Source organism: Brachyhypopomus gauderio, chromosome 16 (genome assembly GCF_052324685.1).
Source record: "Brachyhypopomus gauderio isolate BG-103 chromosome 16, BGAUD_0.2, whole genome shotgun sequence".
Lineage (NCBI taxonomy): Eukaryota > Metazoa > Chordata > Actinopteri > Gymnotiformes > Hypopomidae > Brachyhypopomus > Brachyhypopomus gauderio.
Genome location: NC_135226.1, coordinates 16,720,366 through 16,864,544, shown reverse-complemented (window position 1 = coordinate 16,864,544; position 144,179 = coordinate 16,720,366). Strand labels below are relative to the sequence as shown.

Here is a 144,179-nt window from a genome sequence, read left to right as displayed (position 1 = left end):
ATAAGCTCTTCACTTTGGTCACTTTCAGATCAGGAAATATTACGTTAGGTATGGGTACTGTTGTAAACAACGCTGCAGGTATGAAACACATGTAATCTTCCTGAAATATAATACCAATAAAAAGCAAAAACATGCTTCCACTTGAACCTTTAAAAGGTTTCCTTAATCCAAAGGTCCAGAAATTTTGATTTGTATAAACATATTTCCAATTATGTGCCTAAACATTAAAAATCTCTATGGTGTCATAACTCTAATCAGTATTTTTCAGGTATATGAACATATTTTATTTTATGATAAAATAGTTTTAGAAATCAAATATAACGTAATTCAGAGAGAAGGGTATAGATATAAACAATTGCCATCTGCATAAAATGTATTTCTCTTAATTGGGGATGCAATACCATTAGTATTTTACATATTGATATAACAATCGTGTCTTGAAGTGTATGTGTAACACAGCAAAATATGATGATTAGATCCAGACAGACCACTGTTCAGCAAGCACTAAACACTATGCACTTAAGCCCTGCAATCTGGAAACATTCTAAATCTGGACCTAGTCCTGGAGATAGTTAGTAAACCTACTTATTAGATTGCATGTTTTTCTTGACTCTCAAAACTAGTATAACATTTAAGGAAATTTAACACACTGATCAAGCCCGACTGAAAAGGGGCCTGGTTCTGTTGTGAGAGCAGCTACCCAACTCACAGAACACGATGATTGTTTTCTGAATTGAAACGCTTAAGAAGATTTAATCAAAATACAGAGGTCCCATGTTAAAGAGAGAGCAGATTAGTAAAGAAAGAATGCAGGAGGGAAATAAACAAATATTTAGAGGCTGATGGGTAACAAACTATAAACAGAGATTTGTAAGTATAAGCAGGGCAAACCTCTGGGAGGTTTGGATAAGCAGAGCAAAACCCGCCAATCAGATAATGAGTCAGTACTATGTGAAAAACATTATGTAATTTATTTATGATCAAAAACATTGTCGGCAGGACAGATGAGGACAACAGGACTGCTTAAGGTTCTACAACAAACCACTGTATTGATGCACCAATGTTTAAGCTAAGACTGTTGATGTACGTTGGTTTTGTTTATCCCCAAGAATCAATAAATAAAATCATACCTCAGACCTTTTTAGAGGTCTCAATATGATTTTATCTGCATGATCAAGTCATCAGTCTTTATTTCTTCTCAATTCCTTTTGGAACACAGAATATGATCTTTGTGGAGCATTACAAAACTGCCACATGAGACGAGACACTCTTCTTGTGCCTGACACCTAGGATGTTCATTTTTCCCATCAGCCCCAGTCATGTAATGAGAAAAGGCACACACTCAGGGGATGGGGTCACAGAGGCTGAGAGAGAGAGAGCGAGAGCTTGCGAGCGTGTCAGGGCTACAGTGAGAACACCACCAAATGATCAAGTGAAAATCACTGTTAAAATGACAAGAACACAAATTTGGCTTCATGTGCACATGCCCGTCTATTACAGTTAGGCAGTAAAAGCTCTCATGTCCTTCAGCACTGGATTCAATCCCCAGTGCACTGATGAGATGGCAACAAAGCCAATGTGAGAGTGGTCTAATCTCCGCATTAGCGGCGAGCGTGTGATCAGTCCTGAGCTAACAGCTGCCTAAACACATGTTCACCAGAAAGCAGCCCAGTCTCATATAAAACCAGTCAAATACTTTTGCCACTCATGAGTTAAGGCTTACTAATGCTTATCACAATGAACCATTTAATTCATTGTCATGAAACATAGAATCTTTAACAACCTCATGTTTATAATCTCATGGACATGTGATTTCATTGACGATCTGGAAATGAATCTTATATAAGTTGGATAGATCCTCTGAGTTCTCCCTCCATCACGTCAAACATCACGTCCTTGCTAAATTAATGCTCACGCCCAAATGAAGCAGCATAGCTAGTTCTCGCTATTTGCCCACAGCATTTGTAATGTTCAGTGCCATCTGGATCTTTCAAGGTAGTCGAATCAAGTTTGGACTCTTAATGGTGAGGTTCGAAAGTTGATTGTGAACAGCGGGGAGAATAGGGGAAAAAAAATGGATCATTAAAACTATATTATAGCAAATGGGGTGCTATGAGTTGAAGCAAAATGGTTTCTGCAGTCATCTTTGAAGACAAAAGCGCAGACTGTGGTATGACAATTGATTGGTTGATAGCTGTTTGAAATTGATGGATATTGCACTTTTTTTTAACGAAATTAACAATTTTGTTAATAATTAAAAATCATAAGTAGAGCCATTTCCTTCAAGGAAATTTAATTTGATGCATTTTGGTGAGCGACTAATTCAGAAAGCAAGAACATGATTCAAATGTGAATCGTTTAAGTTAAGGGTTTTTGTGAAGTTAAATTCCTCCACACGATCACACCTGTCTCCCTCTCCTCCATGACACATCCTGCTTTTCATGGCACGTTTCCATGGTGACACTAAAAAGGGGTGAAAGGATGTAGCTCCCAGAGATGCTATTAAAAGGCATAACCATCCAAAGATACCATCACTGCTCTCTCTCCTGTCAGACAACATGCCAATCTGTAACTGTAGGACCCAGACTGAAACGCACTTGTTTCTTTTAAAGGAGCTGTCTACTGCTACAACAGGGTGAAGGATGTGTGAGGGACAGGGTTACAGTTTAGCACTTTACCCCAAAATAATGCCCTATTACCCTGGGGAAGAGACATTTTAATAATAGTTGTCCTCTGGATTTCGCCCTGAAAACATTTAAGAATGTACACATAAATTGTGCTCATTTTTAAGTTATATGCAAAAGCTATATGCAAAATCCATTTTATGTGATCTTGTATTAGGGAATGGTGTGCTATTGTATAATGAATACAGAGTTTTTGTTAATTTCACAATCAGAATCAGAAGCTTTTATTTGCCAATTATGTACAAGGAGTTTCTCTTGCAGGTGCAGGTGACAACACTGAAGAGTTCAAGTACTGGGGTTCTGATTTACATATGTACAAAGACAATAGATCTTCAAGAGGATAGATATTCTCCCTCTTCTCACGTTTAGTTGAGTAGTTGTGGCCGAATGAATCTTCAAAGTGATACATCACAATCTAATAAAACACTGAGAATCTGGGGAATGTCAGCCCTTTGATCTGTTTTAGGTCTAACATAATTTAACAGAAATGTGGCAAAAAGTGTATAATTCAATATTGTTTTCATTTATGAATACACAGTTTCATTTAGCTTTAACGTGTAATTATGTTCTATTTAACAAATAAAAAATGTTGCTTCAATTTGACAAGTAAAATACATTATATTGCAATCATATGCTGTTACCAACTAAACTAAATGAGATATATCACCATCTACTGATTTGTAGCTAGAATAGATCATATTAGGCCAAAGAACAGCTTCAGATTTAAGAATGGATGATGAATAGATTTGAAAGATGATAGATTAGAAACATGATAGTGGCATCATACCACTTCAAATGCTCCAGTACCCAGAAAGCTCTCCTCTTTCATATTTTTATCTCCTTTCTTTCTCATACTGATATCCATCTTGTGTAGGAAGGTATGTGGGAAGGTATATATATATATATGTGTGTGTGTGTGTGTGTGTGTGTGTGTGTGTGTGTGTGTGTGTGTGTGTGTGTGTGTGTGCGTGAGTGGGTGTGTGTGTGCTGCTTCATTGCAATTCTGACTACCTCTGTCTCTCTCTCTATAAACCTGAAGGAGATTCCAGGTAAGTAACTGCAGTGTACTTGGGTAAGATACATAGAGATAGTAGAAATTGTAGTAAGGTACCGTTTTCAGAGTACAAAGTACAAAGTATGAAGTTTTCAGAGAAACGGGATGTTTTGGACAGAGGTCATGAGGCACATTGCTTGCACATCTGATGAAGGACATCTGAGTGAAACGTCCTGTTTCTCCGGAAACTCTGTGTACTTTATGACAATTATATATATAGATAGATATATAGATGGAAGGCATCTCTGTGTGTGTGTGTGTGTGTGTGTGTGTGTGTGTGTGTGTGTGTGCGTGCGTGCGTGCGTGCGCGTGCGTGCGTGCGTGCGTGCGTGCGTGCGTGTGTGTGTGTGTGTGTGTGTGTGTGTGTGTGTGTGTGTGTGTGTGTGTGTGTGTGTGTGAGTGTGTGTGTGTGTGTAAATGTTTCATGCCTCCCATCTTTAATCTGTGAATATGAAAGCATTGACGACAGATGCCTCTCTGCCTCTCTTTGTCTCTGCCTTGTCTCCCTGCCCTGAGGCCATTTTGGTGAGCCTTCAGAAAGAGAGTGGGAGGCCAGGCTTGTGAGTAGGCCATGGATACTGTACTTTAATCCCTCCTGGAGCAATGTGTCATCAAACAACAGAACAACAGAACTGTTCCCCTTCACAGGGCACAGAAAGAAACGCTATTGGTGTTATAAGAAAATTAGAAAAGTATTAGCCAACAGTTAATTTAAGTGAGCAACAGCACAAACTCATTTGTGTAATGTCAGCTAAGCACAAGCTTTCCCTAATTTTGATCAATGTTAGTGTTTCTGGGTGATATATTCTATTAAAGCCAACAACCTTACAAATGTTTTAGAATCATCAGTCTCTCTCAGAGATCAGAAGGTTTGCAGTCTAGTGCCTGCCAATGACTGCCTTGTTTATAAACTGCTCGTTTAAATACAGTGATGGTCTTTGGCCAGATATGACAGCAGTCATTATCACAGTAGATTCAGAATAAATCCCAGTGCCATGCACAATGCAGTGGGCAACACTCACAGATCATAAAAATGTGATCTTACTGTACAAGTGCTATTTTAAGTAAACATGTACAATCCTTCTCTGTCTGTCTCTCTGGATTCCTCTCTCTCTCTCTCTCTCTCTCTCACACACACACACACACACACACACACACACACACACACACACACACACACACACACACACACACACACACACACACACACGTAGAGCATTTTACAAGACTTTGAAAATTGCTTCATTAAAATTTAATTAAAAGATCAATTTAGAGATTTCTTCAAACTTTTAGTAAGAGTAGCCACTTCCAATTGAAAGGCCACTTTCAGTTATACTGTGCTGGACCTTCCTAGACATACTTTATTTCACACCCTCACTCTGAAATCTCTGTATCAGAGAATGTGCCTTTCTCCTAATATTATTTCGTGCACGGCCTGGTGTCAAACGCTCAATATAGCAGTTCACTTTGCTGATGAGAATAGAGGAACACACTGTATTGATCTCCCCCAATGCTGTTTCACTGTTTCACAGACTTGCAAAACCATGCTACCAGGGAATAAGAAAACTGTCTTGATTAATGCAATCTGTTCCAAGGGCATTGCAAAGCACTAGAGGAGAGCTTGCCTTTTTTAATCAATTCAGCCTGACTCTGCCTCATAAAGCAAATGACACCCCCCCCTCCAGTGGTACTTCCTGTCAGAACACGGGATGTCACTATTCAACATGAAGTCACATGAGTTGTAGTCGTGTTATTAAATCTCAAGCATCCTTTGTTGGTGTAACAATGACTGAGTGACAGTTGGACACAGATGCATTGATTAGCAACATTAGTTCTAGAATCATCGTTATAGTAACAGGCCGAGGTCGATAAGCTGGGATATAAACACATTGATAGCGATGATATAGTAACGCAGAGAAGCTAAATAAAATGCAGGAAACGCGGAAAACACACTCCAGGAGAAGGCAAAGACAGACAAAGCAAAACAGGGAGATGAGGGCTATAAATACACAGGTAGATTAAGGGGAAAACTAGACAGGTGAAAGCAATAACAGGCAGGGAATACAAAATGAGACAAGGAGGGGACAAAACGACAAAGAAATGACATAGGAGGAAACGCCAATGGTGGTGGTGGGGGTGGAGAGAGAGAACCATGAAACCATGACAGTTAAAGAATGTCCTTTGGAGGTTAAAGCCCAGGAACTATGTAAATGTGTCCTCCAGAGATGTGCTGATATGTAGATGTGTCCATGAGAAAATGCTAGGAGGCTTCTTTGTGAACCTCTTAAGCAACTGTTTAAGTTTATAAAAATAACAACACCAGCCAGCAAGATTGTTTTTTGATTCACAAACTAAAACAGATGGCCCTTATAGTAGTTAATATACTGTATATGTGTCACGTGCGAGGTATGCATGATGCAGAGATGAGTAATTCATATAAATGTAGCTTTAATAGCAACGACAAGAATAAAGAATGATATGCAGACTCACGAAGGGACGATAGACAAAAGACGATCATGGAACAAGACTAACACAATATACACATATGCCACGCCCAACTCCGCCCTCCTCCCTTGTCCCACCTTGTTTCCCCGTTGCCATAGTCCCCTCTGTCTGTCACACCCATGTCCTTAGGATTACCACCTGTGTCTCGTTTCTCCACCCTGTTTTCTGTGTATTTAATTTCCCCTGTCCCATTCCTCCTTGCCGGTCATTGTTTGTACATTCTCCTGGTCTCCTTCCTCACCTTGCTCTCCCTCCGCTGCTACTTACATGTTCCGTGTGTTTTGCTGTCTCCGGTTTCTTTGTTCCTTAGTGGTATGTCTTCTGTGTCTTTTAGCTCCTTTATTTCTTTTGGTTAGAACTCAGTGTTCCTCTGTTTCTTGTGTAGTTAATGCCCTAGTTCCTGTCTTGGTTGTGTTTGGTATTTCCTCATAGTTTCTCTGCTGTTTTTGAAGTTGTTTAGTATATTTTACATTGTAGCCTGCTCGTGCCTTTAGTTCAGTAGCTCCCTTGTTTCGTGTGTGTGCTCTGTGTTAGTTTCCCATAACTATTGTATTGTATCTATTGTATTATTGGTTCTTGTGTTTCCCCTTATGAGTGTTATAGTGTTTCGCCCTATGAGTATTGTCTGGTTGGCGTTTCTTTCTGTCTTGCGTCTCTCGATTCTGGTTCTCTCTCTGGGTTCTGTATATTGTACGTATAGTGTTCGTCACTTGAATAAATTAGTTAAATCCTGCACTTGCATCATGCCTGCCCCTCGAAAACGTTACAACATAATACATAGCAAGCACCGTGTGTAACACATTAGACTAATGAGAACACATCCAGAAAACAACCACACCCACAGGAAATACATATATAGACACAGACCGGTCCAGGGCTGTAACATGAAAATATGAATATGTTTTGAGAATATTTCTATCATATAATACATTTATGCATTAAATATATATCCGTAATGTATAAGTATACTTTATTTACATACAAACACCTAAAATTTACAGTGTCTGGTTTTTGCCTTGGCCTCAGAAACATCTTTTGGTGCCCAGCAGTTGTCTGCCAATGTAGATCTGATCCACTTTCCTTGGTACTGCTTTTTAATACTATACATAATGACATGTCAGTATACTTGACAAAAAACTACGGGTGATAGAGAAGTTCTGAAAACATATTGGGATTCAGCTTGCAAAAGAGTCTAATAAGCAGGTCTTTTATTGCAGGAAGCCAAATCACTGTTGACTGTTGTTAATGTTCATTTATAGAGTGTCTTTCTCATAATCATGGTTGTGCAACATTGTAGTAGTAAATTTCCACCCTAAACATCTCCATCCCAACTGACCAACTTGACAGCATTGAAAATGGCAGCCTCAAATTTTGAAAGGATATCAAGTGAACATAAAACAATCTGTTCAAAGCTAACAAGAAATAAGAGGTGTGATTCAGTTTGGAACTGAAGCGTTTTGAATTGCACAGTAACCTGCCTAAGAAAAATATCATTTATTTATAGACTTAAGGGAAATATAAGACCAGGGTTAGTGCCCCCAGCAGCCTAATGGTTAAGTCATGCCCGCTCAATATTTGATGAGACCGTGCAATGTAGCCTCATTGCCAGCCACCTGCTAAGGATTGTGGGATTGGCTTTTTAATTACGCTGCCAAAGTGCCTGCCTGTCATACTGATGGCAGCTTGAGAGACGTCGCGCTGGCATCTGGGTTCTGGCCTCCGCCTTGCTACTGCTATCACTCACAGTCCCCATAGACCCTGTTCTTCCCCTGTCACAGCCTCGTGTCCCAGCCATCTAACAGGTAAATCCAGGTGCTCTGGAAAAGCGCCGTGGAGACCTCTCAATATCCTAGTGCCCTGCGTAGCATTGTCACTCTGCACCATATTAATAACCATGAGCCACCGAATGCGAAGACTGAGCGTTGAGACGCTGACCCTTACAGTAAATTAGCACTCAAATCAATTTCTCTAGTCAATTCACATTTTCAAAAGCAGTAGTCAGTCCCAGCCTCACTGTGCTCCGCAGTGACATGTGGATCCAATTAAGCTCGACTTGTAGATTGCAGGCGATATGGTCACTTTTGCACTGATGAGTGGAAATTCTGAGTGGAATTGATGAGTGGAACTTTAATTAAGAATTAGAAATGAACGGGTGCTTTTCCTAAACAGGCCTTCTCTATATTTTTCTGTACATTTTAAACTGAGTAAAACAATGTGGAAAATCCATTTTCTGCATTAACTAGGACCCTTAATTAGGCCATTCTGTCACCATATCCAGACCTAATTCCTTTTAAGTGGAGCACGACCAGCAGATCTCTGAGGGAGGAGAGAAGAACACAGTGTGCACAGTGGAAGAAGAAGTCTGAAAGCTGTACGGGAACATGACAATGGAAACCAGTGGTGCTCTGCAGCCTATGCAGGATGTTCTGTCAAAAGAGAGGCAAAACTAATTTTCTGGGGCAACACTTTTCTCTTGACAGAACCTACTTGGCGACTGCTGTCAGAAACTCAGGTGAACAGATAAAAGAGAAGACAGAAACATGTCTTCATCCCAAAAGCTGTTCATGAGACCTTCTCCATAACATTATGTGCTTTCCAGGGACAGGGGTTTCAACTGAGTGAGTTAGTGAATTGGCAAAGGCTTTCAATCGCTGGAGACACAAATCAAATCAGTTGGCTGGAGTAGAATAAAGGCACAGAAATTATAAGCGTACATAAAAGCCTGCCTGACACAACAGGGTTTGAAAAGATATGAGAAAACAATTGAGATATGAATTTTTGGTAAGTGTGGGGGAAAGCTGATCAGAGGTAAGTTAGCCGCTGGCTAGCTGGCTGGTGTGTTGTGATTGGCAGAGTTAGATCCTTTCTATGGGCTCTGAAGAGTGTCAGCTTTCAAGGATGGTTTGTTTTGAAAGTGAAAGGCATCTCCTCTGTTTATCTAAAGGTTATCCAGAGGATTCTGGCACAGTCGGTTGAGTTGGACTATCGGGCTTTCTGCACAGCGTGTGCTGATAGCATGTCATTTTTCTTAACAAACAGAGATGATCTTTCAGGGCTTCTTACCGCTTTGGGAGAGGGTCATTCAGTATTACAGAATTTCCTCATATAGACCTGTCATCAGTACCATCTCTTTATCAGAGAACAGGTGAAACACGGAAAAATGCCTATCTGAAAGAGCTTGTATGTTTAAATCTGTAGAAGGAGTGTATATAATCTATAGGAGTACAACAGTCATGGATATTGGCAGATTTAAATGTAAGCAGGATTATTTTGAACACAACTTGATATTGCTAATATAAAGACAGTTCAGGTGCTGTAATTTAAATATTCATTTTGTGTATGATACCAGTTCTCGTGCATAATAGCAAGTCTCAAAAATGTGTAAAACACATCACACATTGTGCTTGAGATCTGATTAGACACACACACACACACACACTATATAATTGGTTCCTGGAGTATTTCTGCAGCTTAGTATGCTAACTAAATAGTTGGGTTTTCTGCTTCAGGAGAGATTTGTTGTCCCTGTTCGAAGCCTATAATGAATGATCTTCCCAAACGGAATCCAGCTGCACTAACAATGCGTCTTCTAGACTATGCAAGCATTTCTTGGTTTGAGCCATTGAATCAGTAAATTAAAAGCACAGTCACTTGTGTCTTTTGTAAACAGAATATTGTATAGTTTAACGCAAAGCCTAGAGGTACTAAAATGACAAATGAGTCTGTTATTTCATTTTCCAAGAAAGCAGGGTGGAAAAATATAATTGCAAGATGACATGAAAATGGCTAAAAATAACAGCCATATATCACTCAGAAGCTGAAGGTTAAGTGAACAAACTGCTAAATAAACAGACCAATATTTCTAGTATTACCATGGATTAAACTATTACTACCACAAAACTAAAATGACTTGATGATTAAAATATAGATAAAAACTGAACAGTTTTAAAAAGCTGCATTTCTGAATTTATCACTATGTATGAAACATGCAGAATAAGCAGAAAAGTGTATTAATCTTGGCAAATGTAGATCTTTGCGTGGGCATTACTCTACAACACCCACCTGGACTCTGGCAGACTGTTAGTGCCCCTCAGTGCTAAACTCAGAAAGCCACAGTCACACTGACATGTACGTTTGCCGAAAATGTCAAAATCGCCTTGATGATGATGCTTGCCAAATGCCAACATCTTCAGAGGGCAGCGAGAATATCTCAACATGTCAACATCTTACTCACTGAGCACCTCTCCCACGGCAGTAGTGTTAATCCTGAGAGTGAACAGAAATGTAATGCTATCATAGAAATTATTTTTAATTGTTGATCCAGTTCAGTGTAATACTGGATTGTTTTTTTTTTTTACATTCTGTTCACTTTTCATTTTAGCTAACAATGTGAAATCGCAATATATACTGAGTTCAAAACACTAAAGACCTAAGGCATCAAAGGTTTCCTAGAAGTGACAGTTATTCAGACGTTGAAAGGTATGTTAGAATATATTTCATTCAGACAGCACTTTTTGTAATAGCACACATTCCATTTAAGCAACAAGCATCGTTTATCTTCATAACTTCATAGATCCCCTAAGGACATTTGCTGAAATTAAGATGCCTATAATACTGCATTCTTGTGTTATTTCAGAAGTTACTGCAATTAATATGGAATGGAATAAGCCTTCCAAGAGAGCTAGACATTAATCTAGCTAGTTAAATGAAGTGAGAATCTCCTTGCATTATTGATGTTATTGAGTTAATGAGCCAATGTATAGTTACATACACAAATATTCAAATATTTCTATCTAAAAATATGCTTTTTTAGTTACAGTCCACAAAGCCATAAAACCCAGTCGTATGTAAATATCTGTTGGGAGATTGTGTCATTCTGTCTTACCCTTTTACTTTAATGAATACTTTTATGCAGATTAAAATGATTCAGCATCTTGTGGTAAGGCTCGGTCCTCCCTCCCTCCCTCTCCCACCACAGTGCAGAGTTCAGCTGTAAGCAAACCCCCATTTCCAAAAGCACAGTCCATTATGGTGGTAGAAAATGTAATAAAGGCCAGTGCCCACAGACCTTGCTGGCATAATCTAGTCTGACGTCTCCACGACAACACTCTGGACGTTCAGTCGGGACATTTTGTCCTTGGCTGTGTTTAAGGAAGTGTCCAGACGTGATTGTGCAGCTCTCATGGGCTTACATCCTGCTCGAAGCAAGTCAATCAGCGATAAAAATAAAAAAAATCTTTTTATTATAGATCATAAAGCACTATGATAGAAGACAGGATCTTTAGGAATCATGGTATCCCCTTAAATGGAGATTTATCGTTCAGAAGCTTCATTATGGACTAAAGTAACTGCTGTGGTGGAAATGGTGAAACATTGACCTACGACTCTAGGTCAGAGTAGACAGGTTTCACCCCGCCCTGGGCCTCAGAGCTGTGACCTCTGTCTGACATACTGTCCACATTTATTTACAGGCCTGATGGCATTGAAATTAATTAAGCAGCCAGCTCCAGAGGGTTATTGTTTCTTTGCGGACAGAAGCGTTGCGTCACCTGAGAGCCCATGTAAAGTGCCCGTAACCTTGATTCAGCTCCGCTGCTGTGTTCGGGTGAGAGACAGATTGCAAACACAGCAGGAGGTGTGACTTCTCCCTGGGGGGTATGAATTCAGTACGAGAGAGACAAATATATTTGGTTGTCAGTGTAATGTCTTTCACAATAATTTGACCTAAAGATGATATACGTCTGGTAAAAAGAATGCATATTTAAACACATCAGTTGGCAATGCACATTAAGGCATGATGTGTGCTTTGTATTGAGAGGGCTGCTATGATGTCTGTGTCAAGTGCATGGTGTTGTTGTTTTACATTGTGAGGCAGTACTGTGTAATAGCATATTTTACAAAAATAAACTTTTTATTATTATTTTTTTAAGATAACTTTGGGTGCCATCTGTGCTCCCCCAAGATTAGCTGACGTTTCATCTGCCTCTTCTAACTGCTGTAAAGCAGCAATTCTGAGATTCCTGACAGAATTGAGAATTTTTTTTCTTTTCTCTACCCTGGAAGAGACGGGTGACACTCAGTCGGTAGTCTGGAGTTCCCATCAAGCAACACCAGCACAAGCTTTTTGTGCTAATTGGCAAAGCTATTGAGCCTTCTGGCGGACTAACTTTTATTTTGCATTTTAATTGCTCAAACTAGCTCTGCATTCCCCTAGTAAAAGTGAAAACATCAACAGATAATGAGAACTGAGTTGATACCAAGGGTGTCAGACACTTAGAACCATGAATGTATGCGCTCAGTGGTCTCCCAGAAATGAAAACCCAGCCTCTTTACAGTATCTCTTCACATTCATAGACGCTATTTTATAAAGGTATGCTGCTATAGCAACAGGGCTGTATTAAGAGCTCTGGCTACTGTTAAGGTTTTGTCCTTAGTTTCCCTACCCTTTGTTTCAAATATCGCCATAAATACACAGTGACTAGCCTTGCTCAATATTAACCATACTACCAGCTTTTCCTAAACCAAAAATAGAAATGTATAGAACTGCATAGACTCGATACCTTTTGTCTGAAAGAGGAGAATAGTAAAGACGCATAACATTAGCATTGTAAACATATTATTGATTGACATATTATTAGCATGTTTAAGTGCAAACAGCAACTGAGTGTAATTAGCATCTAGTATGCATAAACCTTTACTGAGTTAAAACAGTCACTACTAATAGTGTATAAAAAAGTATAATATGTAATAGCTGTCACACCAGACATCAGAAATGTTTGTGCTGACCAGTGGATTTAAAATCCAGTTTTAAAATTTCAGCGCATCTGACACATGAACATTATTTGATGTTTATTTGCAAATATCCTTTGTTAATATATGTTAGAGCATAGTTAGTGCATTAGTTCATGTATGTGAATATACATATATGTTAATACATATTGATATTGATAAAGAATTATAATGCATGTTGAGTCTTGTTTTGATTTCTTATTTTTATTAATATTAGTAGTGCTTTATTACATAATACTTTATACACTTTATAAATAATTTTTCTTTCACACTGGTTTTAGATGATTAAATATTTTTTGCTATTGGTATTGAATTCAAAACATTATAGCTCTGCTCTTACCCAGGCATATTGCTTTTCGTTCTTTTGCAGCCCAGATGTACTTCAGGGTCTATGAGGTAGACAATGAGATTCTGTCCTATGAAAGTACTCCCTCTCCTCTCAGCCCCCCCGGTCAGGACTGCTGGCTGATGCAGCAACTAGAGTGCGACCCGCACCAGCGCCATCCTTTCAGGAACGCACAGAGCGGGGCACGAACCCTGAGCACGGAGTGAGGATGAGCAAGCTGCTTCTGTGCTCACGGCCTCCGTGATTCAAGGCCACTGAGGACACAGAGGTTTAGAGTTCGTGGCTTGCGAAATCATCGCTTCAGCTCAGGTTTTAATAAGATAAGGCATATTTAAATAAAATGGAACTGGTCAAGGAAGAATGAGTAAGAGCTTATGTATAAATGTAAAATGAATTTAAGGACTACAATTATATGATGAACCATAAAAGGTTCAGAATGGGTTTAGAACCTCTACAGACATCCTGTACAGATTTTACAGAAAAATGTACAGATACAATTGGGGTTAAACATGTGTTGACATCCCTAATAGATGTTAATTTAGATGGTAGAGGTTGAAATGGAAACTCAACATCTCCAATTAAAAGTAAAATGTGTAAGAATACATTGATAATGTTACTTTATGATATTAAGTTTTGGAGTTTTTGTCATTGGAACAGGAAGACTTTTTTCATTTTGCCATCCAGCAGTAGGGATGTTCTCTGGTGCTGTGCTGTCAGCAAAGCTTGTACTGTCTGTGAATATCAATGTACACAGAGAGAACAATTGAAGAGCAATATGGATTTTATATTTCTTCTCACTGGTCCCTGAGGACTCCTGAGGTCAACCAAGGCCTACATAAGACAATGTACTCTCAATTAAATCAGTCTGAATCTCATTAGGGTGCAGAAAGAAAAACGATTCAAACCAACAACTTTGCTCATAGCAGTAGTTTTACACTTCAGAAACATCCCTAGACACATCACAAATTTAGCCAATACATGACAATTAATGATAATGCAATGTTGTCATTGGTCTGTGAACCAAAAAATACCCAGTCAGCAACTGTCCAATGATGAGAAACTGACCAATGACAAACAGGATAGAGGGTGACTGTTAAATTGTGCACGTCAGCACAATTCCTAGGCTTGTTATGCAAAATGCATCTACAAAATACACTACATGGCCATTATATTAGGTACTCCTGTCCAACTGCTTATTAACGCAAATGTCGAATCAGCCAATCACATGGCAGCAAATCGTGGTTTGGTTATTGGTTCCAGACGGGCTGGTCCGAGTATTTCAGAAACTGCTGATCTACTGGGATTTTCATGCACAACCATCTGGTTTACAGAGAATGGTCTGAAAAAGAGAAAATATCCAGTAGCGCCAGTTCTGTGGGTGCAAATGTCTTGTTGATGTCAGAGGAGAATGGCCAGACTGATTCGAGTTGATAGAACAGCAACAGTAACTCAAATAACTAGTTGTTACAACCAAGGCATGCAGAAGACATCTCTGAACGCACAACACGTCGAACCTTGAGGCGGATGGGCTACAGCAAAGTCAAAGTCAAATTTATTTATAGAGTACTTTTCACAACACATGTTGTCACAAAGCAGCTTTACAATCATATGGGTCCAGATGCCTAATGAGCAAGCCAAAGACGACAGTGGCAAGGAAAAACTCCCTATGATGGCAGGGATTAGGAAGAAACCTCGAGAGGACCAAGACTCAAAAGGGAACCCATCCTCCATTGGGCAGCCCGTTAGCACAAGTCTGTGGTGCGCAGGATGGTTCTACAGATAAAGTTAAGGTCCTTGTTCCCTGGCCAAGCAGTCACAGTACCTTCGGTGTAGGTGGTGAGCCTCAGGTAGGAGCTAGCATCAGCACGTCCTCTTGCGGAAATGGCACATCCAACCCCGGCATCAGTACATCCATGTCACGTAGGGCAACGCCCCCTCTCGTAGCTGTCACTCTGGGTTCCCTCATGTCCGTGTTCCCTGCCTGTTTGTCCCGCCCTGCTCGTTTGTTGCGTTTATTCCTTGTTTGTTGCCACGCCCCAGTGTGATTGCCATCACCTGTCCCTAGTTAGTTTTTATGTATAAAGTCCTAGTATTTCCCCAGTCCAGTATCCATGATTTTGTCTACTCTGTGCTTTGTTCATTTTGTCATTCTGTCGGTTCGTGCGTTGTTCGGTCAGCCTGTTTGATCCCTAGTCCGTGAGTCTTCCCTGTTCTCGTCTCAAGATGTCAGTTCATGTTTTGTGTCTGGATTGCTTTAATGTTATGACCCCTGCCTGTTTTGTTGACTCCGAGTTTGGTATTCCCTTCATTAAATCTCGCTCATCTCAGCGCTTGTGTCCGTCTCCTCGCTCCGTGGCGCGAGCCACGTTACAATCCACCGGCAAGTCAGACCATCTCCCAGGTGCTTGTAGGTGCTTGCATGCAATCGTCTTGGGTGGAAGCATGCAAAACGATAGACAATAAAGACTGCGCGTGTGAACATCAATTTAAGACCACACCAGATGCCTCTCCTGTCAGCTAAGAACTGGAAACTGAGGCTATAATTTGCACAGGCTCACCAGAATTGGACAATAGAAGATTGGAAAAACGTTGCTTGGTGTGATGATTTTCGATTTCTGGTGTGGCATTCAGATAGTAGGGTCAAAATTTGGCATCAACAACATGAAAGCATGGATCCATCCTGCCTTGTATCAATGGTGGCTACTTCCAGCAGGATAACGTGCCATGTCATAAAGCATGAATCATCTCAGAGTGGTTTCTTGCACATGACAGTGAGTTCTCTGTACTCAAATGACCTCCACAGTCACCAGATCTCAATCCAAAAGAGCACCTTTGGCATGTGGAGGACCGAAAGATTCACATCATGGATGTGCAGCCAACAAATCTGCAGCAACTGTGTGTTGCTATCATTTCAATATGGACCAGACTCTCTGAGGAATGTTTCCTGTACCTTGTTGAATCTAATCTATATCTATGGATTAAGGCAGATCTGAAGGCAAAAGGGGGTCCAAACCGGTACTAGCAAGGTGTACCTAATAAAGTGGCCGGTGAGTGTATGTATCTAATAAGTGTCCAGTGAGCTTAGATACAAGGTATTTGGCAGATAAATATATATGAACTTGATTGTGAAGCTAATTAAACAATTAGTGAATAACCTGTTATGCCCTCTGAATAAAAAACTGATCAAATAATACTGCTCAATGCTGATTTTGGCCTGCAAGTGGCTCAGACCTCTGTGAGGTTTTGTTACTATATATTTGTCATCAGACTTGAGAGTGTAACGAGTTGTCAATGACTTGCAATACTGTGACACTAGTCCTGTTTTATGCTTGAGACGACAGCAGTCCAAACAACGGCAATGATGCCCCGGACAGCTCAGTTATGCTGCCAGGCCCAAGATGGGAACTAATCATGGCAATTTTCTCCATGTACAAGCTTGCTAATGACTCCCAATCGACTTAAGAAAAGTCATTAAGTGATGAGAGGGCTGATTTTTACGTCTCTGAGCCAACAAAGCCCATATGTTTACGAGGGCATGTCTCGAATGTTTATGGAGGCATGATGCATGTCTAAATGCTTCTCAAATGAAGGATGTCGCTAAAAACATTTTTAGGAAATTCAGGCACCTCACCAGCTCTCATTAGAGGTCACTCGTTAAATATAAAAGTATTCATACTTCACCAAGGCCAAATCAATAAGAGGAAGAAGATGGTGATCTGATGATGATGGTGATCAACCAACTGGGGGACTGTATATATAATGAATGTACTATAAATGCCTTATGCACACCAGGTTAATGGATAACTAAATGATTGGGGATAATCATTGTGGACAATACAGAAGAAAAAAGTTGAGTACAGTAGTATGCAAAAAATGACAGAAATTGTAATGCCATAATCCACAGAATTGTTCCTCAATAAGCATGCTGTGAAGCACCCATTCAAGATATTTTCAAAATCACCACTTGGACAACATGATTACAATGTTGTTGCCCACTGAAAAATAATTAAATGCAGAATGAAAAAGACATTACAATTTTTTTTTTTTACATTTTTGACAAATCCAGTTTCCCTTTAAATTTTGGTAGCCTATATATGAATCCAAGACACAATCAATCACAATTTGTGACGGGCAGGTTGAGCGACTAAAAAGGAAGCGATCACGCCAAGTCTCAGGGAAAAAGGATGGTTTAATTGAAAGTGCGCAAACCAAAAACCCGTGAGTAGATCCGAATTAAGGATATAATGACCAGCGGTCAACTGGTACAAAGACAAGACATATATAGGCAAACAAACGACCCTTAGGTGAGACGGATCACGGGTTCCGCCCACCTGAGGGACGCACACGACGTAACAAAACAACAGCAACAACAACAGCCGCTGTGGACGGAGGTGACTGGTAGGGGGCCACCTCACCGTGACACAATTTGTGATTCAAACAGCCCACATTACATAAAAAATAAACATATAAGAACTATGATATAACAAAAGAGGGATGGTAACAAATACTTATTAGCCATGCAGATTTTTTATAATTTATTGTGCATTGTCACATGCACTGTGTAGATTTTTGCATTCATGGTCAGTAAAAATGATCACTTGTCATTTCCATATAAAAATGTTTGATTTATCATTCATGACACTTTTCCTGCTACTTATCGTTGTGCCTATTATCAACTATACTCAGCTACTTTCTGGAAGGGTCATATAAAACATACATTTGCAATAAATGTATTAGCAACTATGTTTGTTCTGAAGATTTTCTGTAGACAACTGTAGTTGAGGCCATAGGTTTACTATTCTAACACACAGCCAGCCAACTTGATATAAACGTTTGACACACTTTAAATCTGATGTAGTAAATGTAAGCTGTTTGTCAAAAATTGATTATTTTAGAATTGCCTCTGAAGCAAGAAACCTAGATATCCTCACTGACTTGCCACAAGAAATGTATAGTAACATAAAACATGCAGAACTTGGAGAAACTGAGCTGGAATATAGCCTAGGCATGTGTGAATTTTTGGCTATACCTATATGCAACTATGCATCATCCCAATATGGAAGCAACTTCAAAATACACAAATAGAACACACATTACAAGTCAGCTCCAGGCAGGTTCATGTAAACACTGAGAAAAAAACATTGGCATTGCCTGATTGAAATGCGCTGCAGACACTGACAGCCTATTTCAGTAATGGGCCTAGTCTGCATGAGACACATTTAAGTTATTATTGCACATCTTCTCTATGTTTTGCATATGGTACTTTATATGCTTGGATTCTTGAAGACAATCATTTTGTATGCTTCAAGGCCACCACAGAAATCTACAACGTTTCAACCGATCAAACACTATGTCGACAATATTAATGAATCATAATAAGCCAATTATTTAAAATGAAACAGACGACATCCTTCACTACAAATCAATCTTCATCGGCGGAACAGCTCAAAACAACCCAGGCTGAGGGTTGGTTACATTCACCATGGGAAGAAGAAAAATCTCTCCTTACTTGTACTGGCTTCGAAAAGTAAAATTCAGCCCAGTGACATCATTCCACATTAACAGACTGAGACAGCAGGTCACGATTCCCCCGTGGTATAAAAGCAATGAATGGAGAAATGACATTCGCTCTTACCTCAGCCCGCTACATCACTAAAGCCATTTCACTCATTTGTCTAATGCTTTCCGCTTGCACATCTGCGGTGTTATGGGCCTCAGTCAAGACAGTGCTGCCTTGAAATCTAAGGAGATGTGGTATGTTATTAGTGGACATTATGTACTAATCATTTCTTGGCATTGCATTTCCTTTTAGGCCTGCTACTGTTTTGTTTATGCTTTTATCAAAGACAGGGGTGAACTAAAGGACACAGGTGCATGGATGGGCAGGGGGTTAAGCTCACATCAAACACAAACAGATTATATACACCCTATGTTATTATAGTGAAACAGGAAAAGAGCATTACGTCTCCCAACCTTGAAACATCGAAGTGACATTTGTAGAATTCAGGCTAGTAAGGAATCTAGGAAAGAATAGTGTAAAGTATAGCGGCCCATAGTAGTTTCAAAGGGAAGATTATAGCAAGGACTATACTTTTGCTTTTATATATACCACAATACAGATATTGTATTTGGTGGTCAGCCTGTAAAATGCAATTAGCTCATTACTGAAATACTCTCAATTAATCTTCTTTTTAATTGACCCAATGAGTTTAACTGAGCCGATGAAATATATGCCTTGCTTTACTGTTACTGTGCCATGTAGGGGCAGTCATGGCCTGGCAGTTAGGGAACTGGTCTTGTGACCGGAGGGTCGTGGGTTCGATTCACAGACAGGCCATGACTGAGGTGCCCTTGAGCAAGGCACCTAACCCCAACTGCTCCCCGGGCGCCGGGCTAGGGCTACCCACCGCTCTGGGCACATGTGATCCACAGCCCCCTAGTAATCACTAGTGTATGTGTGTGTGTGTTCTGACTGCACAGATGGATTAAAAGCGGAGGACAAATTTCGATTGGGGTGTAAAAATCACAACTGACAAAATATGGCACATTTATTTTATTTTACATGTAGTTTTGTTTTTGTTTACATTTTGTTTATGCTTCTGTCTTTGTCGTGTGTTTTTTATTCCTCTGCCTTTCGTTGGTTTCATCTGCATCGTTCCCCGTGGTTTGGTTGTATAGGCTATTTATACCCTGTCTGGTTTCATGGTTGTCGTAGTAGCTGTTACTGTAAGCTTCCGTTTGGCATCGAGTTGGAGTACGTTTCATGTTAGAATCTCTGCTCTGCTTTTGATCCTTGTTCATGTCAGAGGTGTAGAACATGAAAGCAAATCCAAATATCCAACTGGAGAGTTTAATGACACTAACAAAAGAAGGCTATAAAGGGTGGAACACAATACCACAACAACCCCCGGTGGTGTGGTGAATGCACACCGTCTGAGGAAGGTATGGCAAAAAAAAGATCATGCAAAACAGAACACAAAAACATAAACACACATAAACATGTCTCCTTTTACTGACTCCTGACCTTAAGGGCAATGGTTTGGGATTTGCCTTCCATAAAAAGTTATTCATTTCCATAAATGGTGTCCTGCCTTGACAACTCAGAGGTAGTTGATAAAATACTGGGTGATTAACATGGAAAATCAATAAAATATTTAAAAATCTTGCTGAGTTAAGCCTTTATTTTTTGTCCTAATCATTTGTCCTAAGTATAATGTATAAAACATATAAAATCAGCCTTCTTAAGCATCAAATTTCAACTCATTTGAATAAAATAATGCAACAATCCTAAAAGATTTCTTTATGCAACACTATGCAAAGTAATACTTAGTTCCAGGCAACAAAATTAAATTTTTCGTTTATTTTATTTTTTTATTATTTCCCCCAAACTAACACAAATGAAACTTAGAGTATGTTTTAGGCTGAAATCAAATCTGTGTTTTATCTTTCTATAACACATGTTTTTTAAGTGTCTATATTTTACATTCATTATCACTGTTGGTCAGTGTTAGAATTGTGGTTGCTGTGGTGTGTTTCAGGTGTATTACCCTAAGAGATAAGCCTGAATAGCAATAGGAGAGAATTTGTGCTGCATGGGGTCACATGACAGGAATTGACTCAAACTTTGCGTGATCTCTCCTTGACATTGACACTCACACTGAAACTCACAGTGATAGATCTTTGCAGCCAACTTGCCTGCAAGCCTTGGGACTTGCTGAGGAGAAACTTTCTCTTAGCAACTCTCACTTGTCTCGAGCATCTGATTTAAGACAGTGTGTAATTGATCACCCCCAATTCAAGTCTGCCTACACTCACAAACATTAAAAAAGATTACGACACACTTCTGTGGAGCAGGATACACTTCCCTGGTACTGTTCTACCCTCACAAGAGTCATTTTAGATCTTGACAGACTTATATATGAGACACAGAAGGCATAACTTTTTTTAATAGCTATAGAGCACCTCCAACCAATATACTCTATGGTGAGGTTGCTCTGCCATTCACTGTCTCAAACCAAAGTCTACCACTGCAGAAGTCTTAGCTACTGTAATAACAAAGGCTAAATAGGTTTGTATTGACTGGTCATATCTGTTCTTAACACTGAATTGCAAACATAGGGGTCACATGACAGGTTGTTAGGGTTATTTCTCCCAAGCACACTGTCTTAGCAGCTCATCAGAGCTCACATCTTTCCCTTTGACCCTCTGATTCAAACTCTCGTTTTCACAACGATGGTGAGCCGCCTGCCAGTCTCGGTCTGGGCTCCCAGTGCCACGCCATACGCCCGTCGCCAGCGCGGTCGAAAACCGACCCTGCAGGCCTGCTGCTTTCACTGACAGACTGCTCAACCCTGACCATCAGCTGCCCCCTCTCAATTACTGGCCCTGAGCTGGCCAGAATCGCAATCCCACGCCTGGATGCTCGGGTAGTGACACCTCGCAAAACGCCACTGCATGCAGGATGGAAACAACTGATGCAATAGTGGAAACACCTGGAGTCATGGAGTAATTCAAAATCAAGATCAAACACACTTTCCTCAACTTGGTTTGTTACAGTGTGTTGTAGGTGTTGTTTAAAAAAAACGACCTGCCTGAATAAGATTTTTATGACCTAAAGGAAAAACAGCACCAATGTGAAAAATATACTGATAATACGTTTATAACAGCCTATGATGTTTTTTGTGAAGTGTTCTGACATCACTGGCACTGACATCATTTGTAGACAATGAGACAATGAAATGAAATGGGATTATCTGTGTAGGTCTTGGGCAGATTTGAAAGACGAGCTAAGTTTAGGAAGGGTTATCTTCATTTTCTGGAAATGAAACAAGTCTGGCCATTTCTAGAACTGTCTCACAAACGAAAGCAGCACAGCAACTTTACTGTTCTTTACAACTTTACAAGTGGTTTACTGTTCACCAAGATGACTCACACACTTTACCAAAGTGACCAACGAGTTCATTGGAAATAAAGTAAACATTGTGGACAGGAAAAGTTGTATGAATGTAAATTTTCATTGGTAAGTCATAATCTCTTCAACATGAACAAGATCTGAAAATGCTCTATGTAGAGGGGAAATAAATATCCTTGTACAGTGTAACATGGTGGTGTTAAAACTGAATTGTGAATACGGACTGATCATTTTTGCATTACACATTTGTATTAATTCATACATTTATAAATTAATTTATACATACATCATTTATACAATTTCTCAGCAGGTCAACAGTAAATCCTCACATTGTCAGACATATCAGAGTAAGGCAATATATAAGATCCATTTCTGACTGCCTTTATCCTGAAACCCTTCTGCCTGTTGGGCTCTTCTGTCAGAGTAGAGAAGGCACACCCCACTGCATCTGTAGAAGTGCCAGAAAACAGTCACTGTCCTTCAAATCCAGACCCTAGCCTTTTTCTTCCTGTGCTTGCTGATAAACGGCTGTTTTATGGGAAAAGATGTTAAGAGGTTTAGTCTGTTCACATTAATGTCTTTCTCTGGGTGTTTTGTCTGACTTCTGTGTGTGCTTCTGCCATGCACATGAAACTTTGCATGCTTCTGATTGGCTGGGGGCTGTTCACATTTTGCGTGTCAGATTATTCTCATTGGGGCGGACTGGGACAAAAAATCGGCCCTGGCATTTTTGGACCAGACCGGCCCACTCACACTCGATAACGCTTTTCACACTTTTCAGTTTTTTGAATGTGTATACCAACAGTTTACACTCTTTAAAACCATGTACCCTAAGCCATGCCATGAGTTTACAGGAATTAGTGAGAGTGAAATTAAATAATTTTTAAATCATTAAATACTTTCAAAAAGTTTTGTTTATTAACAGTATGAAAATGCCTATTGAACCACTCCATCACAGTAATGAATGCAGCATTCATCCAACTGGGTGTGCCTATGTGTTTCAGGGAGGAAGACAAGAGAAAGAAAGAATAGAGATGAAAAATAAAGGATCAGATGCTAACTCTTCCAAGAGTAGTACTCAATAAATTGTGAACTTACCCAGTCAAAAGAATGAATGTATGTTTTTTTTTTATCTCAACATAAGGAATTAATTATTGTTGTTTTATCAGAAAAACAGACACACAGCTGCATTGACATAATACTGGCAAAAAAAATTGTCATTGTAAAAAATAAGATTTTCTTTAATTAGAGCCTACATTTTCTTTAGCCAGCTAGGCTAAATGGCCCCAAACACATCCAGGAGAAAAAGTAGCTAAACCTAGGCTTACAAGTTAAACAATCAATGGCCTAATAACAAAATCAGAAAACTGCCCAGTAACTCAGTTTAATTGAATGGTGGCTTTAAAAATACACCTAGAAATACTGGATTTATGAAGATTTGTGAAGAGGCACACAGCAGCATTGGCATATGGCACAGGCAATAAACAAAATTACCATTTTAAAAAGTGTAATTTCCTTTAATTTCTGTACATTGTCCCTAAACACCTCCATAAAAGCTACCAAACATTTCCCCTTCCTACCAAGCATAGCCTTAGCCTAGCCTACTACTCACCCCATAAATATTAATAGTATAATAATGAAAATAGAATGCTGCCTGCTGAGTGACTTAGTACTGTTTTTGTTGGTGAATGGAGGTTTTAAAAGTTCTCACATTTAAGACTATTTAGTTCAGAATGGAAGACATAAAAGTACTAAAATAGGCTTATTTTCTCATTCAGTCAGTGTACACAAAGTCTTATAATAGAGGTAAGGACGTTATTCACTTATTTTACCTTTTGCATTTACAATACAAACTAACTCGGCCATAGAACATTAGCCAAAATGATTTTATTGATGTTTTATCAATTTATCAGATTTGGCAAAGGGTTTGGTTGCTTAACCCTACTCATTTTATAGCTGCTCTGAAAGGAGTCAGGCTTACCGCACGTTCAGTACATGTTTCTGTCCACTGGCCACCGTCACCACTGTCATCAGCCACGGGAGCTGATGAAGGCCCTGCTGTGGCAAACATTTGAGTAATTTTTATACATTTGGCAGCGTTTACTTGAAGTTCAAGCTTCTTTTTTGTCGTAGTTTCTCTGCACCTCCTTTGCGCTTTTTCTCCATCTCAGATACTCACGTACGTTATGTTAATCAACGTTAGATTGCACTACGCACCGGCGCATGGAGGAGGGGGTGTTTGATGATATGATTGGTACAGCTCTGTGTCAGTAAAGAAAATAACCAATGGGCTGCATACCAGCGTGTTTAAGGACCGGTAAACTCTCGCGCTGACTTTTTTTTGCCAAATGCATTATGCAGGCAGCAGGAGCATCGCGAAAGGTGTGTTAATGTGATTCGCCAGACAAGTGTCAATCAGCCAGCCTCCATCTGAATCGGCCCACTGATCTACTTGTTTTATGGGCCGGTCAGACCAATATATAAATAGATAAAAAAGTGTCAGGACTGTCGGCCCAAATAGCACGTCGGCCCACCGGGAAAATGCCCGGTATGCCCGATGGCCAGTCCGTCCCTGGATTCATGTTAAATCCCTTTCTCTTTCACTTCCTTCTCAGCCTTGACCCCCTAAAGCTATGGTGCCTGACTGTTGTCTAGGACATCTTCCCATAAACTCCAACTTCCATCCACACCACTGTTACCATTAGCTGAGGTCAGCATTAGCAAATGTTTTGTGTTAGTCTATTGTTAGTCTACTGTTAATCACAGATGTCTTCATAACTAATGACGTTTTCATACATCTTGTTGGCAGATTGTTAATTATTTCTTGTTTGAATTATTTAGAAATCACCTTGGCTCACTGACTTAATCCAGATGTCTAGTTCTTACTGCACAGGAAGACCATGGTCCCGGGACAATGGGTGCAAAGCATGCTGTTTCGTGTCACCTCTCATTTACCCAGCTGTACCACTGCTGCCCCTGCGTGTTCACATGACCTGCCTCATTAAATGCCTCCTATTAAACGGACTGTCATTGTGGGCCTCGGGACAGGGGTCCCTGTGACCACAGGACATCACAACGCTCGTTTGATATTGAATTAGAGCTAGTCAGCATGATCTACTGCCATTGGAAGATTCACAAGGACTGCCAAGTTACATTATAGTCCCTTAAAGTATTTGTAGGGGCACTCCTTTCCGTTTCTTATAAGTATCCAGGGACACTTTCTTCTCCCTAGCCAAAAAAGGGTAGATAAGATAATGAAAGCACTGGCCAATGCACAGATATATCAATAATAAGTAACTGGGATGTCACTTCTCTTCAGAGCATCTTCAGTCCCTTATGGAGTGCTTTTATAGTTGCTCTGAACTATTTCTGGTGTACAACTTGTCCATTCTTTGTAAAAAGCACACATTATCACGTTATATAATTGCGATCATGAACAAAGGAAAGTCCCCTTAAGACTTTGGCGTTGCTTACAAGTTGCGGTTCTGTCATATCTGCTTTGTGAAGGGAGTACACAGTCCTGGAGACTCAGTCTGGGGGTGAGTTCCAGAACTAATGTTAAGCTGTTCCCACTGCCTTTCCTAGTTTTGATTGTTTATTAGTATTGATGGCTTTATGATATTTACTTAAAATCTATCAAAAGGTGAGAGAGGGGTATTTTTACCCAGAGACTTGAGTTTATGAGTTTATGAGTTGTAAAGGCTGCAGACAAAAAGCAACCTATGACTTTGCACTGGAGCTTTATTTATCCAGTTGTTCATCTTCTAGGTTCATCTTTATGTATGATTTATATGTGCATACGAATTTCTAAAGTTATTACCTTTAAGAAGTATATGTTCCACCTTAATGAAGATGTTATTGAAGACGTTTTGTAAGTCACATTTTAAAGAAAATATAATTTAGAATCTGCAAATATTTCAGAAACTTATGTTCCTTCTTTAGCTTCGTCAGTTGCTCTGTGTGAACAGGCAGATCTCAAAATACATGAAGTATTTGACTAATTTGATACATTAGATGTAAATTAGTGACTGACATCCAACAAATGTATTTAGCATATTTTGTGTAGCTTGGCTATTCTGCCTACTCAATGTAATTTTGTCTTGTATTCTGGCAGCGTTCAAATAATAAAGCAAGTATCAGGTTCTATAAACTGTTCAAATGTGACAGGCTTGGCTCCCCTCTAGTTCTGAAATGCAGTATTATTATAACATTAATTATAGTCACATTTACATTAGGTCAGTTGAAGCTGAATTAAACCATTTTAAAATAGATCATTGCATACGCTGGATAGATAGCAGCTGAACAGTTGGTAATTTTCGAGGTAAATGTGTAAAATAAGTATAATTTTACACACTATAAATGTGTAAAAACCTAACCAACACATCCATAATGATTTACAAATGGCATTAGCTTAGACATTAGACAAGAATTCACTCAAAATTGTAGCCAGCTAGCTAACCACATTTGATTAATTAGCTGGCTGGATAACAGCTGAAACAGGGATGACCACTGTAGCTAACATTGTTAGCCAGCTGCCATAAATAGAAGACCAAGATCAGGTAAATTAGTAAGATCTCTAGTTATCTAGAGTTATCTATCGTAGCTAGCTATAGACGTGAGATTATGGAGGTCATTGTGCTCATCAGGAAAACATGACAAACATCACGGATATTAAAGACTCTTTTCCTATTGTCTTTCCAAGTTCGTATGTTAGCAGGTGGATCGTTTCCTTTCTTAAATGTCTGTGATTACCTGAATGCATGATGAAGATCAACACTAATTAGTTCTATCAATTAAAATTTCGAGAGTTTATATAGCTATAATTTTTCCACATAACCTGGAGCTACATATTCAGCACTGAACAATCCTGTGCTCAATTTGTCAATTTGTTCAACAAGAGATAACGAAGTCCACATTTCTTTTTTGTTTATTGTATCCACTCTACACTCCAGGAGCTGTGGATAGTAGATCCATATTGGGGGGAAAAGGTAACCAGGGTAACCCTTAATTAAGGATTAGCTGATATGAGCAAAATTACAGAATTAAGGAATGCATATTGGTTTTAGAAGATTGCCATCCAGTGGTCAAATATTGTAAGCACTCATAATTCCACCACTGGAAACAAGGCGTCCAATTCTAACTGAAAGATTGTGGCAGCATCGTTAAACCTGAGTGGTTTGTAGTAAATACTACCGCTGCTTTCATTAATGTAATAGCAGAGATGGCAGGACACCACATGATCCCACTTTCTAAGTCTTTGTATTCTATGTCACATGCAAAATACCATACGCTGCCACTTAGAAGTTTTAATAAAATATTTCTGTGCAGAATAAACAAGCACTTTATATCATTTCAGCAAAGGTTACAGGACACAGCCTATTTTAGGATTTTTTTTACCCCCATACACATCCCTTAAAAATAATAGAATGTGTAATGGAATCCAGCCCAGAGCGTTGTGCTGATTGTTTATTCTACACCACAGCAGCTACCATGATAAAATCAGAGCAATAAATCACGGCTGGTCCTTCTACAGAGCTGCCATTTCAACACGCCTGACAGAGAATTAATCATGCTTATATAAGCAGCCCCTTCACTGAGAGCTGCTCCAAGCGTGACTGCAGTTTCTCATATATGGCACCTCAAACGTAAGCTGAGAAAGAATCGTGATGGTGGAGTGCTATCTTACAAAACCTGATGTTATTAATATACACACGCATCTAATTAATGTTCAGTATACCTGATATTTTCACACATTGGAAGAAAAATGAAAGCTGAAAGCTCCATAGCAGAGTGAGCCAGGAGAACTCGAGATTTACCACTGCATGTAAACAAGAGGAAAATAACACTTTATTTTAAACAATTGCAAAATAAATTACTATTATTCTCAAAGACACACTTGCCTTAAACTTATTAAACATATTCATGTGCATTATTGTTTTCACATGGTTGTTCATTATACAAAAATACAGATTTCAATGTGTACAGTGTTTCATTATGCAAAAAATCTAGACATACAGTAAGCATTACCATTACAAGGGGATGAGTTGAGTGACAGATGAGGGAAAAAAAACATGAAGAGTAATAAATACGAATGGTAATGCACACCAAGGTCATAAAATTTCAAAATGTAAAGGGCCATAACAGCCAAAGGATACATTTACTGCCATTCACAATGCAAACATTTTGGCTTTAGATGGATTAATACAAAGAAAAGAATTACACAACAGCTACCATGACAAATACTATAGTAGATGTGCCTATACTCATATACAAAGTATATAGAGTAAGTGTAGTATCAACATAATTACTCAGTGTGCTGTAACTGCATTGATACTAGTGTGGAAAAAAAGAGACTGCAAAGTCCATTGGGGCTTTAGTAAAACATTCCACTGCACGAATCCAATATTTTTTTAAAAGCATCGAGAATTGACTCCACAATCAAGTAGACTTTATGTACATTTATTAATTCAGACTCTGTTCTGTCTGATCAAATGAGCTTTCAGCATTTGTCAGAGAGCAGTTGAAATGGTCACAGAAAGTCTCCAGAAACACAGGAGTAGCCTCTTCAATTGTGACATCACGGCCGAGTTCTTGGCTAAGAGAGGTCACTCCTTTCCCCACGATTCCACAGGGTACAATGTTGTCAAACCACTTCAGATCGGTGTTGCAGTTCAGGGCCAATCCATGCGAGGTCACATATCTACCACAATGGATGCCTGAAAAATATGGTAATAGGTAGCCATTACAACTCTGCCAGTAATCATGCACATGATGGTCAATGTGAAACAGGGGAATTAAAATTACCAATTGCACAAATCTTGTTGCTTCCAACCCATACACCTGTGTCTGGAGATGTGGATGCTTTGATCCCGAACTTGCTACACATCTTAATCACAGTCGTTTCCAGCTGACACACATACCACCTTAGGCTCTTCTTAAAGTAGCCCAGGTTGAGGATAGGATAACACACCAACTGCCCTGGTCCATGAAAAGTTATTAGGCCTCCTCGATTTGTACGGATAAAGTCTGCACCCAGACGTTTCAGCCTCTGTTCTTCCTCGAGTGGGTATTGTGCACGCCTGATGCCAATGGTGTAAACAGGATAGTGATTACAGAGCAGTAAAGTGTTTGGCGTTTGGCATGAAGAATCAAAATGTTTCCTGACATAGTGTTCTTGTATCTGTAGACCACTGCGGTAAGCAGTCCTTCCCAAATTCACAACGCTGACTGAGGTCTTGCCTGGTGACATGTCAACGTTTAGGTGCTTGTATTTTGGGTCCGCAAGGCCTGATGTGTGATGACAAACAACAATAGCAAAACAAGATGATTATTATTAGCAATGACGTCAGGTTTGTTGGTTTTTAGGGGGTGGTAGGCATATAAAATTGTATGCATTTGTTTGACACTTGTAAAGCTGTGTACTCTAGCATATTCAGACAAATTAGTTGTTAACTTGTTACTAAACATTTTTTTTAAGAAACACTTTGAACTGAACGCTTCTAACAAAAAATGGTAACAGTGGTTGTTCTCGATTACCTGCTCGACATGAATTGTTATTTGCTTCGTATTGACATCGTAGACATAAAGTTTTGAACTGTCAAAACCAAACAGATTATGTGCAGGTCTGCACGTAGGCTGCCATGTTGACCAGAGACCGTAGCAAACACAGCGAGAGACGCAAAAAACGTGCAACTACGACGCGTGAATACGTTAGGAAAAAAAGGAGTGGTGTCTAGCCTAGCTTACACATTTGGCATTTCTTCACTATTTCTTCACTATTTGTGTTACAGCCTTTGATCGTTACAGCCCGGTGAATAATTTTCACATTTATATTAAAAAAATGACGTTACAGAATACATTATGTGCACACATTCATGTAATTTTTTAAAAGCTGGACATATCCTATTACGAGACTTAGCGAAACTGAACGTAAACAGGACCCGCCAGTTACTAATAGGTTTTCATTCGCTAATATCTTTGTTTTTTTCCTTTTCTTTTTCTGTTGAGGTTTGTTAGGACTTATACGGTAGCGGAGTGCCACCTACTGGCATGGAGAGTTGGTTTCACTAAAAGCGCCACAAATACCCCCAATAACTAAGGCTAATCATAATGAAATTCAGCACTTTTGGATATCTAGGAAATTTCTGGAATTTATCTTGACGACTATTGATACTTAAACTATATACTGAAGCTTAGTATAGTTTTAATCAGTCTACTCTTATTGTAATCAACTTACTTTTATTGCATATATAAGCATGAATTTAGCTGATTTGATTCATATTCACTGGCCAAAGATTATTGTATATATTTTTTAAACAAGAAAGAAATAGTACATCAGATATAGTAGGTAATGCACTTTAATATTTTATGCTTTTAAGTAGATCAGTAATCAATATTCTAATGTTCTAATATCTAGACAACAAAAGAAAAACTATTTTATTTGCTATTAGTGCACCCAGTATCCAAAAGTTTATTATTAAATATTTGGGGTTTGTTTCATAACACAACTTCTGACTGTGTGCTTGAATAATGTATAATTTTGCATAAAATATGCATTATTTGAATACATCTCCAATTTTAAAAGACACCATGGGGTCAGACCAGAGTCAGTTTTACAGAACATTGCCTCTGGGAGTTGTTGAAAAGTGCAACTCTGCATAAAATCTGCATTATTTGAATACGCTCTTTAATTCTCATAAAGTCAGAGGTCAGAGCTCAGCATCATTTCCTGTTATCCTCATAATTTCCCAATTGACTTTCCTTCTGCAAATGCATAAAGGTAGTGTGTATAGGCAACAAGCCTGTTGACTCGTTTGAGACTATTCCACACATGCCACCAGACCTGGTTGCTGGATTTGTGCTTACGGGCCGCAGCTCATTGTCTGGACAGGAGTGACACACCCTGTCTGGCCTTGAATGGTCCCACCACCAATAAGACCATTAGACCTTCATTAGACTTCTGCACCCCCAGTATGGCCCTTTTTAAAACAAGCCACTTCTGTGATTTATTACTAAAATAATTATCTACCATATTGTGACTACTGTGAAGGTTTGATCCATCCATCATTCTTTTGTTGTAAATAAATAAGAGACTTGTAGGACATTTTAGAGTCATTTTAGACCATACATCCTATTTTTCCTGGATATGCCCTGTTTTTAATATATATATGTATACTTATGTATAGGTACAGCTCCCATGCCACCTTACCTTATTTTGGTATTATAGGAAGTCATTGCAAAATGGGTAGTGCTGTAAAAATCTATAGTGTGATAATGATTATTTGTAGTATAAAGAAGTGACAAAAGTCTGCAAAATTCTCAAAGTGCACTTCCCAAAGCCCTTGCTAACACGGGGATTGGAAAACGGCCTTCATGTTGAGATTCACGTAGTCCCTGGCCTTACCCCCTCGATGCAAAAAACTGGGCGGGGATTGTTTTCAAACCCAGTAGCGAGATACCAATGAAAATGGCGGCTATGGGTTGCGCCAAATCCGCCAGTGGATTAGGACAGAGGAATAAAATGAAGCCTGGCGCTGTGGCACCTCGGATCCACACACCTGTGCGTGCTCTTACCTTAGAGGAAGCGAGATGTCCCGTCTGCCTGGAGATATTATTAGAGCCTGTAACTATGCCATGCAGACATTCCGTTTGCCTTCATTGTTTTAAGCGGACGGTGGAGTTTACCAGTTTGTGCTGCCCCTTATGCCGGCTGCGGGTGTCCAGCTGGGCCCGTAAACAGTCCCGGGAGAAGAAGCTGGTGAACGCAGAACTCTGGGACATGGTGCGACAAAGTTACCCAGAAAGATGCAAGCGGAGAATAGAGCAAAGAGACGGAGGGGCTGTTGTGGAAGGTAATGTAGACTGAGTCCGTGGATGTGGTTATATGAACTTGATGCGAAAATACAAACGCACTTCACACACGGGCCCAAGTGTTTCCCCACAATTTAACTGAAAATCTTATGATCCGTTTTTTTTTGTAATGTGCAAGACCACTGTCGTGTTCCTCTGGCCCAATGTCAAACAACTCTTTAACGCATATAAACGTTTCCTAATGTCACGCCACGTCATTATTTCTACGATTACATATAGCTGAAAGTGCAGTGATCAAGTAGGAGGGAGCCCAACGTGCTTGTGTAATTGTCCTGTATTGTTTACTTAGCCACAAAGTCACTTCAGCAGCAGAGAGAAGGTGCTGTGGAGCCTTAATGTTCTCTGTCTAGTTTTGTTGGCTTGTTTATGGAGCTTTCAGTCTCTCTTTAATGTAAGTTGTGTTCCTAAAGAGTTTTTTTAGTTAGCTCGGTCAGTTTTTTCCCGACAGCATAACTTAAATTCTTCTTAAGTTATTATTAACATGTCACTCGATTCAAGTTCCCTAAGTTGAAGACAGTGGAATTAAATAAGCGTGGTGAAATTTTAAGGCGCAGGATTTTAAGATTTAAAACGCCTCAGTTGATTGGCTGTTCTACATGTCAGTTATGTCACACATGTGGTCGTTAATGTTGTTACTGTATTTAATATGTAGCTGTCACGAATCTGCAGCAAAAGTGAGCTTAATGAGATGGGCACGAGAATGTGTTTCAGAGGAAAATGTGAAATAATTACCACTTAACACGAAGGAGCACAGAGTTTGAAGCACAGATGGGGATGACGTTTAGTTGTTTCCAGCAAGTAACAACTATGTTGGGGTGTTGTTTGGACTAGTCTTAACACACGCACAAACAACCTTACTAAAAACCTCCACTAATGCAGTATATAATTTGAAAAGATTGTGTTGCCCCTTAAAATAATGACATCTGTATTAATGACAAAAACAAATCTGCATTGTCACTCACGGTTAAACACATTAGTGTTGGTCTGCATTTAACAGCGCATTAACACAAATGTTCTTAAATTGAGATCATGGATGTCTTGAAGATGTTCCTGTGCAGACCCTCAAACATTAACCTTTTTTATGTTCAGCACAATAAAATAATTTATATGTTTACAAAAAAGTAACCATAAATCATTACTGAACAGTGGTTAGCTCTACTATCTGTAGGCCTACTGTATACTGATGACTTTTTGATGCCTTAGCTACTGGATGCAAATCCTCAAGAGTAACATTTTAATTTAAATTAAACATGTTTGACAAATGTAGCAGGTTGAATCAAATCTTGAATTTATACCATATGAAAGTCTATAAGGGGTCATATTTGCATGGTGTAATAAGCATTTGACAAACCATTTAAATGGCTTTGAGGTTTATCACTGAGATATTCCTTTAATTACATTTGTGAATATAGTATGGAGTACTGTAACTAAGAACATAATGTAGGTTACCTTACATATTCAAGTTTTCTTTATTTACCTTCTATGTGAAGGGCCCGTACCAACTGTATATGGTATCTGTGTTATACACACCCAGATTTGTTATTTGCTGTTGGAAGTTTGATTTGCTGGTTTGGTTCAGCCTGCAACATCTTTGGTATTTGCTTGAATTCTTCAGTTAGCAGTGATGATTTTGGACAATATCTTCCACAGGCATTTTCAGTTCACCACCACAGTTATTTAAAACTGGAGAACTGAGGCAGGAAAATGAAAAGCAAAAGAATAAGGTGAGTAACCCCATAAACGCAAACACAAAGGCAGTGCGCCCCAGTGGTCTTGTCACCTTAGCTGATCATAATTAATATATATCTATATATATATTCTTCTATAGAATGAAAAGAACACCATTAAAGAAGCATTAATGAGACACCCACAGAAATACTGGTTCAAAGTAGGGCAATCAGAAATTTTAAGGCACTATAAAAATATTTGTTAGCTGATACAATAATGTGATCCTCTCGTTTCCAGATGACCGATGAAGGAGCTGAGGAGAGAAAGAAAAAAACGACTCACCATAAAAAGGAAGAATGTGAACCGCTGCACTTTCAAGACGCTGTATGTTTTTGCCTTTTCTGCTTCTCTTTTACATTTAGGGCATTTAGCAGACACTCTTATCTAGAGCAACTTATAAAGTGCTTTGTATCTGGTCACAAATAGTAGCGTAGATGTGTCAGATTCAATATACCCTTGAGCCAGACTACTACTAAACTACAGGAGTCAATGCCATGACCTAGTATTGCAATAAACATAGGTTCAAACTTAAACAACAAGAATTTAAAACTGATACATGGAAGCACAAAAAACCATAGACAGATAAACATATAATGTAAAGAAGGATAAGTGCTGTCTGTGGTCTTAGAGCTCATTTAAGTACTCAACAAACAGGTGAGTCTGTTCAGTCTACGTTTGAAGACAGTAAGACTTACTAAGCAGAGTCAGGGTTTTTGATCTGGAGAGATATCACTGTGCTCCGCATAATTTCTAAGCATAAAGTACACGTTTATATGTATGCTGATTTATTAGTTCCCACTCCACAATCAAGTGCTGTCTATAAGCTTGACCTCAACTGTACATGCATTTAAACTTTTGATCATTCAGACCAAGTATGAACATGCCATTTTATTTTTACAGTATTTCTTCATGGAAGCATTTGTGATTGTTCAGTCAAAGGTTATATCTGTGTCAATACAGCACAGACCCCCAATGTCAAATTCTTATCTTTCAGACTTATGGCGTGCTGTCAGACTCTGAGAATGAAGAGCCAATGAGAATGAGGACCAGACATGTATCAGCATTTGTCCGTAAAACCAGGTTCTCTCCAGCATTCAACAGAGGGTACCACAACCTTTTTACTTCATAAAGTTATTGATCAATATTCTATGTAGAGGTGCCTTAGATTTGGTTTTGCGTAACACTTTGCTTGTTCTCCACCTTTTTTGTACTTCTTGGACAGTTTTCAAAACAGCATTGTGCAGAGAAGCCAAAGTTGTACAGACTCTGAGGAGGGCAGAGGAAAAATAAGAGCTCAGTCACACCTTTCAGCACCAGAGAAGGTATGACTTCAGTGGAGATTTGTGCAGTCCTAAACATATTGCACATTTGGAAGAGTAATCTTGACACAAGTGACCACCCCACTTTCTCTTCTTCTAGAGTATTTCTCCAAACTCTTCTAAAGTCTCCTTACTAAATTCTTATTCCTGTGTTTCTCTTCACTGAAGGCCAGTATTGCTCATAGTTACAATGCCGGAATCCTCTTGTCCTCTGAGAATAGTCGCTCCTTCTCAGCACCTGTTCTTCCTCTTGACAAGAGACACCACTGGCGTTCCATCCTTGCTTCTCCTGCTACTTCCTTAGTGCCTCATGTTAAACCAGAGCGGTCTATCAGCCCAGAAAGCAATGACAGCATCTCAGAAGAGCTCAATCACTTCAAACCCATTGTCTGCTCACCGTGCACCCCACCAAAGAGGCTACCAGATGGCCGGCTAATGGAACCCACTATTGTCAAGTCCACTCCCAGGAACTTAACCCAGAGCCTGCAGAAGACCACCAGCTACGAAGCCAGCCCCACAATCCTACAGAAGTGGAAGCAGATTGAAATAGATCGTCAGTGTATCAAGGTGACGTCGAAAGGCACCATCACAAGCCCAGTGATTGACTCTTTGCCTGTCAAGCAAAGCTCTGGAGAAGACAAAGATGGTAAATCCTGTAACTCAGTTCCAGTGGGAAAAGGATCACAAGGTCAGCATTGCACATGCAGTGTAAACATAGATATTTATGGAAAACAGAGAGAAAAGTCTTTGCTGAGGAATAAACGACGGTTGAGTTTCGATCATTGTAGCAGGGAGCCTGACGGCCAATCGACGTTAGCTAGTTCGGATTCTCACAAGTTGTGTGGTGCTTGTGAACCACGTTGTGCACCTTCAAAACTGCTTCAAAATGAAAACTTCAAATCGCCTATGACTGATGCATCTGCTGGAGAAAGTTGTCATAATCACAATACTGACGAGCTTCAGGACTCGAGAGATGAGCATGCAGTCAGGAGTTATGTGTTCAACAGACCTACCTCAAGAAGGGGCAAGAAAAGGAGCCAGAAAACCAAACATTTGGAACAGACTGGGAAGATAAAAATATCCAGAACAGAATGCTGTGATGCCTTTGAAACACAGTGTGTGGAGAGTGGTTTGTATGCTGAAAAGATGTGTCAAGAGAGAAAGGACAGAGAACTCGCACTAAAGCTGCAAAGACAATTTGACAAAGAATGCCAGGTCAAAAGGCATAAGACTAGCTCTGATAAATATTTTCTACGTTCCTGGGTATCTGTAGATGGTAAAGCCGTCCTCAGTCCGCGCAGATCAGGAAGAACTCCTAGAAGGATCAAACATTTTAATTAGAAATCCTAAATGAAGATAGATCTTTTTTGGAGGGAGATGGGCAAAGGAAAATTGAGCATGCAAGTCTAGGTAATTTGGGGCTAGAGAATATCGCTGGGACTGTGGAAACTATGCTTGATTATTTTTATTCTCCATAAAATGCATGACAAAATGAGTTTCTCAGATAATTGTGCTAAAACAGCAGCTGTTTCATATGATACAATTAAAGGCATTGATCTTTGCCATTAATGCTTTTCATTTTGCTTCATGTTCCATTTGTAGAAAGTCTTGTCACTGGCTAAATACCCATCATAAAATCTGCCCTGGGACTGTTTGATTTACTGGGGTCTAGAATAAAGTAAAATAGCCTACCTTTATACAGTGTATTATTGCTATAAATTTAATGTTTTATTTTGTTAAAATTCAAAAAGGCACTAATATGTAAATGCTGAGTAGCAGTTGTAATTTTTAACTGCAAATGCCTTTTTGTGTTTAGGTATTAACAAAACATTTTAAGTGCTCAATATAATGATGTCAATGATACTGACTTGAATTTCTGGCCAAGAGACACATGCAGTGCTTATATCCAGATGTTTACATTTGGATCGCACCATGAAAGCTTTACCTACATTATCCAACTCACCTCATTCATTGTCTCAGTAAAAACAAAAGCGTGCTATGTTGCTTTGAGAGATTTTGTTTTTAAAAATGTCTTTTATAGGAGCTTCCTTCATGTTGTGCATTATGTTTGCACATGTGAGATACTTTGTCTTTCATTTATTTTTATTCCTCTAGTTGAATATTTTTCACTACATATGACTATTTTGGGAAGTGTGCATACTATGAAAAGTGGATTTTTTTTTTACTCAACAAGGCTACACCTTTATTGTTTAAAGAGAAGTGAGACACTTGCACTGTATGTATTAACAGTCCTATATTCATTGCTTACACTTCATTATCACTGTAAACATTTTTGAAAATTATATTGTCTCTAATGAAGTTTCATAAATGTGCCAAAATTGCAGATATTTCCCATTTAAACAGATCACCATATTTTCTATAGACTTTGTCTATGAATGTATGACCTGACATTCTAGATTTGCTTCAGTACTGTACAATGGATTTTAAATGAAACTGAGTTTTAAGCGGATATTGCAAATGTGTGCATTGAAGCAGATCAGCTCAACTTGCACTTGTCTTCACCTCTTCAAAGTATTTGACATTTGACAAATATGTTGGATGGTGTTTAGAGGATGTTGTGTCTGCTCTGAAAATCATGTGAATAATGGGACCAAATACACAAATTGTTTATTTTTCTAAACAATATTTTAATGGTTTGGCCTTTTGAGCCACAGTGTTCTCTTGGTTTATCTGAACGCGATTATCTTGTGATCTGTAAGCAAAACGAAGTGTAGCATATCAATTCATAGTTTATTATTTTCCATTTTATTTTTTTATGTGTTCAGGAAGACATGTAAGCACTATTTCAGTAAATTAAGCATATAAAATGGATTATTGTCTGGTGTTTATAAAGTTAGATAATCAAATTAATATGGCTGATTTATGACTAACGGTAGTTCAAGGCTATTAAGTAGCAATCCAGTTCAGTTGAAGTTTAAATTTCTTTCTACCATATATATATATAACTGATATATATATATATAAATTTCACATTGATATTTTCATTTATTCTTTATTCTGTTTTGTTGATGTTACGATCAAAGAAACAGACTCTGGAAGAAAATCAAGTGAGACTTTGACCATTTATTCATTTATTCAGAGTGAATAAAAGATAAAGAAAAAATTTTCCTTGCTGGTCAGAGTGCTCATTTTTATTATTACACATGCATTAAGGAAGGGGTGAGATTATTTTAATAATCACATAAGGCCATTAAGTTTATAATATTGGTCTTGTACCTACACAAGAAAGATGTATTCAGCGAATAGGGGCCCACTGACATTGAGAGTGTACAGGGCCCAGAATTTGCTGTTACACCCCTCGTGTTAGTACTTTTAAAATGAGAAGACATACAACTGATATTCAGTTCTTGATCTTATACATTTATCATACGTAATTTTCAGTGACTTGACTAATTAATTGACCATAGACTAGTAGATGTTAACCAACATCCAAGCAAATCTAAAGCAGAATCTGGCATCTTATTGTGATTTATGCCAAAGGCCTCCTGCGCCTTTACGGCTACTTATTTTTGCTTGATTGCTGTCTATCAATATCCTCGCATTCAATGTAGTAAGATTAGCAGATGCTCGGAACCTACAGCCTATTTCAAACTTGAAAACATTTCAGTCTCACGAAATCATACGTAGGGAGCTAGTAGCCTTAAGATGTTCCAGCCGCAAGCACATACATAGAGCGCAAACATTAAAAAATGCTGAAGGTGAATTTTGATATAGTATTAACATTGTTGGATTCATTATTCAATAATTATCGAATATTTCTGAGAACCTTAAAAATAAGGGACGGAGTTTAGGCACCTAAAGTCAAAGCAGGGTCATTTGATTGGACGCTTATTATACAGAATAGCCAATCAGAGTGAGCCAGGTCACAGCAAGGGACCAGGAAGACAAGATGGCTGCCAAGAACGGCAAGAACAGTCTACTGGAAAAAGTAAGATTTAATTATTGCATTTTCCATTTGGCACAACGGACGTTTGTGTCGACGTTGTACTTGCAGAACAGCCGAGTATTGTCCCTTCAGATAAAATTATCCATCATCTCGTTTGGTCACTGTGACAGAGCAAGCTTGCTAACTGCTAGTTAGCTGGGTTGTTAAAACGGAAACGTGAAATCGGTGCGCTTTTAGAAATCAGTCAACTGTGTGTATGACTATAACTGTAGCCATTTGGTCAACTGCATAATTAAGTTATATACTTGCATATATGTGGACATGCAGTATCGAAGCTTAACGTTAATTTACAGTTGAAATGTCGAAGCGCACACACAACATACCGTTATTTGCGCCAAATGGACTACCAAGTTGCCGCATGAATGGACGTGCAGGTCAAATGTTCGTTGCTGTCCTCGGTTTCAAGATATTTAGCTCACCAACAAGCTGTTTTGGATACGGATAATCAATGTTCATATCTCAAGTTATTCGGCAAGAGTCCGAGTTGTTGGCAAATGTATTCTAAAAGCGAAAACCGGTTTGAAGTAGGCCTAGTTTCAGGTGGTTGGCTATCTAGCAACCTCCAGACAAACCATATGGCACGACGAATAATTTTGCATAAAGAATAATTTCATAACATTGCATATATGAAAAGGGTTCTGCTTGCGGTCCAAGGGTGTGATATAACTAATGAGTTTACTAAACTAACTAGCAGTATCTAAAAAATCTATTTCCAGCAAAATTAAAGAAGCACAATAAATGTTGGTGAATTTGAAGCAATATAATTATATAATTTGGTCTTTAGTCGAGAAAAAAATTCTCTCAAATTAATGGGTTGTCTGAAACGTACACCAATAATTACATTTTTACAGTTAACTGCAAGCCAAAATCCCCTTTTTATCCAATATCTAAAAAGCAATGTTTGTGTTCTTCATATATTCAGCATTATTCCTTGCTGCATAGCACTGCTATAATGAAAACCAAGAATCTTGTCAACTGTGCAAAATGGCTGTTGTGCGTGCCTGTGTCGTTTCTTGTTAAAGCTAGGTGCTGAATTTCAAAGGGGAATGGCGGGGAGATGAATGTTGATAAATGTGTGGTCACATTTTGTATCTTTAGTGGAGGATTGATGAAAAACCTGTGAAGATTGACAAATGGGATGGTGCGGCTGTGAAGAATTCTCTTGATGATGCAGCCAAGAAGGTGGGTCAAAGAGAAAGGGTAACGTTATGACATTTTGGGATTACACTACATTATTCCTTTATTTACCAACATATCCCCCTTATGACAGGTTCTCATTGAGAAGTATGGTTATGTTGAAAACTTCAACCTCGTGGATGGACGTCTCTTCATTTGCACAATCTCCTGCCTTTTTGCTATAGTAGCTTTAATATGGGACTACCTACACCCCTTTCCAGAGTCCAAACCAGTTCTGGCATGTTGTGTTATTTCATATCCTTTAAAGCTTAAGAGTAAGCGGTCTTGCCAAAAAATGAATATTTTTGTTGAAGGTGAATGCTTTAAAGCTCAAACTCTGTTCTAAAATGGTCTGTATATTCCTAAATGATAAGTTAAATTAAAAAAGTTAAATATACAAAGGGTAAAAAAAAAGGGTTTGTGATGGTCATCTTGATGGAAAATGTCTAAAATTCCAAACCAAAGCTGAAGCTAACATGAAAGTTTGAACATTAATCATTTAGACTTTTGTAGGTTGCTATACATTTACACATTATGTATTTAATTTACTCTGAAATTTGGCTGGGGTGATGGGTGGAGTTTTACAACTGATGGAGAGTTTTAAAACTCAAGATCAAACAACTGAAACTAATATATAATATATAACTAATATGTATATATCTCAGATCTGAGGTTTCATTGTTCTTTCCTTAATAAAATCATACATATTTTATAATGATGGGCATCCTAACCTTGTATACCTCCTACAAAGAGAAAAACATATTTCTTGTGGCTGTTCAAAAAGACCCAGCTGGCATGGACCCAGACCACATGTGGCAGCTTTCTTCCAGTCTTAAAAGGTGCAGCTTCTTTTCCATTTTACTTTTGTCAGTTAAATGTTTGCTAATACATTTTCTGTTCATTTTCAGATATCTACTAAATTACTGAAATGTTTTCTGTAGGTTTGATGACCAATACACCCTGAAAGTCTCCTTTACAGATGGGAAAACCAAGCGTTTCAGGGAGACAGAGTTCACGAAGTCTGTGGGGGCATTTTTTGATGAAAATGGTACATTAGTGATGGACCAGTATGAAAAATGTGTATCAAAACTTCATGATACACTGGCAACGGCGAAGAAAACTAAGTAGTCTGGAATGTGGACCTACCTGCACGGTTGGGATGTCAACACACTGAGGCTGAAGGAATAAAGCAGGTTATTCAAGCATGTATATTTCAGAAGTTTGTCATCTGTTGTGATGAGATCTTCATGTTATTTGTGCTTTATGTTTATACATAGGTCCAATTTCATGTTTTGCATCCATTTTTTATATATAAAGATTCAGTTTCAATAAATCTCAATTTGACATTCTTTTGATGATAAAATGAGGCGGTTTTGCGTTATTCCTCACAGAGGTTTAATAGCCTAAAATGGTGAACATTGAATACTGTTTAAACATATGCATACTTTTTTCTTTTATATTCAGTTAGTATACCCTACAGCTACAGTAAATAGTATTTTTTTTTACTTTCTGCATACAAGGTCTCCTTATTTTTGCTTTAAATTCTTGCCCAGCCTCAGACAATTTTGGTGTGGGCCTTATTAGTGTGTTGTAAATTGTGCTATTTCTATGGCTTTAAAGGACAAAGGAAAATAAACAATGCATACAAATAACATGTTTTGCTGGACTTTTAGTCCTGGATTCTCTTGTTTAAAACAAACAAGTTTTAAAACCAACTCTGAAAACCTACAGTAAATAAGGTATGGAGACATTTGACCAGGCCAATTATAAGCATTTTTTAATAATATGTGGCTGTTCTTCAGAAAAGGGTTTAAATAAAGTTTTTGCATCCGTTTGTAGTGATTCTTTCAACGCTTTCAGTTCTCTTTGTGTGTATGGTGTGTTGTTATATGTAATATAGGAGTATGGTAAATGAGAGCACAAAATATTTTATACTGAATGAATCTTTGATCCTCTGTCCCAGCCTCAGAACCCAACAGGTTTTTTCTTGTTGATGTGTTGGAATTCAGATAATGTGAAGACCCACACAAGTAATTACCCACAAGGCACTCGGCAGTAAGTCTTGATTTCATCCCTGTATCATCAGTGTCCCACCTGAATAATAATTATAATAATCTTTATTTGTAGAACACCTTTCATACATGCAACTCGGAGTGCTTTAGATAATTTATAGACATAACATAAAGAGAAGAAAACAAATATAAAAGGCCAGAATTATTAAAATAAATAGCAGAAAACAATATGTAATGAAAAAATACAATGATAAGCCATAGGGAGCAGCATAGAGCAGATCCTGGTACTGCTGGCATAAGGATACTGGAACAAAAAATTGTATTGGTGGAGAAATTCAATTCTGAAAATATATTTGGATTCAGCTTGCAAAAATACATAATATACATGTTTTTGCACAAAGCAAATATGTTGATCGGTGATGCATTTCAATATCACTTTATTACATTATGAGCAATTTCAACCTCATTTTTTAGGCTACCCTAGCTGGGGTGCCCATTTATACAATATTACAACTCAGATGGAAAGGTGTGGTGTGTAGGAGGAGACCACAGCAATACTGATACACTTCTGCACAAAAAAACCTGCTTTATGTATTTATATATCAATAAATATCAGCAATATATTCTAGGCAGGAAACTAGCTCAGTGATCTGAAATACCACAGAAAAAGTGGGAAAAGAAGTTAGCTGTTAAGGTCATAATGTTTCACTGTATAAAGAAAAGGCTGGTGTGTAGTGAGGCCAGGAATGTGGAAAGAGGTCTGTATAACAATGGCTGCAGTGTTTTAGCAGCTCAATCAGTTCTTGCATTTTTTTTCTTTTGCTCTAGAGATGATGGCCTGTAAAGCTGATTACATGCATTCATTTTTTTTATTTTAATATTTTGAGCTTATAATTATCCCTTCTGGCGCTCCATTCATCCCTGCACACTTTATCAATAACTGCATCACCTCATGTTGCAGCCCCCTCCCTTCGGGCTTGTGCATGCTTTGTCTGTTTGTCTCCTTATATGTAGTTCCTGTGTATGTGGTCGTGTGTGTATTTATGCGTTCACTCGTCTCGTCATCTTAATGTGTCACACGCGGGGCTTGTTATGTGTCTAGCATATATCTCGTCTTTGTGAGCTCATTCAATGTTGAGTCCGCTTATGTATGTTTGCTGAGCGCTACATGCGCGCTATACGTTCAGCTAATAAAACCTGCATGTTAATGGATACTCGTCTACTGCATCATTACTCGCCCGTGACAATGCGTCTCAGTACTCATGTCTGCAAGTTACTGCAATTCAAACTCCTGGATAATTTAACATGTAGGGGGCTTTGTTAGCAAAACATAAATATAGCAAGATATGAACACACAAGCCCGTGCGACCAGCCGCTTCCCATAAGCGCCCTCTGAAGGCCTCAGAGCTGGTGAGGAAGCGTTTTAACCTCATCCTCACCTAAATTGAGAGAAGGAGAGAGAGTGTGAGAGAAATCATTTGGGGGAAGAGGGGAGTAGGTAAGTTATTACTCGATTATATCCAGGGACAAAAATCCACAAGGGGGAGCAAGTATTCTGGTGTATGTTTGGTTATCCGTTATTAAACCCCACTGTTGGACAAATGAGTGGTTGACAAACGAGAGATATATTACTCTCCTTAATACCTTTAGAAGATGCAAATTGCAAATCGCTAGCATGGTACAGGTTAAATATCTAACAACATTAAATACTTAATACCTATGCATCTGTGCAGATTTGCTCGTACACGTATTCCAATAATTTCACATTGTCAAAATAATTAAGTTTAAAAATTCGCGTTGAAATCTCGCACCATCTAGCAGTTTAAATCAGTGCACAGGTGTGTTACGTTTCAAATGTCAAACTGTGTTCAGCAACATAGTCTAAAGCCTTATCCCCAGGTGTCTTTTTGCCGGTAAGCTCTAATGGTCATGTTCATCAAAACGCCGGCGGCTGGCGGTAATGTCAGTGACGTCAAGATATAAACACAAACTGTTCGCGTGTAAACGGCGCGGACCCGTCGCGAGCAGGTTATGGAGTAATTGCAACTAGAAGACGCCACTATAGGGATCAAGCAGATGCACGCGCTGTCTTGGAAGTGGCGAGCTACATAGGATTATTTTACTCAATCACACACACAAGGAATGGCATGTCTTATGACTGCCTTCTCAGTCAACAATACTACCGTTGCCAACTCTATCATAATGGTAAGGAAAAACACTGCTATTTCTATTTTTGTTTTATTCTAGGGATGGCACTCTGGGCTCTACAAGTTCATGCCTGACAGCACGGCTTTATGATGCTCAAGTGAACCAGAGTTTCCTCTCTTGACACTGAACGAAGCTCAAATGGTTTTAAATCTCCTTATACAATGCATTTCTGTCCCCATGTTTTTTTGTAAAAATTAGTCTGTAAAATTATGTCTTAGTATATTATATATATTGTCTTTTGAAACATATCCACTGCAGGCACATATACAGTGTGCTTATAAAAAGTTCAGATCATTGCTTCATTATTTGACATGGCAACATTTTCACGTATAGACTTTTGATATTAATTTGTAAAACATAAGCTGATTTAATTTTATAACTACCTGTATTTCGTCGCTCCGCATGTGCTATCTGTATGCTCAAAATAAACCTTGTCCGATGGTAACCCCTCTGCCCAACTGTACAGCTCTTTGCAGCTAAGAGATTCCCTTGATACTTATTCCCCAGTGCAACAAATTTTAAAGAAGAGCATTATGCAGATGGAATGGATTATTAGCCCAAATGAATACTAGGCTCAAACAGCCCCAAGTCTGCAAAGAGCAGGAGGGATTGTGGGTTGTGAGATCAATGAGATAGTCAGGGGGAAAGTTCTGAAGAGTTTTACATGTTATTAATATTTTAAAATAATTAATCCACTATGACACAGGAAGCTACTGCAATTGAATTAGCAAAGGCATAACAAGGTCAGTAGATTTAAAGCATGTGTAGTGCTGAAACATATTGCTGAGAATGAGAAGATAAATGATGAGTAATAGTGGCTCTAAGATTGAACCCTGTGGAACAAGAAATGGGAAACTTTCTGACTGATAATTCTGGATGTGTACAAATTGTTCTGTTTGCAAGATAGGAAGCAAACTGCTGATATAGAGTGCCATAGAGTCTAATACTAATGAATCGATCAGTCTGAGATGGGTAGTTCAGTAGAGGTAATACTGTATAGTGTAATACTGTACTGAATACTGAATTTTATCAAAGGCTGTTGTTTCATTACTGTGTTTGGAACAAAAGCCAGACTGAAATTGTTCAAAAGATTATTGTTATCAATGTACGTTTGTAATTGGGCTGCAATTGCCTTCTCAGGTATTCTGGAAATCACTGTTAAATTTGAAATAATTTTGTTTAGGTCACTAGAATCTAAACCAGTTTTCAGTATTGGTCTAATTATATCAACTTCTTAGTGCTTATTATATCAATTTCGTAGTGCTTATTATGAAGTAGTCTGTGCAACGTTTCCGATGCCAACTGCTCATGAATTGTGATCATTTTAGAGTTGAAAAACTGTTTAAAAAAGCAGAACATTGTTCATTAGAGATTTATATTAATATTTTTTATAGTTTGAGTAAACTTTTCACTATAGAGAAAAGAGTATTAGTATTCATTTCACCTGTACTATTAATGTTTGTATAATAAGATATTTATTGTAATAGAGTATTTGATCAAAATACATTTGTTTATGAAACCTAGTATGGTCATAGCCTCTAATGTTAGAAGACTTTGCACCAAGGTTGGTTAAAACTGTTAAGAGATCCACAGTAGAATTACTAGATGACTTGGGTGGTCTATACAACGTGCAGGTCCACAGAGTAATAAAACAGCCTTCCTGCTAATTGTCGCAGTGAATTTACATGTGCTCACCTCTCATCCTGTCTCAGAACACCAACGGACCCCCCGATCTCATGCTGGACCCCAGGGCGGTATGTGTGTCCATTGACGATGTAGTGGCCAGTCACGCTGGGAGCCAGCAAATGCCTCTGTTACATACGCCCTTGAAAAAAGTGGGGAGCCCCCTAGCCGAAGCTCAGCATCTCTCGTACCTGCCTCGCAGACCCGTGGTCAACATTGAATTCAGAGAGCTGTCATACTGTGTCCGTGAGGGACCATGGTGGAGAAAGAAAGGTAACCTGGAATGGACTAGTTTTGAAATGGTTTTAGAAGGTTTTTGTCTTAAAAAGATGTCTTAAAACCATATTGCACGATACTCTAACATGCTTTATGATGATAACATACTTATGGTGATTTTACAAAAGCATTGGTATATTATTTGCAATGCTACCTTTTTGTTTCAAGAGCTCCAAAGATTATTGTTTAAGTGTCTTCTAAATATGCAATATGTGCAGATACATGTCACCCTCTTATTATTTTAGATTACTAAAATGACCACAGATCATAGCATTTATAGGTGTGGAAAAGGTTTTAAGAGCAAAAGTATTGTCATGAGTCATATAGCCAAACAGGTAGCACAAAAAGTTCCATTAGAAGCCAAAACCATTGATATCCTGCCACAGTACATTTACAGAGGCTCATCATATTGAATCATTGCTTTGTTTTATTAGAAAGTGACCACTAATAGAAACGTTGCTTTGGATATACACTCACCAAAAAAAGCATAACATTAGAAAAAATACAGTCACAGACCATTTTAAAACACTTTTAGGGCACTTTCTAGGCAAATTTAAGAAGTAAATGTGAAATAGTGAGCTAGGGTTTTTACATCATCATTATTGCTAGATCTTCATCACAGTTGGATAGTGATTAGATCACTACCAAAAAAATGTAGTCAACAAAAGTGAAAAACTGTTAAGAAGATGACTAGACTAGAAGGTGGCTGTCACAACTATTCATGAAAACAGGTGGGTTATAGTTACCCACCTTTAAGGCTGTGAGTATATTCGTGAAGGTGGCAGTATTGAGGGAGCGAGAGGCAAGGGTAAGTGAATTATAAAAAAGCTGACCTTAACGTTTAGTAAGCACAGCAAGAAGGGGGTTTGAGAGCAGGAACTGGCAACAACTCTAAGATCCAGGATGATTGGCAATGTGCAGCACAGACAGCAGGTACCTGTGGTCTTTTGTAACAGCGAATATGAGAAGGCACACCCGGTGTGTGTAATTACTAATTCTAGGGTGTCTGGGAATGGGGCAGGTGTGTGTGAATGAGGGAATCAGTGAGTGGGTGTATCTCTCCTGCTGGGTGATTGACACACCGTGATGTATGCTTTCATGTGAATGAGGAAGTTGACAGTAAAACATTTCTTTAAACAATAAAAATCCCTGTGTGCACTTTCGAAAAAGTGCTAATATGTGCACTTATAAATTTACATGTGAGTTTAGCAAGTTTTGTAGGTTTTGTATTATTAATATTCATTCTAATTTTTTAATTAATGAAGCACTTGCTTGGTAGACACAGTAATGCAGCTTGTTGTGCAGATGTTTCTTGGCTCATCCTTTAAATGATTTCTTCTTCTGCATCTCTTCATCCTTTCACATTATCTTGTACCATTTTCATCAGTAGCTCCTTGGGTGTAAGTGATTTTAAGGACAGTAAACTTAAAATATTATCAAATTTTATAATTGCTCTCAAAATATTTCATTGAGAGTTTAGAGGTAATTTTCATTCCCAAGGAAAACACAGATATCAGGTGGAGCTTCAGACTAAAAAGACAGCCATGACGCATTTGCTTTGCACTTGTCTCATTATGTCATCTCTTGGCTTCTGTTGTTTATGCCATGTGCTGGGCCTCCAGTGCTGAATGTCCATGTTAGCTAATGCTTTACAGGTACGAAAGGCTGTTTTTGATAGGAATACCAGATCATGACAAGCATAGGAGTACAGATTCCACCTATGTATGGATATCTCTCTAATGCACAGTTTAGCCTATCATCATTAATGCATTTCACTATCGTAACTGTCAGATGTGTTCAGCATATAGCAGAACAGATAGGGGAGGGGACCGGCAGTTAATGGCATCACGTAGACAAGGAAAATGCCAAGGAATAGTACCAGTTAGTATGTAGTCACAATGGATGCTTATGGAGGAGATGACTGATCCTGTTGCACTGTGTGCCTGGAGTAGATTTACACGTTAGAGGTCATGACAAATAAAGCCTTTGCCAATATGATGACTAAGAAACAGGACCCCCAATGTATTACAACTGTGAGCATGTGTTATTAGTACCAAGATGCTCACTTGCAGTTCTTATAGAAACATTATTTGGCATACATGAATTATCGTACAAACAGGCAGGTCCCTGCATTATTTTAATGCCATAATACGTTATTAATTTAATACATCTGTCTTTTTTGCCTTCAAAAAATATGTTTTCCTTTCACTCACTGCGCATCCCTGACTAAAACTGAATGTGGGGTCTTGAGTTGTCCAACAAATCTTTGTAATCCATACTTAGTGGAAAGTGAGATCTGGACAACTGTGACAGTGGCCCTGATCCGCACACACGGCACAGTTGGTTATGATTGGTCAACAAACTCCAGTAACCCTGGATCACAGCTTGGGGGCGGGGCTCTGACAGGATGAGATTGCACTTTGGGAGTTGAGAGTAGTTCAATGGAGATACTGGGCTGCAGAGGGAGACTTTTCTGTTGCTAGGTAACTGTATGTGGCTATTGCTGTTGAGTTCTGCTGGAGGTTTAGGGAGTTTTTAAATTGCTTCCTGGATTTAACAGGATCTAATAATCAGTTAGTATTGCTGCATTGTAATAATAAAAATGTGGCAAAAGCATTTGAATATCAGGAAGAGAAAGTAATATTTTGACATTTGCATCTGCATGTGAAAAGCACAGAGATACCATGACGCGCAGAGCATTCTATACATTGGCAGGTAAACGAAGAGGTAGGATTGGTGGAAAGACACATCAAATGGGCAGTGTATAACCAGCTACTCATCAAGCACATACCTGCTAATCGCAGACACAGTCATCAGAGGACCAGCATTTCGGGACGGAGGGTTTAGATTATGCCATCGGTCCCTCTCCATCACGGATGCTTGGAGGCCAGAGTTTGGAGGTTTTTGGTGCGTTTCCGTTTGCTGTCTTTGACCACTTCACCCGAGAAGATATTTAGTGTTGCTCTCTGAGAAGCTAAAGGTGTTCTACTCTACCATTCAATTTTATTTTATTCTGTGCTGGTTTTAAAATGGCTACTCATACTGCTTTTCCATGACATGACATTTCTCTCTCTCTGTGTATCTCTCTCTCTCTGACTCTCTCTGAATATTAATGCTCTCTCTCTCTGTAATTAATACTTTAGTAAAATTAAATTTACACATGATGATCAACATATTACTATAATGTAATTGATGAAATTCATTATTATTAACCTCAATATGGATCTGGCTGCATTATATAAACAGTGTCAGTGTGTCATTGAGTGTGCATAGAACGAATGAGCCAAGCTGCCTACATTTCCCAGGTATCCCAGGTGTGGGATTCTGTTCTGTATAGCTGTCTTGTGTGAGTGGGCCAGGCTGTGTCTGTGCATGTGTTCTTTTGGAGAGGAACCCCTGGGCCCTGCACTCAAAAAGGACAGGGAAGGTCAGAGGTATTTGTGTATCGCTCTGATGGATTGGGGCTGCAAAATCCAATTATGCTGCCAGCCACTGCAATCAAATGAATTAGCATCTCAGTCTGGCCCATTAGATAAATAAAAGGTTACTTTAGGTTATTTCTCTCAGTTCTGCTACTATTTCAGGAAATCTGCATGATTATGATCTAAACATGATACAAAATCTGGACTCTGGATTAGAAGCATCCCTCACAAACAAAAAATACATGTCTTACTGTGCAGACTGAGCAATGGCAAAATCACTGAAAAGGTGCACACCACACAAAGGGCCTTACAAATGCACTCATCGCAATAAGCCTGGGCTTAATTCGGTCAAGGATGCATTGTGTTGGTCAAAAGAAAGGGGATAGATACTACAGAAAAAGGCACAAGCTTTTGGGGTGGGAGGGGGAGTGGGGGGGGGGGTTGCAGTATTGTGCAGGTCACAATGAGATTTATCTGGCAGTCATGCGCAAAATTCCAGAAAAACTAAAAGTTGTATAACTTTCACTACTGTCACAAAGCACTTTTTATGTGAGGAGGAGGAGGTAAAGGGATAGATTTGTATGTGATGTGTGATTTTGGGAGAGAGCCCAGCTGTCTGCTATGACCACTAGTGTAGGTTTCTCACAGGACCCCTTTTGCCCCGGTTCCATTCTGGTTTAGGTTACAAGACCTTGCTGAAAGGGATCTCTGGGAACTTTAGCAGTGGAGACCTGGTAGCCATAATGGGTCCCTCAGGAGCTGGGAAGTCTACACTTATGAATATTCTGGCAGGATACAGGTGACCACAACCAAGTGAATCCATTCACTCAAAAACATGTTCACTGCCTATATACAATATCTATATTGTGATTTATGCAAAGGATGTATCCTCAATAGCTATATGTATTTAAGGCAGTAACTATGAATATAATATAATTCACTTTGCAATGATATATTAATTAATTTATTTCTCATATGTAATTTCTCATATGTCTGTTTTTTCATGTATTTCATGTTTTTTCATGTAAGAAAATCACTGTAAAGTTATTTGGGACAAACATATCCACAATAAATAATACAATATATAATACAATACAAGACAGAAACATAATGTGGTGTTATTCGATAATAGGAATTAAGTATACAAATTGAGTCCCTAGGATTCTCATATTGAGTTTCTCATATTGAGAACCACAACAAAGAGACCTCAAGCACATTCATTCGTTTACCTTAAAATTCACACACCTCTTCAAATAAGTGTGGTTTGGTTTTTTCTTTTCAGGGAAACAGGAATGAAAGGAGACATTTCGATAAATGGACGCCCCAGAGACCGGCGCTCCTTCAGGAAAGTGTCCTGCTATATTATGCAGGATGATGTGCTTCTCCCCCACCTAACAGTGCAGGAGGCCATGATGGTAATGAGCTAGTGATACTCTGGTCTGTGATCTGCAGTCGTGCACTACAGCTAAAGGCTGGAACATACTTGCTGTTTGCCCATGCGTTCGCGTACACAACCGGCTGCGTTGTGAACGTTACTGAGAACATACTAGCCTATGTGCAACGCGTGAAACTGGAGGCATCCACTAGAGCAGTGGTTCTCAAACTGTGGTACGCGTACCACTGGTGGTACGCAGAGCACCCCGCGGTGGTACGCCAGATGAACTCGGAAAATAAAAGATGCTTTGAGGTTTTTTTTTTTTTTTTACACAACACATTTTTTTTTATTAAAACAGAATTATGACAAGTCCTGAAATTCAGAAACTAAAAGGGATTACTCGTATTATGTGCGGAGAAAATGTCGCTAAACAGTTCGACCTGGTTCATCTTTCAAACGACACGGTCACTCGCAGAATTGATGAAATGGTGGACAACGTCAGACAAACATTGACCGAGAGAATTAAAATGAGTAAATGCTTCTCACTGCAGTTAGATGAATCCATAGATGTCGCAGATTTAGCCAACTTGCTCGTTTACGTGCGATATGAGTATGAGGGCATGTCGCACGAAGACTTTTTGTGCTGTAAACCAACCACTACCAACACGAACTACAGGAGAACTACATTACAGGGTTGCCAACTTTTGACGTTCGCTTGGAGTGAGATTTTAACCTGGAGCCGGTGGCGAGTGTATTTTGTTGAGCGGGGGGGGGGGGGGGGGGGGCGAACGAAAGTTGTTGAGCGGGGGGGGGGGTGCCGAACGTAAAATGGACACAGATTCAGTGTTATATTGCCGGTGGATGGCGTGTGTCTCACGCTCAATGCGTGAGAGTTGACAACCCTGACATTATAACATATGTGTGTAATGAGCAAGGTTGCCAAATGCGTGAGACACACGCATTTGACCGTCTTCACACGCCACACATCCGATTTCTCACGTCGACAAAAAAAAATCTAGTTTATTTACCTCTGATCCGCATCTATGATTCAATGAGTTAGTAGTTCGCTCTGGCGCCAACCATCGTGATATAATACTTAATTCGTGTCCATTTTACATCCTCCCGGTAACAATTTACATTCGCCACCCCGCCCCCCCCCCCGTCAACAACTTAAACTTGCCAAACAGCTTTTTCTTTTTTTTGGGGGGGGGGGGTAGTAGGTGGTACGTGGAGGTTTTTCGTTTGACAGTTGGTGGTACTTTGTCTAAAAAGTTTGAGAACCACTGCACTAGAGGGCAGAACGTAGAAAGGGCTTCGGTATTTTAACGATGCAAACATGGCAACACTCGAGGAGATTAGCCTTTGGGTAATTTTACGGTCACGGCAGAAAAAACGACGACAGCGATCCCTTCGTAGGTGGTATGTAAGGCCGTTAAATCAAAGACGTGGTGAGAATGGCGAATTTGTGTCGTTAGATATCGTTGTGTCCATTTTGATGCTGGTTAGCGGCTACACTGCCCCTAGCGGTTTTGTGTGTATTGCACCTCGCGTACGCGTCGCGTTAACTTTTGGAGGACGTGCAAGACCTACGCGCCAAACCGACGCAGGATACGCGAAGCAGCCATGATGCGTACGCGTACGCGTAGTTAACAGCAAGTATGTTTTAGCCTTAACCCTCTGTGATTTGAAGACAGTTACTGCTTTTATTTGAATGGAGTTGTCATGTATCTTAATATGTTCTGTAAAACATTCAGAATTGAAAAAAAATACATAAATAACTGACAAGATCAAACAGAACATAGACATATTATACACAGAATATGCATATTGTCCCTTACCTACGCACTTAGATTTGTACATTACATTTGTTTAAATTTCTTCATCAAATCCATTAATCAGTTTTATTGTGTTTTGCTGACATATTTGATATGTTCTGTCAGCAAGCCCCACCTCCATGGCAAAAGGAAATAAAAACCAAAAACAACCCTCTCATGTCCACTGAACACTGCTTAAGATTTAAGATATGTTCTCATGTTTTTACAGTACCAAAAAAAACACTTCTTTTGAAATCCTAGTGAGGCTATATAATAGGGAGCTACTTCACCCAGCATCACATGAGTGACTCAGCTCTTTAGTACAGTTTATAGTACATTATATGGTTTCGTCAATAAGAACATGAAAATGCCTCTCTTAGTTTTGATTTCACCTGTTAATGCTTGGTGAACACAATTGAAATCTCCCCCCTCTGCCTCCTCAGGTGTCAGCTAATCTCAAACTCCAGGAGAAGGTGGAAGGCAGGCGGGCGATGGTAAGGGAGAGCCGTGTGAAACTCTACACACATTGCCTCCTCACACAAAACAGGAGCGATCGGCTGTTCTTGCATTACATCATTAGTTTCTTGTGAGTTATGTAAGAACGAAAAGCTGAAGTGTCTCTTTGCCACTGAAAATGTAATTATTCAACATTTAATGATTTTGTTATTTAAATGTTCGTGGAGCAAACTTGCAGGTTAAATAAGTTCAATTCAATTCAATTCAAATTTATTTGTATAGCGCTTTTCACAACACAACACGTCACAAAGCAGCTTTGATTCGTGGCAGAGTCCTCTGTCTCTAGGTGTTCACTATGGTAACCAGGACCATTTTAGTCATGCTTCCGTTTTGCCCTCTTTCAGATACAACAGTTACTATAGCCAATATCGAGGTTTCTTGGAATTATTCACCATTACCCAAGTTGATCCTGGAATGTCAAAATGTTGTGTAATTAGATCAATAAAACATAATAGCTAATGTCAAGGACACAAGGAAGGTTGCACCCTACATACTTGTCAAGAGTACTTGACCTGCATATTTTTAGTAATTATTACACTTCAAAGCACCATACAAAACATTTTGATGCTAAATAATAAATAACATTTTGATGCTAAATTTGTTTCCTACAAACTTTACATGTCATACTGCTGACACAGAAATGTATTAAACTTGTAAGCCAGTTAGTTAAATCTACTTCATGTTAATTTAATTGATTTCATCACTTATTAACATAATTTGCCAGAACAATACCTCTTGGTCTGACTTGTGGTATGAAAATACTTTTGAAAATATTTTGAAAAAGTTTCCAAAATAATAAGGTGTGTCCATTTTAAAAGGGTAAAATGGAATATGCACAGGCTTTTATGGGAAGGCAAAAAAACATAAGCTATGATTTGCTATGGGAATAAAATAATTAAAAAATAAAGATTTACACTTATAGTAAGTAGATTTGTAGAGAGAATTGGAACGGATGAGCATCATGCAATGTCCCCTGGGTAATGCAGTTTATTCTAAAGCGAAGGTGTACTCAGTAGGAAGGAAAAGTCACAGTACATGGAAAACAGACATGATACATGGTTTGCAAATGAAACAAATTGAAGAGTCCGATTCTTTATTATCAGACTCGCGCCTCTGTCATGCTAGACCTAATCATCAGAACGGGGGTGTGTCACTGTAGGTCAAGGAGATCCTGACTGCACTCGGCTTGTTGGACTGTGCCAGTACACGCACAACGAACCTCTCCGGTGGGCAGAGGAAGCGTCTCGCCATCGCCTTGGAGCTCGTCAACAATCCACCTGTCATGTTTTTTGATGAACCCACAAGGTTGGGCCAGAGGCACACACACAGACATACGCATGCATATTTACTCATGCCCGCACACACACATGCACACACACATGGATTCATGTCCTCTTATGACATAAGGATGATCAGAAATCACTCAAGAGGCAGCATAGATTGTACTTCTTAAGCCAAATATAGGCAATGGAAAAAGGAATATAGGGGAATGGAATACAGTCCAGATTGTATCATGTCCTTGTGTTGAGAGACACAATTGAATTATGTTTTAATACACTAGGCTGCTTCCGTTTGGATCAAGGCTTTGGTAACTACATAGGGAGATAGGTCTCTGAACAGCCAATTAGGAAATCGGTTCCCTTCTCCACTTTATGGCTGTCTGATTGTATCCTCTCAAGAGATCATCCCTTGGCAGTAAAACAGTGCTGCCCTTTCCCTGCAGTTAGCCATTTTAACCATGCAGCCTGCAGATGAAAGTATGTGTGTATGTATACAGAGGAAAACATTTGCACACATGCAGAATCATACAGGCCTGAACCAATACAAATGATCATAACTCATAAAGATCTATATGTATAGCGAAAGGATAGAATTTTCTCCAATGCCTTTTTATTTCATTTTTTGGGCAGTATGTATTCCTCATCTCTTGTCTCGTGTTGTTTGCTTGTGGGTCATTCCTACAATTCGGTGCCTTTTGTGTCCCCAGTACTGATTACTATATTTAATTTGTAAAAATGCAAGCAATATAAACTTTTACTTCTTTGTGGCCAAGGAGCATATGTTTTAATTGATTTAAATTTAGATTTTCCTTTGTAGAAATATTAAGTTTAGTATATTTAGCTTTTTTTCTCTCTCTGAGAAGGTCTATTAAGGCTGTGATTTAAGGGTATATGAATCCTACTGATATCTTAATGAAATCCTTCAGAACTAGCCTACACCTGTACCATCATTTCATTTTATTCCAGTGGAACAGAAATAGGCAGGTTCAGAGGATGTCTTCTGTTAGGCCCACTGAGCTGATAGGAATGAGGCTGTGTTCTGCCATCCCAATGCAGCGGACTGGACAGCTCCTCCTGTTTCCAAGTGGTTTCACTGATGAAAGCTTTGGCTCAGGGTGGCCGGACAGTTATCTGCACCATCCACCAGCCCAGCGCCAAGGTCTTTGAGCTCTTTGACAAAGTAAGAAAAATCATTAATCATCAGAAGGATGATGGTTCAGTTCAGGTCAATCAGAGCTTTAAATATTCATTAGAATGTTCCTGTATGTAAAGTACTGATGCATTGTATGTAAAACACTGATACTGATTAATTTGACTAAAGCTCTTTCCTGGTTTTACAGCTGTATGTCCTGAGCCAGGGCCAGTGCATCTACCGGGGGGCAGTATCTAACCTTATCCCTTATCTTAGGGAACGTGGACTCAACTGCCCTACATATCATAACCCTGCGGACTTCAGTAAGAATATCACTATTTAAAAAAGCCCAAAACTAACGTGTATCACCAGATGATCATACATCTGTCAATCTACATCTTAGTAGTTCCTCAGATGGATGACTCTCTAATCAAGAGAGATTTAACTTAGTAAGCCTGTACACGCTTACGAATGGTGTGAATGGTGTTTGTCTTTTCTCATGCATCTATCAGTGTTTGAGCTGACTGCAAATGTGTGAATTATCCATTTATACCCAGTTATGGAGGTAGCCTCTGGAGAATATGGCGACCACATGGCTCAGCTGGTGAAGGCTGTTCAGGACAGGAACTGTGATAAAGACAGCAAAACTGAAATAAATGGGAATGGAATTCTGAACCCGTTCATGTGGCGTAGACCATCTGATGAGGTACAGGGTTTCTACAAGCACTACAGAATTTAACACCACAGTGATCTTGATTCATAAGCTTTATCTTACATTCTTGTCATTTGTATGGCTTCTACTCTGGCACGATAATCATGGAAAGAAATTCCAAAGCAACAAAACAGGACTCACAGCAGAACAAGAACAAAGTTCAAACTGTAGTCTTCATATTATATATTTTTATTTGTTCCATTATAGAGCTCTAAAGACAAAAATATACAAAAGTGCCTTTCCTCTATACCATAATTCACTGACAGTGCTGTCTGTTTTGAAATACATTGGTGTGACCATATCTTCTGTTATTTTCTTTCCTCTATACCATAATTCACTGACAGTGCTGTCTGTTTTGAAATACATTGATGTGACCATATCTTCTGTTATTTTCTAGGACAGTATTTCCCATAGGCTTGCTCTTTTGAATTCAATTTCTGTTGTGAAACACTGTAAAATGTGGATGTGAATAGAGGTATTATTAGAAGCACAGGACAGTACAGATGTCATCTGAGGTTTAGCTGCTGAATGGCATTGTAACAAGGGCATTTGTTTACTCTAGGACTCATCTTCCACCGAGGGCTGCCACAGTTTCTCGGCCAGCTGTCTGACACAGTTTTGTATCCTCTTCAAGAGAACGTTCCTAAGCATCATGAGGGATTCAGTAAGTCACACTGCCACCTACTGGACAAATAGAGTTATGCATCTGAAAATGTGGATGAAATTCCCACAGATGAGCTGATGCATTTTCGAAGATTAAGTTAGAAGGGGAACAAAATAAATATATATTTTTTAAATGTATAATAATAAAATTATTTATTGTGTCAGTGTTAAACAAACCACTACTTTACAAAGGAAAGTTACATATTTTACTGTACTATATAAGTGCACAACAAGTAAGGGTTTTATTTTCCCACTCAGTACAACATTGTGATACCCCCTGTCATTTTGGCCACACTTTAAGCATGAAGAGGTCCACAGTGTGTGGCAGTCTGACTGAATTGTTAAGCTTAGCATATAAATTACATTTCTTAATAATAGTACCTTAACAGCATACTGAGCACTAATTAGCTGCTGGTACGAAGGTGGGCAGCTTGAGCCTGAGCAAGGTAATCGAATGAAAATTACTACTGATAAAGTTGTTTCAGGTTTCCAGATGTTTTATCTTTTAATATATTTTGCATAGTTTTGTTGTCAACAAATATGCATTGAAATAGCGAGAGAATTAAAATAAATGTCATGGCCTGGTGGTTAGGGAACTGGTCTTGTGACCGGAGGGTCGTGGGTTTGAATTCCCAGACCTGAGGCCATGACTGAGGTGCCCCTGAGCAAGGCCCTTAACCCTCAATTGCTCACTTGTATAAAAATGAGATAATAATGTAAGTCGCTCTGGATAAGGGCATCTGCCAAAATGCTGTAAATGTAAAATATTTGATAATAATCATATCCTTTTCTGACTAGGTGCTGACCCACCTGCGTATAACCTCTCACATTGGAATCGGGATTCTGATAGGGCTTCTATATCTGGACATTGGCAATGAGGCGAAGAAAGTCCTTAGCAACTCTGGTTTCCTTTTCTTCTCTATGCTTTTCCTCATGTTCGCGGCACTAATGCCCACAGTACTTACCTGTGAGTGTACTAAATTACTACATATGTATCTGACACACTTTTTTCAATCCATGACATGTGGTAAGATAAATGTTTTCACAGGCTCTTATGGCAGTTATTACCACTATGTGGTGTGTAAACAAGCAAAGCACATCTCTGCAATATAGTAAAGGTTTATTTTAAAATGCATAAATCGATTCTATTTCAGTTCAATGTAATCTTATATTCTGTGGCTTTAGAAAAATGTAATAAAGGTGCTCTTAACTTTTTTTGCAAATCTAGTTCCTCTTGAGATGGGTGTGTTCTTGAGAGAACACTTGAACTATTGGTACAGTCTGAAGGCATACTACCTGGCAAAAACTATGGCTGATATTCCATTTCAGGTAACACATCTAAGATATATCATACCTTATGATGGATATGTCTTATGATGTCCTAACAGTGGTCCCAAAATGGGATGTTCCATATATGATTGAGAGAGAGAATAAATATCAGATTTTGTCACTAACAAATAAAGCCCAAACAGACAGGATATGATCAAGCTGTGATATTGATAACTTTGTAGAAGCTGGAATTATCATCTCACCTCAAAGCAGGGTTCTTTCAGTTTATTGAAATCCAGCAATTACACTATATAAGCAGGCTGCATTCCACAGTAGCAATGCTAACCTCTGAAATTAACATTCACTAATGGTCCCAACATGAACATTAATTTTTGCTGTATTAAATTACCTTGTCTTAGTTGAGTCCTAAATTAACTCATTAGATGCAAGTTTGAAGTAAAAAGGAAGTGTGTATTTCATTTGTACTTGAGTGCTAGTTATAGAAATGTGTAAAACTTTGTTTTACCTGAATTATAAATAATTTGAATAGTATATATATTTTTTATTCTACAGATTCTAAAGATCACATCAAATCAGATATTATGTATATTTCAAACAATAACAGAATCAGACAGACCAGAAATCTGGGAATCAGAAAGGGACCGAGGCACCAATCAAACAAATGACAAATAAATTATGAGTAACAGTTGTGAGGGGTGCTGTAAGTGTGGAGACAAAAACAGAGGCACATGGCTAGGACAAAGCTAACAGAGACCACATGATGAAGCTACGAAGGAGAGACTAGAGTAACAGTAACTATTTGATCGACCTATTCTGCCTTGCAGATCATATTCCCAGTGGCCTATTGCAGCATTGTCTACTGGATGACCTCTCAACCGTCAGACGCAGTTCGTTTCACTCTCTTCCTGGCCTTGGGTATGCTTACGTCCCTGGTGGCACAGTCTCTGGGACTTCTGATTGGTGCAGCATCCACATCGTTGCAAGTAATTTGAACTGTTTAACATAAGTACATTTTTACTTTATGAATTAAGCACTGGAATAATGTTCTGAGGTCACATTTCTTTGTCCTAGGTTGCCACATTTGTTGGTCCTGTGACTGCCATTCCTGTGCTGCTATTTTCAGGGTTTTTTGTCAGCTTTGACACCATCCCAAAATATCTCCAGTGGATGTCATACATTTCATATGTCAGGTAATATTGGAGTTAATTCGGGAATAAGTTTTTTTAAAGATACCTGGCTGATGTGGTGATATCTACAGCACTTTGTAATAAATGGCGTTACCTACTACAGATTATATATCTACTTAAAACATTACTGACTTATTACAAACACTAGTAACATTCATGGCAGTGTGTAGAGGACAATGTACAGTATGTAGACACACTTTACTACAGAGTTTTAAATGTGAACTAGAATTGCGCAGATGAGTTATAATTTTGGATATTCTAAGAGTGCCATTAATGATATAGCAAAATTCGAGCAATAATATGCCTTTGATGCCTCACTGACCATCTGACAGGTCATGTAAAGCAGCTGTCCCGTGGTTTTCAGGTATAGCTTTGAAGGAGTCATCTTGTCTATTTATGGGCTGGACCGTGAGGACCTGCACTGTAGCAAAGACGAGACATGTCACTTCCAAAAGTCCGATGCCATCCTGAAAGAACTGGATGTTGAAGATGCCGAGCTGTATCTGGACTTTATTGTGCTGGGCATCTTCTTTGTGTCCCTGCGGCTTCTTACCTACTTTGTCCTCCGCTATAAAATCAGTGCAGAGAGGTAAAAATGTAGAGCATACACTGGAGAGGGACTACTGGCATCTTTTATGCCTTTGAAGGGATTAGCAGAAATCACCAAAGTGGTTGTATACAGGATAGTTACTATGGAGGTCCCTCTTGGGCACACTGGACATTTGAAATGAACCTGACTTCGTGAGCACTTGACTCTTGTGCATTGTATTTCTGTATTTCAGTTATACGTATCCACGAACAACCAATGTAACATCTGCGATGTAACATCCCTCAGATATAACATCTCCAAGAAAAGTCATAGCTCAAGATGGGCTGTATTTTCAGGGACAGTTATGAATTTGATTAAAATAATAATACTGTATTTTTTTTAATTTTGAAGAGCTGGACTCATTTCTACATTACTACGACATATAATCTTTTTTATCTTGAGATATATTTTGCTGTGTAAGATATTGGTGTAAAAGATGACATGAGATTTTGATTAATCCATTGCCTCTGCTTTAACAGTGTCTCTGTCTAAGAAGAGACCTGTCCTTGAATTCCTTTTTTCTAGACTGTGTCAAAAAGGAACTCCAGCATGTAATGGCGGTGATGAGGGAGTGAGGGGCGAAAGCTTGTCTGTCGCCTTAGAGACCGTGGAACTTGGACTGATGTCTTTGACCACTCAGCATGCTGTGCGCATCAAAGATGGCAGGACCTGTGGGTCTTAATAGTGACAGAGGAGATGGAACAGAAATGAGCAACAGGACAAAGTAATAACTTAATAATGAGGGGATGATAGACAGTGACTGAGAAGGAGTGGGTGTGTCGGTAGGAATGGGCGTGTCCCTCTTAGGCTGGGACTGGTGCACCGTGACACTGGGTTTCACTAATTTAAGAGCTGGTCTCCATCACAGGGACACTAATCAGTTTTTCTTATTTTGATACATAAACAAGACAAGTAACTGTTTTATCTGGGTTTCATAATGTGAAATATGCTGGCAATGATCTTCTATCATGATTTATTAGCAGTAGGTTTATAAAGTGATATAATGATATAAATAAAGTGATTTAGAATGATTTCTGGCTATACCATGTAGACTTGCTAAGTAAGGCTGACAAACCTACTGACAAAATAGATTTAGAGTTTGCTGGGCAACTGAGATCTAAAAGTGAATCCCAAAAGTTTCTGAAATTCAGATATTATGAATACAGAGTGAATACAATATGATGCAGATCTGGTACAAGAAAGCTACCTATTTTCAATATGTATGACATTATTTCTGAGATGATGTCAAACATGAACCACAGCAGACCTATTCTGGAAAATTCAAGTGGTCATTTTCTGATATGCTTGCATCTGTATGAATTATGGTGCCATGTTCTCTTAAATGATTATACAGGCAGCTTTATTATAAAACAAAAATGTATTTTGTTTACCATGGTGAGCTGTATGTACCACAAATGCATGTAGTGTATGAAACAAAATAAAGAAATATAAGTGCAGTGACAATAGAATAAATAGCCTATACTTATCATGACATATTTATTGGTTTGCTGATACAATTATTAAAGTTTGACCAGTTATTTTCATTTTCTTTAAAATAAGCCATTGTGCATCATTAGCTTGTTTTCATTACTGCCTGCCTAGGTCCTGAGAGCATTACCTACTCTTTATTGCTTGAAATAAATACTAAGCTTAAATGTATTAAGTAAAAGTATTAAGAAGGTGTAATACATATAGGCCATCAAATCTTAAACCCCTTTCATGTGGACACATTTTTATTTTCTTTTTGTCAATTATGCACTTCATTGCTTGTAGTTCATTTGTAAGCTGGATGTATATTATTTTGTCCCTCAAAATTCATTTTTAAAGACATTTTAGAACATCTAAATATTATGTCAATTTTTATTGATTAATAACACCCTTAAAAGCATTCAGGTATGTTATTCTGTAAAGATAATGTCTAATGACTCAAGGGTATCTTGAATTCTGGCCTATCCGTACTATCCGTACTGCTATATTGGCCATTGTAAATTCCTCACTGTTAACAGGTTGCTTTCCATCTTATTTTAAACACACCACTGTTCAGCCTCTTTTAAAGAAATCAAATTTAGACCCGGCTGTGCTTAAGACCTATAGGCCTATATCTAAGCTTCCTTTCTTATCCAAAATTTTAGAGAAGGTGGTGGCAATCCAACTGATTACAGTTTTAGAAAATCACAATTGCTACGACTCTTTACAATCTGGGTTTCAGAAGAGGCATTCTACAGAGACTGCTCTCCTGAGGGTCTCACTGCTCTGTGTTGGTGCTGCTGGATCTCAGTTCTGCGTTTGATACCATTGATCATGAAATACTGATAAATAGGTTACGTGACTGGGTGGGCATATCTGGAACAGCACTTGATTGGTTTATTTCTTATCTCACTGGGAGAAGTTTCTCAGTTACGATGGGAGATTACAGGTCTGAGGCAACCCCATTAACCTGTGGGGTTCCACAGGGTTCAGTTTTAGGGCCTTTGTTGTTTTCTTTGTACATGTTACCTTTGGGGCAGATTTTAAATAGTTTTAATATTTCCTATCATTTATTTGCTGATGATATTAAGCTTTATTTCTCTTTTAAACCAAGTGAGGTTCATAGTTTGTCTAGGCTATTAGATTGTCTTCAATCAATCAGAGAATGGACCTCAAATAACTTCCTACAGCTAAATGACAACAAGACTGAGGTATTGAGCATTGCTCCCGAAAGTCTTAGTCAAACGATTAAGCAAAATCTTGGGCTTCTTTCCTCTGCTATCCACTCTAGCCTCCGAAATCTGGGAGTTATTTTCGATCAGTCTTTAGCATTTGATTCTCATGTTAAACAGCTGTCAAGATCCTGTTTCTTCCACTAGAGAAATATCAGTAAACTGAGATCTATGGTTTCAACAGCAGATCCAGAGATGCGTTTTTTCATCTCGCATAGACTACTGTAATGCCTTGTTTTCATCTCTCAGTGTATCAGCTTGTGGACGTTTACAGATAATTCAAAACGCTGCAGCGAGGTTACTGACCAAGTCAAGCAGACGGTCTCACATAACACCCATTTTAAAATCCTTACACTGGCTTCCTGTAGAATTCAGAATCCAGTTCAAGATTTTAACTTTAACATACAGAGCACTACACAACACAGCTCCTGTGTATGTCGCTGACCTGCTCCACCCCTACACTTCATCGCGATCACTCAGGTCAAACAACCTGAGTTTACTGTCTGTGCCATGCTCACATCTAAAGACTCGTGGAGACCGAGCATTTAAGGTGGTTGCTCCAAAACTGTGGAACACACTTCCTCCACATTTAAGGTCAGCTGACTCTGTGGATACTTTTAAAAAACAGCTAAAGACTTTCCTTTTTACGCAGGCGTTTAGTTAGTGGTGGAATTTGCAGCCGTTGACCTTGTGCACTGTATTTTATTTCTGGTTTATAGTGTGTGTTTTTGTGTTTTTTATTTATTTTATTTTATTTTATTTTATTTTCCGTTGTAAAGCACTTTGTGGCTTGTGCCTGTGAAAAGTCCTATATAAATGAATTTTACTTTTTTTTTTTTTTTTTTTTACTTAGGATGAATTCTGTGATCAGATGCAAAGCACTTTGTAAGTCGCTCTGGATAAGAGCGTCTGCTAAATGCCATAAATGTAAATGTCTAGTATAATGACATGATAGAGCAGTAATAAAGTATAAAGTTCCAAGGGAAAACAAATGTGGGCTCTACAGTGGCTAGAGCAGAGCATTCATTACAGACCATCGCTTGTTTCTGCTTTCTACTCATATGGGTAATAAGTGATTTATGTTTAAGGATGATTTTTAAAAACAGTGCTTCTACAAGCCTAGAGAAACGTTCTGGTGCAAAAACCGATACACAGCCGGACAGACATTTTATACGTAACTTAAAATTTTTTTTACAGTTATAATTGTAATAAAGGAGTTCTGTTTCACTTGTTGTGTATTGGTCTCTGAGTGTAAACATCAGCTGGTTCTTCGTGTTATGAGGGGGCTATTACTATTGGACTGGTTTAACAGGTCCTACATAATTAAACAAAATTTATTGTGCATTAAAACATTACTACTGTTTATCAAATCAATGCCTAGAACTATTATTATATCTGAGCGTATTGTCAAATAGTTATTCAAACAACTGAAGGCATTATTAATAAATATTAACTGCATTTAAACATCCTTCTTTAAAAAGAAAACCTAATATGATACATGTTTTTTTTTTCCTTCTGTGTCACTTCCAGTGTTTCTCAATTACCAAACATGGGAGATTGTGTAGTGAACTGAAATCCATACTTATGCTGGTTTGTAATACAATGCATTTTACTTTTGACATTACAGTGAGGTCTTAAATCTCACGCTTGCCTGCCACTATGAACTTCAGCCCTGTGGGTGCTTGCACCATCTGCAGGGAAAGAGAAGGAGGTTAAAACCAGTTCACAGTTCACATTCATACAGGATAATTTACATTTACAGTATCCAATCAAACCTCCGTATAAAGACCCAAGACGCGTGAGACGGTCTTGGGTCTTTCTAGTAAACGCCTCGGAACTATCGCGATATCTCTGCAAAATCTCACGCTGCTGTGCAGCGGGTAGCGTTCTCGTGATAACTAGCCCGCGTCCCTAAGTTTGTTAGGCAGCGATAACTACAGATAGGTATGGTTTCATGTCTAGTTTTAAACGACCGAACCTATATTGTATCACCGGAGTAGTTTGGTTTGGATAGGCTAATATACAAGTCAACGTGCGGCGATCAGAGCGATTTTTAGTGTGTATTCAGTGTAGCTAGCTCGCTGGCTATCTGGATAGTATGTGGTCAAATGAGGACCTTAACGCGAACTCCGACTGTCCCGGGAACACCGGAGACCCTACTTTGGACACGCGGGTCAATGAGTGGATGTCCTGGGATAAGGTGTGTGTGAGTTCCCTTTGAAACGGGACTATCGGACGTGTCATCCTTCTCTCGCCGGTCGCCGAACACAATGGGTGTGTGATTGGGGACTTTATGCAGGTTCCGTAAAGCTGCAGTTCTCTGCAGTGACTGGCTACTGGGGTTATTCCTTCATTTTCATTTTGCACATTTTAGGTAAAAACTTTAGAGTTAAAGCTAAAAATGATTGGATGTATCTCCTCCTAGATAAGCCCACCTCGAGAAAATACTTCACTGGACCTTCTTGAATCAGCAATGTTTCTGCTTTCATTGCAGAGCTACATTGTGTCTACAGAGGCTCTAGATCTAAGACCTTCATTAGATTTGAATTGCACCCAGTGGTATTTCGGGAAGACAGGAGTCCACTGTACAGGGCAGCTTTGCTAATCTAGTATATGAAGCCACGTCCTTTCTAGTAGTGCTCTTTCTGTATACACTGGTTACAGACTATAATAGGTAGTTGAATGTCAAGCTTTCTGTTAATTCCACTTCTCTTGCTTCATGCAAACAAAGTAGCAGGATTTCAATATGTGTCGGCATGTTTTTAACATACTTTAGATGGCTTAAATTACTGTAAGTGCATTGAAGTAGACCAAGCATAGGGGGACAGGGGATAAGATGCTGCTCGGTCCTGATTCTGAAAGTCTGCTGAGTTTAGACTGCATTAAACTGTCAGGTTCTAGCCTAATTTTCTGATTCTTATGTCTTATAGTGATAGTTGTGTCTGATAGTTATGTCTAGAGTACAGTTGTATTCTCAGTGATGCATGCCTGCTATCTGAACATTACCTTTTCACTTCCACTGGTTCACATTTTCACATCCCTTTGAAGCCATGATATTTCCTGAGGATGCATCAGTAACATCCTGTCTCATCTATGTTGTAGGTATTTTGTGTTTTGTTGTGACATTTGAGATCCATTTCTTTATTGAGGATGTTGAATTTGCCAGTACCAACGAAGCCCTTGCTCTAGCCACAGGAAACGCATAGCTTACCAGTGCTCAGCTACGATGATCTTGCATAAAATGTTCGTCCTGCATAGCACTTGCCAAGATTGTAAAAAGACATGGACACTTTAGTTTAAGCATCAGTTAGATCACAGCCACTTCAAATTTGTCATTCTTTCATTTAATCCATTAAACCTGGCCTTTATTTTGTTTTCAGTCTACCTGAACACTCTTCAAAATCTCCCTCTCCCTTGTCCCTGTCTACTCTGATCTTGGGCTTCCCTTTCCTCCCATTTTCTGTCCACTCCAAACTTTTTTTCCTATTATAGACCAAGTTTTTTTTATTGTGCCTTCATGGTAAAGGTGACATGCCTCTATGCATGTGACAAGTGCTGTGTTTTTTTCTTTTTGTCATATTTTTTCGTAATGAACAAATGATGACATCAGTTAGTCTGTAAGTTAATACACTGGTTCTAAACAATGTGCAGTTCATAATGTATGCATCTAATTATAGATGGACATTAGGTCAGCAATGTGAATGCAAATAACTCTCAAGCACTTTCAAACAAGTTCGAGTACAGTGAAAATTGATCTGAGTTTGATGATGTGGGCTTTAAATGGAATGTCTTGGGTTTAAATAGTTCCACAGGGACTTTGTGAAAAACGATGATGCAAGAAAATATTAAAAGTAACAATTTGCTTTCTTGCTTTGCTCGATTGGTTAAAATAATGAGTCTCTTAAATCATTTCTCTTAAAGAAAACTTAATTGTGAGCTCCATAATCTACTCATTAACGAGCACACTGTAAGAAGATACACTAAAAACGAAAGTGCATTACTTGCACTAATTAATTAGTGTGATAGTATTACTCACTCATGGTGGCTGAAATCTGTCTTGTATAAAAGCAAATGCTGTTGGGCCTATTGCATAATGTGGAAAAATCTCCTCGTCATTGTCTCTGTTAGTAAGAAGGTGATAGACCAGCTATGGTTAGTGATGCATTGATATCTCCATACACCAAATGCTATTTTGTGTTCGTCTTCTTCATGGTGGTGGCATTAGAATGTTGCGACGCGGGAGCAGATCAGGACCCTGGTGCGGGATGGCCACGTGGAGGAGCTTAGGAGGAGGCTGTGCTCTCGAATGACGTTTGGAACCGCAGGGCTCAGAGCAGCCATGGGAGCTGGTTTCTCCCGTGTTAATGATCTCACTGTCATACAGTCAACGCAGGTATGACTCTCGATTACCTTTAAACCTGGGCGGGTACTGGGTTCCTTATTATTTGAACAATTGTACACTACATGTAATGTTCAGATTCTCCCTTATTTAGAGAAAGATCAACTCGGCCTTATCCAGTAGTGGTTCTAGACCATCTGGACTGGGAGGACCAGACAGGGACCACTATGTCTGTCATGGGGGGTTAGGGTGTTTCGGATCCGAAAATGTTTGCTTAAATTCGCTATAAATAGCGACAAAATTGCTACGTTGCCAGTACTGAGGGGAGAGGCCAAGGATGTTTTGACAAGGGCACCTGGCCCCACCCTCTAGAACCACCACTGGCCTTATTCCTGAAAAGAGATCAGTTTTAGAAGAGCTTTAGTGTTCTCATTACAAGTTGGCATAACGCCAGTTTACCATGTGCCTAACCATATGTCTAAATGTAATATAGGGGATGTACATGTACCTGGCCAGATGTTTCTCTGATCTGGGGAACAGAGGATTGGTGGTTGGCTATGACACACGAGCACAGGAACACAGTGGTTGTTCCAGTGAAAGGTAAAAATGAATACAATGTTGCTGAGCCCATAGTATCTTCAGGCTTTGACACTTACTAAACTTTGCCTGGACTGATAAATATGTAAATACTGCATAATTCACAGTGTTCAGTGTATTTTGACAATGAAGCTAAACTGCGTACATGGTGCTAAAAATAATGTTATGTAAGGTGGGATGCTTGTCTTCCAGATAGAGAAATGCACTATATGGACAAATGTATTGGGACACCTACACATTTCACCTACTGCAGCTTTTATTATTCCATTGTAAATCTATAGGCCTTAATATGGAGTTGGCCACAGTCAGTGTGCTTTCCAGTACTAGAACCAACACTTGGCACTGTGTTTTGTGACTTAAGGCATGTCGCTGCTCAGCCATGGATATCCTTTGCCATGAAGCTTCTGGTGTACAGATTTTGTGCTTTTGTTAATGCCTGAGGAGGTTTGGAACTGCAGTTGTTCAGTGAGCAGATCACTGTTGACACTGATCTGTACATGGCCTCTGGCAGATTACCTGTGTTTCCTAAATACACTTTTCAGAAGAATGTGGAATGTCAAAGAGGGCAAAATTCCATGAACTAACTTGCAACGGTGGTATCTTGTGATCAGTGATCACTTTAGAGCAACACATTCTTTCACAAATATTTGCAAAGACAGGCTGCATGACTAGGTGCTTGACATACACCTGTGGACTGAATGAAACACCTGAATTCAGTGATTTCCCACTACATTTGTCCATTTAGGACCCTTTGCTTTCATAATCCTGCCTTGTTTTGGGAGTGGCAAGAAGCTATCAGCATGCTCTTGCCAAATACTGCATCTGTGGTGTCTGATACTGGGTGTTGTTGTATCTGTAATGCAGTAACGATCCTTTCATTCATAAATATATATATATAGGGGCCTATATATAGAATGAGAGTTTTGTATGTACAATATTGTGTGTGTGTGTATGTGGAATATTTTAGTTTTGAGTTATTTTTAATAACTAAATATTTATTTATTTAAGCTGCTTATCAAATATCCTTCTTTCTATTTCACTGACATGATGTTGTATTGAGATGTTTTCCTTATTCTGCTTTTCTTTTTGCAGACTTGCAAAATTAACTGCAGCAGTTATGCTTTGTAAAAATGTTCCTGTTTATCTGTTTTCTACATATGTGCCTACCCCATTTGTGGTAAGACTATGTACAAATCATAACTGGTTATTCATGAACTCTGTACACATATCTTCATCAGTTAGTCATTTACATGTGTTATCAGACTCTTCTATCCTTTATAAGCACATATTTAATCAGTCAGGGGACTTTGCTTAAGGAAATGCAGTGGACCTTCTGTTTGACAAATCGTATAGCGCAGTTGTCCTTTCAAGTCGACATGTTCGTTTTGTCTTATAGCCATATGCTGTAAAGAAGCTCGGGGCCGCTGCGGGTGTAATGATCACTGCCTCTCACAACAGAAAAGAAGACAACGGATACAAGGTCAGCAGTACTTCTTACACTGCCCGATTTAAAGCGTGATGTATTTCAACTGAGAACAAAGAACATTTACCACTGCTAAACAGTTTACTTCCTTTTATAAGCTTTGCTGCTTTCTTGCATTTCCCTGTAAAACAAGTGCTTTTCCATTGGCTGAATGACTATGACTGCGTGTCATGTACCGGTGTAATACCTACCAGATAACAAAAGTCAGAACTTTGGTGCGTCTCTCCACAATGAGAGATGGCAATCGGCTTCATTCCTTGTAGCATTACATTCAAAATATCACCATTTTCTCTCTCAAATGTGCATAGTGTTTGCCTGATTATTGGGTAAATCAGTTTGTCAACTGTAAACCACCAAAATTCAACAGCATTCTCAAACATTTTAATATAAAATTAACATCCAACTTCTTAAATAGACAGCCCTACTTTAAGTAGAGGTTTCTCTAGTGGCTGTTCTGTTACTATAGTTTGTCATGGCTCATTTAAGACCACAGCTTCATCAGGTTGTTTTTACGAGGTTAAAGATTAACTAACATTAGCTGTTATTGTTAGCTAGTTAAACTGTTACTTAGTAACAAGGTACTCACAATGCAATTGTGGTGTTTCCTAAATGTTTGTGGGGAAATGAATGTCACTCTAGAATTACATTTTCCAATTCATACAGTTGGAGCACAATGGCCCAATATATGTAATACTCCTAAAATACAGCTAGGGATCCATTTCAATCACGGACACAATTTTTCTCTACAGGTTTACTGGCAAAATGGTGCTCAGATTTCCTCACCACACGATAAAGAAATCCTTCGTTGCATTCAAGAAAATCCCGAGCCCTGGGCAGAGTCCTGGCATGAGGATCTGGTTGAGAGCAGTCCGCTGAAGAAAGATCCGCTAGAAGATGTCTGTCACTGCTACATGGAGGAGCTCGGTACCATCTGTTTCCACAGGTTCAGTTTGGCACTGCTTCTGAAAGACAAGATTCACACTCTGTACCTTCACAGTCGCTACATTGATATAAACGTCTCAGATGCAGCTCTTCTATTGTAGAGATCTCAACACAAGGTCTCCATTGAGGTTTGTGCACTCATCCTTCCATGGAGTTGGACACGACTATGTCCAAAAGGCATTTCAGACCTTTGGGTTCCCACCTCCCATCCCTGTACCAGAGCAGATGAACCCCGATCCAAACTTCTCAACCGTCAGCTGTCCTAATCCAGAGGAAGGCGAGTCTGTTCTGGTGAGGACACCAAATCGGCAAATGTTTTCTTAAACGAGGATATAATCAGGAACATGATTTGTTTATTTTTGCACGTTTGCTCATGGGTTCTTATACAATATATAATGAGTTTAATAAAGTACTGAGGTGGTTGAAGTACAGGCAGAGATAAATTGTACAGTAATGGTTTTGAAATCATTATATTAATGAAATGTTCATTATAGTGAAAAACAGTAAAACAAAGGTACTGATGTAGCCAGAAACATTTGCTACCTGCAAGAAGTCTCAATGTCTGTTTATACCTGCAGACTTGCAGTCACCGTTTACCCAGTATTTATAGTGGGCTATGTGAAACTGTGAGGCTATAGCACTCAGACTCAGACAGCTTTAGTATTTAGGGCACTGGATTCACTCTGAATTAAAGTGCTGTTTTTCCCTCCCTCGGCTCCTTCCAGGAGTTGTCTCTTCACCTTGCTGAGAAAGAGGGCGTGAAGATCGTGCTGGCTACAGACCCTGATGCTGACCGCCTGGCTGTGGCAGAGCAGTGTGACGAGTCAGTATCTTCCTGCTTTAGGGATGTAAATTCTAACTTGCTGTGCAGTTAATGGTTTAAAGTATGCAACGTGCCCTCTTGGGTAGATACACTTATATTTCGTATGTGGACAGGTACGGTTGGAAAGTTTTTACTGGTAATGAACTTGCTGCACTACTGGGCTGGTGGATGCTGTTCAACTGGAAGGACACGCACCCAGACTCAGAGACTGATAGAGTGTGCATGCTGGCCACCACCGTCTCCTCAAAAATACTCAAAGCTTTGGCACATATAGAGGGCTTTTACTTTGAGGTTAGTGACAACCTTAAGAAAAAAATCTTGTTGTTTTGTCTTGTGTCGGTGTGATAATGATCTTGCCTGACTGCCTTGCAGTCTGGAGTCTTTTTAAAGTTTTTTGTTTTTTGGTGCTACATTGGATTTAAGGTCACATTGGAAAAAACTGAAACAAAACATTTTAACAGTTTAACATTTATTGACTGATCATACTTGTTAAATCTTTACACTCTTGCACTGATTGTGTCCTGTTCCCTCAGTCCTTTTTAACGTTTCCTTATCTCAGGAAACACTACCAGGCTTCAAATGGATTGGAAATAAAATCCACGAGTTAGCCAAAACAGGAAAAGAGGTCATTTTTTCTTTTGAAGAGTCCATTGGTGAGTAGAATTTTATTGTATTAACAGCCAGAGCCCTATACAATTATTTCACTTGGTAGTTTGGTAGTTGAATGGCGCCCTCTAGTGATGGAATTTGACTTTATACCATATTGATTCTTTATGCTTTCACAAAGCATTGAAATAATTTTAAAGAGAAAAAATATCTCAGGCTTGTTCTCCAAGATATCAGTGTGTGACTGACTTACTACAATAGCAGAGCTAACAAAACAGGCCTATTTTCTCTCCAGACACAAATTATTTATAATTTATTTATATTCTATTATTGTGTATTACAAATAGTGTTGCTCAATAAAAAGCTATGGTGACCTATGCATTACAGCAGTATATGCATTGCTAAATTATGATGGATAATGTCTGGAAGCCTGTGTCACATCTGAACTACACGTGGGACCAGACAATAAGACAACTTGACTGTGGGCTATAATTCAGAAGAAAAAAAAGGAAATACAGAAATTGGAGTGATACCTTTTTTTATATTCCTCTAAACACACATTTCATAATTATGATAGTTGTGAACTATGACCTCTTCAATCTGATTTTCCTAAGTTTACCTGTTTTGACTTCTGAACACAAAGTTCAGATATATTATAAAATTGTCATTGGGAAAAAATGGACATATAACCATGACATTGTTATAATTATTATTTAAAGGATAATGATGTGTTTAGACATTTGTGCAATTATGATTATTAGAAAATGAAAAGACTTCATTAAAAATTAATAAAAGTCTGAAGATCTTCAAGAAATCCACACCTCATTTGTTAACATTACACCTATAATTTGAATATCATTTCAGCGTACATTCCTTGTCTTATATAATCAGTAATATTACCCTATTCAGGTAAGGTTGTATATTCAGTGAATAGCACTCTGTTGTCTGCTGTGGTGTTAGGGTTTCTGTGTGGTAACATGGTCCTGGACAAGGATGGGGTCAGTGCTGCTGTGGTTGTCGCGGAGATGGCGGCCTATTTGCATACCAAAAATGTAACGCTTACACAGCAACTTCAAAACATCTATGAAATGTGAGTGGAGCTTTTAAAAAAAATATTATGAATTTGCTTCAGAGTAACTGAAGACTTAGTACAGAATTATTTTACGTTAATTGAGGGATTTTTGTTCATAGGAAAGGAGCATAAATTCCCCTTAAATATGAGTCTAAATATGTTTGCTATGAAAAGTAAAATTGCAAGGAACATTGTTGGCACTCATCAAAATTGCTGTATTTACCACAAACCTTTGAATTTTCTCTATTGTATTGTTGTATACATGTACAGTATTATTAGATGGATAGTTCACAAGACAGTATTGTTAACCTAACAACAAATATGACTACCATTATGATTGATTATGAATCCTGTAAAGCTGGACAGAGCTCAGACAATTCAAGACTGTGTAGGAATTGTTTGCATGAAGATGCATGATGGTATTGATTTGTTGAAAAAATTTTTGTATATGTGTTAATATATTTAATCTCCTAATAACTTGTTTTTTCCTGTAGTTATGGTTACCACATTTCAAGAACCTCCTATGTTGTTTGCAATGACCCACCTACTGTAGAAAGAATATTTAGCCGCTTACGCAACTTTGAAGGTGAGGGTGTTTACCCAAAAGCATGTGGCGGATACACCATTGTGCACATCAGAGATGTGACTACAGGTTATGACAGCAGTCAGGCGGACCGAAAATGTGTATGTATCCTCTGTTTTGACATAGATTTGCTTCACTCAGCACACCGTTTGAGTGACTAATCAGGACCTCTTGTCTGTGTTTTCTTTATTTAGGTTTTACCAGTGTCCAAAAGCAGCCAAATGGTTACATTCACATTTCAAAATGGTATTGTTGCCACTCTTAGGACCAGTGGGACAGAACCCAAAATCAAGTACTACACAGAGTTCTGTGCACCGCCTGGTAAAAGGTATGTGGTTTACTATCACACAGTTCATTTTTGGACTCGCAAGGAATATTGCAAGTAGTATATAAACTGTATACATGGGCAATGTGAAAAGATCTTCTGTTCCTTAACACGAGATACGCAGAGCAAAAAGTGTCGCAACAAAATCTGCTTCAGCTTAATTATGTTGTTTCAGAAAGTGATGCTGTTCACGTGGAGGTTGAATTTAGGTGAATGTTTTTTAGTGCACTGACTCTACACTTTTCCAGTCATGTGGCAACTCTACGTACGACCCATATTTCATGTCATCCTATAATGTTTATTTTTCTTGTGGTTATCGTGGGGCAAGACACAAAGGTAAATTACAAACAGATTAGATTGTTTACTGCTGGATAAGATTTCAGATCATAATTTTGTCTGACAATTTTCAGGCCAAGCTTATAATTTTTCAGTGATCAAGAAAAGCTGCGTTGCTTTTTAAGAAAAAAAAAGTACATTTTATTTCTGTTTTAATCCATGCAGCGATATCTCCATGTTGGAGGAGGAGCTAATGAAAGTGACGTCAGCTCTGGTGGAGGAGTTCCTGGAGCCTGAGAAAAACGATCTGATTCGCAGATTACTTTAGCTCTCTTAGCTATGGCAATTGATCTTTGTGGGCTTTCACCTTACTATTTAAAAGTCCTAAGGCATGAATGTTATTTCTCACTGTGAAATGAGCAATCATAATCAGTTTCTTGCTACAAAGGTCTTAAGGTGCAATTCAATGCAGAGTAAACAAATAAGCTTGGTTTTGTGTGTGGCGATTTTATGTTTCATGAGCTTTACAGTGTCATGGAGCTTTCATGAAAACACAAATGTTTGTTCGTCTGAATAAGCAGCAAAGGGGTCTGCCCTTTGTTTAGTGTTTTTGATTTGCTTAATTATGGGGGATTTACTAATCACTTTCCCTGCCTTGGATCATTAACACTTATATCCTTCTGGTTGTCTCAGAAGAAAAGGTTTGGCACCACTGTCAGAGTGCACTGTGAGTTTCAATCTTATCATATGCTGCCTACAATCTATGATACACTTATGGAATTATAACCCTGACAAGTACCTCAGGTTGACCTGCCTTGAAGTGAGTGAATGTGTATTTTTGAAAGCTTTCTGCTAGCATAATTTGACTTAATAGTTTAGAAGCTTGTACTATATTGAAAAAGGATATTGAAAATTGCTAGAGCAAGCTGTCTGGCCCAAACACTTGAAAGTAACTAAAAAATAACTTTCTACTGAAACATTAACATTTGTAAAGTATGGTAGTATGGCATTATAAATTATAGCTGCTCTGTTAATGCAGAATACACAGTTAAAGTGTTTAAATGCTCTTCTCGTCCCCTGCTTCAGTAATACTAATTAAATGAAGTTGGGAACTATACAAATGCAAAATTTTGTTTGATTTACATACAAACTTAAGCAAATTTCTCTGTATAGCTGGAACTCAGTATGTTTGATTTGTGTCGAGCACTTTGCATCTTGGGCTCAGTAGTGTTTACGGTCTGTGCAGGGTAGTAGTTGCTATGTAGATACTCTTGTAGATAGTATAGGACTAACTCTGCTAAACAACCAAGGAAAATGTGATCTAGCAAAAGAGTCAAATTTGACATCAAATATTTTTGGTGGCAACGTGCAAGTATTGTACCACATAGAAAATGAAGCATTTAGCAAGAATTTCTTTACTACATTTCATTTAATCTTTCTTAAAAAAAACAAACAAAAATGATGCATGTTGCTCTATTCTTTGATAGCGAGTTCCAGCAATAATCCTTGTTGCAGAAAGCTTTGCTTTTCTTTTTGTAGATGGATTCACCAATGATTTGAAAAGAAGTAAATATAACAAAGCAAATATAACTGTTCTTCATTACAGAAGGAAATGCACCTCTGTTTTCACTTTTACACATGTTCTCTTGACAGTGTTGTGTGAATCTTCATTTGTGCGTGTATAATTACTCGCACAATAGCTCATAACAAAGGAAGACTCTGTCTCATACAGAATTTACTCTTGTAGTACTGAGTTTGTACTCCACATCTTTATTTTATTTTTATTGTTTTTTATTTGTCAATATTTGAAAAAATGTTGAATATTTATTTAATGTTTGCTTTACATTAAACTAGGTATGGCTTGAATCAGGTAGTTCTTGACCTGCATTTGAATGTTCATAAATGAAAGCGCACATTGTTGGAGCTGTAATGTGGAGCTAAGAATAATATATAGATAATAATATATATTTTAGGTAAGTGATAGGTTTGAAACCCAAAGGAATAATATTTTTTTATGTAAAATTATTGTAAGTACAAATGAAATTTATTTGTAGTGATACATCTGATATATTTCATGTATTGCTTTTGTTCCCTTTTAGCAATAAAATAAATCCTTTAGAAATATTCTGGCTTGGGTCTCTAATGGAATACAGTCACAACATTGAAGGTTGAGTGTTGGCAGGGAGCTGTTTCTGGACCAATTCTTGGGAAGACCCAGTCTGCTCCTGCCTAACTATTTTGTTAACTGTTAAAGGGGAAAAAAAAATTGTGGAAATAAAAGTTGTATATTCCTCTGGTCTAAATGGGAGTCTAAATTGTAAGTAACAGCACTTGACCTAACCTGATTTACAAATGTTTATAAAGTGTCACTGAAGCACTTTATACACACCTCATCTGACACAAGAGTAACACATTTGTAGCATAACCCTTACCAGTCTTTGTGGAACATTTACATTTTTGAAATGGGACGGCACAGTTGTGTAAATATTGTGTATAGTAGAGACAATGTAATACCATTTTAAAACTGCTGAATCAGTCCTATGAGACTCAACCTATATTTGAACAAATATTCAAATAGATTCAAATATAGTTCATAAATTAAAATGTTACTCAAGGAAAAGTCCAATATTCTTTTTTGTATCCTGAAGCTCGCCATTGTTTGAATGAATGGACGTGGCTCCCTGTTCGAGGAGGAATCTTTTACAAATATTTTTCCACAAGTCCCTACAACTGTGTCAATGGTGCGACTGTCTCTTGTCTACGTATGACTTAAAAATATCTATTTTTACTGAGCAATTCCGACAAACTGTTTTGAGTCAATGTGCTTCATTATGAACAAGATGGCTGAGCTACTTAGTTTAACTCAAAAACAAATAAGCAAGCAAACAAAGAAGTTTGATTTTAAGAAGATGGGATGCTAATTATTAGCATTGCAAGTTGTACAGCTGCTCTTGTCTTTTAAGTATAGCATTCTCTCTATAAAGTTATATTGAAGAAATTTTACAGCTACTCCTGTAAGGTAACCTGGCCTCATCTTAAAATACTTAGTACGTTATTACTATGTTTGCCTGTTCACCAGTCAAACAAATCCCAGTTTAATTCTAAAATGAAAATCTACATGCTTACTTTAAAGATACTTTTTTATTTGCATAAGATTATTTCTGAAGTATAAAACATCTTTTCACCTTAGTGTAGATCTTGTTCAAAAGGGACAAAGTTCATGTCTCTATTTACATCCATTTATAATTCTGGAATAATAATGGAATTATTTAACATGGAGTACAAGATGGCTAGAAGTGGAAAGTCTGATCAAAATCAAATGGGAAACGTGTTCAATGTTGCACTACTTACGTAACGGCGTTGAATTTACGACTGTACATTTTAATAAACCGACTACGAATCTGTGTCATTCTGATCCCATATACGATGGGGTTTAGGAGAGGAGGCACCACAAGAAACTCTATACCTAAAATATTGCGCAGAGCCTGAAGTCTCTCTCCTTTTCCATAGCGAGCACACAAAACATCAAGCATCAGGGAAACATAGAAGTTAGTGAGAGTTATTAAATGGGGCAGACATGTCTGCATGAATTTGACTTGCTCTGCCTTAGAATGCAAAGATGTTTTGATAATGTGAATGTATGAAACAATGATGAATCCACATTGAGAAGCATGAGAAAGTATTAGAACGTACCCATATAAGGTGTTCAAAGTGATATCTGTACAGGAAAGCTTTACGACATCCCAGTTAAAGCAATAAAGCTTGTCAATCTCATTACCACACAAGGTTAGTCGAGTTGTCAATACAGTCCCAACAGATGTTTCTAGTAAGGAGAAAAGCCAGGTACAAACCAACAGTTTCACCACCATCTGGTGTGTCATAATAGAGTGATATTCCAGAGGCTTACAAATAGCTATATATCTGTCATATGCCATGATAGTTAGACTTGTAAATTCACAGAATAGATACCAGTAAATTATGAACATTTGTGTTAAGCACCCAACATATGAAACAACATGAGTGTCTAAAAAAAGATCAGCAAGGATCTTTGGATAGAAAGCAGAAGCACCACCTATACCATTTATATACAAATTACATATGAACAGATACATTGGCTCATGAAGTGTTTTGTCCAGAATGACAGTAATAACTAGCATAAAATTTACAAACAGAGTTATTATATACACAATAAGACCAAATGCAAAGTAAATGTGTTTGTTTGTCTTTGTGTCATTCAGTCCTTGAAGAACAAACATGAATTCTCCTGTAGAATTTTCCATTACTCCTTTTGGATGCAAAACCATATATCAAGCTTTTAAAAAATCTTAGAAGCATCATTGCCCAGGAAATATATTAAAGCTGGAATTTTCTTAATAATTTTTAAAGTCTTGTGCAAAAATCCCAACACATCCGCAACCATCTTTTAATAACTGACCATATAAAATGTGCAGCTGAATAATAGTAATTGAAGTTCCATGCCTATGACCACAGCTTATATAGGCTACATATGTTTGTGACATCTGTCTGTGATGTTTATTAATAATGAAATGGGACAGTCTTTTCCATGAAGACACTCAAGAGACTTATGTGCTCATTATGTATGTGTGTTATGATACAACCTTTTTTAGGGACTTTTGTGAATTAATGGAGCTATAGTTTGTGGTATACACTTAAACTATAAGCCTTGTTAAACTAAAACCACAAATTGCAAATAGTGCCTGCAAATATTAGTGTTGGTAAATATACAATATTCAAGTGCACCATTGAGTGTATTTTGAGTATTTGAGGGCTCTATCAGCTGTTCACAGTTATAGTTATACATATCTGAACGATCAGCAAGCCTCCAATGTAGTTATTTTGCCCTGTTTCAGAAAAATCTACATTACTGTAGCTGTGCAACTAGCCAGGACTAGCAACAACTAGCAAGACTTTTATTAGTCCAGTCTCATGTTAATGATGGTAGCCACTGTCAGAGAGACGCTCACCCTCTTACATGCTTAAATAAGTATACTTAAATTACCTTCATTTCCAGGCCAGTTAACAGATAAAAAGAACCTACAAAGACTGTTTCCGTTTTTGTTGGTTGTGTGTCCCTGTCTGTCAAGATCAAGTGAAATGACCTTACAGACGTAGGCAATTGTTAACAATAATTGTATTAGGAACTCGTGCTTTACTCATGGGCACTAAAAAGTAATTATAGACGGGCATTTCCTGTGAAGTGAAAATATTTTGATAGTGTTACAGGTTCAGTATTTACTTCATCTGGCTGAGCAAAAAAATAAAAATGCTCAACATGGAGCTTACCACAGATATTAAAAGCCCTAAATGAAAAACAGGTGTGTGGATTACCCCTATATTCAGAGGTATAGTCTATACTGTAAATATTTGGCCTGCATACACCGTAACCATTATTACTGTTAAATATTATTGACCAAGCTAAAATACCAGCAGGCTAAAAATACCAATATGTTTCAGATTACATTAACCCATTTAATTTGCCAGAATTAACTATAGAGTCCTGTATGCTACATCATTGAGGTCCTCCATGGTTTCCAAGTGTCAGGACTGTGGCCACTTCCCCCATCTCGCCACCAGAGGTCACAATCTCCTGAATTTTAGAGACTCAGCGGTTCTCTATCACAATGATTACTTATTTAAACCAGCCAGCATCATCAGGACTTTGCAAAGTACTGGCATCTCATCCTGACATCCCATCAAGCAATATTTTCTTTGTCTCTGTTTTGCATTTTCGTTTGATCTCGACCTTTATGATCTCGACTCTGCCTAGACCAGGGATGGGCAACTGGCGGCAAATAGATCAATAATAATTTAATAATTAAAAGAAAAAAACCCAATAGAGCAGGACTTTTTTGTTCTTGTCACGTAGGGCTACGCCCCCCTCTCCCGTGTCGGTGTTGTTCCTTGCCCGGTTATCCCGCCCTGCGTGTCTGTTGTCCTGGGGGGTATTCCAAGAAGCGGGTTTAACAAACTCTAAACTTAACCCTGAACTCGGAGTTGTCTTACCCCGATCTGACATACTCAGAGTTTTCGGTTCCAAAACGGCGGATCGGAGTTAAAGTAATCAGGGTCGCTCAACTCTGAGTAGGTTGACCCAGACAGAAGCGCGTTCACGCGTAACTATGAAAGGCATTCTTAATGGAACGCAGATAAATAGGATTTATCATGGATTTAAACGCGAAAATCAGCCGAACATCGTATTTCACACCACTGTAGCTTGCGTATGCAGAATATTTAGATATTATTAAACGTAAATGTAATACTGCGGTAGCTGCTAGAGAAAGGCAGTCAGCATGTCAAAAAATTGCCAACAGAGTTAATGCGTGAGTGAAAATTATATTTTTATATTTAGCAGAAGGGTGCGATTATATTATTATTTTCTCCACCTTTATAATACTGTATTGAGTTTTTAAATATTTTTTTATTGAACACTTACTAATTCCAGGTCTAATCTGAGTGGTGTGAAACACACATGGCATCAGATAAAAATGAAGTATAAGAATATTGTACAAAGTGGTATGGCTGTACATAACTATATCTTATTCTTAAAATATATTATAAAATATATTTATTTACAGGAAAAATGAAATAATGAAACATAGCAGTGATTTTGACTGTAATGTATATTAAAAGGTTACAGGGTGGATGGTGGGGTGGGTGGTGGTGCATGATTTAATGTGGAAAGCAGTAATTCCAGATGGAGTCTCTGACAACTCCACCATCTCTGTTGTCACCCACATGCATGTAAGGTTCCTCGTCTGTGGGCATGTCAGAGATGGTAGGCTGTCGCTCTTCCTGGGTGGTTGCAATGTTGTGTAATACCACATATGCCATTATTATGTGGCACGCCCTATCAGGGGTTACTCTGAGCACCTTCAGGCACTGGAACCTGGCCTCGAGGATTCCTAGGGTCATTTAAATTCTTGCCCTGGTTTTGCTGTGGGCTTGATTGTAGCGGGACTGTGGTCCAGGTGCAGGATCTGAATAGGGAGTCATAAGGTAGGCCTATAGGACAGGCAGGGATACCCTCTGTCTCCATGAAGGAGGCCGTCATGTCCTATAATCACACTAGGGTTTGCAATGATTTAACTATTACACTGCATGTGAACAACTAGCAAAACTACCGCAGGCCTACTCTGTTCAGATTTGTTGTACAGTGTGGAATCATACACGGATCCTGGCCATCTGGCTTCAACATTTGTGACGAGGTGGGAAGCATCACATATGATCTTGATGGGAAGAACGGTCAGTTACAATAGCTACGTTATTTTTGTTACCATTAAAGATAAGTATTCATTAAGGATTATAAAGGTTAGTACCTGTACATTAATGCTATAGATGAATTTTCATGTTCTAATGGTGCTGGAATAGGTAGCATATGTAGGTTCCATCAATACAGCCAATCACTCTAGGAAATCCTTAAAATGTAAATGGAATGAAGTTCGTTATATATTGCCTCTCCTTTGCTTAATTTCTTTATTGTCCGTGTGAATTAAAGACAAACCAATGATGCTGTGGAATTCCTCTTTGATGTCCATAACTTGCTTAAGCCCAGGAAACACCACAAAACCGGGCACTAGTCATTTTAATGCCGGACATAGTTTTCGGACAGACCGAGGGTTTTCCATCCACCGAGTTTTTGCGCATTTTGAAAATGCGCATGAAAAAAACTGGATGGAAAAAGACCAAAATTCGAAAAAAGCCCCAAATATCGCAAAAAGATTTTTACGCTAGGAGGAGGTGGAAAAGTTAGACTATCGCATCGCCAAAATTCGGAAAAACTGGATGGAAAAGGGTTTTTCGCATAAACGATGACGTATCATGCCTCAAGTCATGTGGTTCTGTACACGATCGCGATGTAAAAATGGCAAATGCATACAAAAACAGTTCTGGAGAGAGCAAAAATTGAATTTAACTTCTCCATGTATAGAAAAGAAAAAGAAAAAAATGTTTCAAAACCTCAACGTGCAAAAATGCGTAACTGCCAGATGGACGTAAAACCACTATTGTTTGGCGTCCTCTCACGTGATCTAAAGTTTATTCGCATAACTGTAATGAATGGAAACAAGGCTTAATTCGCATTTTTTTCTGCCGAAACTTGGAAATTGCGCATTATTTTTTCGAAAGGTTTGGATGGAAACCCACAGATTCCGCATCTCCTACACTATAAAGAAAACTTCCACTAGCAAAAAACGAAGACCGATATATAACAATCTGGAGAGAATTTAGGGCTGATCCGCGATGTGTAATATTTGAAATGTTATTATAATAATAAAGTTATTGATGTAAGTAATGGATTGTGCTGAAAACGATAACGTTCATTAAAAAAATAATCCGAAAATGATAGTAGGCCTATGTCTATTCGGGGTTTTATAAGGCGTTCCCGACGAAGAACTCAGCGAATAGACTGAGTTTCAATATCCACTTGATCGTCGAGGAAAAGACACGTCATAATGACGTGTTTGTAACTCTGGGTCAGGTCCAAGTTAACCTGCCAGCGAGCAGGTTAGCTTCAGAGCATAAGTTGCTATAGTAACTGACTCCGGTTCTCTCTAAGCTCGGTTTCTGGAACGGAAAACCTCGAGTTTCCGTGAACTCTGAGTTAACTTACCCGGGTTTTCTCGCTTAACCCGCTTCTTGGAACACCCCCCTGGTTTCCCTCTGTCTGCCACGCCCGTGTCGTCATTGCGTTCAGTTGTGTCTAGTTTAGTCCTGTGTACTTGTATCTCTGTGTTTCGCCCGTTGTCGGTTATTTGTGGTTTGTTCGGTTTTGTGGATTATCTCTGTCATCGCTGTTCTGGTATTTTCCGTCTCCGTTGTGTTTCTCCGTTGTGAATGGCTCTCCTGTTACGACTCCTGCCTGTCCTGTTGACCACTTGGACGGCTCTCCCGTTTTGACCCGTGCCTGTACAAACGACTTCGCCTATGGAATTCCCCTTATTAAATCTCGCTCTTCTCAGCGTTTGTGTCCGCCTCCTCGCTCCGCAGCGCTACGCGTTACAGTTCTTTGATATGAAGGAGTTCAAATTCCTTTTTGCACTTTTTTATTAAGCAAATGTTTTGTCTTTGTTGCTTATTAAGGACATGTTAATGCATTTATATGCAGAAAATAGATGTATGTTGGTGCAATAAACATACAGATCTGAATTCATTTAAAATGTGTTCTTATTGAGAATAATTTGTAGTGTCTTTCATATCCAATTATTTGAAGTGCGTGGTCATGTGGCCCTCCAATAATAGTGCTGAAAAAATTTTGGCCCTCTTTGTCATGGAAGTTGCCCATCCCTGGCCTAGACCTTGTCTTATACCTCTGCCTGGATCACTGTTTGCTTTTCCTGCCGTTCTTGGATGTCTGTTAAGCACCCTGCCTTCTGTCTCGCCTCACTTTATCTCTGCCTGTTTAATCTGGCCATTCTTTTGTTGTCGATCTGAACTGTGGTTATTCGCGCCTTTGACTTACCCCTCTCTGTTTATAATAAAACTGAGTTTTTTCTGCAAATGGATCCTCATTTTGGTCCAGGACACCGTATGTTACTCCAAATCTGTATGCAGTCAACATCAGACTCAAAGCAATCAGCAGCAAATGATCATTCTGTGTGTTTAGATGTTTCTCCCAATTGCCATGTTTAACAGGTTAGTAAACAATCATTAAAAGATCATTGAAAACACTGTGGCGTGGTGTGGAAAGGAGAGGCAGGGGCAGGTCCATCTACAAAGTAACAAGGCTTTTTATTGATAGCCTCAATAACGTAATCGCGTAGTGAAGCCATGATAATGTCGAACAGACTTGACTTTGATACACGAGGGAATGGCAAGGATGAAATGGCATTACACACACATTGCAGGGAAACTCAGGCACCTACAGACTACATAAACAGATTAACTTAAACTAATAACACACACAATCCAATACATAACTAATAACACGTCATAACACTACACATAACACGGATCAACACCAGAGTCGCAAAGGCTCATTGGAGTTAGTGTCCCCCATTGGACTGATGCTACAATATAAATAAACTTAAAATGGCAAAATCATAGAATTATTTGAAAAGCTTTTATTACAAAAATCTTAAAAGGCCATTTTGAAATAAAAAGTAAATGAATTAAATGCAAAGTGACCATTATTTTCATTAATAATTCTAAACTCTGTTCTATTTGCACTCCTCATAATGCACCATTTGCAGTCCTTACAATTACACTATGCTACTATTTTTGTGACGGGCAGGGTGAGACCCTCAGGTGAGACGCCTCAGGTGAGACGGATCACGGGTCCCGCCCACCTGAAGGACGAACATCACGTGACAAAAACAGGACCGCTGCCGCTGTAACCGGGGGCGACCGGTAGGGGGCCCCCCCACAACGTGACAGACCCCCCCACCAAAGCTGCACTCCCCTCCGGATGTGCGGCTTACAGCGGCAGCACACAAAATACAACAAAGGGGCGGGAGGGCGGGGACAAGACAGGGACCCGTTCCCTGCCATCCTGAGCTGAAACACAAAACACATAAGCTCCTCGTCACAGGACGCAGACAAGGCAGGGACCCGTTCCCTGCAGTCCTGGAGCTGAAAACATAAAACACACAAGCTAGCTCGCCTCCTGGGCGGGACCCTGGACCGACTGGGCCGTCAACAAGACGATAACCACGCCCCGGTCGGTCACAGGGCCCTCGCGCCCTAACCGGCCATTAGGCCGCTTAAGCCCCACCGCTGAGTGCGGACCCGGAGCACATGGCCCAACGAACGTCACAGGTGTGGATGTGTGCAGGCCGCCACACTGGGGTGCGGCCACGGCTTCCACCAACCACCTCCCGAACCTACCTCCTCGCTCGGAGCTGACCCCTGCCCTTTCGCTAGGGGTCACCCCAGACTCCTGGGGAGTGAACCCCTCCCCGGGGCCCCTCATCTCAAGGTGGACTCCTCCACCCAACCCAGGAGCGCCAGAGACCAGGGCCCTGGCAATCCGCAACAGGGACACGCTGGTCACCCCGAGCTCGAAGGAGAGGGTCTCCTCCTGGAGACCCCACTAGGTCCGGGAGTACCGCAGTCCACCACCAGGAGCGACCTGCAACACATCACAAACACACGCACACAGACAACACATAACACAAAACGCGCACTGCTCCGACCACTGACCCCCCTTTTACACAGGGGGGAAGGGACCCCTTCTTGGCATGAGGAGACACCCTGTCCTTACACCCCAGGCATCCTCCGCCTACAAAGGGGTACAGGGGCTCCTCTTTGCTCAGGGGTCCCTCCCAACCGGTCAGGTCTTCTGATGGAGCAGTGCCTTCTGAGCCACATGTCGTGGCTCAGGAACCCCATAGCTCCCCCCCAAAAACATATTTAGGGGGGGCCCCTCCGGGGAACAACAAAACAAAAAACACAGACACAACATTTAACATATACGCACCCAAGGTGCCCTCCGTGCCACATCCAGTGGCACGGGACCTCTAATGGGCCCCTCCCCACACACAGTGAAGAGGGGTGCAAGAGAGGAATTACATAAAACAAAGCACGCTACACTCTAGGACAAAACGAACACGCAAAGACAGAACACAAACAAACGGACAGGACCCACCGATGCGCGCGCTCTGCGGAGCGTGACGCGCCCACTCCAGCTCTCTCTCTCACCGTTTTCACCACGGGATCCGTAGATCTTTGGAGAGAGAGAGCTATGCGCGAGTGGCTTGCGCACCACGCCCACAGCGACGCATCCCTCTGGCTCGCAGTCGCTCACCCCCGTCACCGCGGGATATCGGGTGAGCGAGGCGAAAAGGAGCAGAGAGAATCGCGTCTCACGCGTTCTAGCGCGCAGCACGCACCGGTGGACCCGACTACATACACACACGAACACCACCAGCGAAACACACACCACGGCACACTCACACACTCGCTCACGTCCGCGTCGTTATTAAAACAAAACACTACAACGTACATACACACACACACACACAGATGATAACGGACAACCGACGTGTGCAATGTGAGGCACCGGTAGTTTCGCTGGGTGAGAGCGGAGTCTACCGGTCCCCAGCTCTAGTCATCTAGTGTAATTTACGGGTTTAAACACAAACAACATTTAAACACGGCGGGACGAGTGGGGACAGACTCAACACTCTCTCAGACAATACACGACAAACATACCGCACGTAGACAAACACTTACCACGAGACATGACCACGAACGAAGGAGAAAGCAAAGGAGACTGGCGGCTTCCGAAAGGTGGCTGGTTATTCTGTGACGGGCAGGGTGAGCAACTCAAAAAGGAAGCGATCACGCCAAGTCTCAGGGAAAGAGGATGGTTTAATAGAAAGTGTGCAAACCAAAAACCCGTGCATTGTTCCAAATGAAGGAAATAATAACCAGCAGTCAACTGGTACAAAGACAAGACGTATATTAGGGATGCACCGAAATGAAAATTCTTAGCCGAAACCGAAAACCGAAAATGAGGAAACCAAGGCCGAAAACCGAAACACCGAAATACATTATGCCAATTATTAGTAACATTGGATTTATGGCTAACCTCACTAAAATCAAGGCATTGCTTTTCAAAGTATAAATCAACTACAAAATTTGATTTGAAAATATTTATTTAGCACTGACATTACAGTAATGCATATTATAAAATAAAATTAGTGGTGGGCCGTTAACGGCGATAAAGCTGACAATGGCCGACCACTAATTAAATTTAACTCGCTTGCAGACCGTTTTTATCTGAGAGGATAAATATATGTATTTTATACGAGTTAAATTAAATTATAACTGACTGGCCTGAAAGATAAATATAAATTCTCTCATAAAAACGTGACGTGAGTTGCAACAATATTAAACAGCTCAGGTAAACTCGGCTCGGCAAAACATAACGGGGCTCAAAGTGCTCTATTAGCCTACGAAATCCCTACGACAGAGAACGGCTGATCGTCTAAACGAGTTCCATAATTTTTGGTGTAATGTCCTTTGCCTCGGCGCCATCACTGGAAAACTTTTTTGCTAGCTTTATCCAAATAAGCGCGTACAGGTGGCGATTTTTGCTTGCGTCATCACAGCACATTGTTTCGGCCGTGTTGTTTCGGTGATGAAAGTATTTCGGCCGAAAACCGAAAATGCAAATTTAAGCCATTTCGGCCGAAAATTTTCGGTGGCCGAATTTTCGGTGCATCCCTAACGTATATAGACGAACAAACGACCCTCAGGTGAGACGGATCACGGGTCCCGCCCACCTGAAGGACGAACATCACGTGACAAAAACAGGACCGCTGCCGCTGTAACCGGGGGCGACCGGTAGGGGGCCCCCCACAACGTGACAATTTTGCACTTCTGGTGGATTCTACCTGCATTTTGTTGTCTGAACATGTACCGAGCAATAGTATAATTGAATCTACCTGGTCTATCTATTATGTTAAAGGATGTAATATAATTTACACAATTTTACATTTTAAATGCCTAGAAGATATTTATTTAAATATACATTTCACCATTTATATACATTTCAGCATAATCTTATTATATATTTTCGCATTTATTTTTATTTAAATATACCTTTATCATTTCTGTCTTTAGCCCCACAGCTTGCATTTCATCATTTGATGCTGCACTATACCATCTACCTTAACTCTCCAGTATGAAGAAATCAGTTCTCCTATCAAAAAAATCCCACACAAATGTTCCTTTTACACTTTGCTACGCTTACTAGGTTTAACCGTCATTCTTGCCCACCTAAAGTGAACATTTATCTTCTCTAGCCACTGCTGGATACAAATAGTAGTTGTCAGTGTTGTCATGTCATTCAAATACGTCATAATTGGATGGAGCCAGGGATTTTTTTGCAGTCTCTCCCACCTACAACTCCCCTACAGCATATGAAAGAAACAAAATGCTTTCCACAAGATTATGTAGCACCAAACCAAATGTGTTAGCTAAATCTAGAAAACTCAGATGAAGGTTCCATTTCTGCTTGAATCTAATGCTAAATCATATAGCTATGGTCCTTTAGGATGTGTCCATGAATTTAATTAATTTAGAAATTTTGGAACTAGTCTCTGCATAGTCACACTAAAGAACATCTTACTCTCCGCATTCAAACTCACAGGCCAAAACTATTCTACGCCTATGGAATCCTTCTCTTCTGGAAGAAGCACATTGCTTTTCTCCACTCATTTGGGTTATCCTAAACTTCTAAAGCAAATATCATTCTTCATAAAAACACAGGTCCTGGGGCAGAATCTGCCATTGCACAACACACCGCATCTTGAACCTCACTCTACTTTCCCCCAAAACCTCTACTCTGCTCGGCACTGCTAGCCTTCCCTTTTGCTCTTTGTGCAGTGTATTTAGTGTATTACCCTCTCTTCTCCTCTACTTGACTCCACAGCTTTTAAGTGACCTCAACAAAGTTTAGTTTAGAGTAGTTCAGGATTCAGCTAAAATAAAAATGTCTTCTTCAGTTAGATATGTTATGATTTAACATGGAATTATAGTAGAAGATGGCTAGAATTGGTCTTGGTCCTCCCGAGGTTTCTTCCTAATCCCCACCATCATAGTTTTTCCTTGCCACTGTCGCCTCTGGCTTGCACATTAGGGATTTGGACCCATACAATTGTAAAGCTGCTTTGTGAAAACATGTGTTGTAAAAAGTGCTAAATAAATAAATTTGACTTGAATTGACTTGACTAGAATTAAAGTCTGATCAAGGTCAAATGGAAAACACACACAGATCCGACTTCAGCATTACTACTTATCTAAATGTGTTAATTGTATTACTGTACATTTTCACAAACTGGCTACGAATCTGTGTCATTCTGATCCCATATATGATGGGGTTTAGGAGAGGAGGCACCACGAGAAACTCTATACCTAAAATATTGCGCAGAGCCTGAAGTCTCTCTCCTTTCCCATAGCGAGCACACAAAACATCAAGAAGCAGGGAAAAAGTGAAATTACTGAGAGTTATTAAATGGGGCAGACAGGTCTGCATGAATTTGACTCTCTCTGTCTTGGACTTCAAAGATGCTTTGATGATATTAATGTATGAAATAATGATAAATATGAATTGAGAAGCATGAGAAAGTATTAGAATGTACCCATATAAGCTGTTCAAAGTGATATCTGTACAGGAAAGCTTTACAACATCCCAGTTAAAGCAGTAAAGCTTGTCAATCTCATTACCACATAAGGTTAGTTGGGCTGTCAGTACAGTCCCAACAGATGTTTCTAGTAAGGAGAAAAGCCAGGTACAAACCAACAGTTTCACCACCATCTGGTGTGTCATAATAGAGTGATATTCCAGAGGCTTACAAATAGCTAGATATCTATCATATGCCATGATAGTTAGACTTGTAAATTCACAGAATAGATACCAGTAAATTGCACATATTTGTATAAGACAACCAGTATATGAAATTACATGAGTGTCTGAAAAAAGATCAGCAAGGATCTTTGGATAGAAAGCAGAAGCACCACCTATACCATTTATATACAAATTACATATGAACAGATACATAGGCTCATGAAGTGTTTTGTCCAGAATGACAGTAATAACTAGCATAACATTTACAAACAGAGTTATTATATACACAATAAGACCAAATGCAAAGTAAATGTGTTTGTTTGTCTTTGTGTCATTCAGTCCATGAAGAACAAACATGAATTCTCCTGTAGAATTTTCCATTACTCCTTTTGGATGCAAAAATTGATAACAAACTGTGAAAATGTCTTAAAAGCATCAGAATATATCACATGCACAATTGCATTAATAACTTTAAATGTCTTTTGCTAAATTTTCAACACATGTACAGCCAAATGATTACCTGTTCATACTGTAATACTACTACCACAGCTTATATAGATATGCCTGTGGCACTGTATAATTGTCACGTTGAGGACCCCGGCCCCTCCCTTTTGGGCGTGTGTCAACGTAGTCCACGTGCTTTGTCTGCGTCAGTGTATATACGTGGGTAGGGTTTTGTTGTGTGATTAACAAGTCTCACCTGTGAATCGTCTCGTGATCACGTGGGGCTACTGTGGTTTGTCTACTTAATGTGCGCTCGCGCAGTGTCCTGTGCTCGTCAATGTCTAAAGTCTACACGTTGCAGTGTGTGTGTGTATCTCTGTTCTTCGTGCGCTATTGCGCAATAACCGTGTACAAGTAAAAGTGACGTATCTGTGAAGGATTGTGTGTCTCGTTCTTCGCCGCGACCCCACCGTCACAGATTGACGAGCCGCAAGAGACACAGAAATGCCAGGATACGCAACCCGGCCAAAGAAGGCACAGCGCCCCAGCAAGCGGCGTCACCGTACCTCTTCCTCCCCTCCACGCAGTCCGGTCACGCCGACTATGGAGCAGCTCCAACAGGACCCGGAGTGCTCCTATATGCTGTGCGCAGCTCGGGAGACCGCCATTCCCTGGCTGGCGGAGGAGTACCGCCAGACGGCGGTAAAGGTGTGGCAGGAGCGACACCCCTCGTCTTCCCGGGAGCCCTCGCCCATACGGGTGGGCTTCGCCGAACTCTATGAAGAGGGGAGGACACCAGAGGAGGAGCCTGAGGAGAACCCCTCTCCGCGACACGAGGCTATGCCGACGGTCGAGGAGTTGGAGACCGACCCAGTGTGCGCCCTCCAGCTGTCCACAGCCCAGGGGCTAGTGGAGAGGGACCCCGAGCTGGCGGAGTTCTTCCGCCAGGGCGCGGTGAGGCTGTGGAGGGAGCGACACTCCCCTCCGTCCCGCGCTCCCTCGTCGCCGAAGGTGGACTCCGGGGTTTTCGGAGCGGTCGAGACCTCCCCGAAGAACGAGTTCGGGGCAGGGGACTCCACGGAGGAAGAGCAGGACGAAGAGGAAGATGAGGGCGAAGAACCCGCTCCCTCGGTGTGCGACGCCTCCACCGTAGACTACGGTGGAGAAGAGGAGGAGGCCTACCCTCCGTCTTTATGTGACGCATCCACCGTAGACTACGGTGAGGAGGGAGAGGACTACCCTCCTTCAGAGAGCGAGTCCGCTACCGAGGACTACGGGGGAGAGGAGGAGGAAGCCTACCCTCCGTCTTTAGGTGACGCATCCACCGTAGACTACGGCGGGGAGGGAGAGGACTACCCTCCTTCAGAGAGCGAGGACTACGGTGAAGAGGAGGAGGAGGAGCAAGAGGACTACCCTCCATTGGGGTGCTCCACGCCTACCGCCGACTACGGTGAGACGGAGGGGGACTCCTATACGGAGGAAGAGGAGGACAGTCCGCCTGCCTCGGTGAGGTCGGTTAGGACCGTGAAAGGGAGTGCGGAGCGTCGTCCACACTCCGATCGCTCCGGCGAGAGCGCGATGGACTGCTCCCGGGGTGGCAGCCCGGAGCAGTCCATGGAGTGGAGCCGGGGGACGGAGGACATGGACATCGACGGGGAAACACCTAACGGCCCGCACGGGGCGTCTGCCAGCCGCGCTGCATCAGGCGCGCAAGCCAGCCGCGCTGCATCAGGCGCGCAAGCCAGCCGCGCTGCTTCAGGCGCGCAAGCCAGCCGCGCTGCATCAGGCGCGCAAGCCAGCCGCGCTGCATCAGGCGCGCAAGCCCGCCGCGCTGCATCAGGCGCACAAGCCCGCCGCGGAGCACCTGGCGCGAACGCCAACCGCGCTGTACCAGGCGCGCAAGCCAGCCGCGCTGTACCAGGCGGAGACCATGCAGCAAAGGCTGGAGCAGGACAAGTACCCGCAGCGCCTGCAGCACCCGATCTCTCTCCCCTAGTCGCTCTCCTCCTGGCGCGCAGCCTGGCGCCTGTCTCATGTGTGAGTGTGCCAGTGTTCGTATGTCTGCCCGTTTGTGTACCAAACCCCCTTTTCCCGTTTATTCCGATGTATGTCAGTGTGCCTGTGTGTGTATGCGTGTCTGTTCCGTTTAATGTGTCTTCCGTCTTTTCCCCCGTCTTCCCAGGGAGGGTGTTCTAGGCGGTCCGTGGCGGACGCTTCCCCAAGGGCGGTCACCTCCCAGACGCAGGACTGAGCGCGTCGGATCCGCCCATCGTCGTGGGTTCGGGGCACTCGGTCCTGTTGGCACCCCGGGACGGGTAGTGCCCTTGGAGGGGGCGTCTGTCACGTTGAGGACCCCGGCCCCTCCCTTTTGGGCGTGTGTCAACGTAGTCCACGTGCTTTGTCTGCGTCAGTGTATATACGTGGGTAGGGTTTTGTTGTGTGATTAACAAGTCTCACCTGTGAATCGTCTCGTGATCACGTGGGGCTACTGTGGTTTGTCTACTTAATGTGCGCTCGCGCAGTGTCCTGTGCTCGTCAATGTCTAAAGTCTACACGTTGCAGTGTGTGTGTGTATCTCTGTTCTTCGTGCGCTATTGCGCAATAACCGTGTACAAGTAAAAGTGACGTATCTGTGAAGGATTGTGTGTCTCGTTCTTCGCCGCGACCCCACCGTCACAATAATGCTTTTAAATGATGAAGTTTTTCCCTGAAGACACTCAGGGACTTGAGTTCATTATCTGTGTAATGGTATTACAGCATAAAAAATGGTGTCAGTGACTTTTGTGAATAAACCAAGCTAAAGTTTAAGTGGTGTCTAACCCATGCTAAAAACGTCTGCAAATATTAAAACTGAAGATTGAATATTTTGCAGAAATGCTTTCTAGGATTTTAATGTTTTAATTACTGGGGATTTTAATATTGACATAGATATATCCACAAATCCAATCACTTCTGAATTCATGAGCACGCCTAACTCTTTTGATCTTATACAACATGTATCAGTTCTAACTCATAGGCATGGCCACATTTTAGATTTTATCATTTCTAAACGCATAGATATTAATAATACTGAAATTGCTGATGTTGCAATCCCTGATCATTTTGGTGTATTTTTCAATATGTCATTATCTATTAGAACACTCTGTGAAAAGCGCACAATAACCAAGCGTTATGTCAGTGCTGGAATTGCCGTGGCCTTCATGGACATGATACAGTCCCTCTCTCCCCTCTCAGAAAATGGGAACAAATTTCTTTGCAAAATCATTGAAAAAGTTGTGTCAATCCACACTCTTAACCCTAATTAGTTGACCTTACTAGAAAATTGCGTGAAAACCCTGTCACGGTGCCGGACCCTTCCCTGTGGGCGTGCCGTTGCGTTGTCTGCGTGTCGTTATGTCCATGTTTGTACATCCGTGGGCGTGGGTCGTCTGTGAGCGTGTTCGTGGTATCACCTGTGCCTTGTCCCGAGGTCACGTGGGTCTGTGTAATACACCTATTTATTGTGCGTTTGCGCAGTGTCTTGTGCTCGTCTTTGTCTAAAGTTCATGCCCGTGCAAGCATTGCGTCAGCGTGCTTGCTCCGTTTGTGCTGGACTTCACGTGTTTGTGTTTGATTAAACGTTTAGTGTGCATCGCAAGACGCTCATTGTGTCTCATCCTTCCTCTCACACACCAGCGTCACAAACCTGTTGCCTTAAACTTAAGTTTTTGCACAAAGAGAAACTAAAGAAGTTAAGTTGTATTAGCATAGACTCTTAAGTGGATGCAATGGACAAATCAAGTTTTCATTAGTGGTCTTTACTCTAGTTCACATACAATTATAACTAAAGAAGTTAAGTTGTATTAGCATAGACTCTTAAGTGAATGCAATGGACAAATCAAGTTTTCATTAGTGGTCTTTTCTCTAGTTCACATACAATTATACCTAAAGAAGTTAAGTTGTATTGGCATAGATTCTTAAGTGGATGTAATGGACAAATCAAATTTTCTTTAGTGGTCTTTATCCTTGTTCACATTCAATTTTAACAATATTGTGGCATGGTGTAGGAAGGAGAGGTAGCAAACAGATCCATTGCAACACAACAAGGCTTTTTTTCTTCAACTTGCCTCAGCAACCTACTCATGCAAGAGACACGAAACATGAGGAAGTGGCAATAACACGACAACACTACACAAACATGGCATGGAATAATTCACACAGTAAAACTATATAAACTGATGAAGGGGGACTTAAACCAAGTAACGCACATAATCAAGTACATAATCAATCAACATAGATGCATAGACATCACATTAACAGAGAACAATACCGGAGTCGCAGGGACTCATGGGAAGTAGCGCAGTCCCCCATTGGACTATATTAGCGTTAACTAAATAAGTTACATGCACTGAAATCTGACAACGTTGCAAATACTCATTTGAAGAAAACACTCATTTCAAAACTCATACATTTGGGCTGCAGCGGGGTGATAACGAAAGGTTCTTCAAACAATATGCACAACCAGAACAACTCTTCATGCGCACTGTGCAGTGGTCCGATTCAAAAAGGGCCCACCCCTACCAATCATAAACTTAACATATTCAGTTATCTAATACATTTACATTTTTAGGGTTCACACACACAGTGTGGGAACCCTATTGTAATTGCTGGTATTTTTCTTATTTTTCTTCTTATTCTTTTGCCCATTTTTTGACATAAAATGCATCGTGCAGCCTAGACCGTAATGCCTAGAAAACCCAATCTTGGCAAAAAGGTTCAGTTAACTCCAAGGACCAGATTCCCATACAGGGACCCAAATTGGCCTGATGGTGGCGCTATAGCAGAGCATATTGACTTTTTGTCCATATCTCCTACACCGTAGGTCCTAGAACCAAAATTCCAGTTCCTATGCATTCCTTGACTAAATTCAATAGGACAATTAATATACAACCATTAAGCTCCGCCCACTTAGATTTCGAGTTAATTTGCATAATGTGCAAAATCACACACATCTTTGAGCGCGAACTAGTCCCTGGATTTTTCACAGACATGCACATATGTGGTATCAAAACGTTCAGAAGAGTCTGAACTTTAAAATGTATCCAACAAAAATGCTAATTTCTTCACTACCTAGTCAGTATAAGCCAATCAAATGAGGGGGCGTAAATTCAATAGTAAATTTTGCACATATGGAGCTCTAACTTAAGAAAACTTGCATGTAATGAGATGGCACTTCACAGACAGCTTCCGTGTGAGGGTCTGGGGCAGCTCGCAGAGGTTGCCATACCTCACCTGCTAGGGGGCGCTATAACATGCAAAAATTTGCCCCATGCACTCAGATTGGCCGATCCACATGAAACTTGACAGACATCATCTATGGGCCTCTGGAAACCAGGTCCTAAAGCAGACATGCCATACTTCCAAAATGGCTGACGTAATCTGCCAATCAGTGATCGGCACGCGTTTGACAGGCTTACCATTGGTCGATCTGCACGAAACCTCTTGGGTGTGGACAAGTGCACGCCCCCTATGACATAATCCACCCGGGTGTCGATTGGCCACTGGGGGGCGCTATTGCAAAAAAAGCAAGTGTATCCCCTACATAATTCCACTTGGGAACATGCAATTGGACTCTTTTGATTCCTTGCAGTAGTGCGAACAACTTTCCCATTACAAGTCCTATTAAAAAATGCACAGTTTACTTACAGTTAATAACAGTTTGAAATCATCACTTTTCATACTGCTCCTAGGATTTTCATACTATCATGTCAAGCAAAGTCTTATAATACTCTACAGAGTGTGAAATCAAAAAACAATCCAAAGATTTTGGATTTGAGGACACTTATACCTGCTAAATATTTTTTTAATGGACAGCATCGATACATATAATATTCATATTCTTAAAGCTCTTTCATATTTTATCCAATTCTGACCAAAATGCACAAGCCCATTCAGAATCCCATCCTGAACAAATTTGTCAAGTTTCATCTAAATCGGTTATCGTATGGCTCTGCAGTGCAGTATTATATACAATGCATAAAAATGCATGTAAAGTCCCTCTGTCACCTTCTCCTTCTCACACGCACGCAAGCTGAAACTCACACACTCCGTCTCTATCACACTCTCACCCACATTCCCCCTCCCATCTCTGTGCCCTAAGTAAACATTGCTCTGGCTACCTAGATCTCTCTGTGTCTATTAACCAGGCACACACACATACAGGCGCAAGCAGGCCTTCCTATAGCATTCACAATGACACTTCCCTAGCCATACCCACCCATATCTCAGTGACTAACACATGCTCATACAAACTGATATTTGGCTTCTTTTTTGTCTCTCTCTCACACAAACACACAGACACACACACCTTTATACCTATATGTATGTATAGTTTCTATGTATACTTATGTATGTATGTATTAGTATATGTTGTCATAGTTTGAGTACATACACTACCACACACACACACACACACACACATTTCTACCTAAATGTATGTATAGTTTGTATGCATATCTGTCCAGTCATAACAGTCATGTCAGTCCAGTCATATCAGTCATGTCAGTCCAGTCATATCAGTCATGTCAGTCCAGTCATGTCAGACATATCAGTCATGTCATTACAGTCATGCCAGTCATGTCACTCATTCCAGTTATGTCAGTCATATCAGTCATGTTACTTTTGTTCATCATGCCAGTGATGTCATTTCAGTCATATCAGTTATGTTAGTCATGCCAGTCATGTCAGTCATGTTATGGCAGGCTTTGCAGACTACATTCATACTTTGAATACACGGGCAGTCATGTTAGGCGTGCAAGGTGTCCAAGGAGTGAATTAACAAAGCATAGTCTCTGGCACCCTCAATCTCTCTCTGTCTGTAATATACAGGCCCAATCATGTATAGACACATGCAGGCCTTCCTATATTGTTCACATAGATGCAGCCCTAGCCAGATGTGGTATTTCTGTGTCTCCCTTTCTGACACACGCAGATGTCATCACACACTATCTGTAGAGCACACACTGGCCAAACCCAAACAGCTTCTTTTCACTTTTAGGTCTAAAGGACCTTTTGGGCTTCCTTTTGCCTATTGAGGCCAAAATATGCCTATTTGTGTGTGAACCCGCCAATCGCCGCTTGTTAGGGTTCACACACATAGTGTGGGAACCCTATTGTAATTGTTAGGGTTTTTTAGGGTTCACACACATAGTGTGGGAACCCTATTGTAATTGCTCGAGTTTTTCTTCTTATTATTATTATTTTTCAGGCTGTAAAACGCATACTGCAGCCTAGACCGTAAGGCCCAGAAACACCAAACTTGTCAGACAGGTGCACCAGAGGTGCAATGAGGGAAACCCAGACAATGACCCACATTGGCCTGATGGTGGCGCTATAGCGCAGCATTTTGCGTTTTGGTCCATATCTCCTACACCGTAGGTCATAGAAACGAAATTCCACTTCTGATGGATTCCTTGGATCAAACCAAACAAAAAAGCCTCTAGGACCCTTTAGCTCCGCCCACTTAGATTTCGAGTTAATTTGCATAATGTGCAAAATCACACACATCTTTGAGCGCGAACTAGTCCCTGGATTTTTCACATACATGCACATATGTGGTATCAAAACGTTCAGAAGAGTCTGAACTTTAAAATGTATCCAACAAAAATGCTAATTTCTTCACTACCTAGTCAGTATAAGCCAATCAAATGAGGGGGCGTAAATTCAATAGTAAATTTTGCGCATATGGAGCTCTAACTTAACAAAACTTGCATGTAATGAGATGGCACTTCACAGACAGCTTCCCTGTGAGGGTCTGGGGCAGCTTGCAGAGGTTGCCATACCTCACCTGCTAGGGGGCGCTATAACATGCAAAAATTTGCCCCATGCACTCAGATTGGCCGATCCACATGAAACTTGGCAGACATCATCTATGGGCCTCTGGGAACCAGGTCCTAAAGCAGACATGCCATACTTCCAAAATGGCTGACGTAATCGGCCAATCAGTGATCGGCACGCGTTTGACAGGCTTACCATTGGTCGATCTGCACGAAACCTCTTGGGTGTGGACAAGTGCACGCCCCCTATGACATAATCCAGCCGGGTGTCGATTGGCCACTGGGGGGCGCTATTGCAAAAAAAGCAAGTGTATCCCCTACATAATTCCACTTGGGAACATGCAATTGGACTCTTTTGATTCCTTGCAGTAGTGCGAACAACTTTCCCATTACATGTCCTATTAAAAAATGCACAGTTTATTTACAGTTAATAATAGTTTGAAATCATCACTTTTCATACTCCTCCTAGGATTTTCATACTATCATGTCAAGCAAAGTCTTATAATACTCTACAGAGTGTGAAATCAAAAAACAATCCAAAGATTTTGGATTTGAGGACACTTATACCTGCTAAATATTTTTTTAATGGACAGCATCGATACATATAATATTCATATTCTTAAAGCTCTTTCATATTTTATCCAATTCTGACCAAAATGCACAAGCCCATTCAGAATCCCATCCTCAACAAATTTGTCAAGTTTCATCTAAATCGGTTATCGTATGGCTCTACAGTGCAGTATTATATACAATGCATAAAAATGCATGTAAAGTCCCTCTGTCACCTTCTCCTTCTCACACGCACGCAAGCTGAAACTCACACTCTCAGTCTCTCTCACACTCTCACCCACATTCCCCCTCCCATCTCTGTGCCCTAAGTAAACATTGCTCTGGCTACCTAGATCTCTCTGTGTCTATTAACCAGGCACACACACATACAGGCGCAAGCAGGCCTTCCTATAGCATTCACAATGACACTTCCCTAGCCATACCCACCCATATCCCAGTGACTAACACATGCTCATACAAACTGATATTTGGCTTCTTTTTTGTCTCTCTCTCACACAAACACACAGACACACACACCTTTATACCTATATGTATGTATAGTTTCTATGTATACTTATGTATGTATGTATTAGTATATGTTGTCATAGTTTGAGTACATACACTACCACACACACACACACACACACACACACACACACACACACACACACACACACACACTTCTACCTAAATGTATGTATAGTTTGTATGCATATCTGTCCAGTCATAACAGTCATGTCAGTCCAGTCATGTCAGTCATTTCAGTCCAGTCATATCAGTCATGTCAGTCCAGTCATGTCAGACATAAGTCATGTCAGTCATATCAGTCATGTCATTACAGTCATGCCAGTCATGTCACTCATTCCAGTTATGTCAGTCATATCAGTCATATTACTTTTGTTCATCATGCCAGTGATGTCATTTCAGTCATGCCAGTCATATCAGTTATGTCAGTCATGCCAGTCATGCCAGTCATGTCAGTCATGTAATGCCAGGCTTTGCAGACTACATTCATACTTTGAATACACGGGCAGTCATGTTAGGCGTGCAAGGTGTGCAAGGAGTGAATTAACAAAGCATAGTCTCTGGCACCCTCAATCTCTCTCTGTCTGTAATATACAGGCCCAATCATGTATAGACAAATGCAGGCCTTCCTATATTGTTCACATAGATGCAGCCCTAGCCAGATGTGCTATTTCTGTGTCTCCCTTTCTGACACACGCAGATGTCATCACACTCTATCTGTAGAGCACACACTGGCCAAACCCAAACAGCTTCTTTTCACTTTTAGGTCTAAAGGACCTTTTGGGCTTCCTTTTGCCTATTGAGGCCAAAATATGCCTATTTGTGTGTGAACCCGCCAATCGCCGCTTGCGGCTATATTTATATTTTATCTTTACTTAACATGATCATTGCAATGCCTATTTCAGCTCAATAATAATAACAACTAGTTTTATTTAGTAATGGAAATATTTTTTTACAAAACATGAAATAATTATTAATGATTACTAAAATAATTTATTAAAATCAAATCCGGGTTTACAGTGCAGTTGAATGATTATGTTAAAGCAAACCAAATAGATTACACTTTGAAGCCTGGTTTCAGAGATGATAGGTGATATTCAGACATGAATGTCTAACAATTTTCTGCAGTTAAATACAGACTGAGGTTCTTGTTCTTGGTAGTGATTCACAAAGAAATGATTTTCAGATGTATTTAAATCAAATTAATCTGAAAACCAAACAATGTTGTAATAACTATGTATTTACAATGTAATAACACATTATAATCACACATTGTAATAATAATGTAATTACAATGTAGTAACACCTTGTTTATAAATATTGTATTAACTAACATTGTCATAACAATAATAACCAGACAAACATAACGTTAAACAACGTACTAGAAAAAACGACACAAGAACCTGGGAATATAAAACGAACGCTACGCTAAACTAACATACATCGGGAGACAGGACTGACAGGGGAAACAAATGCAGCCGCAGAAAATGCACAACAGAGAACCCTACGCAAGGGGGAAATTCTCGACGAGGGGAATAAGCAGGACAAGGAACAACATGAAACCAATATGGAAATCACTGGCGGCACAGTGGTGTGGTGGTTAGCGCTGTCGCCTCACAACAAGGCGGTCTGGGTTTGATTCTCGGTCTGGGCTGCTCTGTGTGGAGTTTGCATGTTCTCCCTGTGCCTGTATGGGTTTTCTCCGGGTACTCCGGATTCCTCCCGCGGTCCAAAGACATGCGTGTTAGGTTGATTGTTCACTCTAAATTGCCCGTAGGTGTGCGTGCGTGTGTGTTGGCCATGCGGTGGACTGGCGACCTGCCCATGGTGTACCCTGCCTTCGCCTGGAATTGCTGGGATTGGCTCCAGCCCCCCGTGACCCCGACTAGCGGGATTAAGCGGTTCGGATAATGGATGGATGGAAATCACTGGAGAACACTAGATGAAAGGAGGGGCAAAGAGAAACAAGAGAGAGAGCACACAAGGAAGACTAAACAACACGAACCAGACCAGAAAACGGGGAAGATTATGCTAGAGGACGCGGAGACACAAGAACACAGCACCATACTGAAAACCTTGGAAACACAATGACTGACAACGAGAGGATAAGACAGAGGGAATTAAATACCTTGGGACAGGGAGGAGAAATGAGACGCAGGTGAAACACAGAGGATGGGGCGTGACGGACAGGTAACAGGAAAACCAGGGCGGGGCTAGGGCAGACGACACAAGACTGGGAAGGAGGGCGGAGCTGGATGTGACAATCACTTAATACTGAATACATGAAAGATCATAAGTTGTGTCTTTATATCACAGTGTTCACATTTAGAGGCACATGGTCCTGTGGTCCTTTGTCCTTAAGGGCTGGAAAGCTGAATAATGGCCTCAAGAATAATTAATCTTTCCTTGTATGAAATGTTGTCAAGTTTGGTGTCTCTAGACTGAGTTCACCAAGCTTGTTCCAGTATGCTACGTCCCAATTTGGAGTTACAAAGATCTCTGAAATATTTGCATCTTCAGTTCTGGATTTTAACACATGACTCCCGAGGTGTTGTAACTTTGGTTGAATCCTTAATCAATCAGATAAGGTTGGAATTTAGAGTTTTATGAGTGTAGGTCCTTCCTGACTGTGGTCCCAGTGTCCTCCAAAGAAGGTTGATTTTGACCAGAACTCTTAGATGGCCTCTCTCTCCTAAGCTCAGGAAGTCAGATAAGGTCAGAATCCTAAGCTTTGGGAGACAAACAACATTATGAATGTGGTTCCTTTGGGGCCTGTTGCTGGGTAAAGAATCAGTGTTTATCTTTACATACAATCAAAGAGATTTGGGTGAGTCAGTCTTTCACGTTCAGCAGGCAAAGGATTCCATGTTGGGCGTCATAGTGAGATGGCTTTTAGCTGTCTCCACTACACTCATTCTAATTGCACTGTGGCAACAAGTATGAGATTTCCTGAACCTGATACATTTCCAGTTTTCCTTAACCTGCCCTTCTAGTCCCAATGTCTGCTTGACTTGCCTGGTTAGTCCTCCTTCGCGCCATGGGCAGTGGCGCAAAAAGGGGGTATGCAGCGTATGCGACGCATAGGGGCGCTGCACTAGAGGGGGCGCCAAATCGATGCCAGAAAATTATTTGCCGAGTTGGGGTGGGGTGGGGGGTGGAGTGCAGGGGGCGCCGATAGTATGTTTGCATACACCTCAGAAAGTATGTAGTTGCAACCCTGGCCATGGGGTACACAAGTTGTCAATATGAAATATATTGAGCAGCACTCACACTTTATTCAGTAAACAGCAGAGTATATATAGATGGCCAAATAGATTACTTTGATAGTAAATATGTAAATGACATATCAGATACTGTATGTGTTGCTTCCAAGCACATGATACCAGCTACAGCCAGATCTTGCATTATATAACACATCACTTGCCAGAAATACAGAATAAAATGCAATATGATCAGAAGATAACATGAAATCTAACTTAGAGCCAGTTACTGTAAGCATGTGCGGAGAGAACTATATATTACAGAAAAGTATTCTCCTTGTCTGAAAGTCTTTTAGTGCATAGCAGCTTTATTTTTATATCTAAGCACCATCCAACAGGTAACACAGGAGGACCTGCTGCTATGTTCCAACATCTTGAACTTCATCTTTTTCATTTGCTAGGACTTGGGCAACTTTTATTTTCAGGTTGAATTTTCATTTGAATGTTGCAGCATGTAAGCTCTTTGAATGTTGTCTCTGTACATCGCTGATACTGCTAATAAATCCGGCCTCTATGCATGATTGTGTTTAACACCCTATATTTACAAAGGAACCGAAGGGAAATCGGTTATAGTATATATTAAAACATCATATGTGAAAAAGAGCTTCAAATCACAATATTCCATAGGTTGGTAAGTGATCATCTGTCTATACACATACATTTTTTAGAAAATAAAAATTATATTTCTGCTTTGTTACTCACCCGGGTGTTCATTTTAACATACTGGTTTTATTGTTATATTAGGTGATTTATAAACCACACACAAAAATACATCTTATATTAAAGTTGTTCAGGATTCAGCTAAAATAAGAATATCTTGTTGAAAAGAGATAGTTATTATCTCTATACACATCCATTTAACATCTAACTGAGTAGAAGACAGGTACAAATGAAATGGCTGACGAAGGTTAACACACAGTTTCCACCTTTTCATGCCTACTTACCTAAGGGTGTTAATTGTATGACTGTACATTTTCACAAACCGACTGCGAATTCGTGTCATTCTGATCCCATATATGATGGGGTTTAGGAGAGGAGGCACCACAAGAAACTCTATACCTAAAATATTACGCAGAGCCTGAAGTCTCTCTCCTCTGCCATAGCGAGCACACAAAATGTCAAGAAGCAGGGAAAAAGTGAAATTACTGAGAGTTACTAAATGGGGCATACAAGTCTGCATGAATTTGACTCTCTCTGTCCTGGACTTCAAAGATGCTTTGATGATGCGAATGTATGAAAACATGATGAACACAGCTTGAGACGTATGAGAAAACATTACTATGTATCCATATAGGTTGATCACCGTGGCATCTGTACAGGAAAGCTTTACAACATCCCAGTTAAAACAGTAAAGCTTGTCAATCTCATTACCACATAAGGACAGCTGAGCTGTCAGTGAAACTCCAATAGATGTTTCTAGAAAAGAGAATAGCCAAATACAAAGCAACAGTTTTATCACCATCTGGTGTGTCATAATGCAATGATATTCCAAAGGCTTACAGATGGCTATATATCTGTCATATGCCATGACTGTTAGACTTGTAAATTCACAAAAAATATACCAGTATATACTGCATATTTGTGACAGACACCCTGAATATGAGATAATGTGAGAGCCTGAGAAAAGATCAGCCAGGAACTTTGGATAGAAAGCAGAAGCACCCCCAATTCCATTTACATATAAATTACATATGAACAGATATATAGGTTCATGAAGTGTCTTATCCAGAAAGACTGTAATTGTTAGGATTTTTCTTTCTTCTTCTTCTTATTATTATTATTCTTTTGCCCATTTTTTGACCTAAAACGCATTGTGCAGCCTAGACCGTAAGGCCTAGAAACACCAAACTTGGCAAATTGATAATGTATGGTCCAAGGACCAGACTCAAGTACAGAGACCCACATTGGCCTGATGGTGGCGCTATAGCGCACCATTTTGTCGTTTGGTCCATATCTCCCAATCCGTAAGTCATAGAAACAAAATTCCACTTTTTATGGATTCCTTGGCAAAATTCAATAGGACTATTCATATACAACCATTAAGCTCCGCCTACTTAGATTTTTTGCTAATTTGCATAATATGCAAAACCTATTTTTTTATACTAGTCCCTGGTTTTTTATCTGATCACCACAATCTTGGTGTCAAAATATTCACAAGAATCTCATTGTCAATGAATATCAACAAAACTGTGACATTGGTATACAGTCTGACTGTCACATGTCAATCAATAGCTCTGAGGCGTGGCTAAATTTACTTCAGCAGCTATATCTCAGCAATGCTTTGACCAATCTTCATGAAAATTTATCAGTTGTTAGGGCACATGACTCAGAGGTCACAGGTCAAAGCTGGCCACGATTGTCCAATAGGGGGTGCTATAACATGGGGAAATTTGTTTCTCAGAAACCATTAGTCACATCAAGCCCAAACTTTACAGACGTCATCAGGGGCCCAAGTGGTATCAAGGCACACAATGATGACCTCATCACTCAAAAAACATGGCCACCATAAGCCAATTAATTTTAATTTTAATTAATTGGCCATTTGACAGACTTACCATAGGTACATACACATGAAACTGACATGGTATGTTCATGTACACACCCTCTAAGACATACTCATGTTAGAAGGGAATTGCACCACTAGGTGGCGCTATACTAGAAAATCCAGAATTTCTCCTACATATTTTCACTTATCAAGAAATGCTTGCACTCATATGATTGTATGCAGAATTCCTAGCAACTTTCTAATTACATGTGCTTTGCAAAAATGTACCACTTTTTCACTATTATCAAATATATATAACTTGTCATTTTCATACTAGTCCTAGCATTTTAACTCCATCACCTTTAAATCACACCTTGTAATACTCAGCAGACTCTGAAATGCTAAGATTAGCAAGAAAATCCTAAGGTTTTCACAAATTAATATTTTTCATATACATCACAATGCTACCATCGTAACACATCAAATTCACAGTTCAATAACTACGCCATAGTATGTCTGATTGTTATGAAAACTGACATCCACATTCACATGACCATTGTGGTTAAGTGTGCCAAGTTTGAGCCAAATCCGCCTGCAAACGGCTCTACAGTGAATATTTTCATTTTCCATACTGACCAGTGCAGGGAGGCATAGACAGCTGCTAAGACACGCACATTCTCACACACGCTGCCCCCCTCCTCCACTCCCCCATGCTTCTAACACTTTACAACCCTTGGGCTCTCCCTCTTCCCTCTCTCTCCTTCACATGCACTCACAAAAACAAAGGCCTCTCTGGCCTATAGGTTTCACATACACACTAATTCTAGCCATTACTACCAATTACCCAGTGACTAATATACAGATATTTAGCTTCTTTTTTTCCACACACCCTCACACAGGACTTCCTATATGCTTCATATATACATTTCTCTTGCCATTTCCAACACACTAACTGATATTTAGCTTCATTTTTCCATCCACACTCTCAACTCATGCCCTCTATACATCCTGAAATGACATAAGAGAGGACAGAGATATGTAATTCACATTTCACACACAACCTCTATATAACTGCATGCTTTACTTATCATCAAAGTCTTGTTAGATACACATTCCTAGTGGCCTCCCTACTATGGGCACAACAGTGAGAACATGTCAGAGTAGGGATGAGAACATCATGAACAGGCAAAGATAAGAATATTTGTGTTATTTTATTGTATAGTAACCCATCACTCTGGTTTGTTTGAGAATCACATGTGACATATTTTGTCAGCTAAATGAAAAGGGTTAAAGAGTGGTGTTTACATGTGGGGCATTAACCAGAGCTCTCCTGCTGCTATGTTCACAACATCAGTCAAATTCAGCCAAAGGTATATTTATTTGACTAGGCCCCTGGGTCAGTGTGTCAGTACTTTTAACCTAATCTCAGCATTTGATTTAGTTGTATTGTCTGAATCATTTTGCTAATATCTTCCACACTGTATGGCCTAGAAACAAAATTGTACTTCAGCTGTATTCCTTTGCTCAAGCCAACCAAAAAAGCCTCAAGAAGCCCTTACTGCATACATGAAAAAACACACACACACATACAAAGCTAATCACAGCATTTGATTAACTTCTATGATCTGAATCATTTTGCCAATACATTTTGTTTTGATCTTTTGGGCCTTTATTGCCTCAGTTGAATAAGACACGCACGTTTGCCATTCTCACACACGCTGCCCCCCTCCTCCACTCCCCCATGCTTCTAACACTTTACAACCCTTGGGCTCTCCCTCCTCCCTCTCTCTCCTTCACATGCACTCACAAAAACAAAGGCCTCTCTGGCCTATAGGTTTCACATACACACTAATTCTAGCCATTACTACCAATTACCCAGTGACTAATATACAGATATTTAGCTTCTTTTTTTCCACACACCCTCACACAGGACTTCCTATATGCTTCATATATACATTTCTCTTGCCATTTCCAACACACTAACTGATATTTAGCTTCATTTTTCCATCCACACTCTCAACTCATGCCCTCTATACATCCTGAAATGACATAAGAGAGGACAGAGATATGTAATTCACATTTCACACACAACCTCTATATAACTGCATGCTTTACTTATCATCAAAGTCTTGTTAGATACACATTCCTAGTGGCCTCCCTACTATGGGCACAACAGTGAGAACATGTCAGAGTAGGGATGAGAACATCATGAACAGGCAAAGATAAGAATATTTGTGTTATTTTATTGTATAGTAAGCCATCACTCTTTGGTTTGTTTGAGATTCACATGTGACAGATTTTGTCAGCTAAATGAAAAGGGTTAAATAGTGGGGTTTACATGTGGGGCATTAACAAGAGCTCTCCTGCTGCTATGTTCACAACTTCTGACAAATTGTGTGTCAGTGCTTTTAGTGCTGACACACAATGTGTGTCAGTGTGTCAGTGCTTTTAACCTAATCTCAGCATTTGATTTAGTTGTATGGTCTGAATCATTTTGCTAATATCTTCCACACTGTATGGCCTAGAAACAAAATTCTACTTCAGCTGTATTCCTTTGCTCAAGCCAACCAAAAAAGCCTCAAGAAGCCCTTACTGCATACATGAAAAAACACACAAACACACAAATACAAAGCTAATCACAGCACTGATTAACTTCTATGATCTGAATCATTTTGCCATTACATTTTGTTTTGATCTTTTGGGCCTTTATTGCCCCAGTTGAATAATTTTTTGCAAATTACTTTATCTGTCCATTTTTTGGACTGAAGTAGCTTCATATCACTTGTTGGTCTAAAAGACCCTTTGGGCTTTTGTGCCTTTTTTAGGGTTCACACACGTAGTGTGGGAAACCTATTGTAATTGCTCGAATTTTTCTTCTTTTTTTTTTTTCTTCTTATTAGGGTTCACACACGTAGTGTGGGAAACCTATTGTAATTGCTCGAATTTTTCTTCTTTTTAGGGTTCACACACACATAGTGTGGGAACCCTATTGTAATTGTTAGGGTTTTTTAGGGTTCACACACACATAGTGTGGGAACCCTATTGTAATTGCTGGTATTTTTCTTATTTTTCTTATTCTTTTGCCCATTTTTTGACATAAAATGCATCGTGCAGCCTAGACCGTAATGCCTAGAAAACCCAATCTTGGCAAAAAGGTTCAGTTACCTCCAAGGACCAGATTCCCATACAGGGACCCCAAATTGGCCTGATGGTGGCGCTATAGCAGACCATATTGACTTTTTGTCCATATCTCCTACACCGTAGGTACTAGAACCAAAATTCCAGTTCCTATGCATTCCTTGACTAAATTCAATAGGACAATTAATATACAACCATTAAGCTCCGCCCACTTAGATTTCGAGTTAATTTGCATAATGTGCAAAATCACACACATCTTTGAGCGCGAACTAGTCCCTGGATTTTTCACATACGTGCACATATGTGGTATCAAAACGTTCAGAAGAGTCTGAACTTTAAAATGTATCCAACAAAAATGCTAATTTCTTCACTACCTAGTCAGTATAAGCCAATCAAATGAGGGGGCGTAAATTCAATAGTAAATTTTGCACATATGGAACTCTAACTTAAGAAAACTTGCATGTAATGAGATGGCACTTCACAGACAGCTTCCGTGTGAGGGTCTGGGGCAGCTCGCAGTGGTTGCCATACCTCACCTGCTAGGGGGCGCTATAACATGCAAAAATTTGCCCCATGCACTCAGATTGGCCGATCCACATGAAACTTGACAGACATCATCTATGGGCCTCTGGAAACCAGGTCCTAAAGCAGACATGCCATACTTCCAAAATGGCTGACGTAATCGGCCAATCAGTGATCGGCACGCGTTTGACAGGCTTACCATTGGTCGATCTGCACGAAACCTCTTGGGTGTGGACAAGTGCACGCCCCCTATGACATAATCCAGCCGGGTGTCGATTGGCCACTGGGGGGCGCTATTGCAAAAAAAGCAAGTGTATCCCCTACATAATTCCACTTGGGAACATGCAATTGGACTCTTTTGATTCCTTGCAGTAGTGCGAACAATTTTCCCATTACATGTCCTATTAAAAAATGCACAGTTTATTTACAGTTAATAATAGTTTGAAATCATCATTTTTCATACTCCTCCTAGGATTTTCATACTATCATGTCAAGCAAAGTCTTATAATACTCTACAGAGTGTGAAATCAAAAAACAATCCAAAGATTTTGAATTTGAGGACACTTATACCTGCTAAATATTTTTTTAATGGACAGCATCGATACATATAATATTCATATTCTTAAAGCTCTTTCATATTTTACCCAATTCTGACCAAAATGCACAAGCCCATTCAGAATCCCATCCTGAACAAATTTGTCAAGTTTCATCTAAATCGGTTATCGTATGGCTCTACAGTGCAGTATTATATACAATGCATAAGAATGCATGTAAAGTCCCTCTGTCACCTTCTCCTTCTCACACGCACGCAAGCTGAAACTCACACTCTCAGTCTCTCTCACACTCTCACCCACATTCCCCCTCCCATCTCTGTGCCCTAAGTAAACATTGCTCTGGCTACCTAGATCTCTCTGTGTCTATTAACCAGGCACACACACATACAGGCACAAGCAGGCCTTCCTATAGCATTCACAATGACACTTCCCTAGCCATACCCACCCATATCTCAGTGACTAACACATGCTCATACAAACTGATATTTGGCTTCTTTTTTGTCTCTCTCTCTCACACAAACACACAGACACACACACCTTTATACCTATATGTATGTATAGTTTCTATGTATACTTATGTATGTATGTATTAGTATATGTTGTCATAGTTTCAGTACATACACTACCACACACACACACACACACACACACACACACACACACACACTTCTACCTAAATGTATGTATAGTTTGTATGCATATCTGTCCAGTCATAACAGTCATGTCAGTCCAGTCATGTCAGTCATTTCAGTCCAGTCATATCAGTCATGTCAGTCCAGTCATGTCAGACATAAGTCATGTCAGTCATATCAGTCATGTCATTACAGTCATGCCAGTCATGTCACTCATTCCAGTTATGTCAGTCATATCAGTCATATTACTTTTGTTCATCATGCCAGTGATGTCATTTCAGTCATATCAGTTATGTCAGTCATGCCAGTCATGTCAGTCATGTAATGCCAGGCTTTGCAGACTACATTCATACTTTGAATACACGGGCAGTCATGTTAGGCGTGCAAGGTGTGCAAGGAGTGAATTAACAAAGCATAGTCTCTGGCACCCTCAATCTCTCTCTGTCTGTAATATACAGGCCCAATCATGTATAGACACAATATAGGCCTTCCTATATTGTTCACATAGATGCAGCCCTAGTTATTAGGGTTCACACACATAGTGTGGGAACCCTATTGTAATTGCTAGGATTTTTCTTTTTTCTTCTTTTTAGGGTTCACACACATAGTGTGGGAACCCTATTGTAATTGCTAGGATTTTTCTTTTTTCTTCTTTTTAGGGTTCACACACATAGTGTGGGAAACCTATTGTTATTGCTCGGATTTTTCTTTCTTATTATTAGGGCTCCGAGCACCAAAGGTGCTGGAGGCCTATTGTAATTGTTAGGATTTTTCTCCTTCATGTTCTTATTATTATTATTCTTTTTCTGCCTTAAAACGGTTCGCACAGCCCAAACCGTAAGGCCTACAGACTTGAAACTTGGTCAATAGGTAGTAGTCCCTCCCGCTACTCAGGCGCAAGACGCCAGCCAAATCCGCCCATAGGTGGCGCTACAGCGCACGCAAACGCATTCAAGTAAATTGCCAGTACCACGTATGTCCTAAATTTAAAATTCTTTCATATACATGTTCCTTGTCTCCAAACCTACCAAAAAGCCTCAAGAACCCATAAGCTCCGCCTACTTCGTTTTCGAGCTAATTTGCATAATATGCAAAATCGCACACATTTTTGAGAGTTAACTAGTCCCTGGATTTTTCACATACATGCACATATGTGGTATCAAAACGTTCAGAAGAGTCTGAACTTTAATAATCTTTAACAAAAAATGCACATTTCTGCACATGGGCGTGGCCACATGCCACACAAGTCAAGGGGCAAAAATTTCACAGCCAAAAATGCACATTTTCTGCTGTATCTCATGCATACTTTTACATATTCACACCAAATTTCATATACATGTACCTGTTGGGCGTCTACACCTGCCCATACATTTTGGCACACATTCACACCTAGGGGGCGCTATAACTGCCAAAAAACTCTCCTGCACACACCGATTGGCCAAATAACACAAAACTTGGTATGCATCATCTACATGCACCTCTGAGACAGGTCCTAGGTCTGCACCATCATATGTCCAATATGGCCGCCACCATCGACCAATTAGCTGTCAGTATACAATTTCACAAGCTTTACAAGCTTTACATATGTCAATTGACCTGAAACTCACATGGCATGTTCAGGTGCACACCCTCTAAGACATACTGGGGTATGATGGCAATTGCACCACTAGGTGGCGCTATACTAGAAACTCCTGAATTACGCCCACATAGTATGACATAAAACAACAAACTTGGACTCATATGATTCTACGTAGAATCCTTAACAACTTTGTAATTGCAAGTGCTTTACAAAAATGTACGGATTTTCACATATTATCAAATATGTATAATTTCCACTTTCCATACTACGCCTAGGATTTTCACTCCATCACCTCAAATCACACCTTGATATACTTAGCAGACTATGCAATGCAAATGTTGTGCAAAAAATCCTAAGATTTCCACAAATTTATATTTTTCATATGCATCACAATGGTACCATCATAACACATCAAATTCATATTTTAATAACTCCGCTATAGTATGTCCTATGTTTATGAAAATTGACATGCACATTCACATGACCATTGAGGTGATATTTGCCAAGTTTGAGCTAAATCCGTCCACAAATGACTCTACAGTGAATATTTTCATTTTCCATACTCAGCAGTGCAAGGAGCGGTAGAGAGCTGTTTGCAGGCACGCACGCTCTCATTCTCGCAGACGCAGAGTGCCCCTCTCATCCACTCCCCACCCCCCACTCCCCCAACCTTCTAACACTTAACAACCCATGTCTCTGTCTCCCCCTCCCTCTCTCTATTTCACATGCACTCACTTCTCACACACGCAGAGTGCCCCTCTCATCCACTCCCCCCACACTCCCCCAACCTTCTAACACTTAACAACCCATGGTCTCTGTCTCCCCCTCCCTCTCTCTATTTCACATGCACTCACAAAAAAACAGGCCTCCCTATAAGCTTCACATACACACTGCCTTAGCCATGCCTACCCATACATTAGAGAGTAACACATACAAACACCTAATTCACACACACACACACATACACCTACTTATGTGTATGCATCACAGATTGAGCACATACATGTCTGACATGACAGTGTGAGTTCACTGTGACAACTAAGACTGCCCATTATATGCAATCACTCACACACATACACAGCTCTAACTGATGAAAACAAACATTATCACACCAAACCTCTCTCTCTCTATTACACATGCACACACATGCACAAGCCTACCAATAGGTTTCACATACACACTGGCCTAGCCATATCTACTATGCCTTCGCCGCAGGCATGCAAGTCGGTACCTATGCCACTTGCGAGGAGCCCGCTCATTGCCGCTTGCGGCTATATTTATTATTATTTTTCTCCGCATAAAACGCATACTGCAGCCTAAACCGTAAGGCGCAGGGAGACCAAACTTGGCAGACTGGTGTAGTCTGTTTGCGGGACCGTGCTTAAGTACAGACACCCAAATTGGCCTCATGGTGGCGCTATAGCGCAGCATTTTGCGTTTGGATTCATATCTCCCACCCCGTAGGTCCTAGACACAAAATTCCACTTCAGGTGCATTCCTTGGCTCCAGACAAACAAAAAAGCCTCAAGAACCATTAAGCTCCGCCTACTTAGATTTTTTGCTAATTTGCATAATATGCAAAACCTACTTTTTTATACTAGTCCCTGGTTTTTCATCTGATCACCACAATCTTGGTGTCAAAATATTCACAAGAATCTCATTATCAAGGAACATCAACAAAACTGTGACATTGGTATACCGTCTGGTTGTCACATGTCAATCAATAGCTCTGAGGCGTGGCCAAATTGACTTCAGCAGCTATATCTCAGCAATGCTTTGACCTATCTTTATGAAAATTTATCAGTTGTTAGGGCACATGACTCAGAGGTCACAGGTCAAAGCTGGCCACGATTGTCCAATAGGGGGCGCTATAACATGGGGAAATTTGTTTCTCAGAAACCATTAGTCACATCAAGCCCAAAATTTACAGGCATCATCAGGGGCCCAAGTGGTATCAAGGCACACAATGATGACCTCATCACTCAAAAAACATGGCCGCCATGAGCCAATTAATTTTTATTTGAATTAATTGGCCATTTGACAGACTTACCATTGGCCAATCAACATGAAACCTCATCACTGTACATATCCCAGGACTATGTGTCATACTGTGCAGTGTTGAAACATTTGGCCACTAGGTGGCGCTATTTGTGAAAATCATACATAACTCCTCCAAATTTTCACTTAGGAACATGCAACTTGTTTCATTTTATACCTTGCAGTAGACCTGACAACTTTGCTATTACAAGTCCTAATAAAAAATGCATACTTTTGTCACATTCATCAATTGTTTGAAAATAGCTCTTTAAGAACTAGTCCTAGGAATTTGATCCAATGATGTCAAAAATGGCATAAGCATAATCTGTAGACACTGTAGTTAACTAAATAAGGAAAAAATGTTGCATTTTTACTTGTCTGATTGGTCAATTTTTCCATTATATCCTTCTGGCCATGCCATAAATGACCTTTATTGCTATAACTCATAAACCATGTAAGTGATCAACTCCCAATTTGAAAGGCTTTTATAGACTGAGGTCCTTGTGAGGTAGGCCAAGTTTGGTTCAAATTGGCCTGTCGGAGGCGCTACAGTACCCAAAAACCTGAGAAATCATAAAAACTCACGCAGCAATCTTGTTATGCAGAATACAGACAAGTAATGGGGCTTGTATGATTCAGATCAATGAGGTCTATAACATTGCAATTACATCTCATAACAAAAAGTGCACTGCCTGACCAGAAATGAACCTTTTAATTCACCAAAATGTCATTGCATTACTGAGATTAATGAGATATCAGTATGATAGTACTTGGGCTCCATCTAGTGGCCAAACACCGGAACTGACTGAAAACTATTTCTCACATGAAACACCACACAAACACACACAAAGCTGATCTCAGCATGTGATTTAGTTCTGTGATCTGAATAATTTTGCCAATACATATTATTTTGATCCTTTTGGGCCTTTAGTGCCCCAATTGAACCTTTTTTTGCACATTGATTTATTTGTGCATTTTTTCCACTCAAACAGCTTCTTTTCACATTTTGGGGTCTAAAGGACCTTTTGGGCCTCTGCCTATTGAGGCCAAGAAGCCTATTCGTGTGTGAACCCGCCAATTGCCGCTTGCGGCTATATTTATTATTATTATTATTATTATTATTATTATTCTTTTTCTCCGCTAAAACGCGTTGTGCAGCCTAAACCGTAAGACCTACAGACTTCTCCTTTGGCCAACTTGTAGTACTCCTCTCCGCTACTCAGGCGCAACACGCCAGCCCGATCCGACCATAGGTGGCGCTATAGCGCACAAAAACGCATGAAAAAGTTTAAACTGGTGTTTCTCCTAAACCGTATGTCCTAGAGACAAAATGTAAACTTCATCTGATCAGGCATGTGCTCATCTAAAAAAAGTTCCATTGAAGCCATATGCTCCGCCCCTTACATGTCGAGCTAATTTGCATAATATGCAAATTTGCACAAATTTTTGAGCGCGTACTAGTCCCTGGATTTTTCACATACATGCACATATGTGATATCCAGGCGCTCAGAAGAGTCTGAACTTTAATAGTTATGGAGCCAAAGTGCACATTTCTGCACATGGGCGTGGCCACATGCATCACAAGTCAAGCGTAGAAAATTCCTTCGCCAAAAATCCACATATTCTGCTATATCTCAGGCATTCTTTCACGTATTCATACCAAATTTCACACACATGTACCTACTGGGTGTCTAGACCTGCACATGCATTTTGGCAGACATGCACATCTAGGTGGCGCTATAACGGCCAAAAAACTCTCCTGCCCACACCGATTGGCCAAATAACTCCAAACTTGGTACGCATCATCTATATGCACCTATGACACAGGTCCTTGACCTGCACCATCATATGTCCAATATGGCCGCCGCTATCGACCAATCAGCTTTCAGTACACCTTTCACAAGCTTTTCATATGCCAATTTTTTTTCTGCCTTAAAACTTGTTGTGCAGCCTAAACCGTAAGACCTACAGACTTCTCCTTTGGCCAACTTGTAGTACTCCTCTCCGCTACTCAGGCGCAACACGCCAGCCCGATCCGACCATAGGTGGCGCTATAGCGCACAAAAACGCATGAAAAAGTTTAAACTGGTGTTTCTCCTAAACCGTATGTCCTAGAGACAAAATGTAAACTTCACCTGATCAGGCATGTGCTCATCTAAAAAAAGTTCCATTGAAGCCATATGCTCCGCCCCTTACATGTCGAGCTAATTTGCATAATATGCAAATTTGCACACATTTTTGAGCGCGTACTAGTCCCTGGATTTTTCACATACATGCACATATGTGGTATCCAGGCGCTCACAAGAGTCTGAACTTTAATTGTTATGGAGCCAAAGTGCACATTTCTGCACATGGGCGTGGCCACATGCATCACAAGTCAAGCGTAGAAAATTTCTTCGCCAAAAATCCACATATTCTGCTGTATCTCAGGCATACTTTCATGTATTCACTCCAAATTTCACACACATGTACCTATTGGGTGTCTAGACCGGTACATACATTTTGGCAGACATGCACACCTAGGTGGCGCTATAACGGCCAAAAAACTCTCCTGCCCACACCGATTGGCCAAATAACTCCAAACTTGGTACGCATCATTTATATGCACCTATGACACAGGTCCTTGACCTGCACCATCATATGTCCAATATGGCTGCCGCTATCGACCAATCAGCTTTCAGTTCACATTTCACAAGCTTATCATATGCCAATCAACATGAAACTCACATATTATGTTCATCTACACACTCTCTAAGACATACTCAAGTATGACGGGAATTGCACCACTAGGTGGCGCTATACTAGAATTTCCTGAATTACCCCTACATCTTTCTTACACATGCACACACATGCAATGGCCTACCTATAGGTTTCATATACACATTGCTTCACCCATACCTACCCAGTGATTACACACACATGCTTACGCATCTCAGGCGTGCCAGATGGTGCCCATACCCTGCGCTTGGACCCCGTAATTGCCGCTTGCGGCTATATTTATTATTATTATTATTATTATTTTTTTTCTGCCTTAAAACGCATCGTGCAGCCTAAACCGTAAGACCTACAGACTTCTCCTTTGGCCAACTTGTAGTACTCCTCTCCGCTACTCAGGCGCAACACGCCAGCCCGATACGACCCTAGGTGGCGCTATAGCGCACAAAAACGCATGAAAAAGTTTAAACTGGTGTTTCTCCTAAACCGTATGTCCTAGAGACAAAATGTAAACTTCATCTGATCAGGCATGTGCTCATCTAAAAAAAGTTCCATTGAAGCCATATGCTCCGCCCCTTACATGTCGAGCTAATTTGCATAATATGCAAATTTGCACACATTTTTGAGCGCGTACTAGTCCCTGGATTTTTCACATACATGCACATATGTGATATCCAGGCGCTCAGAAGAGTCTGAACTTTAATTGTTATGGAGCCAAAGTGCACATTTCTGCACATGGGCGTGGCCACATGCATCACAAGTCAAGCGTAGAAAATTCCTTCGCCAAAAATCCACATATTCTGCTATATCTCAGGCATTCTTTCACGTATTCATACCAAATTTCACACACATGTACCTACTGGGTGTCTAGACCTGCACATGCATTTTGGCAGACATGCACATCTAGGTGGCGCTATAACGGCCAAAAAACTCTCCTGCCCACACCGATTGGCCAAATAACTCCAAACTTGGTACGCATCATCTATATGCACCTATGACACAGGTCCTTGACCTGCACCATCATATGTCCAATATGGCCGCCGCTATCGACCAATCAGCTTTCAGTACACCTTTCACAAGCTTTTCATATGCCAATTTTTTTTCTGCCTTAAAACTCGTGCAGCCTAAACCGTAAGACCTACAGACTTCTCCTTTGGCCAACTTGTAGTACTCCTCTCCGCTACTCAGGCGCAACACGCCAGCCCTATCCGACCATAGGTGGCGCTATAGCGCACAAAAACGCATGAAAAAGTTTAAACTGGTGTTTCTCCTAAACCGTATGTCCTAGAGACAAAATGTAAACTTCACCTGATCAGGCATGTGCTCATCTAAAAAAAGTTCCATTGAAGCCATATGCTCCGCCCCTTACATGTCGAGCTAATTTGCATAATATGCAAATTTGCACACATTTTTGAGCGCGTACTAGTCCCTGGATTTTTCACATACATGCACATATGTGGTATCCAGGCGCTCACAAGAGTCTGAACTTTAATTGTTATGGAGCCAAAGTGCACATTTCTGCACATGGGCGTGGCCACATGCATCACAAGTGAAGCGTAGAAAATTTCTTCGCCAAAAATCCACATATTCTGCTGTATCTCAGGCATACTTTCATGTATTCACTCCAAATTTCACACACATGTACCTATTAGGTGTCTAGACCGGTACATACATTTTGGCAGACATGCACACCTAGGTGGCGCTATAACGGCCAAAAAACTCTCCTGCCCACACCGATTGGCCAAATAACTCCAAACTTGGTACGCATCATCTATATGCACCTATGACACAGGTCCTTGACCTGCACCATCATATGTCCAATATGGCCGCCGCTATCGACCAATCAGCTTTCAGTTCACATTTCACAAGCTTATCATATGCCAATCAACATGAAACTCACATATTATGTTCATCTACACACTCTCTAAGACATGCTCAAGTATGACGGGAATTGCACCACTAGGTGGCGCTATACTAGAATTTCCTGAATTACCCCTACATCTTTCTTACACATGCACACACATGCAATGGCCTACCTATAGGTTTCATATACACATTGCTTCACCCATACCTACCCAGTGATTACACACACATGCTTACGCATCTCAGGCGTGCCAGATGGTGCCCATACCCTGCGCTTGGACCCCGTAATTGCCGCTTGCGGCTATATTCTTATTATTATTCTTCTTCCCATTTTGCTGTCTATAAATGATACTGCAGCCTAAACCGTAAGGCCTAGACACACCAAACTTGCCAAACTTGTTCTCTAGGTCAAAAGGACCACACACACTTATAGGGACCCACATCGGCCTGATGGTGGCGCTATAGCACACTATGTGACTTTTTGGCCCATATCTCCCATACCATAAGTCATAGAAACAAAATTCCACTTCCTATGCATTCCTTGGCTCAATTCAATAGGACATTTCATATACAACTATGAAGCTCCGCCTACTTAGATTTTTTGCTAATTTGCATAATATGCAAAACCTACTTTTGCCTACTACTCCTTGGTTTTTCATCTGATCACCACAATCATGGTATCAAACTACTCAGAAGAATCTCCTTATCAAAACTTATCGCCAACATTGTGACATTTCCATACAGCCTGGCTGTCACATGTCAATCAATAGCTCTGAGGCGTGGCCAATTTTACTTCAGCAGCTATATCTCAACAATGCTTTGACCAATCTTCATGCAAATTTATCAGTTGTTAGGGCACATGACTCGGAGGTCACAGGTCAAAGCTGGCCACGATTGTCCAATAGGGGGCGCTATAACATGGGAAAAACTGTTTCTCAGAAACCATTAGTCACATCAAGCCAAAACTTTACAGGCATCATCATGGGGTCAAGTGGTATCAAGACACACAATGATGACCTCATCACTCAAAAAACATGGCCGCCATAAGCCAATTAATTTTAATTTGAATTTATTGGCCATTTGACAGACTTACCATAGGTACATACACATGAAACTGACATGGTATGTTCATGTACACACCCTCTAAGACATACTCATGTTAGAAGGGAATTGCACCACTAGGTGGCGCTATACTAGAAAATCCTGAATTTCTCCTACATATTTTCACTTATCAAGAAATGCTTGGACTCATATGATTGTATGCAGAATTCCTAGCAACTTTGTAAATACATGTGCTTTGCAAAAATGTACCACTTTTTCACTATCATCAAATATATATAACTTGTCATTTTCATACTAGTCCTAGCATTTTAACTCCATCACCTTAAATCACACCTTGTAATACTCAGCAGACTTTGAAATGCTAAGATTAGCGAGAAAATCCTAAGTTTTTGACAAATTAATATTTTTCATATGCATCACAATGCTACCATCATAACACATCAAATTCCCAGTTCAATAACTACGCCATAGTATGTCTGATTGTTATGGAAATTGAAATCCACATTCACATGACCATTGTGGTGCGATGTGCCAATTTTGAGCCAAATCCGTCCACAAACAGCTCCACAGTGAATATTTTCATTTTCCATACAAAGCAGTGGAGGGAGGCATACACAGCTGCTAAGCCACACACGCACGTGCCTTTCTCACACACTCTGCCCCCCCCTCCTCCACTCCCCTCACACTCCCCCTTGCTTCCAACACTTTACAACCCATGGGCTCTACCTCCCCCCCCTCTCTTTCACATGCACTTACAAAAACACAGGCCTCTGTAGCTTTCACACTGCCCTTGCCATACCTACCCATTTCTCTATGAGTAACCCAGATACAAACACACAAACTGACGTTTAGCTTCTGTTTTTGAAAACACACTCTCTCTCTCTCACACACACACACACACACACACACACACACACACACACCTACTTATAGGTTTAACATACACACTGCCCTAGCCATGTATACCCATTACTCTTTGACTAAAACACACACACACACACACACACACACACACACTTCTACCTAAATGTATGTATAGTTTGTATGCATATTTATAGTATATGTATAGTATATGTCAGTCATGCCAGCAATGTCAGTCGTATCAGTCATATCAGGCATGCCATGCCAGTCATTTCAGTCCAGTCATATCAGTCATATCAGTCATGTCAGTCATTTAAGTCAAATAATCAAATCATTACAGTCATGCCAGTTATGTCAGTCAAATCAGTCATGTTAGTCCACATTCATACTTTGAATACACGGACAGTCATGTTAGGCATGCAAGGTGTGCAAGGAGTGAATTAACAAAGCATAGTCTCTGGCTCCCTCAATCTCTCTCTGTCGGTAATATACAGGCCCAATTATGTATAGACACATGCAGGCCTTCCTATACTGTTCACATAGATGCAGCCCTAGCCAGATGTGCTATTTCTGTGTCTCATTTTCTGACACAAGCAAATGTCAGTCATGTCAGTCCAGTCATGTCAGACATAAGTCGTGTCAGTCATATCAGTCATGTCATGCCAGTCATGTCACTCATATCAGTCATGTCATTACAGTCATGCTAGTCATGTCACTCATTCCAGTCATGCCAGTTGTCAGTCATATCAGTCATGTTATTTTTGTTCATCATGCCAGTGAAGTCATTCCAGTCATATCAGTTATGTCAGTCATGCCAGTCATGTCAGTCATGTTATGGCAGGCTTTGCAGACTACGTTCATACTTTGAATACACGGACAGTCATGTTAGGCGTGCAAGGAGTGAATTAACAAAGCATAGTCTCTGGCTCCCTGAATCTCTGTCGGTAATATACAGTCCCAATCATGTATGGACACATGCAGGCCTTCCTATATTGTTCACATAGATGCAGCCCTAGCCAGATGTGCTGTTTCTGTGTCTCCCTTTCTGACACATGCAGATGTCATCACACACTATCTGTAGAGCACACACTGGCCAAACCCAAACAGCTTCTTTTCACTTTTATTTTCCAATATCTTTCACACTGTAGGGCCTAGAAACAAAATTCTACTTCTGTTGCATTCCTTGGATCAAGCCAATATGTACTGCTTAAATAAAAAAACACACAAACACACATACACACAAAGCTACTCACAGCATGTGATTTACTTCTGATCTGAATCATTTTGCCAATTTTTTGGGCTTTTTTGCCTTTTTCGTGTGTGAACCCGCAATCGCCGCTTGCGGCTATATTTAGGGTTCACACACACATAGTGTGGGAACCCTATTGTAATTGTTAGCGTTTTTCTTATTATTATTATTATTCTTTTTCCCATTTTGCTGTCTATAAATCATTCTGCAGCCTAAACCGTAAGGCCTAGACACACCAAACTTGCCAAACTTGTTCTCTAGGTCAAAAGGACCACACACACTTATAGGGACCCACATCGGCCTGATGGTGGCGCTATAGCACACTATGTGACTTTTTGGCCCATATCTCCCATACCATAAGTCATAGAAACAAAATTCCACTTCCTATGCATTCCTTGGCTCAATTCAATAGGACATTTCATATACAACTATGAAGCTCCGCCTACTTAGATTTTTTGCTAATTTGCATAATATGCAAAATCTACTTTTGCCTACTACTCCTTGGTTTTTCGTCTGATCACCACAGTCTTGGTATCAAACTACTCAGAAGAATCTCATTATCAAAACCCATCGCCAACATTGTGACATTGCCATACAGCCTGGCTGTCACATGTCAATCAATAGCTCTGAGGCGTGGCCAAATTTACTTCAGCAGCTATATCTCAACAATGCTTTGACCAATCTTCATGAAAATTTATCAGTTGTTAGGACACATGACACAGAGGTCACAGGTCAAAGCTGGCCAAGATTGTCCAATAGGGGGCGCTATAACATGGGAAAAACTGTTTCTCAGAAACGATTAGTCACATCAAGCCAAAACTTTACAGGCATCATCATGGGGTCAAGTGGTATCAAGACACACAATGATGACCTCATCACTCAAAAAACATGGCCGCCATAAGCCAAATAATTTTAATTTTAATTAATTGGCCATTTGACAGACTTATCATAGGTATATACACATGAAACTGACATGGTATGTTCATGTACACACCCTCTAAGACATACTCATGTTAGAAGGGAATTGCACCACTAGGTGGCGCTATACTAGAAAATCCTGAATTTCTCCTACATATTTTCACTTATCAAGAAATGCTTGCACTCATATGATTGTATGCAGAATTCCTAGCAACTTTGTAATTACATGTGCTTTGCAAAAATGTACCACTTTTTCACAATTATCAAATATATATAACTTGTCATTTTCATACTAGTCCTAGCATTTTAACTCCATCACCTTAAATCACACCTTGTAATACTCAGCAGACTCTGAAATGCTAAGATTAGCGAAAAAATCCTAAGGTTTTGACAAATTAATATTTTTCATATGCATCACAATGCTACCATCATAACACATCAAATTCATAGTTCAATAACTACGCCATAGTATGTCTGATTGTTATGAAAATTGACATCCACATTTACATGACCATTGTGGTGCTGTGTGCCAAGTTTGAGCCAAATCCGTCCACAAACAGCTCTACAGTGAATATTTTCATTTTCCATACTCAGCCGTGCAGGGAGAAGTAGAGACACACGCACGGGCCATTCTCGCAGACACTGTCCCCCCCCCCTCCTCCACTCCCCTCACACTCCCCCATGCTTCCAACACTTTACAACCCATGGGCTCTACCTCCTCCCCCTCTCTTTCACATGCACTTACAAAAACACAGGCCTCTGTAGCTTTCACACTGCCCTTGCCATACCTACCCATTTCTCTATGAGTAACCCAGATACAAACACACAAACTGACGCTTAGCTTCTGTTTTTGAAAACACACACTTTCTCTCTCTCTCTCTCTCTCTCTCTCTCTCTCTGTCTCTCTCTCTCTCTCTCTCTCTCACACACACTCACACACACACACACACACACACACACACACACACACACACACACACACACACACACATACTTATAGGTTTAACATACACACTGCCCTAGCCATGTATACCCATTACTCTTTGACTAAAACACACACACACACACAGATATTTAACTTTTTTCTCCATACACATTCACACACACGACTACAATTATGCTTCATATACACAGTTCTCTAGCCATTTCCTACACACTAACTGATGTTTAGCTTATTTTTGCCATCCAAAGACACACTAAGATAATCTCAGCAAATGATTTAGATCTATTATCTGAATTGTTTTGCCATTACAATGTTTTGTGACCTTTTGGGCCTTGGTGACTCATAAGCCAGTTAAATGGACACTGATACTTCAGAGCACGCTACATGTATTCAAATCCAAGGTTAATTATTTACTCTAAACAATGCTCATATCCTATATGGCCCATGGGCCCCTGCATATCTTCTTGAGATTCAAGACAATTGACATTGGGTGACTTTATTTGCTTAATCTGATTAATGTCAGAACATACACTACCACAAACATACACACACACACACACACACACACACACACTTCTACCTAAATGTATGTATAGTTTGTATGCATATTTATAGTATATGTATAGTATATGTCAGTCATGCCAGCAATGTCAGTCGTATCAGTCATATCAGGCATGCCATGCCAGTCATGTCAGTCCAGTCATGTCAGTTATATCAGTCATGTCAGTCGTGTTCTGCCAGTCATGTAAGTCGTGTCATGCCAATCATTTCAGTCCAGTCATATCAGTCATGTCAGTCAAATCATCAAATCATTACAGTCATGCCAGTTATGTCAGTAATATCAGTTATGTCAGTCCACATTCATACTTTGAATACACAGACAGTCATGTTAGGCGTGCAAGGTGTGCAAGGAGTGAATTAACAAAGCATAGTCTCTGGCTCCCTCAATCTCTCTCTGTCGGTAATATACAGGCCCAATCATGTATAGACACATGCAGGCCTTCCTATATTGTTCACATAGATGCAGCCCTAGCCAGATGTGGTGTTTCTGTGTCTCCCTTTCTGACACATGCAGATGTCATCACACACTATCTGTAGAGCACACACTGGCCAAACCCAAACAGCTTCTTTTCACTTTTATTTTCCAATATCTTTCACACTGTAGGGCCTAGAAACAAAATTCTACTTCTGTTGCATTCCTTGGCTCAAGCCAAGATGTACTGCTTAAATCAAAAAACACACAAACACACATACACACAAAGCTAATCACAGCATGTGATTTACTTCTGATCTGAATCATTTTGCCAATTTTTTGGGCTTTTTTGCCTTTTTCGTGTGTGAACCCGCAATTGCCGCTTGCGGCTATATTTATTAGGGTTCACACACACATAGTGTGGGAACCCTATTGTAATTGCTGGTATTTTTCTTATTTTTCTTATTCTTTGTCCCATTTTTTGACCTAAAATGCATTGTGCAGCCTAGACCGTAATGCCTAGAAACCCCAAACTTGGCAAAAAGGTTCAGTTAACTCCAAGGACCAGATTCCCATACAGGGACCCAAATTGGCCTGATGGTGGCGCTATAGCAGACCACATTGACTTTTTGTCCATATCTCCTACACCGTAGGTCCTAGAACCAAAATTCCAGTTCCTATACATTCCTTGACTAAATTCAATAGGACAATTAATATACAACCATTAAGCTCCGCCCACTTAGATTTCGAGTTAATTTGCATAATGTGCAAAATCACACACATTTTTGAGCGCGAACTAGTCCCTGGATTTTTCACATACATGCACATATGTGGTATCAAAACGTTCAGAAGAGTCTGAACTTTAAAATGTATCCAACAAAAATGCTAATTTCTTCACTACCTAGTCAGTATAAGCCAATCAAATGAGGGGGCGTAAATTCAATAGTAAATTTTGCACATATGGAGCTCTAACTTAAGAAAACTTGCATGTAATGAGATGGCACTTCACAGACAGCTTCCCTGTGAGGGTCTGAGGCAGCTCGCAGAGGTTGCCATACCTCACCTGCTAGGGGGCGCTATAACATGCAAAAATTTGCCCCATGCACTCAGATTGGCCGATCCACATGAAACTTGGCAGACATCATCTATGGGCCTCTGGGAACCAGGTCCTAAAGCAGACATGCCATACTTCCAAAATGGCTGACGTAATCGGCCAATCAGTGATCGGCACGCGTTTGACAGGCTTACCATTGGTCGATCTGCACAAAACCTCTTGGGTGTGGACAAGTGCACGCCCCCTATGACATAATCCAGCCGGGTGTCGATTGGCCACTGGGGGGCGCTATTGCAAAAAAAGCAAGTGTATCCCCTACATAATTCCACTTGGGAACATGCAATTGGACTCTTTTGATTCCTTGCAGTAGTGCGAACAACTTTCCCATTACATGTCCTATTAAAAAATGCAGTTTATTTACAGTTAATAATAGTTTGAAATCATCACTTTTCATACTGCTCCTAGGATTTTCATACTATCATGTCAAGCAAAGTCTTATAATACTCTACAGAGTGTGAAATCAAAAAACAATCCAAAGATTTTGGATTTGAGGACACTTATACCTGCTAAATATTTTTTTAATGGACAGCATCGATACATATAATATTCATATTCTTAAAGCTCTTTCATATTTTATACAATTCTGACCAAAATGCACAAGCCCATTCAGAATCCCATCCTGAACAAATTTGTCAAGTTTAATCTAAATCGGTTATCGTATGGCTCTACAGTGCAGTATTATTTACAATGCATAAAAATGCATGTAAAGTCCCTCTGTCACCTTCTCCTTCTCACACGCACGCAAGCTGAAACTCACACACACACTCAGTCTCTCTCACACTCTCACCCACATTCCCCCTCCCATCTCTGTGCCCTAAGTAAACATTGCTCTGGCTACCTAGATCTCTCTGTGTCTATTAACCAGGCACACACACATACAGGCGCAAGCAGGCCTTCCTATAGCATTCACAATGACACTTCCCTAGCCATACCCACCCATATCTCAGTGACTAACACATGCTTATACAAACTGATATTTGGCTTCTTTTTTGTCTCTCTCTCTCACACAAACACACAGACACACACACCTTTATACCTATATGTATGTATAGTTTCTATGTATACTTATGTATGTATGTATTAGTATATGTTGTCATAGTTTGAGTACATACACTACCACACACACACACACACACACACACACACACACACACACACACACTTCTACCTAAATGTATGTATAGTTTGTATGCATATCTGTCCAGTCATAACAGTCATGTCAGTCCAGTCAGTTATTTCAGTCCAGTCATATCAGTCATGTCAGTCCAGTCATGTCAGACATAAGTCATGTCAGTCATATCAGTCATGTCATTACAGTCATGCCAGTCATGTCACTCATTCCAGTTATGTCAGTCATATCAGTCATATTACTTTTGTTCATCATGCCAGTGATGTCATTTCAGTCATGCCAGTCATATCAGTTATGTCATTCATGCCAGTCATGTCAGTCATGTAATGCCAGGCTTTGCAGACTACATTCATACTTTGAATACACGGGCAGTCATGTTAGGCGTGCAAGGTGTGCAAGGAGTGAATTAACAAAGCATAGTCTCTGGCTCCCTCAATCTCTCTCTGTCTGTAATATACAGGCCCAATCATGTATAGACACATGCAGGCCTTCCTATATTGTTCACATAGATGCAGCCCTAGCCAGATGTGCTATTTCTGTGTCTCCCTTTCTGACACACGCAGATGTCATCACACACTATCTGTAGAGCACACACTGGCCAAACCCAAACAGCTTCTTTTCACTTTTAGGTCTAAAGGACCTTTTGGGCTTCCTTTTGCCTATTGAGGCCAAAATATGCCTATTTGTGTGTGAACCCGCCAATCGCCGCTTGCGGCTATATTTATTATTATTATTCTTTTTCCCATTTTGCTGTCTATAAATCATTCTGCAGCCTAAACCGTAAGGCCTAGACACACCAAACTTGCCAAACTTGGTCTCTAGGTCAAAAGGACCACACTCACTTATAGGGACCCACATCGGCCTGATGGTGGCGCTATAACACACTATGTGACTTTTTGGCCCATATCTCCCATACCATAAGTCATAGAAACAAAATTCCACTTCCTATGCATTCCTTGGCTCAATTCAATAGGACATTTCATATACAACTATGAAGCTCCGCCTACTTAGATTTTTTGCTAATTTGCATAATATGCAAAACCTACTTTTGCCTACTACTCCTTGGTTTTTCGTCTGATCACCACAGTCTTGGTATCAAACTACTCAGAAGAATCTCATTATCAAAACGCATCGCCAACATTGTGACATTTCCATACAGCCTGGCTGTCACATGTCAATCAATAGCTCTGAGGCGTGGCCAAATTTACTTCAGCAGCTATATCTCAGCAATGCTTTGACCAATCTTCATGAAAATATATCAGTTGTTAGGACACATGACTCAGAGGTCACAGGTCAAAGCAGGCCACGATTGTCCAATAGGGGGCGCTATAACATGGGAAAAACTGTTTCTCAGAAACCATTAGTCACATCAAACCAAAACTTTACAGGCATCATCATGGGGTCAAGTGGTATCAAGACACACAATGATGACCTCATCACTCAAAAAACATGGCCGCCGTAAGCCAATTAATTTTAATTTTAATTAATTGGCCATTTGACCTACTTACCATAGGTACATACACATGAAACTGACATGGTATGTTCATGTACACACCCTCTAAGACATACCCATGTTGGAAGGGAATTGCACCACTAGGTGGCGCTATACTAGAAAATCCAGAATTTCTCCTACATATTTTCACTTATCAAGTAATGCTTGCACTCATATGATTGTATGCAGAATTCCTAGCAACTTTGTAATTACATGTGCTTTGCAAAAATGTACCACTTTTTCACTATTATCAAATATATATAACTTGCCATTTTCATACTAGTCCTAGCATTTTAACTCCATCACCTTAAATCACACCTTGTAATACTCAGCAGACTCTGAAATGCTAAGATTAGCGAAAAAATCCTAAGTTTTTGACAAATTAATATTTTTCATATGCATCACAATGCTACCATCATAACACATCAAATTCCCAGTTCAATAACTACGCCATAGTATGTCTGATTGTTATGCAAATTGAAATCCACATTCACATGACCATTGTGGTGCGATGTGCCAATTTTGAGCCAAATCCGTCCACAAACAGCTCTACAGTGAATATTTTCATTTTCCATACAAAGCAGTGGAGGGAGGCATACACAGCTGCTAAGCCACACACGCACGTGCCTTTCTCACACACTCTGCCCCCCCCTCCTCCACTCCCCTCACACTCCCCCTTGCTTCCAACACTTTACAACCCATGGGCTCTACCTCCCCCCCCTCTCTTTCACATGCACTTACAAAAACACAGGCCTCTGTAGCTTTCACACTGCCCTTGCCATACCTACCCATTTCGCTATGAGTAACCCAGATACAAACACACAAACTGACGTTTAGCTTCTGTTTTTGAAAACACACTCTCTCTCTCTCTCTCTCTCACACACACACACACACACACACACCTACTTATAGGTTTAACATACACACTGCCCTAGCCATGTATACCCATTACTCTTTGACTAAAACACACACACACACACACACACACACACACACACACACACACACACACACACACACTTCTACCAAAATGTATGTATAGTTTGTATGCATATTTATAGTATATGTATAGTATATGTCATTCATGCCAGCAATGTCAGTCGTATCAGTCATATCAGGCATGCCATGCCAGTCATTTCAGTCCAGTCATATCAGTCATATCAGTCATGTCAGTCATATAAGTCAAATAATCAAATCATTACAGTCATGCCAGTTATGTCAGTCATATCAGTCATGTTAGTCCACATTCATACTTTGAATACACGGACAGTCATGTTAGGCATGCAAGGTGTGCAAGGAGTCAATTAACAAAGCATAGTCTCTGGCTCCCTCAATCTCTCTCTGTCGGTAATATACAGGCCCAATTATGTATAGACACATGCAGGCCTTCCTATATTGTTCACATAGATGCAGCCCTAGCCAGATGTGCTATTTCTGTGTCTCCTTTTCTGACACAAGCAGATGTCAGTCATGTCAGTCCAGTCATGTCAGACATAAGTCGTGTCAGTCATATCAGTCATGTCATGCCAGTCATGTCACTCATATCAGTCATGTCATTACAGTCATGCTAGTCATGTCACTCATTCCAGTCATGCCAGTTGTCAGTCATATCAGTCATGTTATTTTTGTTTATCATGCCAGTGAAGTCATTCCAGTCATATCAGTTATGTCAGTCATGCCAGTCATGTCAGTCATGTTATGGCAGGCTTTGCAGACTGCGTTCATACTTTGAATACATGGACAGTCATGTTAGGCGTGCAAGGTGTGCAAGGAGTGAATTAACAAAGCATAGTCTCTGGCTCCCTGAATCTCTCTCTGTCGGTAATATACAGGCCCAATCATGTATAGACACATGCAGGCCTTCCTATATTGTTCACATAAATGCAGCCCTAGCCAGATGTGCTATTTCTGTGTCTCCCTTTCTGACACACGCAGATGTCATCACAAACTATCTGTAGAGTACACACTGGCCAAACCCAAACAGCTTCTTTTCACTTTTATTTTCCAATATCTTTCACACTGTAGGGCCTAGAAACAAAATACTACTTCTATTGTATTCCTTGGCTCAAGCCAAGATGTACTGCTTAAATAAAAAAACACACAAACACACATACACACAAAGCTACTCACAGCATGTGATTTACTTCTGATCTGAATCATTTTGCCAATTTTTTGGGCTTTTTTGCCTTTTTCGTGTGTGAACCCGCAATTGCCGCTTGCGGCTATATTTAGGGTTCACACACACATAGTGTGGGAACCCTATTGTAATTGTTAGGATTTTTCTTTCTTATTCTTTGTCCCATTTTTTGACCTAAAACGTATTGTGCAGCCTAGACCGTAATGCCTAGAAACCCCAAACTTGGCAAAAAGGTTCAGTTAACTCCAAGGACCAGATTCCCATACAGGGACCCAAATTGGCCTGATGGTGGCGCTATAGCAGACCATATTGACTTTTTGTCCATATCTCCTACACCGTAGGTCCTAGAACCAAAATTCCAGTTCCTATACATTCCTTGACTAAATTCAATAGGACAATTAATATACAACCATTAAGCTTCGCCCACTTAGATTTCGAGTTAATTTGCATAATGTCCAAAATCACACACATCTTTGAGCGCGAACTAGTCCCTGGATTTTTCACATATATGCACATATGTGGTATCAAAACGTTCAGAAGAGTCTGAACTTTAAAACGTATCCAACAAAAATGCTAATTTCTTCACTACCTAGTCAGTATAAGCCAATCAAATGAGAGGGCGTAAATTCAATAGTAAATTTGGCGCATATGGAGCTCTAACTTAAGAAAACTTGCATGTAATGAGATGGCACTTCACAGACAGCTTCCCTGTGAGGGTCTGGAGCAGCTCGCAGAGGTTGCCATACCTCACCTGCTAGGGGGCGCTATAACATGCAAAAATTTGCCCCATGCACTCAGATTGGCCGATCCACATGAAACTTGGCAGACATCATCTATGGGCCTCTGGGAACCAGGTCCTAAAGCAGACATGCCATACTTCCAAAATGGCTGACGTAATCGGCCAATCAGTGATCGGCACGCGTTTGACAGGCTTACCATTGGTCGATCTGCACGAAACCTCTTGGGTGTGGACAAGTGCACGCCCCCTATAACATAATCCAGCCGGGTGTCGATTGGCCACTGGGGGGCGCTATTGCAAAAAAAGCAAGTGTATCCCCTACATAATTCCACTTGGGAACATGCAGTTGGACTCTTTTGATTCCTTGCAGTAGTGCGAACAACTTTCCCATTACATGTCCTATTAAAAAATGCACAGTTTATTTACAGTTAATAATAGTTTGAAATCATCACTTTTCATACTCCTCCTAGGATTTTCATACTATCATGTCAAGCAAAGTCTTATAATACTCTACAGAGTGTGAAATCAAAAAACAATCCAAAGATTTTGGATTTGAGGACACTTATACCTGCTAAATATTTTTTTTAATGGACAGCATCGATACATATAATATTCATATTCTTAAAGCTCTTTCATATTTTACCCAATTCTGACCAAAATGCACAAGCCCATTCAGAATCCCATCCTGAACAAATTTGTCAAGTTTCATCTAAATCTGTTATCGTATGGCTCTACAGTGCAGTATTATATACAATGCATTAAAATGCATGTAAAGTCCCTCTGTCACCTTCTCCTTCTCACACGCACGCAAGCTGAAACTCACAGACACTCAGTCTCTCTCACACTCTCACCCACATTCCCCCTCCCATCTCTGTGCCCTAAGTAAACATTGCTCTGGCTACCTAGATCTCTCTGTGTCTATTAACCAGGCACACACACATACAGGCGCAAGCAGGCCTTCCTATAGCATTCACAATGACACTTCCCTAGCCATACCCACCCATATCTCAGTGACTAACACATGCTTATACAAACTGATATTTGGCTTCTTTTTTGTCTCTCTCTCACACAAACACAGACACACACACCTTTATACCTATATGTATGTATAGTTTCTATGTATACTTATGTATGTATGTATTAGTATATGTTGTCATAGTTTGAGTACATACACTACCACACACACACACACACACTTCTACCTAAATGTATGTATAGTTTGTATGCATATCTGTACAGTCATAACAGTCATGTCAGTCCAGTCATGTCAGTCATTTCAGTCCAGTCATATCAGTCATGTCAGTCCAGTCATGTCAGACATAAGTCATGTCAGTCATATCAGTCATGTCATTACAGTCATGCCAGTCATGTCACTAATTCCAGTTATGTCAGTCATATCAGTCATATTACTTTTGTTCATCATGCCAGTGATGTCATTTCAGTCATGCCAGTCATATCAGTTATGTCAGTCATGCCAGTCATGTCAGTCATGTAATGCCAGGCTTTGCAGACTACATTCATACTTTGAATACACGGGCAGTCATGTTAGGCGTGCAAGGTGTGCAAGGAGTGAATTAACAAAGCATAGTCTCTGGCACCCTCAATCTCTCTCTGTCTGTAATATACAGGCCCAATCATGTATAGACACATGCAGGCCTTCCTATATTGTTCACATAGATGCAGCCCTAGCCAGATGTGCTATTTCTGTGTCTCCCTTTCTGACACACGCAGATGTCATCACACACTATCTGTAGAGCACACACTGGCCAAACCCAAACAGCTTCTTTTCACTTTTAGGTCTAAAGGACCTTTTGGGCTTCCTTTTGCCTATTGAGGCCAAAATATGCCTATTTGTGTGTGAACCCGCCAATCGCCGCTTGTTAGGGTTCACACACATAGTGTGGGAACCCTATTGTAATTGCTCGAGTTTTTAGGGTTCACACACACAGTGTGGGAACCCTATTGTAATTGCTGGTATTTTTCTTATTTTTCTTCTTATTCTTTTGCCCATTTTTTGACATAAAATGCATCGTGCAGCCTAGACCGTAATGCCTAGAAAACCCAATCTTGGCAAAAAGGTTCAGTTAACTCCAAGGACCAGATTCCCATACAGGGACCCAAATTGGCCTGATGGTGGCGCTATAGCAGAGCATATTGACTTTTTGTCCATATCTCCTACACCGTAGGTCCTAGAACCAAAATTCCAGTTCCTATGCATTCCTTGACTAAATTCAATAGGACAATTAATATACAACCATTAAGCTCCGCCCACTTAGATTTCGAGTTAATTTGCATAATGTGCAAAATCACACACATCTTTGAGCGCGAACTAGTCCCTGGATTTTTCACATACATGCACATATGTGGTATCAAAACGTTCAGAAGAGTCTGAACTTTAAAATGTATCCAACAAAAATGCTAATTTCTTCACTACCTAGTCAGTATAAGCCAATCAAATGAGGGGGCGTAAATTCAATAGTAAATTTTGCACATATGGAGCTCTAACTTAAGAAAACTTGCATGTAATGAGATGGCACTTCACAGACAGCTTCTGTGTGAGGGTCTGGGGCAGCTCGCAGAGGTTGCCATACCTCACCTGCTAGGGGGCGCTATAACATGCAAAAATTTGCCCCATGCACTCAGATTGGCCGATTCACATGAAACTTGACAGACATCATCTATGGGCCTCTGGAAACCAGATCCTAAAGCAGACATGCCATACTTCCAAAATGGCTGACGTAATCGGCCAATCAGTGATCGGCACGCGTTTGACAGGCTTACCATTGGTCGATCTGCACGAAACCTCTTGGGTGTGGACAAGTGCATGCCCCCTATGACATAATCCAGCCGGGTGTCGATTGGCCACTGGGGGGCGCTATTGCAAAAAAAGCAAGTGTATCCCCTACATAATTCCACTTGGGAACATGCAATTGGACTCTTTTGATTCCTTGCAGTAGTGCGAACAACTTTCCCATTACAAGTCCTATTAAAAAATGCACAGTTTATTTACAGTTAATAACAGTTTGAAATCATCACTTTTCATACTGCTCCTAGGATTTTCATACTATCATGTCAAGCAAAGTCTTATAATACTCTACAGAGTGTGAAATCAAAAAACAATCCAAAGAGTTTGGATTTGAGGACACTTATACCTGCTAAATATTTTTTTAATGGACAGCATCGATACATATAATATTCATATTCTTAAAACTCTTTCATATTTTACCCAATTCTGACCAAAATGCACAAGCCCATTCAGAATCCCATCCTGAACAAATTTGTCAAGTTTCATCTAAATCGGTTATCGTATGGCTCTACAGTGCAGTATTATATACAATGCATAAGAATGCATGTAAAGTCCCTCTGTCACCTTCTCCTTCTCACACGCACGCAAGCTGAAACTCACACTCTCAGTCTCTCTCACACTCTCACCCACATTCCCCCTCCCATCTCTGTGCCCTAAGTAAACATTGCTCTGGCTACCTAGATCTCTCTGTGTCTATTAACCAGGCACACACACATACAGGCACAAGCAGGCCTTCCTATAGCATTCACAATGACACTTCCCTAGCCATACCCACCCATATCTCAGTGACTAACACATGCTCATACAAACTGATATTTGGCTTCTTTTTTGTCTCTCTCTCTCACACAAACACACAGACACACACACCTTTATACCTATATGTATGTATAGTTTCTATGTATACTTATGTATGTATGTATTAGTATATGTTGTCATAGTTTCAGTACATACACTACCACACACACACACACACACACACACACACACTTCTACCTAAATGTATGTATAGTTTGTATGCATATCTGTCCAGTCATAACAGTCATGTCAGTCCAGTCATGTCAGTCATTTCAGTCCAGTCATATCAGTCATGTCAGTCCAGTCATGTCAGACATAAGTCATGTCAGTCATATCAGTCATGTCATTACAGTCATGCCAGTCATGTCACTCATTCCAGTTATTCCTATATTGTTCACATAGATGCAGCCCTAGCCAGATGTGCTATTTCTGTGTCTCCCTTTCTGACACACGCAGATGTCATCACACACTATCTGTAGAGCACACACTGGCCAAACCCAAACAGCTTCTTTTCACTTTTAGGTCTAAAGGACCTTTTGGGCTTCCTTTTGCCTATTGAGGCCAAAATATGCCTATTTGTGTGTGAACCCGCCAATCGCCGCTTGCGGCTATATTTCTTCTTATTATTATTATTTTTCAGGCTGTAAAACGCATACTGCAGCCTAGACCGTAAGGCCCAGAAACACCAAACTTGTCAGACAGGTGCACCAGAGGTGCAATGAGGGAAACCCAGACAATGACCCACATTGGCCTGATGGTGGCGCTATAGCGCAGCATTTTGCGTTTTGGTCCATATCTCCTACACCGTAGGTCATAGAAACGAAATTCCACTTCTGATGGATTCCTTGGATCAAACCAAACAAAAAAGCCTCTAGGACCCTTTAGCTCCGCCCACTTAGATTTCGAGTTAATTTGCATAATGTGCAAAATCACACACATCTTTGAGCGCGAACTAGTCCCTGGATTTTTCACATACATGCACATATGTGGTATCAAAACGTTCAGAAGAGTCTGAACTTTAAAATGTATCCAACAAAAATGCTAATTTCTTCACTACCTAGTCAGTATAAGCCAATCAAATGAGGGGGCGTAAATTCAATAGTAAATTTTGCGCATATGGAGCTCTAACTTAACAAAACTTGCATGTAATGAGATGGCACTTCACAGACAGCTTCCCTGTGAGGGTCTGGGGCAGCTTGCAGAGGTTGCCATACCTCACCTGCTAGGGGGCGCTATAACATGCAAAAATTTGCCCCATGCACTCAGATTGGCCGATCCACATGAAACTTGGCAGACATCATCTATGGGCCTCTGGGAACCAGGTCCTAAAGCAGACATGCCATACTTCCAAAATGGCTGACGTAATCGGCCAATCAGTGATCGGCACGCGTTTGACAGGCTTACCATTGGTCGATCTGCACGAAACCTCTTGGGTGTGGACAAGTGCACGCCCCCTATGACATAATCCAGCTGGGTGTCGATTGGCCACTGGGGGGCGCTATTGCAAAAAAAGCAAGTGTATCCTCTACATAATTCCACTTGGGAACATGCAATTGGACTCTTTTGATTCCTTGCAGTAGTGCGAACAACTTTCCCATTACATGTCCTATTAAAAAATGCACAGTTTATTTACAGTTAATAATAGTTTGAAATCATCACTTTTCATACTCCTCCTAGGATTTTCATACTATCATGTCAAGCAAAGTCTTATAATACTCTACAGAGTGTGAAATCAAAAAACAATCCAAAGATTTTGGATTTGAGGACACTTATACCTGCTAAATATTTTTTTAATGGACAGCATCGATACATATAATATTCATATTCTTAAAGCTCTTTCATATTTTATCCAATTCTGACCAAAATGCACAAGCCCATTCAGAATCCCATCCTGAACAAATTTGTCAAGTTTCATCTAAATCGGTTATCGTATGGCTCTACAGTGCAGTATTATATACAATGCATAAAAATGCATGTAAAGTCCCTCTGTCACCTTCTCCTTCTCACACGCACGCAAGCTGAAACTCACACTCTCAGTCTCTCTCACACTCTCACCCACATTCCCCCTCCCATCTCTGTGCCCTAAGTAAACATTGCTCTGGCTACCTAGATCTCTCTGTGTCTATTAACCAGGCACACACACATACAGGCGCAAGCAGGCCTTCCTATAGCATTCACAATGACACTTCCCTAGCCATACCCACCCATATCCCAGTGACTAACACATGCTCATACAAACTGATATTTGGCTTCTTTTTTGTCTCTCTCTCACACAAACACACAGACACACACACCTTTATACCTATATGTATGTATAGTTTCTATGTATACTTATGTATGTATGTATTAGTATATGTTGTCATAGTTTGAGTACATACACTACCACACACACACACACACACACACACACACACACACACACTTCTACCTAAATGTATGTATAGTTTGTATGCATATCTGTCCAGTCATAACAGTCATGTCAGTCCAGTCATGTCAGTCATTTCAGTCCAGTCATATCAGTCATGTCAGTCCAGTCATGTCAGACATAAGTCATGTCAGTCATATCAGTCATGTCATTACAGTCATGCCAGTCATGTCACTCATTCCAGTTATGTCAGTCATATCAGTCATATTACTTTTGTTCATCATGCCAGTGATGTCATTTCAGTCATGCCAGTCATATCAGTTATGTCAGTCATGCCAGTCATGCCAGTCATGTCAGTCATGTAATGCCAGGCTTTGCAGACTACATTCATACTTTGAATACACGGGCAGTCATGTTAGGCGTGCAAGGTGTGCAAGGAGTGAATTAACAAAGCATAGTCTCTGGCACCCTCAATCTCTCTCTGTCTGTAATATACAGGCCCAATCATGTATAGACAAATGCAGGCCTTCCTATATTGTTCACATAGATGCAGCCCTAGCCAGATGTGCTATTTCTGTGTCTCCCTTTCTGACACACGCAGATGTCATCACACTCTATCTGTAGAGCACACACTGGCCAAACCCAAACAGCTTCTTTTCACTTTTAGGTCTAAAGGACCTTTTGGGCTTCCTTTTGCCTATTGAGGCCAAAATATGCCTATTTGTGTGTGAACCCGCCAATCGCCGCTTGCGGCTATATTTTTTCTTATTCTTTGTCCCATTTTTTGACCTAAAACGCATTGTGCAGCCTAGACCGTAATGCCTAGAAACCCCAAACTTGGCAAAAAGGTTCAGTTAACTCCAAGGACCAGATTCCCATACAGGGACCCAAATTGGCCTGATGGTGGCGCTATAGCAGACCACATTGACTTTTTGTCCATATCTCCTACACCGTAGGTCCTAGAACCAAAATTCCAGTTCCTATACATTCCTTGACTAAATTCAATAGGACAATTAATATACAACCATTAAGCTCCGCCCACTTAGATTTCGAGTTAATTTGCATAATGTGCAAAATCACACACATTTTTGAGCGCGAACTAGTCCCTGGATTTTTCACATACATGCACATATGTGGTATCAAAACGTTCAGAAGAGTCTGAACTTTAAAATGTATCCAACAAAAATGCTAATTTCTTCACTACCTAGTCAGTATAAGCCAATCAAATGAGGGGGCGTAAATTCAATAGTAAATTTTGCACATATGGAGCTCTAACTTAAGAAAACTTGCATGTAATGAGATGGCACTTCACAGACAGCTTCCCTGTGAGGGTCTGGGGCAGCTCGCAGAGGTTGCCATACCTCACCTGCTAGGGGGCGCTATAACATGCAAAAATTTGCCCCATGCACTCAGATTGGCCGATCCACATGAAACTTGACAGACATCATCTATGGGCCTCTGGAAACCAGGTCCTAAAGCAGACATGCCATACTTCCAAAATGGCTGACGTAATCGGCCAATCAGTGATCGGCACGCGTTTGACAGGCTTACCATTGGTCGATCTGCACGAAACCTCTTGGGTGTGGACAAGTGCACGCCCCCCATGACATAATCCAGCCGGGTGTCGATTGGCCACTGGGGGGCGCTCTTGCAAAAAAAGCAAGTGTATCCCCTACATAATTCCACTTGGGAACATGCAATTGGACTCTTTTGATTCCTTGCAGTAGTGCGAACAACTTTCCCATTACATGTCCTATTAAAAAATGCACAGTTTATTTACAGTTAATAATAGTCTGAAATCATCACTTTTCATACTGCTCCTAGGATTTTCATACTATCATGTCAAGCAAAGTCTTATAATACTCTACAGAGTGTGAAATCAAAAAACAATCCAAAGATTTTGGATTTGAGGACACTTATACCTGCTAAATATTTTTTTAATGGACAGCATCGATACATATAATATTCATATTCTTAAAGCTCTTTCATATTTTATCCAATTCTGACCAAAATGCACAAGCCCATTCAGAATCCCATCCTGAACAAATTTGTCAAGTTTCATCTAAATCGGTTATCGTATGGCTCTACAGTGCAGTATTATATACAATGCATAAAAATGCATGTAAAGTCCCTCTGTCACCTTCTCCTTCTCACACGCACGCAAGCTGAAACTCACACTCTCAGTCTCTCTCACACTCTCACCCACATTCCCCCTCCCATCTCTGTGCCCTAAGTAAACATTGCTCTGGCTACCTAGATCTCTCTGTGTCTATTAACCAGGCACACACACATACAGGCGCAAGCAGGCCTTCCTATAGCATTCACAATGACACTTCCCTAGCCATACCCACCCATATCTCAGTGACTAACACATGCTTATACAAACTGATATTTGGCTTCTTTTTTGTCTCTCTCTCTCACACAAACACACAGACACACACACACACCTTTATACCTATATGTATGTATAGTTTCTATGTATACTTATGTATGTATGTATTAGTATATGTTGTCATAGTTTGAGTACATACACTACCACACACACACACACACACTTCTACCTAAATGTATGTATAGTTTGTATGCATATCTGTACAGTCATAACAGTCATGTCAGTCCAGTCATGTCAGTCATGTCAGTCCAGTCATATCAGTCATGTCAGTCCAGTCATGTCAGACATAAGTCATGTCAGTCATATCAGTCATGTCATTACAGTCATGCCAGTCATGTCACTCATTCCAGTTATGTCAGTCATATCAGTCATGTTACTTTTGTTCATCATGCCAGTGATGTCATTTCAGTCATATCAGTTATGTCAGTCATGCCAGTCATGTCAGTCATGTTATGGCAGGCTTTGCAGACTACATTCATACTTTGAATACACGGGCAGTCATGTTAGGCGTGCAAGGTGTGCAAGGAGTGAATTAACAAAGCATAGTCTCTGGCTCCCTCAATCTCTCTGTTGGTGATATACAGGCCCAATCATGTATGGACACATGCAGGCCTTCCTATATTGTTCACATAGATGCAGCCCTAGCCAGATGTGCTATTTCTGTGTCTCCCTTTCTGACACACGCAGATGTCATCACACACTATCTGTAGAGCACACACTGGCCAAACCCAAACAGCTTCTTTTCACTTTTAGGTCTAAAGGACCTTTTGGGCTTCCATTTGCCTATTGAGGCCAAAATATGCCTATTTGTGTGTGAACCCGCCAATCGCCGCTTGCGGCTATATTTAGTGTCATATTTACAAACAGGGTCACAATATACATAGCGAGACCGATTGCAAAGTAAACTTGTTTGTGTGTTCTTGTGTCATTCAGTCCTTGAAGCACAAACATAAACTCTGAAGAATAATTTTCCATGTTTCTTCAGTACATTTAGGAACAAAACCAAATGACAAGCTTTCCACTTTTAACAGCATCATTTCCTATGAAAATAAATTAAGAGAAAAATCAACTGAATATTTTTTGATTGAAATTTGTCCACATCCAGATGAGGGTAAATTTTTTTGACTGGATCACACAGCAAGTTATTCTTGCTTATATACAGATTTGAAATCTATCATGTGAGGTTTACATCTCCCTTAAGACTGAACCTCTTACTAAGCAGATTATGTATTATGTTAGTGTCACGCTACAGCCCCTGACCCTTCCCCTTTGGGCGTGTGTTTATGTGGTCTACGTCTAGTCGTCTGCGTCTGTGTATCTTCATGGGTGTGGATGTGTGAGTGTGTTCATCAGTCTCACCTGTGCCTCGTCTCGTGGTCACTCTGGAATTATGTGGTCAGTCTAGTTAATGTGCGTTCGCGCAGTGTCCCGTGCTCGTCTTTGTTTTAGTCTCACACGTGAGTGTGTATATGTTATATGTGCGCTGTCTGTGCTATTTTTGTGTCATAATAAACGTGACGTTCGTGAATGCGTCTGACTTCGAGCCTCATCCTTTCCCACGCTCCCAACGTTACAGAAACACGAGCCGAAACGTGGAAAATGCCAGGAAGGTCTTCTCGTGCCAAGAAGGGGAAGAGGGTGAGTCGACACCACCACCCCTCTTCCCCTGGGCGACGCCATGATGCTCCCGCGACATAGGCGGAGCTTGAGCAGGACCCGGTGTGTGCGGCTCTGCTACGGTATGCAAGAGAGGTTACAGAGGAGTTGAAAGTGGAACATTACCGTCAGGCTGCCCAGCAGGCTTGGCGAGTGGAATTCCGCTCCCTGACGAGGGACTCCTCTCCCCTGGCAGCTGGCAGTTTCCCACTACGTTGTTTTCATGCCTCCCTGAAGACCCGTTGGTGGTATACGCGGGGATGGTGGGCGTGACTCCCCCTGAGGAAGAGTTTGGGAGTGAGGACTCGGGAGAGGAGGAGACAGAATGCGGAGCCAGCTACTCCAAGCCCTCCTCCATCCGAGTACTCGGAGGGCGCGTCCTGCACCGCAAGGGAGAGGGAAAGCCCAACGCCCACTGATTACTCCAGGGAGACCGTGAGGGAGAAGAGGCGTTTAAGAGAAGGCGTGCCTCTTTCCTGCCCCGAGGGCAGCCTAATGGACTGCTCCCGGGGCGAAACACCAGAGGAGCCAATGAGGGGGAGTTCGGGCGGCTCTGAGGAGGAAGAGATGGAGCTGGAGAAACCATCACACGGGACACGGTCGGTGGAGCGAAGTGGAGGGAAGTGGGGGTCCCCTGGGGGGAGTTCGGAGGGAGGAGACGGAAAGGCGGCAGGTGTACCCTGCGCCGCGTCCTCCGACGGCTTCCCAAGCGACTGGTCGCGCTCCCACCGAGAGGGCTGCCGGAGCGTTCGCCGCGCGCGGTGGATTCACGCCAAGGGCGAGCGTTCTACCGCCCACTGCAGTGCCTGCAGGCCAGGGAGGATTTTCTCCCTTGACAGCTCTTCTGACCATGAAAAATGTGTTCCGTGTGTCTGCCAGTACCTGTGTTTGTGTCTGTCACAGTGTTCATCCCGATTCCCCTTTCCCCTTTTGTACCTCTGTGTGTTACTGTTCCTGTTTGTGTTTTCGTCAACGTGCCGTTGTGTGTGTCTAACGTGTTTTCCCCCGTCTTCCCAGGGAGGGTGTTCTAGGCTGTTCGTGGCGGACTCTCCACCGAAGGCGGTCATCTCCCAGACACAGGACTGAGGGCTCCGGATCCGCCCATCGGTGTGGGTTCTACCCACTACCCCGGGACGGGTAGTGCCCATGGTGGGGGGCTCTGTCACGCTACAGCCCCTGACCTGGCATGTGTTTATGTCTACGTCTATTTGTCTGCGTCTGTGTATCTTTGTGGGTGTGGATGTGTGAGTGTGTTCATCAGTCTCACCTGTGCCTCGTCTCGTGATCACTCGGGAATTATGTGGTCAGTCTATTTAATGTGCGTTTGCGCAGTGTCCCGTGCTCGTCTTTGTCTGAGTCTCACATGTGAGTGTGTATATCAGGGGTAATCAATTAAATCTTTCCGCGGTCCATTTTTGGCAGATAGCTCAGACCTTAGGTCCGGATCCGCGGTGGCGAACGAAAGTTGTTGAGCGGGGGGGGGGGGGGGGGGGGGCGGCGCGAACGTAACACTCAAATGGGTGGTGAACGTAACACTCGTCTGAAAATAAATTCTCCGGTTTAAAATATAGTCTCCCGTTAAAATTTTTTTGGCATTTGGGTCCGTATCCAGTTAATCAGGAATGTGATTGGGTCCGGACAGGACGGCGTTCGGGTCCGGATCCGGACCGCGGTCCGCCATTTGGTGATACCTGGTGTATATGTTATATGTGCACTGTCTGCGCTATTTTTGTCTCATAATAAACGTGACGTTTGTGATTGCATCGGACTTCGAGCCTCGTCCTTCCCACGCACCCGACATTACAGTTAGTACTATTGTCTGTGGAGTTTTTTACACAAAAAATAACATCACAGTCTTTGATGTGATTAATACAAGTTACATTTTTTTTTATAAATATTGTGATTCAGACATATGGTCACATTTTTGTTTTACATATATATTTTTTAATTGTTATACGTTTACATGCATCTGTCCATTAATAATAAATGACTTGTTTAAGTTAAGTTGTTGCATTATCATTATTAATCTTTGAAAAAATATTTTAAAATCTCAAATTCGGCTACGGTATGTAATCTTATCATCACAAATGTATGCTGATTGTATCAAAGTCAAAATTCTGGTGTCATGTCATGATACAGCCCTGGACCTCTCCCTTCAGGCATGTGTTGATGTAGTCTGTGTCTATATATGTACTACTTGAGGGTATGGCTGTATGGCATCTCGTTAGTGTAATGTGTTTTACGCGGTGTTCGTTATGTTTTAAGTATATATTATGTGCGTTAGTCTTGTTCCGTGCTCGTCTTTGTAAGTCTTCGTCACTAGTGTTACATGTCTGCTACTTCTGTAGCTATCATTTGTATAAATAAACCTACATATTGTATGCAACTCATCTCTGCATCCTCTGATCTTTGTACCCATGACAGCAGGAAGGGGATCAAACGGGGCTGAGAGAGGGAATGGGTTCATAGGGACAAGGACAGTTTTACTATAGTAGGTGCTGCTCAAACTTAGTATTCAGTCTCATATGGTGGAGGTTTAGAAATAAAATGTAGTACATACATGGGGTCATAATGTTTTAGCGACCCTAAGCTTTACTGAGCAATCTACCAACACATTGTGTTTCAAATTTTAAATGTATAGGAATTACAAAAAAAAAAAAAAAACATTTCTCTATCTCTTTGGCTAGCAGTGAAACTAAACTGGCTATAAATGCAACTTCATCTGCCAAAATTTCAGTCAGAATGAAGAGCTGCATATTTTTAGGTCACTCAGGTAGTTCACCACCAAATAGCAACAAACAAACAAAACTGTTATCCTGTTTCACCCAACAGCTTTAATTTTCTGATTGTATATTTTTACAAATCGGCTGCGAATCTGTGTCATTCGGATCCCATATATGATGGGGTTTAGGAGAGGAGGCACCACGAGAAACTCTATGCCTAAAATATTGCGCAGAGCCTGAAGTCTCTCTCCTCTGCCATAGCGAGCACACAAAACGTCAAGCAACAGGGAAACATAGAAGTTAGTGAGAGTTATTAAATGGGGCAGACATGTCTGCATGAATTTGACTTGTTCTGTCTTGGAGTGCAAAGATGCATTAACAATATGAACATATGAAATAAAGATGAACCCAGATTGGCAAGCATGAGAAAAAATTAAAATATACCCATAAATATTGTCCAAAGTGATATCTGTGCAAGAAAGCTTAACAACATCCCAGTTAAAGCAGTAAAGCTTGTCAATCACATTACCACACAAGGTTAGTCGAGATGTCAATACAGTCCCAACAGATGTTTCTAAAAATGAGAAAAGCCAGGTAGAAACCAACAGTTTCTCCACCATTTGGTGTGTCATAATAGAGTGATATTCCAGAGGCTTACAAATAGCTAGATATCTGTCATATGCCATTATAGTTAGACTTGTAAATTCACAGAAAAGATACCAGTAAATTGCACATATTTGTATAAGACAACCAGTATATGAAATTACATGAGTGTCTGAAAAAAGATCAGCAAGTATCTTTGGATAGAAAGCAGAAGAACCGACTAATGCATTTATATACAAATTACATATGAACAGATACATAGGCTCATGAAGTGTCTTGTCAAGTACAACAATAATAACTAGTGTAAAATTTACAAACAGAGTTGCTACATACACAACAAGACCAACTCCAAAGTAAATGTGTTTGTTTGCCTTTGTGTCATTCAGTCCATGAAGAAAAAATATGAACTCTCCAGTAGAATTTTCCATTACTCCTTTTGGATGCAACTGAAATAAATTGAAATAAACTTAAAAACACCATTCCTCAGAAATATCACAGTGTAACATATCCACAGGATCCACAACTGTAAGTGTGATTATATA

At 40.3% G+C, this 144,179-nt stretch overlaps 9 protein-coding genes across 12 annotated transcripts; 4 read left to right on the top strand and 5 right to left on the bottom strand.

The window, feature by feature from the left end:
* Nucleotides 1–28,114: 28,114 nt before the first annotated feature.
* lipt2 (lipoyl(octanoyl) transferase 2) lies at nt 28,115–30,285 on the bottom strand. Its single transcript, XM_076976392.1, has 3 exons — nt 29,826–30,285; nt 29,094–29,576; nt 28,115–29,005 (listed from the first exon to the last, which is right to left on the bottom strand). The coding sequence occupies exons 2-3, from the start codon at nt 29,536–29,538 to the stop codon at nt 28,752–28,754; spliced, it is 699 nt and encodes a 232-aa protein (XP_076832507.1). The 5' UTR covers nt 29,539–29,576; nt 29,826–30,285; the 3' UTR covers nt 28,115–28,751.
* A 1,449-nt stretch (nt 30,286–31,734) lies between these two features.
* On the top strand, nt 31,735–38,038 carry rnf169 (ring finger protein 169). Its single transcript, XM_076976391.1, has 6 exons — nt 31,735–32,140; nt 33,810–33,883; nt 34,125–34,211; nt 34,882–34,991; nt 35,110–35,209; nt 35,375–38,038. The coding sequence occupies exons 1-6, from the start codon at nt 31,750–31,752 to the stop codon at nt 36,545–36,547; spliced, it is 1,935 nt and encodes a 644-aa protein (XP_076832506.1). The 5' UTR covers nt 31,735–31,749; the 3' UTR covers nt 36,548–38,038.
* A 984-nt stretch (nt 38,039–39,022) lies between these two features.
* On the top strand, nt 39,023–42,183 carry spcs2 (signal peptidase complex subunit 2). Its single transcript, XM_076976991.1, has 5 exons — nt 39,023–39,155; nt 40,272–40,355; nt 40,444–40,608; nt 41,058–41,188; nt 41,291–42,183. Exons 1-5 carry the CDS (start codon nt 39,117–39,119, stop codon nt 41,475–41,477), a joined length of 606 nt encoding a protein of 201 aa, XP_076833106.1. The 5' UTR covers nt 39,023–39,116; the 3' UTR covers nt 41,478–42,183.
* A 1,579-nt stretch (nt 42,184–43,762) lies between these two features.
* abcg1 (ATP-binding cassette, sub-family G (WHITE), member 1) lies at nt 43,763–63,939 on the top strand. 2 transcript variants are annotated; one of them, XM_076977131.1, is made up of 15 exons: nt 43,763–43,859; nt 46,282–46,525; nt 50,632–50,749; nt 51,233–51,365; nt 53,583–53,633; nt 54,815–54,960; nt 55,992–56,115; nt 56,276–56,390; nt 56,625–56,773; nt 57,342–57,443; nt 58,241–58,409; nt 58,671–58,771; nt 59,557–59,715; nt 59,804–59,922; nt 60,284–63,939. In XM_076977131.1, the coding sequence occupies exons 2-15, from the start codon at nt 46,306–46,308 to the stop codon at nt 60,510–60,512; spliced, it is 1,935 nt and encodes a 644-aa protein (XP_076833246.1). In that variant the 5' UTR covers nt 43,763–43,859; nt 46,282–46,305; the 3' UTR covers nt 60,513–63,939. The 2 variants fall into 2 exon arrangements, with proteins under 2 accessions (XP_076833246.1, XP_076833245.1); XM_076977130.1 differs by lacking the exon at nt 43,763–43,859 and adding an exon at nt 44,286–44,566.
* A 1,120-nt stretch (nt 63,940–65,059) lies between these two features.
* Nucleotides 65,060–74,743, top strand: pgm2l1 (phosphoglucomutase 2-like 1). 3 transcript variants are annotated; one of them, XR_013121648.1, is made up of 14 exons: nt 65,060–65,407; nt 67,433–67,600; nt 68,040–68,146; nt 69,236–69,320; nt 69,540–69,623; nt 70,376–70,569; nt 70,670–70,859; nt 71,294–71,391; nt 71,505–71,682; nt 71,951–72,044; nt 72,958–73,087; nt 73,564–73,753; nt 73,847–74,313; nt 74,479–74,743. XR_013121648.1 is itself a non-coding variant. In XM_076976677.1 (14 exons), exons 1-14 carry the CDS (start codon nt 65,306–65,308, stop codon nt 74,157–74,159), a joined length of 1,761 nt encoding a protein of 586 aa, XP_076832792.1. In that variant the 5' UTR covers nt 65,060–65,305; the 3' UTR covers nt 74,160–74,743. The 3 variants fall into 3 exon arrangements, 2 of the variants coding, with proteins under 2 accessions (XP_076832792.1, XP_076832791.1); XM_076976677.1 differs by having other exon boundaries at nt 73,847–73,980; nt 74,153–74,743; XM_076976676.1 differs by having other exon boundaries at nt 65,061–65,407; nt 73,847–73,980.
* Nucleotides 74,744–77,600: 2,857 nt separating this feature from the next.
* On the bottom strand, nt 77,601–78,533 carry LOC143477404 (olfactory receptor 4E2-like). Its single transcript, XM_076975983.1, has one exon. It carries the CDS (start codon nt 78,531–78,533, stop codon nt 77,601–77,603), a length of 933 nt encoding a protein of 310 aa, XP_076832098.1.
* A 10,478-nt stretch (nt 78,534–89,011) lies between these two features.
* LOC143477402 (olfactory receptor 4S1-like) lies at nt 89,012–89,944 on the bottom strand. Its single transcript, XM_076975982.1, has one exon. It carries the CDS (start codon nt 89,942–89,944, stop codon nt 89,012–89,014), a length of 933 nt encoding a protein of 310 aa, XP_076832097.1.
* Nucleotides 89,945–94,104: 4,160 nt separating this feature from the next.
* LOC143477401 (putative olfactory receptor 7A2) lies at nt 94,105–139,630 on the bottom strand. Its single transcript, XM_076975981.1, has 4 exons — nt 139,506–139,630; nt 103,127–103,903; nt 97,322–97,409; nt 94,105–94,122 (listed from the first exon to the last, which is right to left on the bottom strand). The coding sequence occupies exons 1-4, from the start codon at nt 139,628–139,630 to the stop codon at nt 94,105–94,107; spliced, it is 1,008 nt and encodes a 335-aa protein (XP_076832096.1).
* Nucleotides 139,631–143,132: 3,502 nt separating this feature from the next.
* Nucleotides 143,133–144,065, bottom strand: LOC143477400 (olfactory receptor 4B13-like). Its single transcript, XM_076975980.1, has one exon. It carries the CDS (start codon nt 144,063–144,065, stop codon nt 143,133–143,135), a length of 933 nt encoding a protein of 310 aa, XP_076832095.1.
* Between the last annotated feature and the right edge of the window lie 114 nt (nt 144,066–144,179).

What these genes read in the sequence shown, in the direction of transcription:
- lipt2 (XM_076976392.1), bottom strand. Translation starts at nt 29,538, where the DNA reads ATGTCACCAGGCAAGACCTCAGTCAGCGTTGTGAATTTGGGAAGGACT. An exon ending in CAACAAGATTTGTGCAATTG is followed by an intron (nt 29,006 to 29,093) that starts GTAATTTTAATT and finishes CATATTTTTCAG; the next exon opens with GCATCCATTGTGGTAGATAT.
- rnf169 (XM_076976391.1), top strand. Translation starts at nt 31,750, where the DNA reads ATGAAAATGGCGGCTATGGGTTGCGCCAAATCCGCCAGTGGATTAGGA. An exon ending in ATGAAAAGCAAAAGAATAAG is followed by an intron (nt 33,884 to 34,124) that starts GTGAGTAACCCC and finishes TCTCGTTTCCAG; the next exon opens with ATGACCGATGAAGGAGCTGA. An exon ending in TCTCCAGCATTCAACAGAGG is followed by an intron (nt 34,992 to 35,109) that starts GTACCACAACCT and finishes CTTCTTGGACAG; the next exon opens with TTTTCAAAACAGCATTGTGC.
- spcs2 (XM_076976991.1), top strand. Translation starts at nt 39,117, where the DNA reads ATGGCTGCCAAGAACGGCAAGAACAGTCTACTGGAAAAA. An exon ending in TTGATGATGCAGCCAAGAAG is followed by an intron (nt 40,356 to 40,443) that starts GTGGGTCAAAGA and finishes CCCTTATGACAG; the next exon opens with GTTCTCATTGAGAAGTATGG. An exon ending in CATGTTGTGTTATTTCATAT is followed by an intron (nt 40,609 to 41,057) that starts CCTTTAAAGCTT and finishes AATCATACATAT; the next exon opens with TTTATAATGATGGGCATCCT.
- abcg1 (XM_076977130.1), top strand. Translation starts at nt 44,504, where the DNA reads ATGGCATGTCTTATGACTGCCTTCTCAGTCAACAATACTACCGTTGCC. An exon ending in AATATTCTGGCAGGATACAG is followed by an intron (nt 50,750 to 51,232) that starts GTGACCACAACC and finishes TTTTCTTTTCAG; the next exon opens with GGAAACAGGAATGAAAGGAG. An exon ending in TTTTTTGATGAACCCACAAG is followed by an intron (nt 54,961 to 55,991) that starts GTTGGGCCAGAG and finishes ATCCCAATGCAG; the next exon opens with CGGACTGGACAGCTCCTCCT.
- pgm2l1 (XM_076976676.1), top strand. Translation starts at nt 65,306, where the DNA reads ATGTGGTCAAATGAGGACCTTAACGCGAACTCCGACTGTCCCGGGAAC. An exon ending in AGTGGATGTCCTGGGATAAG is followed by an intron (nt 65,408 to 67,432) that starts GTGTGTGTGAGT and finishes TGGTGGCATTAG; the next exon opens with AATGTTGCGACGCGGGAGCA. An exon ending in GGTACCATCTGTTTCCACAG is followed by an intron (nt 70,570 to 70,669) that starts GTTCAGTTTGGC and finishes CTTCTATTGTAG; the next exon opens with AGATCTCAACACAAGGTCTC.
- LOC143477404 (XM_076975983.1), bottom strand. Translation starts at nt 78,533, where the DNA reads ATGGAAAATTCTACAGGAGAATTCATGTTTGTTCTTCAAGGACTGAAT.
- LOC143477402 (XM_076975982.1), bottom strand. Translation starts at nt 89,944, where the DNA reads ATGGAAAATTCTACAGGAGAATTCATGTTTGTTCTTCATGGACTGAAT.
- LOC143477401 (XM_076975981.1), bottom strand. Translation starts at nt 139,630, where the DNA reads ATGGAAAATTATTCTTCAGAGTTTATGTTTGTGCTTCAAGGACTGAAT. An exon ending in ACCCTGTTTGTAAATATGAC is followed by an intron (nt 103,904 to 139,505) that starts ACTAAATATAGC and finishes AGAAAGAAAAAT; the next exon opens with CCTAACAATTACAGTCTTTC. An exon ending in CGCAGTCGGTTTGTGAAAAT is followed by an intron (nt 97,410 to 103,126) that starts GTACAGTCATAC and finishes ACGGTGTAGGAG; the next exon opens with ATATGGACCAAAACGCAAAA.
- LOC143477400 (XM_076975980.1), bottom strand. Translation starts at nt 144,065, where the DNA reads ATGGAAAATTCTACTGGAGAGTTCATATTTTTTCTTCATGGACTGAAT.